At 36.6% G+C, this 114828-nt stretch overlaps 3 protein-coding genes and 1 long non-coding RNA gene across 5 annotated transcripts in view; 2 read left to right on the forward strand and 2 right to left on the reverse strand.

The window, feature by feature from the left end:
- Positions 1-1335: 1335 nt before the first annotated feature.
- On the reverse strand, positions 1336-58651 carry PIP4P2 (phosphatidylinositol-4,5-bisphosphate 4-phosphatase 2). Its single transcript, XM_017646007.3, has 7 exons — positions 58352-58651; positions 31194-31342; positions 27161-27267; positions 25919-26042; positions 16787-16839; positions 3822-3912; positions 1336-2985 (listed from the first exon to the last, which is right to left on the reverse strand). Exons 1-7 carry the CDS (start codon positions 58455-58457, stop codon positions 2842-2844), a joined length of 774 nt encoding a protein of 257 aa, XP_017501496.2. The 5' UTR covers positions 58458-58651; the 3' UTR covers positions 1336-2841.
- On the forward strand, positions 43829-44196 carry LOC108387666 (U6 snRNA-associated Sm-like protein LSm8). The gene is given in 2 exon segments (XM_036995841.2): positions 43829-43948; positions 43951-44196. Coding segments are annotated over 2 exon segments (366 nt in total).
- Positions 58652-93401: 34750 nt separating the features above from the next.
- On the reverse strand, positions 93402-95677 carry LOC118967867 (uncharacterized). The gene is made up of 2 exons (XR_005055160.2): positions 95425-95677; positions 93402-95314 (listed from the first exon to the last, which is right to left on the reverse strand). It is a non-coding gene; the product is annotated as an uncharacterized lncRNA (long non-coding RNA).
- Positions 95678-95739: 62 nt separating this feature from the next.
- Positions 95740-114828, forward strand: part of OTUD6B (OTU deubiquitinase 6B) — a 21431-nt gene continuing 2342 nt past the window's right edge. Inside the window, exons 1-6 of one of the 2 annotated variants that reach the window (XM_036995567.2) lie at positions 95740-95970; positions 96620-96771; positions 104975-105055; positions 109396-109708; positions 111307-111368; positions 113974-114080. In XM_036995567.2, the coding sequence (XP_036851462.1) occupies positions 95889-95970; positions 96620-96771; positions 104975-105055; positions 109396-109708; positions 111307-111368; positions 113974-114080 (797 nt within the window). In that variant the 5' untranslated portion in view covers positions 95740-95888. Of the gene's footprint in view, positions 95971-96619; positions 96772-104974; positions 105056-107768; positions 107908-109395; positions 109709-111306; positions 111369-113973; positions 114081-114828 lie in introns of those variants that run through there. The other variant, XM_036995568.2, reaches the window with a different exon arrangement.

Below are 114828 nucleotides of genomic sequence, written 5' to 3' on the forward strand. Positions count from 1 at the left end.
AACTAACCCATTTTTTACTATTTTGGACAGCAGGTGACAAACAAATCCTTCCTTTTCTGATTAGCAGTTATGGGGTATTCTTCAAATAACATTTTTCCAGCACTTTCTGTGTTCCAAATGTCTACTAGGCTCTGAAAAGCATGCTCTACTTAAATAAAACTGAGTATAGAGTTTTAATATAACTTATAAATCATAAATTTGGATTTAATTAATTAAAAATATATACTTGATATATAGGACTAAGTTTAAATATGTAGTTTAACTTTAAAACTTAAGGTTTTATCAACTATATCAATTGGTTTTGATTTTAATAAATACATTTAAAAACTTTAAGAATTTACATGAAGATGTAATGAATATTGATGTTACCACATGGCATTCTTATTTATCAAGAGCAAAACTTAAACTTTTCAACTGTTAATCTGGTACAGAAATCTTAAAAAGTCATTTATCTTCCATCACCCAGAATAACCACTTGTAACATCATAGTGTTTAATTTTCCTTTTTTCTTAAGACATACACATAAAATTTTTAAGTGGGGAGTGAATCATATGCTATTGATTTGTAATCTGATTTTGCCACAATATTTTGTAATTCAACAGATGAGCAATTTCATTATATCTTTAATGATTGCCTATTATTTCAAAATAAGAGTATACTACAACTTATTACCCCTATCCCACATCATTGAATTTTTGGACTTTTTCCTTTTTTTAATTGCTGTTACAAACAAAACGTGATACATATCATTGTATATACATATTTGTTTTTTTATCCATAACACCTTTAGGATAAATTCCTAAAGAATTTTTTGGTCAAAAAAATATATCTGTGTGTATGTTTTCTCATATCCTCAACATTATAGGGATATAATCATTCTTTCATTCAATACTATAACAAAATATGAAGTCCAGACCCAAGGGCATATAGGAATTTAATATAACAATTCATTCAATCATTTATTCATTCATGCAACAAATACCTATTGAACACATATATACTAGGCACTGTTCTAAATGCTGGAGTTAAAGTGCTGAGCAAGACCACTAAGGTTCCTGTTCTCATGAAGTTATATTCCAAAAGGAACATGATCATATAATTTAATGTGCAATATCAAATTAATGGGGAAAGAATAGATTATTCAATACACAATGGTGTTACAACCATTAAGAAGTAAATTAGATTTATATTTTCATATATGTCTCATCAAGTGCATTATAAATGGATTTAAAGTCTATATTTTAAAAATGAAACCATGGAAATATTTGGAAAAAACATATGAATTTAATAAAAAGTAACATCACATACATTCTTAAAAACATGGAAACTTCTTTAGTGTAATATCAATGCAGTTTTAGAAATGACATCTTATTTTTAAATAACAGAACAGAAGAAGGAAATTTTTGAACAATAATCTTTATTAGTATATTTTCAAAGGTACATATGATCCTGAGCTACTTCATGTAGACATTTATCATTTACTCTTTGAAGTTTACATGTATTTTGTTACCAACTCTCTGGTGAGTACATTTTTATACTAATCAGGAACATAAAATAACTTAAAATATTGTTATCCCTGGAATAGCCACCTAATTTACTCAGATCATCTCACTACCTAATTCTACTACATTAAAGGCTATAGAACATTATTTCTCAATTAAGCAAATTCTTTTTCAAAACTGCAAAGATGGGCAGTGCAAGAGCTGATTCCTTAAACCCGAGTAAATTCTTAGAAAACTATGTTGCTTTTTGTTTTTGATCTGTTCCATTCAATGAACTGGATAATAATTAGACCACTGATATTTGAGAAGAATGGCAAAAGTAACTACCTCTAATCTCAACATTTTAGCTAGTGAAAAATGTTATAGGCTCCCTTCATATGTAAGTAGTCCATAATTATCCCAATAAGAACTGTTTACCGTGATCTAAATGAAAAGGGGGACAAACCAACGTAAATAGATCTATGTTTAAATGGTTGTGTTATAAAAACATGTTACGTGAAATGCCTCTCTAGGCTCTGTAAAGGAATACATACAGCTGATTCACATTAAATTTCATAAATCTAGACCAGGACTTTTATAATTGGCAAACAACAACAACAAAAAAAAAAACCAGACAAAAATGGAAGACAAAGTTCTGTGACCTTTAAGAAAAAACATTTATCCAACATTACCTCTGACTGTGGACAAATAAATATTTTCATTCTTGAATTTTAAATTACTACCAAAATATTGTATCTTCCTACAGACAACAAAAAAACAAGCAAACAGTATCTAGAAATGGTTGTTATCTGACAAGAATGTCAAGTCTTTGAAGGTACACCCCAATTTTTTTCCTGAATAAGGTCACTATGATCTTAGGTTAAAGTTGCAGTAAGCAGTTCACGCAAAATGCATATTGCTTAGATTTTAAAGCAAGCAATTTTGATACTTTTTAATTAAAATATAAGTATAAATGTGAAGCTATTGTAGAAACATTTTTAAACACTTCTTGAGAACACTCACAGATCAGCAAGTAATAGGATAACTAATTTAAAAATAATGAAAAGATGATGTTATGTGTAATGTTTGGTGACAAATCCAAAAACATCTTTACAAGATGTAATGGAACAGGAAGATACAGCTTCATTATTCAGAACGTGAAAACCAAACATCAATCAAAACACACTCTTTGCATATAATGTAGTGCAAGGAGCATTTGTTCATAAAAGTCTCCCAAAGTCTTGAAACTTTATACATAAACAAGAGTGGAATCCATTAGGATAAATGATTTAAGGATGTCCAGAGTAGCTTATCAAGAACTGCTAGATACTATTACCTGCTCACTAAATCATATGCAAGCTTATGCAAAACTGTGTTCTGGATAGCTCACTCTTATGGCTCCCCAATAACAAGCTCGGATAAGGCAGATCAAACCTAAGAGATAAGCAACTGCCCAAGAAACATAGGTTGCATGAAATCGCCTTGCAAAATCTTGGCTGCCAACCTAAAATAAAAAGCAGTACAAAAACAATAGGTTATAAACTTTAAGGAAATATCTATTTAGAGAATTGTGTTGGCTTATATGTGATTTTTATGAAATATATTCATGAGGCCACAAAATCCTTATAAAATATGAACTGGAATATTTGTTAATTATCACTGACAGAGTAAAATTTAATAAGAACAGTGCTAATTATGTTAACTATAAATTTTATGAAGTAAACAAAAAGCCCACTAAAATATGTTATCTCTGTAAGGAATTTAATCTATGTAACTGCTTAGCATTGTGTGACACAACAGGAATATTACTAATAATATGGGACCAGATAGACCAAAGATGCATGGAAAGCAAATAAATGACAGCAAAAGAGATCAGTCCCTTTCTCTTTTCTTGAGATAATCCCTATGCCAATCACAGCTTCAATCTCCTCTAAAAATAAGCCATCCCCATGTTGGCAATAAATCTCTGCTTGACTTGAAAAAAGATAAGAATGTTTTCCAGACTTGCAAACTGACAATAACTGCTTCAGCTTTGGCCATGGCAAAATTGGTTCTGGCACTAAATAAAAACAAGTGGCTTTTGCTAAATGAATCGTAACATCCCCAGTGCCAAGGACCTCCTGGGGGGTCTCAAGACCCTTTTCATCTGATTGAGCAAGCTCCATTTACAGGTCCAGGGATTGGGCTTCAGATTACCCACAGTCCTTCACCAGCTTCTGGGCCTGGTATACCAGGGAGGCAGGCTCTTCAAGGATCACTGAAGGTTGTCTGAGGCCTCACCATTTACTAGTGGTAAAGTTGAGAGAAAAGAATCCTACCAGTGAGAGGAGTAATACTCACAGTTAATCCAACTCCAATGAAAATACATATCATTCCAATGGTAATGTACGCACAGCAACGTCTTCGCGGAAGAGCACTACCCACCGAGGAACTGCAAATTCATGAGGACAAAGGAGAACATGAACAATTACATGAAGATTCTCTGCTTCATCTTTGTGAGTACTTATCTATGAGTTTAGTAACATATGTAAGTCCATTTTTTCAACGTGAGACAAGAACATGCATAAAAATTTCATTTTTAATAAGTGACTACAATCATGAATGATGACTTTGTCATATACTATTGTGGCTTTAAACAAAGTTCAAGCCTTGGAAATTAACAATATCCACAAAAATCCACTATTGTCAACAACAGTCTTCCAAGATAAAAATCCATTTCCAAAATGGAAAATCAGTGCTATCTTATAAATAGTATTTGATGTTTTCAACATTTAGTTATTTTTAGAGTAGTTAGTAGGTTTAGAGTAGAAAATTTGGAAAATAGAGTAAAGAATAAAAAGGAAAAGGAAAATTACCTATAATCCCACTACCATAATCACTCACCATTTGGCATATTTTTCTCCAGCCATTGTTTTGTAACTTACCAAAATAATGCAAGCATTTTCCTATGTCATTATGTATTTTCAAACTGGATTTCCAATGCATGAATATAATATAATTTAACCAATTCCTCACCACTGGACACTTTAATGTTTTCATTATATACTTTCAGAATTAGGATAACAAAGCTAAACTTTTTGAAATCTTTTAATGCATACTGCAAGAAGCCTATAGGAAATTCATAAAAGCATATACTATTATCACACTTCTCAACTGAAGTTCCTAATCCAGTAATTTTCACTTCTCTCCACTTTTAATTATTGTAATTTCAAAATGACAGAAGTATAGCAGAGATCACACAGCCAAATCAATGCTTTCTTCTCTTCCTAAATACACATATCATCTGTCAAGCACCATGTGAATGAATGATACAATGAAGTATTTGATTTGCCTTTGTATGGCCAGTGTCACTGTCATACCTAGCACATACTAATTGCTCAAGGAATGTCTGCTGAATAAATACAGACATGCATCACTTACTAGGCATATTTAGAAATGTGCTATTCCAAAGAAGTTAATTTGGCATAATAGAAAAATGGTTTCAAGTCACAAACGTTTTATAAAATTGATGAATATTGCTGCAAATATATATCATAAATATTTCTGAATACTTGAGCTAAAACATAAACATCTGGGTGTCTGGGGGAAGCAGGGGTCACCATTAATAGCTGTTGCATACCGCGTGCTATCTGGAGTTACTAGGGTATACAGAAGTCATTGCCATTATGATATATTTAACCTTAGACTAGTTTTGGTGTTAATTCCTATGTGTGCATTTGGTGATTTATTCTGCCTTATACCTCACAGCTGGCCATCATTTCTCATTTACCTGTGTATTTCCTCCCGCAATCTAATCTACCAAGGATTAGAAGACAACTCAGTTTATTAGAATTATGCATTGAATAAGTCAAAAGGTTCTAAGTGAATATTAGAGCAGCTTTCCTGTGAGCCAAACAATACACTTTTTTCTTTTTGGTATCATTAATCTACTATTACATGAAGAACATGTTTACTAGACTCCCCCCTTCACCAAGTCCCTCCCACATACCCCATTATTCACTGTTCATCAGCGTAGTAAGATGCTGTAAAATCACTTGTCTTCTCTGTGTTGTACAGCCCTCCCTATACCCCCCCCACATTATACATGCTAATCGTAAGGCCCCCTTTCTTCTTCCCCCCCTTCTCCCTCCCTTCCCACCCATCCTCCCCAGTCCCTTTCCCTTTGGTAACTGTTAATCCTTTCTTGGGTTCTGTGATTCTGCTGCTGTTTTGTTCCTTTAGTTTTTCCTTTGTTCTTATATTCCACATGAGTGAAATCATTTGGTACTTGTCTTTCTCAGCCTGGCTTATTTCACTGAGCATAATACCCTCTAGCTCCATCCATGTTGTTGCAAATGGTAGGATTCAAACAAAAGACTTTCATACATTAATTTCAGTGCAAGAATTCTGCTTAGAACACCCATGCTCATTCTTCATCAGTCAACTTGAATAGTCACTACCTCTGGGAAGTCTTCCCAGAAAAGAAAAAAATCTACTGTTACTCTACAGCCCCAGTGCCATCTCATCACAGGGATAAGCAATGACAACCGAGTGCCTAGTGCATAGGTAACGAAATCTCATACATTTGATACATTATGTGGTATCTCTTTGCAATATATATAGTATTCTTTTGCATGTGTTAAATTTGTATATGTGTATGTGTTAAACCGTATGCTTCTGTGACTTGCCTTTTTTTTTTTTTTGCATGTTTGCTCAATATTCTACATGAGAGTCTTCAATACTCATATATGGAGATCTGGTTTATTCATTTTCATGACTATCTTCCATTATATGAAAATACCACATTTTACTCATTCTCCCTGTGTTGACGGACAGTCAGGTTTTCTTTTTCTTAATCTTTTGGTTTCATAACAATGCTGCATTGAACACTTTTTGATATGCTTCTTTATGTACATATGCAGGAATTTCTCAAACATGTATCTAGGAACAGAACTATTGTGCTCTATCACAGACATATGGTCAACTACAATAAATGCTAAATTTATTCCCCCACTAACACTGTATGAGAGCTTCCATTGCTCCATCCACATCCTCATCACTTCAACACTTGGCATTGTTTTCATGTTTGACAATTTCATGAATGAGAATGGTATTTCATTGTGGTTTTAATCCCTATATCCTTGATTTCTATCAAAGTTGAACATCTTTTCAAATGCTAGTTGACTAGTGATTGTCTTTTTCTATTAACTGCTTGTTCATGTCTACTGTCCCTTTGCCTTGGGCTGTCTTTAGTTTACTGATTCACAGATGATATTTATATAATCTGCATCTTATTCCAGGCAGCTATACACACTGCATATATCTCTTAGAGCCTGTGTTTTCCAAAATTCATTTTTAATAACAGCTTGTGATGATGAGTTTTTATTACTGAAAATATTAATGAAATCAATATAATGTAATTCTAATACTCTCAAAATTATCAGTATATTCTTTTAAGTTTTGTGCTTTTTTATCCTTCTCTAGGAAATTCTTTCCTATCTCTGTCATAAAACTATTTTTAAATCTTTTCTTGTAAAAGTATTAGAATTTTGCTTTTTATATTTCTCTTGACCTGTAAGAGCATAACCTTTATAATTATCCATTTGCATTTTACATATTTTGAAGTCATTATTTGAGGCACACAAGTTCAGAATTTATGTTTCTGATGAAGTGACCTTTGGAATTCTTTTTATCCTAAAGTATAAGAGATAATTAAGGTACATGCTAAAATGCTGTAATAGAGACATCCAGAATACAGTAGCTTGAAAAGTTTATTTCTCTTGCATATAGGAATTCAGAGGTAAATGTATAGTCTGGGTTGGTAAACAGCTCTGCTCCATGATTAACTGCCATTGCCAGACTCAACACAAGAAACAAGTCTCCTAATGCAGTTGCTTTTTCCAGCCAATTGGAAGAGAGAGAAAATCATTACCAGTATTTTTGTCTTTCAAGAGAGTATCAGGAAGCCATATTCATCGCTTTTACTCATACTTCATTGGCCTTAACTTAAACTCATGGCCATAACTTTCTGCATGAGACACTAGAAAATGCAGTTAGCTGGGTGGCCAGTAAGACTCAGAGTTCTTCTACTAAAAGGAAGTAGAGAACAACAAATCTGCTCTTTTAACTAACATTAAAACTACTATTTTAATGTTGTTTAGCACCTGCCTAGTATGTCTTTCCTTCAGTTAGTGTTTCATGGTTTTATCTTTTTCTGTCCTTTTACTTTGATTCTTTCTCATATTTCATGGGTCTTTTCTTCAAAGTGTGTGTCAACATCAATCTAATCTGATACACTGCTAGCAAGTTTTACCAACAAGTTTAGTCTAATTATGTATATTCTGACAACTGATACATGTGGATTATTTCTGCTACCTGATTTTGGCTTTCTATAGTTTTTGTATTTTCTATGCCTTTCCACCCTCTTTTCTAGACTTCTTTTGGTTTGATTGTGTTTTTCTTTATTAAGGTGTCATTAATATACAATGTTATAAAGGTCTCACATGAGCAACACTGTTTATTACATTCACCCATATTATCAAGTCGCCCCATACACACCCCATTGCAGTCACTGTCCATCAGCATAGGAAGATGCTATAGAGTCACTACTAGTCTTCTCCGTGTTATACTGCCTTCCCTGTGACACCCCTATATTACGTATGCTTATCATAATGCTCCTTAATGCCCTTCTCCCTCCCTCCCTACTCACCCTCCCTTATGCCTTCTCTTTGGTAACCACTAGTCCCTTCTTGGCCTCTGTGAGTCTGCTGCTGTTTTGTTCCTTCAGTTTTGCTTTGTTGTTATATTTCACAAATGAGGGAAATCATTTGGCACTTGTCTTTCTCTGCCTGGCTTATTTCACTGAGCATACTACCCTCTAGCTCCATCCATGTTCTTGCAAATGGCAAGGCTTCTTTCTTTTTTATGTCTGAATAGTATTCCATTGTGCATATGTACCACATCTTTATCCATTCATCTACTGATGGACACTTAGGTTGCTTCCATATCTTGACTATTGTAAATAGTGCTGCAATAAACATAGGGGTGCATATGTCTTTGAATCTGGGATCTTGTTTTCTTCAGGTAAATTCCTACGAGTGGAATTCCTGAGTCAATGGTATTTCAATTTTTAGTTTTTTGAGGAACCTCCATACTGCTTTCCACAATGGTTGAAGTAATTTACATTCCCACCAATGGTACAGGAGAGTTCACCTTTCTCCTCATCCTTGTCAGCATTTGTTGTTCCTTGTTGTTTGGATGTTGGCCATCCTAACTGGTGTGAGGTGATGTCTCATTGTGGTTTTAATTTGCATTTCCCTGTTAATTAGCAATGTGGAGCATCTTTTCATGTGCCTGTTGGCCATCTGAATTTCTTTTCTGGGGAAGTGTCAGTTCATATCCTCCACCCATTTTTTAATCGGGTTATTTGCTTTTTGGGTGTTCAGGCATGTGAGTTCTTTATATATTTGGGATGTTAACCCTTTATCGGATTGACTGTGTTTTTTAAATTTCATTTTCCCTGTCCTATTTAGAAAGTTTTACAATCTATTCTACTCAGTTAGTAGTGGCACTTGAAATTTTACACACATACCTTTTAAAAACTAAAGTCATTTAGTAAATCTACCTTCCCAATAAATACAAGAATCTTAGAAAGCTTAACTCCAAATATTCTGCTCTCATCTTACATGCTCTTGTTTTCAAATATTTCAGTTCTATTGTATTTTTGTTTTTCCAAATTTGTTAGCATTAATATTATTGTTATTACTGTTTTAGTTTTTTATACAATGTTCCTGGTTAATGTTTACAATTTCTTGGTTTACCTTTTCTTGCATGACAGAAATTTCTCCTGGGAAATTTTTCCATTTTCCCTAAGTTTATCTTTTAGCAGTTTCTTTAGTGAGTTTATCAAGATGGTTAACACTATTTTTGTTGGTTGGCTCTGTATTTGAAATACCTTTATTATTCTATTATGCTTTAGATGGGCCGATAATACCAGTTTGACAGTTAATTTCTCTTAGTATTTTGAAGTATTCTTAAAAATGTTTTTTGGCTTTTATTGTTGCTGTTGAGATACTGTGACAGAACTGTTATCTTTTTCATAGTGAAAATCTGTCTTTCTCTGCTGTTAATATATTCTCTTCATCTTAGTTTTTCTGTAATTTCACTATAATGCATTTGTTTATTCTGCATGGATTTCATTGTGCTTTGTGAATCTAAAGGTTCATATCTTTCATAGGTCTCTAAATATTTAGGGATTATCTCTACAAAATACACCCCCATCCCATTTCTCTTTTGTCCTTCTAGGTCAGAAATATATTAGATGTTTTCGTATTTCTCTTAATATTGCTTTCAACTATGTCTCTCTGGTATTTACTTGCTTCTATCTTCCAATCTACAACTCTAGTTTTCAGCTTAATCTGATCTGCTATTTACCCTGTCCAATGCATTTTGATTTCTATAATTTTTAATTTCTAGAAGTTTTATTGTTTCTTTAAAAATTTTCCTGGTTATTATAATTTTTGTCAATTAAAATTTTTATTTTGAGAGATTTTGTAGATTTATAAGCTGTTGCAAGAAATAATAGAGATCTCATGTGTTCTCTACCCAATTTCCCAATCGTAACATTTTGTAAACTATAGTACAGTATTATAACCAGGATATTGACATTCATACAAACCACTCATATTCAGATTTCCCATTTGAATTATAGTCATTTGTACACTCAAGTGTATATGTGTATTTAATTCTATAAAATCTTATCACATGTATAGGTTCATATATCCATTTACCAGTCAAGATTATTCCTCTCTACAAGGACCCTTTTATAACCACCCTCACCTCCCTCCTGCCTATCTACCCCACAATCCACCACATCATCACTAATCTGTTCTCCATTTCTAAAATTTTTTCATTTTAAAATGTTACATAAACGGAATATGTTGTAGATAACCTTGTGGGAGTTTTTTTTTTTTTTCACCTAGCATGAATTCCTTAAGACTCATCCAAGTTGTTCCATGTGTCAATAATTCATTCCCTTGACTGTAAAGAAAGACTGCAGCTTGTTTAACCATTCACCCGTGGAAGAGCACTGGGGTTGTTTCCAGTTTGTGGCTGTTAAGAATAAAGTTGCTATGAACATTCATGTACAGGTTTTTATGTGTGCTTGGTTATTTTTTTATAGACTCTTAACTGTTTTCTCAATTTCTGTTTTAAAAATATTTGGACATGGTTATAATATAATCTACATTTAGTAATATCTGAAGTCCCTGGGAGTCTAATTATGCTGTTTGTTACTGATGCTGATGCTGCTTGGTATCCTGACTCCTCCTGCATTGGTAATTTTTATTGAGAATTTATTTTGGCAGATCTTAATATAATAAATCTTGGAGGGCATAATTTAGGGGTGGCTTCATCCACAGAAAAATTTCATTTGTTTTTCCCAGGCTCCCTAAAATGATACCAAACCTAAACCACTTTAAATTGATTTCTAAGACTGGGTTTTCCTAGACCATATAAATGAGGTAGAATATAAACTTCAAACTCTCTGTTCTTTAAAATCTCTACTTTGTAATATTCCTTTTCTGGTGGATTTTTTAATCTCCTACAGCACACCAGCTTTACTCTTTCATAGAGAATAGTCCTTTAAGGACTTTATTTGGTGGGGGTGGGGATGGGGGTGGGGAAATAGTTTTCCAGCTCTCCATCTTCTGCAAAGCCAAAGCCTTCTTTCTCGTCATCTGAACACTGACTGAAACCCAAGGCTCTGGATCCCTGGTGTCAACAAATACACTCAGGATATCTGAAATGAAAACTGATTGCCATTTCCTCTTCATTTCTGGTCCTTGGGAATTTTCTCAACTTTTGCTGACCTGAACTATGCATTTAGAAGGCTGTTTTAACTAGTCTTTCATGTTACTACATGTAAAAGTCAAGATCTTCTAATGTACAAAAATGGGGACAGTGAATCTCCAAGAGGAAAAGATCATGTCATATTTCCCAAACATCTAAGTATTCACTTTTCAAATGACTAACCTTCCCCTTTACAGCACTCTCGTATGGCACACCAGCTTTCTGAAGGATGCCTGGAAAATGAAGATGGTGTCAAGCAATGCTATTTACTGTACAATTTTCAGATGAGGTAGCAGAAAAGGGTTTATTAGGTGGGACTTAAGGACAGGGTAAGATGTGAATAGATAGGGCACAAAGTTGTCTTAGCTGATAGCAGTGGCCCTGTTCAGATATGAAAAACATAAGAATTTTGTTCAAGGAACAAGGAGCAGAATTACTTTTCTTTCAGAGAAAGTCTCTGTAGGTGAGAAGTAGCAGCAAGCGATGTGGGAACTAGTTTGTGAAGTTAAGTGAGTGTTTTGCAGGTACACAGGAATGAGAAAGAGACTAGCCAAGCCATCCCAGGCCTAGAAGAGTGAGATTAAGGAACAAAAGAAAGAAACTGCATTATGTATTTATGGAAGTAGAAGACTTTGTTGAGGCTAGGACACAGGTTGTGTGTAGAGGTGGATGAAAATATAACCAAGATACCAGTAGAGAAGTTAGGCAAAAACCTAAACCTGGAGGGTTGTATATACATTGTTAAGAAGACTGGAGTTTGCTTTTGGATTTTAGGTAATAGCCTCTAATAATCTATATGGTGCACTTATATCACTAAATAGAAAATGTCCTTCCTCAGGATACTTAGCCTGCACAACTGCATGCCACTGCCACAAATTTGGAAGCTACTGAAAGATTGGAAGCCAGAGACTTTAAAATCATATTTGCATTTGGGAACAATGAGTCTAGTAAATGGATAGAGAACTGCAAGGCTGAAGGTCAAAAGGTACAGTAGAAAGCCACTGCAGTAGTCCTGGTGAGAGATCCTGAATGCATGAATGAGAGAACAGAATTGGTATCTCAAGAGAGAAAACTGATAGGACTTGTTTCCATTTGTGTATAGAGAATAAAGATACACTCAGCTTTCTGTCTTGATTAGCTGGACAGATGGGTAACATTCATTAATGTAATATATTCACTAATACACACGAACCATTAGTTTGCATAGTGGGGTAAGGAAGTTGGAATGTTGTATCTGAGATGCCTATGGACACTCAGGTTAACATAGCTATAGGTAAAATAGTAAATATCTGGAAATAACTGCTTTGGAGAGTGGGAGAGGGAGTTAGTCAAGGACACCTAAAGGAATATCAAGCAAGGGTTCAGCTGAAGTGCAAAGCTACACATTTGTAAAGAGCTAATCAATGGAGAATTTTTTCAGCTTTTAGTTATCTTGACGAAGGAAGAAAGAAGCCATGGTCACACTGATCCAAGACTGGTGGTTTGAAAAGCAGGTGGATGCATCTGAATTTCAAGTGATTGAAGACTTAGCCAATTTAGCAAACTTAGCAGTGTCAATTTTTAATATATTCAAAATGAACTTATCTCTCTGCCAGACACAGTTCTTCTAGATCCTCTGTTCTCTATCTGTGAATAGTTTCATAGCCTCTCAGGTAGGGTTATCCTTGACCCCAATCTCTCTCTTATTCCTTCACATTCAATCGTAGCTATTCTGCTTCCTTAATAGCACATTTAGCCTTTTACTCCGGTGTACTTTTGTACAGATAGCTCCTCCCACAAAGAAAAATCCCACCCTCTCTTACACATCCCCACTCATCTTTAACAACTTAGTTCATGTTAAACATGAACAGCTTAGGCCCTCCCTCCTGAGAAGCTTCTCTCATGTTCCTTTCTCTCCAATCTATATTAGGGACTCTTCAGAGCAGAGCATGTGAGGCATACCTCTTTCAAAGCACTTAAAACTTCAGTGTAATTATCAACTCTTTTCCCTATACCTACAAGACTGAGTTTCCTGAAGACAAGGCTATATCTTTTATCTCAAGCACTATTACCTAGCATAAGACTGTTTGTTGAGTTCATGAATCATAAAAGAAAGCACGACACAGCAAAATAAAAGAGAGTACAAGTCTGTTATTGTTTAAAATGGTAGGAGGTGATCCACAAGGGGGTACATCAGCAATGTAGAGTAATTATATTCAGTGATCATTATCATCGATTAAATTGGCATCTCCGTTAGTTAGTCTTAGGTCCATCATAACATTTGCATGGAAATATAGTCCAGATTGTATTTCAGAATGCTGGGACTACATCTCCTGTTCAGAGGTGGCCACAAGCTGCCCACTGAAACAGCAACCTCATCTTCAGCTACAATAGCCCCAGTGACCACAGGAGTAAGATACAGTCATATGAAAAAATGCTTCTTCATCTCTGGAGCCCTGGGGGAAGCTTTCCCCACATTTTATGATGGGAAAATGGAGTGATCAATAACTCCTATAACTTAAAAATAATTTTAGGATATTTGATATTTGTGTTTAAAGAAATAAAATTCCAGCTCAGAATGTTACTTCAATAGATGACTCAGCATTTTGTCTGAAGAGAAACATTCAAAGAGAAATCTAGATACAAGCCATGAGCCTTCATGGGATAAAAGCATCTTTGCTCAAATAAGTAAGAAATGCCGAGTCCTCCAATGTCACACATGTGGTTCCAATTCAATAAACATTCTTCTGAGACTGATACTGAAGCTGATTTATCCCATGTAAATTTCTATTCAAGTTGTTCCTTAAGTAATTGATATCAATTCTTCTTTACATTAACACACTGTCTTGTGATATTTTAACCAATCATGGAATAGCTAGGTACTCAATACTTATTTATTAGTAGTAAAATACTGCCAGTATTCTAAAATAATTAACCAAGCAAAACACTTGAGCAAAATTCTTAGCCTCTGTAGCAGATATTTATGTGTAAAATGAGGGTAGTAATTTCTGCATCCCAGAATTGTTGGAAATATTACAGCTACTATGTATATATAAAGCAAATATCACTGAGCTACTTATCAGCACAGTCTGCAAATTATAAGTCTCTGCTTTTTATTTTCAGTAGAATTTTGTAATCCAATTTCATGTTCTTGGTGAAGATATTTGCAATTTAATTTTTTTCAGTTTCATGAAAATACAGATATAGTTAGCTAGAGGATCAAATCTAGCAGAGATAGAGGTATTTTATTACATGTATTTTACTTCTCACTTGTTAATTCTTTTCTCCTAGAAATCATTCTTAGGATTTCTCTACTCTCAGAACAGATTTAGGTATTTATATCATATTAAGGATCAAACAAATTAAACTATGAACTCATATTTTCTATTTTAATTGTCAAAACATTCCAGTTTAATTTACCTAGCTTAAGTTATAATTTATGCATATAAGTGGAGAACAATAACTTTTATATTAAAATGTTATTATCAGAAATAGATGCTATGCAGAAGAGTTCATATATCAGGCATGTGTCTGCTATCCTTTGAAAGGTCTGCTTGTAATGTTAGTTCTTAGCTAGCATCTGGGAACTGAGATTTCTAGAAAGTTCCCATCATTTCCTAACCATTTTCTTTACTATATCTAAATTGTTTGTGCAAACAATACCCTTTATTCTGAACACCTGATTTTCTTCTGAGAGTGGTATGTGTTATATAGTAGGTGTCTATGGGACCAGCTCCAATAAAAATGCTAGGCCCTGAGTCTCTAATGAGCTTCTCTGGTAGATTTCACATGTACTGTAACATTTTACTGCTGAAGGAATTAAGTGCATCCTGTGTGATTCCACTAAGAGAGGACTCTTGGAAACTTGCTCCTAGTTTCCTCCAGACTTTGCCCCATTTCTTTTGCTGATTTTGCTTTGTACACTTTCATGCCAATAAATCACAACTGCAAGTACAAATATATACTCATTCCTATTAGTTATAGAAAATCATGAACTTGGGGACCCCCAACACAGCTGCCATACATGACTTTAATCAAAATATATATTTTTTCCATTTTTATATTGCCTCCTGTTATTTTCCCTAGGTACACCATTTAGGAATGGAGAGAAACAGACTGAATAGTTAAGATAGATAAATAAATATATAAACTTTACCATCAGATAACAAACTTATTAGGTAGGAGATGACAAAATTAAATAACTATACACCCCAAACAATTTGGTCTTTTTCCTAGACTACAACCTATTTTTTTAATTAAAGTATCACTGATATACAATCTTACAAAGGTTTCACGTGAACAACATTGTGGTTTCAACATTCACCCATATCATCAAGTCCCCTCCAACACCCCATTGCAGTCACTGTCCATCAGCATAGTAAGATGCTACAGAGCCATTACTTGTCTTCTCTGAGCTGTACTGCCTTCCCTGTGACCTGCCTATATTGTAACTGTGAATTATAGTGCCCCTTATTCTCCTCTTCCTCCCAACCCACCCTCCCCAACCCCTCTCCTTTGGTAACCATTAGTCCCTTCTCAGAGTCTGTGAGTCTGTTGCTATTTTGTTCCTTCAGTTTTGTTTTGTGGTTATACTCCACATATGAGTGAAATCATTTGATACTTCTCCTTCCCCTCCTGGCTTATTTCACTGAGCATAATACCCTCTAGCTCCATCCATGTTGTTGCAAATAGTAGGATTTCTTTTCTTTTTTATAGCTGAATATTCCATTGTGTATATGTAACACCTCTTCTTTACCAATTCATTTACTGATGGACACTTAGGTTGCTTCCATTTCTTGGCTATTGTAAATAGCGCTGTGATAACCATAGGGGTGCATATGACTTTTTGAATCAGGAGTCTTGTTTTCTTCGGGTAAATTCCTAGGAGTGAAATTACTGGATCAAATGGTATTTCTATTTTGAGTTTTTTGAGGAACCTCCATACTGCTTTCCACAATGTTTGAACTAATTTATATTCCCACCAGCAGTGTAGGAGGGTTTCCCTTTTTTCACATCCTTGCCAGCATTTGTTGCTGCTTGTCTTTTGGATGTTGGCCGTCCTAACTAGTGTGAGGTGATATCTCATTGTGGTTTTAATTTGCATTTCCCTGATGATTAGTGATAAGGAGCACTTTTTCATGTGCCAACTACAACTCAGTTTTTAAATATAAATTTGGATTATTTGCAATAGATTGTAACCTCTCACTTAGGACATTTGAAAATCCTCACCAGGTTACTATTAATGTTAGTCATAACTCTCTTAGAAACTTATTTCCCTTTAGAGAGTGAAAATCAAGCCCAGTCATTTCAATTTCAAAATGGAAAATATTAATCAATCTAAAGATGCCTTTTTTTTTAGTCTTGCGAAACAAATACATTAAGCACACAGTCATCCCATATCATGTCTTAAAATGAAAATCTACTTAAATAAGAATTCTGAACTCTTTAAATTGTACTCAAGTACTTCTCAATAGCATTTCCAATGATAGAGAACTTACATTTTTTTGCAGTGTGGGCATTTTGCCAAAGTGTTGAACCTCAGTTCCATCCACTGTAAAATAAATAAAGGGATTGAAAAGAAAAACAACTGAAAACTATCCAATCTGATAAGATGTTTCTTTTAGTTCAAATGTCATCAGGGATCTCAGCAGAAGCAATCACCTTCTCATGGTTATATGAGCTTTTTCCCTCCAATATTTCTCCCCACTCCCTTAAAATAACGTTTGGGAATCCCCTCTCAAATAGTTCCCATGATTTTTTCAAGCTTCTGACGCAGTCTAGGTTTGCTTTACCATGTAAAGGAATGGACTGCTGTAAATCGTGTCATTTCTTTCAGCCTTATGTCTCCACCATTCACTCCAGGGAATAAAAACATATTTCATATACCTCCAAAATTTTTTTCCTTTTACATCTTGAGGAATAGCCTTTTAGGTACCTGAATATTTATTCTATTAATGTGGGAAACCCACAAAGTAAACAAACATATCAGATACAGTAGAGCTCAAGTCAGGAAGCTGCCGTGCTATTCCATCCTTGCTTATTCTACGGAGTGAAAACATAATCCTGTGGTGCAACTTTCTCTTTCAATTTCTCCCTGTAAATGTAATACTAGAATGCACTACCTTCTCACAGGATTGTTATTCAGATACTTGAAATGGTTTACTAGTAGTAGGTTAAAATCTTTGAAAGAATGAGTGATATAAATTTAAAGTAACTCTTTACCTCTAAAAGTACATTTAAAAATACCTCTCACACCTTCCATCTTGTTTACTTTTCTATATACCTTCTTGTAAAGCATGTATTTCCTTTATAGTTTTAAGAGAATTCCTTTACTTCAGGAGTTTTATCATCAAAACAGTTTTTCTTTTATTAAAATTAATTTTTGTTTAGGATGCCAGGTCACTCACTTCTCTTTTCATAACTTTCCAGTTCTAGGTATAATAAGGCTTCAATAAATTATGTGCATACTAAAATGTTTTCCACACAATAGAAGATAATTTTCAGAAAGTATATGATGCATGATTCTTTTCTCTTTAAATAGTTTTTAAATGGCTAACTTTTAAAAAAAAACAATAAATTTGGGTTTGCCCTGGGCTTCTCTTTCTTTCTATTTTTTTCAATCCTCATTAAAGTTAGTTAACCTTGAAATGATCTCTCTCCATTACAGCAGGAACAGAGGCCAAAGATAAATAAACTAGAAATGAAACATGAATGTTAACTCTCTTTTTGAAATGATTATTTGTCAACATCTGAGAATGTCAAACTAAGGCTCCTTTTTTTTCAAGAAGCAGTAAATTTTTCTTTCATTACTTATTTTGTGACAAGTCAATTTATTTCAAAACCTACTGTTTATAGTAAAAATGCCAGAAGTAATGTGGGAAAGGTTTCTACAGAAATTTTTTCAGTACATTAAGATGCAAAGAATACAGAAATCTTACTGAGTACTTTTTTCATGTTTTTGTATTTAGCTTTAGGATAGCTGCTGAACTTGTAACATCATTACATATTTTACTTATAAATAACAAACGGAAGTTTTTCACAGGTAAAAAAAAGCTAAGTAGTTGAGGAGACAATTGAATGAATGAAGAGGAAATCAAAATTGAAGCCTGAAGGCTAACATGTTGGCATAGTATTCTAGAATTTTAGATGACCAGTTGAAGGAGACTAGCCCAATATTACCATTTTATAGTGGTCTTCATTTTAGCATAGATTATTCATGGTAAACTCAATTGTAACTATAAACAGCTAAGACTTTATTGTATAATTAGTAAATTATACAACCAGCAAACTAACACACCTGGTTTTGTTATCTCCAAGTACTCAACATGCAGCAAACTAAGAACATAGAAGCATCTATTATTAGAAATAATTTTGTCATAATCTATTCAAATGAATGCAAATACTTGTGTTTTTGAAAGAAAGTTAACTTACTACTGTTCCTCATCCAAAATGCAGCCTCTGCCCTCTTAAAATTTTATTGCCAGAACTTGTAGTCTCAATAGGAAAAAATTACCTATTTTCCATCAGAAAGATGAAAGGCAACTTCTCTAAAGCCCAATCTTTTCAATAGAGGTCTTTATTTATCTGACTTATTTTCAACTATTCTATATAAGAGATAAATTCAGTTTCCCCAAGATATATATTTTTTATCAGTCTTAAAGGCTCATAAGAAAATTATAAGGCTAAAAACTAGTCATTTGATAGTATCCCACTAGATTTTATTTTTAAAGGATATAATAGGCAACTGATGTCATTACTTTGAACTATATTCAAGTTAAAACCATTTCCATTCTCTGCTACGACACCAAACCATATATCCCAGGGTCCAAATAAGAAAAATATGATCTTTCTTGAAGGTACTACACTGGCCTAATTCTGGGCAGAGTTTAAACAATCATGATTGTGTCTAAAATGAGAGTTCCTGTGGCCAGGATCCTCACCTGGCCCTGGTTGGCTAGCTCACTGCACACGTGTGGGCAGTACATTGTTATTGACTCTATGTAAAGCGCTCCGCCCGTTCCTCTGGGCAACATGGTGGTATGGCTGCAAGGCTGCAGGAGAGCAAAGCAGAGGCTGGAGTGGTGGCAGCGCAGAGGACAGAGCCAGAGGATGGCTGTGTGGGACGGCTGTGCGGGCAGAGAGGCCCAGGGAACGGCTGTGCAGGCAGAGGGCACAGAGGCAGAGACTGGCTGGCTGCATGCGGATTTGCTCTGAGTGAACAGGATTTTAGTGACTGACCTGCCACCATGGAAATAAAGTTAGGTATAACCCTTTCACCTCAAGAACATTCTACTGTCATTTCTTTGGTCACATCAAAGCCATAGTGAACTTGCTGGGGCTGAAACCCATTGGCGAGACAAGGATGCAGGCATATATTGGAGGCTGTGTTAGTTTTCACTGAAGAATGCCAACCCTGCAGTCAGATATGGGTTGACAAATCATCTGGGACTGCATGTCACAGAGAACACCCGACTCACAGAAAAGAGCAATTAAACTCTCTATTGTTCAGGTGTCTTAGGAAACTTCTCTATATTTATGCAGAACTAGCTGAAAGCTATGTATTTGCTTTAGTGTTCTAAAAAATTATTTTCCAAGCAGTGTCTCTCAAAACACTACCCTGAGATGATGCCCTCAAAATGTTTGTATACAGTATATTAAAGCTCCCTCCTGGATATTAACAATAATGCACGCTAAAAGTGCTAACAAATACACCTGTAAAAAATAATTCTATTTAATTCCGCTTATCCTAGCAATTCCCCATGACTATGAAATTCTTTACTCATATAACACCTATTATTAACCTATAAAATGGGTGTTTTATTGAATATACTTTGGAAACCACAAATCTAACATTTCTAAACACTGTATGGTTCTCATTAGCTCTGAAATGAATAGTGTGAATTTCTAGATAATTTAACTTTAGCATTATAACACTGATATATTACAGGATGTTATTATTATAATCACAGGATGTTGTTGAGAACACAGCCCACTGTATTGTTCTTTTATCTTAATCCATGGGAATAATTCTCTCCAGTCTTAGTATTCCAACAAAGGTTCTCCTATGTGACCTATTTTTCAAAACATGTTGAATATCCTGTAATAGATCATGTTTTCCCCTTTTCATTGACTCTAGAAGACTTACAGCTAAAATTCAGTCTAATTTTAATAATTGCACAGGATTAAATATTATGCATACTTATATTCTTATGCATGCCTTCATATTTTTTCTGCCCTTCTTTTCATTCTCCATGATTTTTTTGTATTTTATTTTCAGTGCTATTGAATTTTTTGTGTCTCAATTGCTTTTGGGCCTGGTAAGCCAAGACTGAAACAAGGTAGAGAATTAGTGAATGAACTGTCCTAATAGTTAAAGGCTTGAAGGACAAAGAATATACTACAAAGGATGTAAGACTTTTCACCATTGGCATAATAATAAGGGTAAGGCAAAGTGCCCAAGTCAGAATTAAGAGCTATGCAGTCTGTTTATTCTCCTAACGCTACTCTCAAACCTAACAGGCACTCTGTAAGTATGTACTGTGTTCCCCTAAACACCAAAACCTTCTTTTCTAGGAATTTTGAAATCATCTTCAAATTCTGTATATTAATCCAAAATACCCTTTCCTGCTAAAGAATTAAAGTTTTTAATCATAATTACTGTGCTAATATGTTAATATGACTCATTTGCTTGTTGTACTGACTATTAAGTGAGAAAGGGCCAGTTTTAGAAGTTTATCTGTGGCTTGCATTTTGCTTTAGTAATTTTCTTCTGGGGGAAAATATCTAAATGCACACATTATTTTTTTTTTTTTTTTTTTTTTTTTTTTTGAGAGGGCATCTCTCATATTTATTGATCAAATGGTTGTTAACAACAATAAAATTCAGTATAGGGGGGTCAATGCTCAATGTACAATCATTAATCCATCTCAAGCCTAATTCTCATCAGTCTCCAATCTTCTGAAGCATAACGAACAAGTTCTTACATGGTGAACGAATTCTTACAGAGTGAATAAATTCTTACATGGTGAACAGTACAAGGGCATTCATCACAGAAACTTTCGGTTTTGATCATGCAATATGACCTATAAACCATCAGGTCAAATATGAATATTCATTTGATTTTTGTACTTGATTTATATGTTGATCCCACATTTCTCCTATTATTATTATTATTTTTATTTTTAATAAAATGCTGAAGTGGTAGGTAGATGCAAGATAAAGGTAGAAAACATAGTTTAGTGCTGTAAGAAGGCAAATGTAGATGATCAGATGATCAGGTGTGTGCCTATGGACTAAGTATTAATCCAGGCTAGACAAGGGCAGCAAGACATCCACGGATGCAGAAGATTTCTCTCAAAGCAGGGGGGGTGAGGTTCTGAGCCTCACCTCTGTTGATCCCCAAATTCTCACCTGATGGCCCCCCTGCGACTGTGCCTGTCTTAGGTTGTTCCTCCCTTGAGGAATCTTACCCGTCTCTGGCTAACCAGTCATCTTCCGGGGCCATACAGGGAAATGTAAAGTTGGTAAGTGAGAGAGAAGCCATATTGTTAAATGCACACATTATTTTAAAAAATAAATCACATCACATACATATCTATCTTACCTCTCAATTTGGATCATTCTCAAGAATTCACTGCCAGATTATTTCAAAACATTAAATTTAAACTTTGGTAACAACTGTCATTGATTTATCCTTTTTCCCTCATCCTCTTATCTACTTTATTATCAGTATGGTCAATTCTCTCTCTCTCAAATTCTTTATGCTATTCTCAACCATGATTATCATCACTTTCTGAACAATAAAAGCCAAATGTCTAGTATTGTGCCTCTTCACTCTTGCTCTATGCAATCCATTCTGTACATAGCATCCAGATACACAGATTAATCATAAAGTTCCACTGTAGTTGTCCATTACTCCTAAGATAATGTCATTTCCTCTAGGCTAAGCACTTCTGTGTATCCTACCAAGAACACTCTGTATTTCCCTACTCCTCTGTAAACACATTTCATGTAATTGTTGTATTAATTGTCTTTCTCCCTCTATTAGAAAACCCCATGAAGGCAGAGACTACACCTTCCTGTTTTCCCAGCATGTGGCTGAGTGCCTGGTACACACTGAACACATATTTTTTAAGAAGTGAAATCAGTTCACTTATAATGTGGCTATAAGGATTATCCATGGCAAAGATTTGAAATATAAAACATAACTGGGTAAAATGCAAATGCAACACAATTATGGATGGGAGCTTATGGACATAAGTTGAAAACTATTTTGAAAATTTTTTAATGGTATCTCAAAATATAATTCGTTCACATATAAGAAAGAAAACAATAATAAATATATTTAATATATGACTTAGTCAAATCACTTGATACCTAACAATACCTAAAGACTGTATTATCCTATTATCCTATATTAAATCAATATGTAGCGATATTTTAAAAAGAAATTTAACTATCCCCACCAAGTATATCCTTAAACATATGTACTTAGTCATTGATTTAATCAGTAAGATATAAATGCAATGATTTATCTTGTCCTACTAAATTTTAAAAAATCCTAGAAATCTGGTTAAATGCAATAAATTGGATAAATGCCTGCATTTCCATTTCCTTTTCCAAACCTAACTAAAAGTGCTAATAAGTGAATTAAAAAATGTATGACACCATAAGGACAAAGAGAATCAGGAAAGAAATGGCCTCCAGTTTCTGGATGATGGAAAGCTAAAGGAGACCTGGCATCTGACTTAGTGAAAGGCATGCTGAAATTTGGCTGCCTCCAGAGAGAGAAGCCAATGAAAAGCAGGCTGGTTCACACTGAAGGCCTGCAGGATGGCTCACGGATTGGGGCTACCAGGTGCTTTCAAAGGTAGGAGCTGGTGGTAGTGATAAAAACAGCAGTATCAGTTGTAAACTCTTCCCTCCACACCACAAAACCTGAAACTCCTTTCCTTTCCAACACATGCAAGAAAAGAGTGATTTATTTTGAGAAGAAACTGAACTAGAGAGCTTGTGAATTTAGGAACACCAGGCAAAGCAGAAGAAAATAATCAAGCACCATTCTAAAAACAAAGGTATTACAAGTTAAAGTCTACAGTTTGAACAGTGGATGAGACCTGGGCCCGTTACCTTCCTTAGCTCCTAGAATGCTGTGTCCAGGCATATCCTTCATAAGAAATCAGAGAATTGTTCTCCAGAGGAACTTACTAAAAAAGGATGACTGATACTAATAGTTGACAGTTCTCCAAAAGAAAAGGAAGAAGAAGAAAAAGGAAGAGGAGGAAAAGGAAGAGGGAGAAGAAGGAGGGAAGAGACAGAATAAAGAAAGAAAGAAAATTTTAATTCTTGATGCATGAAAAAGAGATTTTAGTCAGTGACTTATTTTCAAACATAAAGGAGCTTTTCAGTAAAACCTCTGTCACAAAAGAAAAATAGAGAATGTGGGGAGAAAACAGAGACAAGGCATAAAGAAAAATAATACATTAGAAAAAATATAATTAATAACTTCAGAAAAATGCCATAAAGAAGGGAATGCTTATTAGAAAAAGGGAAAAGAATTAATCAGAGAACACAGGAAAACTCTTGAAAATTAAAAATTATGTTATATCATCTAAAATTAAAATTTTGAATCAAGTTTACAAAATATAGTTGGGGAAGTTCCCTTCCCCTGTAAGAAAAAGCCTAACCTGAAAAAAAAAAATGGGGAAAAAAGGAAAGAGACAATTGAAGTGATCTGATATAGACTTCTAGGAAGAGGGAACAAAGGAAATGGGCTCTAAGAGGACCCACTGAGGACCCAAACACTGAGTTCAAACATTCCCTCCCTAAGGCACACGCTAAGCCACTTCAGAGCACTGGAGAGAATTTAAGGGGAAAATACAGAGGAAGAAAAGCCAGAAAAAGGACCAGGAGTCAGAATAGCAGTTCAACTCCTCATCAACAGTGGAGCAAAGCCTTTACATTTTTGAGAGGAAACAATTGCCAACCCATAATTCTACATCTGGACAAATTATAAAGCAAATGTGAGATTAGATTAAAAACTGTTCAAGAAGGGCTAAAATTTATTTCCCTGCATCTTCTCTCAGAAAGATAGGAGAGGGTATGCTCCACCAAAATGAAGGAATAAACCAAGAACTACGAAAATGGCATGGGAAACCCAGGACATTTCCTCCAGCACAGGACAAAGGTAAAGGAATTCCTAGGGTTGAGGACGGGAGGCCCCAGAATGACAGCTGTGTAGCTGTGCACTCACTTAACAGATTCTCTTGATGTGCTTGACTCTCCTGACTGGAATTCTATAGATTCATAAAAAGTAGAGGAAGAACTAATGATGTGTACATAGAAAACTGAACAAATTCAAAATGGGGATGGACAATTATTAACAAATACAAAATATTCTAAAATCCATACAGGAGAGAAATGCAGATGTTACTTGAATCAGCTGTAAACATAATTTATCTAATAAAAATGTAAGCACTAAGTATTAATTGAATAAAATAACTCTACTAGGAGTATAGAATTGAGGAAAGGGATATGGATGGCAGTGAGGTGGTATAAGTGCTAAATCCTTAACTTGCATTTTACAAGGTAATAATTAATATCTGAAATTGCTTAATCAAAAAGAAAAAGGATAAGCAAACAATAAACACATGGAAATAAATACCAGCAGAGCAGATGAGAGAGTTGAAAGTATTTGGGGGATGGTATTTGTGTTAGATAAAGAAATAACCACCATTTTCCCTATAAGCTTTATAGTCTTATTTGACATTTGAAATTATGTACATGCATTACTCTAACAAAAATAAAAATTAGAAGGAAAAAAGCAATTCATCTATACTTTCTTAAATCCTTTAATTCTTAGATTCTAAGGAAAAGTTTTGCTCTCATGAAGGCTAAATAACAAAAGAAAACCTGTGCTTACCTTCCTGACAGGGTAAATCATGATGAAATTAATTTTTAAAAACAAACATAGGATTAAAGTTAAAAGCAAAATTAAAGCAAAACAAGAACTTCTGTAACAGTCATTTCAAACTACTTACACCTTATTTTTCAATCTAGTAGTTTACCTAATTATAGATGCTAGAGATAATTCCCTTTACTCCAATTTTAATTTTTAAAAATCAAAATATTATTATTATTTTTTTTAAATTTTATTTTGGTATCATTAATCTACAATTACATGAAGGACATTATGTTTACTAGGCTAAAAATCAAAATATTATTGATGAATTGTAGTAAGAATTTTTCTTGAATCTTTACTTGAATTTTTCATGCAACCGTGTCATGCACTTTACGCTCTAGAGAGCAGGTGAGGGGACAGCAAGATTCAGCCACTCACCAAGCCAAGCCACACCTGGAAGAAAGGGCATTGTTTCTCATTAGCCTCCCTGGAGGGATGCCTTTTGAAAACGAACCTATCAGAGGATGTAACTTCTGTCTAATTCATAAAAGATGCAGTGCAACCTAGCTGCACCTTTGATTAACTGTCTTTCTTAAAAAGAGTTTATTTCAATCTTCTGATCAATTTTCTCTTGGACAAAACTATAAGAGTACAAGCAATGGTCAAATGCATATGATCATGACTTACATTTACAGATTGATGCCGCTATGACACGTATCTGGTTACTTACCAGAAATGTGTTTCCACAGTGCCCACACACGACCCTCGTACCTTCTGGTTGGACTGGCAATGCAGGTTGAGCTGGTTGTTCTTCAGAAATAAGCATTACTGGGCCAAGGTTAATTATGCGTCTACTGTGGAAAGAGAAGGAAACACTTCAGTATTTCCAAGATGGACTGAGGGCAAAATGTCCATTTTTTGGGAAAATGAAGGAAACACTTCATTACCCCAAAATGGACTGAGGGCGATATATGGCCAAAACCATGGTATGCAGCATTGAAAATAGGTTATACTTGTTTTATAAATTAAGGGAATTAAATGTCAGGTTTTGGAGCCAAAAGTCACAGAAAGTAGCAATAATAATATTTTAAAAGCAGAAAAATGAGTCTTTTTGTACTTGGGATAGAACCCATATATTACGATGTTGGTCCCAATCAATCACCTTGAGATCTATTTAACTGCCATTTCTGAGTTCTTATAAGTCCAAATCAGAAAAAAGTTACTATTATTCTCTATGTAGGAAGAAAACTTGAGTTTGATAGAAGACTAAATAAGTTAAAATATTCTACATCAACAAATAATGTGTGTGCCATGAAGGTAACGAAGTGCTGAGTCACAACCAAGTTTCTCTGATTTTCTTTGATGATCATTTAGTCAGTATTGGACAGAAATGAAAATGTGGGGCTCTATTCCTTTCTACTCCCCAGTCTACCACCAGATGGGGTTGAAAATGTTTCATGTAAAGGTTTAAAAAGCCAGAAATCACAGGAAGAATACAGTTTAGGTCTTGATATACTCCTCTCTGGGCACATCCATACTGGCAATTGGCATGGGTAAATAACTCCAGGACTTATTGCATAGATTATGTTCAGCAGAGACTAGCATAGCATATACTGAGGTATACAATGATGATTTAAACATTTCCAGGTTAAGATGAATTATGTCAAAGGTAAACTAAGTGATTATTTTTAAATAATTTTAGTGAGTCACTGATTTATTACACTGCATTAAATACTTACATAACATCAAGAAAATTTTCATTGCTTATTGAAGAATATTTTATCTTACAAATATCTGTGACCATTAATTTCAAACTAAGCATATCGTTCCTTTAACAACAACAAAAAAATAATCTAGGTCCTATAATTACTTCTAGGACAGACTCTAGAACAAAGTGTGGCGCATAATGAGCCTTTCATAAGCACTTGTTGAATGAACAATTGAATGAATGAATGAATCTTTTATCTCTTACCAGTTGGGTCTCGGACATCCTATTCGCCGAGATGTGTCCTTACAAATGAGGAGACAATTACAAGGGCATCTAACATATTTCTTCCCTGTTGGGGGGTTTTTGATTGGCTAGATAAGGGAAGAAAATGCAAACACAACAAATTAACCATAGTACAGATAGCTAAAGCCTGTTTGTGTGTAAAAAGGAAATGAGTCTTTAAAAACTAAGGCTCTCCATAGTGCTACCTAAATACAATTTAGGGAAAAGTGCATCGTAAGTGGTTTTAAGTAGCTAAAATACTGGCAAGCACTATATGAATTTCTGTTGGCTGCTGAGATTTAATTATGAAGGGCATATTTCAGAATTAGTTTGTACCAGCTCTTTAATATAGGAGGAATACTTGGTGCACAAAGACAGTTGTTTTTCCTTTAAAGTTTTAAGACAGAGAAGGTCATCTCTCTGGCCAGACACAAACATTCACTGAGGGTTCTTGTACCTGTCTGGGAAGCTTAAGCTCAGTAAGAAAGCAGGACAGAGAGGTATGTGACACATGTGAACTTTTATTAAACTTAACTCATACAACAAAGAGATTAATTTTATTACATCTTTTAACTTAAATTTGAAAAAACCTGGATTAGCTCTTAACACTAGCATTTCTATTCTTTCATTTTATTTGACTTTACAGTAAATTTAAAAGTAAGAATAAATAATACCGAAGAAAGTATTTCAAGACTTTCAAGACTAGGGCTCAAGCTTGTCAAAGTAAAGAACCTGTGAGGTACTGAGTGGAGCCGAACATCTCTCCTATGGCATGCCTGCCAAAAATGCATAAGCTGAATCTAATCATGATGGAACATCAGACAAACCCAAACTAAGGAATATTCTACAGCATATCTTGCCTGTACTCTTAAAAAATGTTAAGGTAATAAAAGACAAATACTGAATTTCAGAGTAAGAGAAATTAGAGAGATATGACACCCAAATGCAACATGTAATTCTGCATTCACTACTGAGTCAAAAATTATTTTTAATGGAACAATTGGGCAAACATGAATTAGGTCAAAAGATTAGATAACAGTATAGTATCAGTGTTAATTTCCTTCATTTGATAATTGTACTATAATTGAGTAAGTGAATGTCTCTTTTTTTTTTTTACAGAAATTCACACTGAAATGTTTAGGGGTAGAACACATGTTCTTTTTACCTTAAAAGGTTCTGAAAAAAAAGATTATTTATTTAGAGAGAGAAAGTTAATGTGACAAAATGTTAATATTTGCAGAATGTGGGTGAAGGGCCTATGGGAAGTCTCTACTATGTAATATTATTTTTGCAACTTTTCTGTAAGTCTGCAACATATTTTTAAAGGATTTTTGAAAATGTAATAACCTTGATACAATATAAAAAAGTAAGCAACAAACCACCTACAATTAAACTATACTATAGACAAAATCTGAAAACCTAAAATTCATGAACATCCATATTACTATACTATCTAAAGTATCAAGAGAACCAGAATTTGGATTAATTTTTAAATATCCAAATTTGGCATTAAGTAAATGTATGCTTAGCAAATAACAAGATTTGTTTTTATTCTGTATTTTATTCCCACCTCACTTCTAGACCTCAGTTTCCTCATCTGTAAAACAAGGTGATTGAAGTAGAAGATTTTAAGAACTGGTCCTCAGTAGCAGCTCCACACCATGTCATGCCTGGTCTGCAGTGAAATGGGTGGAAAATGACATCATCCTTTGCAGAAATTCTGATATTCTTGGCAAAATATACTTGTATGTGCTGGGCACTTTACCCCTGTAATCCCACAGCAGCCTTATGAGGTAGGTATTATTATCAATGTACACTTTACATAAGAAAAGCACAATTTAGAAAAGGGAAGTCCCCAAGAATCTATAGCTGCTAAGTGGCTGTGGGATTCAAACCCTGTTCTGTCAGCCTCCAAATCTCAGACTCATAATTGGTTATGAAGCCAACAAGCTCCAGTCTTTCTCCAGGACTTCTCAAATTTTCCATTAACTTCATCCTAGAAATTACTTCTCCTTTAACCTTAAATTTTGTATTCTATAAGTCTTGCTAAAATTTGTCCATATTAAACACATACATCCATACATTCCTTACTTCCCTTCCCAATTCTGTCTACTCTAATAAAAAGGATTTGTATTAGCCTTGTTCTTTTGTTTGATATGTTTTGGTTTTTTTTCAATCTCCACAGGACTATCAGGCTCCTATCAGAGGTGGCTGCCCAGGAGAACAGATACATTGATACCCTATTTTAGGTTTACATGAGGAGAATGAATCACAGTAGAAATGAGCAGGGGACAATGATAGTGACACTAACATAAGGGAACTGTAATGCTGGGCCCTGGTCCACTGCATCTGATTTTTTGAAGCTGGACTTTCTCCAGAGAAGCTCTTAGTTGCCTAACACCTCTTCATTCATAAATTTAAGATCAAATTACACCACAAACATTGGTAAGTTACATTAAAACACTCTTCAAAGACCTTTTTTTCTCACTTTTTTCCTCCTCTGTAAGGTTACTGATTTCACACAAGGCAATTTGATTAGATACTATTCATTTCCTCTAGAATTTGCACAATTTTATGCATTTCTTTACTTAACAGGGATAGTAATGATACAAAAACTTCAGCATGATTTTCTTTATGTCCAAAAGTAATTTATTTGTAGCCCAATCCTATTGATCCGGTATGAATTTATCACTTGCAAGCAGCCAGACTGAGGCTGTTGGCTAAATCCAGAGTGACTTTGAGATTCCTGCATAAACAACACAGTTTGCTCCACTTACTTCCAAGTATATATATAAAGCTGAAACTCCTTTTTTTCTGTTCATTAAAGAACAAAAATTTGTATGGGAGGAGGAACAGGAGAAAAATTTAACACTAATATCAAATCCAAGGACATGTTTAGGCAGTGGTACTTTTTAAAATTGTATTTATGTCTAACTCTTACCAACTCTAAAAAGAACACTAAAGGAAATCAATGCTAATTAAATTTGCTAGTGAGTGTTTAATTTAAAAAGGAAATAGCTGGTGTTGGCATCACCTATTTATATTGTAAAGTTCTTCTCCATATGATGTCCCTCCTAGAAAAAAATATTTACAGTATTTACAATGAAATACATTGTTTCATGACTTAAGGTTTTATTTTATGACATTTGTATAAAACATATAATAAGCCTAGTATCCATGTTTTATGGCTCTTAGAGACACAATAATGATTGGCTGACTATTTTTAGACTTTTATAAAATGGAAAAAAATACCAATGCCAAAATTAAATTAATATTTAATGGTAGATTTTGAGAGACTGAAATTTTAAAAATAAAGCCTAACCATGAAAATAGAAATATACTTAATCTAACCAGTACATACATTACCAGTTTATTATGTGAAACTAAAATTTTTACTTAAAATGTAGCTGCTTTTCATAAAGTTTAGTTAAAAAAAAATGTGCCCTTCAAATTTTTGAACATTTCACTACATTAATATCAAGTAAATGGAGTAAAATACCAAGCTCTTCATAAACAGTTTGGCACAAATAGCAATAATAAATGCATAATCACAAAAGCCAAAAAAAAAACAGACATCCCCCAGACATAAAACAAGTTTAAATAATTTTCCATATAATAAGTACGAAGTCCACGTTTGAAGTGAACTATAGTATGTTTTCATTCAGTGAAAATCAGAATGGATTTAGTTGTGATGAAGAGAATTATAAATAACTGTGTACACTCCTGTGTAGAAAAAAAAATAACTGTCTACAGTCCATCTTATTTTAGAAAGTAAAGAACCAAATGACATTATATTTAAATTCACCATGAAATTTTCATAATGGAATTAGCTTTAAACACCCCAAGACATCCCTGTATACAATAAAAAGGAAAGAGAGGAGAGAAAGGATGAAAAAGTATGGCCATATCTGCATCCAGCCCGCATCTACCTTTAAGTAACATTATTGGAGCACTTCCTTTAGGGAGAGGATATCAGATAACAAATATGCTTTTGTTAATGGAAATCTCCACTTACCGTAGCTTCATTGCAAACTGTGCACTTAACCACGTGCTGATGAAGCTTGCCATCCAAATTGATAAGAGATTGGCACACTCGGCAGTTTATTACTGGAATACCACTGGCATCTGGACTGGCAATGGCTGTATATGGAGGTGGGAGTTCCGCTGAAAAGACATTAGTCACTGACTCAAAGAGTCTCAGAAATACTATGGCTAGACTGAGCATATAAGTAACACAAGTAAAGTAGAAACTATCAAAAGTTTCCTGTTCTTTTATTTTTAAAGCTAGCCAACTTATCCTAGTTTCAGAGCATAAACATACACGGGACTATCTTGTGAAATAAATTCTTAACTCTAATAGAATCCAAATCACATTTGCCTAGGTCTACCCCCAATGACCCTGTTTCCTTTACTAACCTGTACTCAAAATACCCACCCCATTCCTATGTGTAAATTCATAGTTCTTAATAAGAAAGTAATGATTTTATGCCTAAAGTAAAAATCTTACACTCATGATCTGACTACCAAGAAATAGAAACAGTCAATGAAAACAGTTTTTAAATCACTTACACATACACATAAATTGTGTAGTTGCCATACTCTGTTTATACCAGGACCAGTATAATTTGCTGGATTTGACAAGAACAAAATAAGAGTTTTGGTGGCAGTCAAGGAAAGACAAAAACCTAGAAAAGAAAACTTATCAACATGGAACAAAGCGAATTAGAATGGTACCATCTTAATTTCAGACACATTTAACCAATTTTTAGCCTCAAATTTTTACTTCACTTTCAAAATGCAGGAAATGTAGAGTTATTTATCATAAAAAATATAATGTCTGGCATTTAGTTTAAATATTACAAGAAAAAACAATGGGTTAATAGATGAATCAAGAGTAGCAAAATGTTGATAATTGAGGAATATAATGACATAGAAGGCCATTTTATTCCTACTACTTTTGGGTGTGTTAGAAAATTGCCATAATAAAATATACACATATACACAGTTCTTTAAGAGTCCTAAGGATGACTGATTGGGTAAAGGGAAAGTTTCAGAACCATGCTCATTTATCACAGGTATGTATTTGTTATATAAAAGTCTGAGAAAAAGAATCTAGATACACTACTCTGGAATGGGATTTCTAAAAGGGATTGTCTATACCCCCATTCTGCAGCTATCTCAGTACAAGCATAGAAGGCCCGTTCAAGGTAAGGTATTGTCTTAGGACATCTAGAAAGGTTACACCTCAACACATGACTGATGCCCCACTAAAAAGAACTGATATTTCAAGGAGCTTCTGTGACTATAAAATACAATCATAACAGCTAATCATGAAAAGAGTTATTTTTGAAATACAGATCTATCCACTGGATTAGATTCTGAACTCTGTGATATTTTTAAATGAGTTAGAGCATATAGCACAGTGTAATATGTTTAAAATCCACATACTACCACCAGCATCCTTAAGGTTTAGCATGTGGAATTTTTCAGACTTGCAAAGGATTAGCAACAAGTGTTATTCATTCAAATGATTCCTAACAAGCCAAATTTCTGCAGCAGCAAGGGCTCTGAAGGAAGCCACTTTAAAATGACAATATGTGCATATTTCTGGAAGGCTTATACCAGAACATTGCCAAACATGGAACTTGAAAAGAAGCTAGATGGCTTAAATTATAAAAATAGCTCTAAATCCTTGAAAGAATTTGAGTTTGATCCAGAGTGACCTGTAATGAGTTAATCAAGAGGAAAAACAGGTTAAAGGAACAACCAGTCAACAACAATATATTTGAGCCCTTGCAATTTGCAGATTACTTTATCCAATCTTAGTAAAGAAGGTACTGTTTTGGGAAAAAGCATACATACCTCATTAGAAATTCAAGGGACACTGCCTGGTTGTGTGGTAATACTATTGTTTTTAATAATTATTAGCAATAGCGCTACTAAAAAAACTTCCTCTCTTGCCTTTTCCTTGAACTCCAAAGTAATATGAAAGAGTTCTCCCATAATTCCAGGTCTCATCTTACATGGCATGACAGAAAAGAAATTTAAAGACAAGACAATTTCACAAAGAATAAAGGTGCAATGAGAGTGAGGGGAGGGGCCAATTCATTGCAGCTACACAAAGAGACAGTAAAACACACCCACTCTGACAGGCAAAAGCTTTTTGCTCAAAGGAATCTTCTAAAAATTTCATTGGGTGATCTTAAGCATTTGAAGTATATCAGAGCCAACAAAATGCTGTGAATTTTTCCTTAAGGATTTGCACTACATAAGTTGTAACCTGTCCAAAACAGAAAAGCTTTCAATTGCAAAAAAAGCCCAAAATCTTTCAGAGGCTTGAGAAGTGTGTGTGTGTGTGTGTGTGTGTGTGTGTGTGTGTGTCGGGGGGTGGGGGGTGGAGAATAATGAGTGAGGATTAGAAGTCTAAGATGAGAGAGACATAAACTCAATGAGGCCAGGGTCATGTCTAGGGTGTCTAGGACTGGTTCATCAGCACTTGTCACAGTGCCTAGGCTATGACAGAGGCTCACTAAATATTTATGGAATAGATGGATAGGTGGATGGATGGATGGATAGACAGATGAATCACTGAAATTTATCAGATACATCTATTTCTCTTGGGAAAATAACACTATGTATATTACTGCTACTCTCCTTGAAGAGGAGTGAGGGTTGTAGCAGGGGGGTTATAGCTTGGCTGAAAAAAAGGCTCTCTTCTAAATAGAAGAATATCCACTCCAAATCATGCACTGAGAGTGGTGAGGTAGTCAGGGGACATGATCCTGGCCCACCAGATAAATGTAAGCAATCCAAGAGATCAATAGAATGACAGATATTGCAGCTTAGTTGCTCTACTGAAAAGTGCTTTCAGGCCTATTGTTTCAATTTTCTGTCCATTACTTCAGTCCCAAGCAGACTTAACCATATTTCTTGTACTTTTACCCCAAGGAAATTTTCACCTGTCACTCCCATCTCCTCTTGTAACACACTCTTAATTCCAGAAATGTATTCCATGGTTATAAACCTCCAATAATTAGCAACTTAGATTGTTCTCTTTTCACTTTAAAAGACTCAATAGATCACCACTAACATATACAAATTTCAAATTTGTGCCCTGAGTACAAAGTTCACTGCAATCTCAACACTCAGGATCATTAGACATTTAGAGTTACAAAAATTCTTCATTTTAGAAGAGCCTTACTTGTTATTTAAACAATGGCCATTTTCCCTACGGAGTTTGCCTAATTGACAAATCTTTTTCTTCTATGTGAGCAATGTTCATTAGACTAGTTGTCTTCAATCCTGAAAAATTCCCTCAAGTTCTAGAATTGTACATTGTTAGAAATTCAAATAATCTTAGAAATTACATAGTCTAATTTCTTCATTTTATGTAAGACAAAACTGAAGCCCAGAGATTCTAACTTTTGAATAGCCTTTTATATCAGCAAAGCCAAGAGCTGACTCCTCTCCCAGAGGTCTCTGCACAATAACAATGATTTTATATAAGGAAAAGATGGAAGGACTAATGAGGGCTCTAGAGAAACACTTCGACAAGAATCAGATGTGAGCTAAAGAGGGTTATGAGGAGGAGAAGGAAGAGTCAGGAAAAATAAAAAACAGGACAGAGTATGAAACGAGAATCAGTTCACAATAATAAAAACATCATAGAAAAACCAAGGCTCATAAAAGAGTCAAGATGAAAAAGAATATGGATCACAAGGCATATATAATGATCATCCTAAAACACTCAAAAGGAACCATTGTTACTATATAAACCCATAAGTGATCAAATAACACTTTCCCATCATCACAAATAATGACCTAATTTACCGATTTTATGTCAAACAGCCCTTTCATCCTGCTAATTCATCCTTGTGTATTAATCCATACTTCCTTTTTTACCAGATATATCCTCCAGCACATTAAAGCTTGTTTTGGTAGATGGCTCTAACCTTTGTTATCTTAGTTACTCCTTCATAAGTCTCTTCAATGGCAATATTTTCCAGTTTAACTCACTTATTTCACTAATACACTTTTTGTATTCAGCCTTTCAGGCCCTTGACAAAGATGTTATCAGAATTGAAAAATGAATTCAGATTAAAATGAGAGATATTTTGGGACACTATGATTAAAGGATAAGCAAGAAAAGCATAAGGGACCAGCCTGGGAGGAAAGCCCTAGCTTTTTCTCCTCCTCAGGATCTTTGTGGAAAAGTATGGGTTAGTGGCAGAGTGCGCTTGGCTGCTGTGAAATATCTACTTCTAGTGTAAAACCTCTCCAGTCCATTTCAACACAGGGAAAGGGAAGGCCACCTTCTCTTCTTTCTTTTCTAAAACCAAAGAAAAAAGACTATTCCAGGACACTCTTGGGTTCTTCTAACATTAGGACATTCTTGGAAGGCTCCAACTGGCTGAGTCAGATCAGAAGGTACATGTGCTAGTTATTAGGTTACTGGCAGCTCTCAGCTCCAAATCCACCCTACTCAGCTTTGTCATGCTGGAGCTTCAAATCATGTAATGGCTTTGCCAGCTGGCTGCAAGTATATTCTGTTAATAGGAGGTGATAAAGGGAGCCTGCAAGGTTGGAGGAGAAAGGACTCACAGCCCTTTCCCCAGAGACACAAAGTCTTTCTCCAGAGCTCAGAGACATCAGCATCTGCTGGCCAGTGTGTCTCAGAAGTCATGGTTCATTCAGTTCTGCGAGGCCCCTCCTCTACATTACTAAATTTAATAATCCCAATCCCTTTCCTTTGTTTTCTCATCCCTAAAGGTGGTAGCTGCTTCCTGCACTTGAAATCTACTTAATACCTTAGAATAATATTTTTACCTTTCAGTTACCTAGTTAACAATTGTACACCTAACTGACAATCTTTCTATTGCATTCTATGATGTGGTTTCTATCTTCAGGTTCTGACACAAAAATTATTATCAGGAGTAATCCCAGGAAACAGAACCTGAGAAATAGAATTGGAGGAGTGCTTTGGTCATGCCTTGGTCTTAAATGTGTGCTGGGCTCCTTTACCAGTGGAACAGATATGGCAGTAATTGATGGCATGCAGGGGCATCCTGATGAATCCTATTATCCCCTGCAGGTGACAGTAATGTTTATGGCTCTTTTACTTGGCTATTATGGCACTAATAATTACTATATGGGTTGTGATATGGGATGGAGTCTCATGAATGCATTTACAGAAAGAAATTGAGAAGCTCAGGTCTTTAAACCTTCAGCTCAATCATGGCCAAAGAACTGAAGAATTTCTCTTACAGTCCTAAAAGTATCACTTATTTGTAGTTGTCACAGGGCTTATACTACTGGGAGAAAAAAAACCTCAAAAGTTAATCTTGTGGATTGCAAAATTACGTCAGGTATATCCACAGGCTTACCAAGACTCTCATGTTAAAGTCAGGATGTTGATCGCAAAGGAATGGAACTCTAAAATTTGGAATGTGGCCATTTGGTTATACCCAAACAAAGCTGAGAATCTTAAACCCCTGAGTCACTCTGAGCCTCCCTTATGAGTAGAAAGTAGCTTTACATCTTGTGTCTGAAGAAATGAGCCTTCCCTTACTGGAAAACTCTGTAATATTCTCACCCAAGGCAGGTGTCTTACATGAGGATGGCCATCTTCCTTAAGACCCATCCTCCAACCCCTTATTGTCTCAAGACCCATAAAGGATCAGATTTTAATCTGCTCCAGGAAGACAAGTACAAAGTGTGATTCTGAAGGAGCTTATGCATCAAGGAATTACAAGATTTGATAATACATACTGTCAGAAACCTGAAGAATATTTGTGACAGTTGACCTAAGGGTGTTAAGCCACAGAAGATGAAATGTAACACTGACTTAAGCCAAATTTAATGACATAGGTGCACTTGTTAGATGTTCTGGATTCCATGGTTGCTTTAAAGGTGGAAGTAGCTCTATCAGTTCATTTGTTGATTGATGAGACTTGGCCTTACAGTTAATGAGGCTGGGATGTTAGAACATCCCTAGCATGATACAGAAGAAGCAATCAAAGGCTTAGGGAGTTAGAAATTTTGGAGTGAATTATCATATGATAACTGCATACCCAGGCCCCACAACATCCCTTGAAAGGATCCAGAGGATATGCCTTTCACTAAGGCATCGATATTACATCATTTAGGGGAATCACATGCATCTTGCTGTCATGGCTCTTCTCTGCAGGCAAAGCATTATAGTGCAGGAAGACTCCACTGAGATGTGCAGCCTGATTTCAGTGAGGATTATGGGATCCTACAGTAAAATAGCCCAAATGAATCATTTAAAAGCCAAAAACAAGGTGGGTGCATTTATTGTAATGGGAATAGTAAATAGTAAAACATTTTGACCCACAGGACCTTTGATAGTGACTAACTGAAATAAGACTAGGAATCGAAATGGTTAGGTAAACTGAAAAATGTTACCTGTTTATATATAATAGAAAAAACTGGGTCCTGTACTTAGCAACCTGACTTAGTAGCCACAGTGTACATTCACAATTTTTCAACCAGTTTCCAACAAGAACAAGTTCATAGACCCAGGACACCTTCATTGAAGGGTTGGTTAATGCCCTTGAGGAATGGCTACCAGCACTGCCATAAGCATATATTGTAAATCTCCAAGCATTCCCAAAGACATCTGACACCATTTCCTAGTGATTACCCTGAGGATAAGAAAATGACCAGATCTTTGAGGGATTACTAGAAACTGACTCTTAAATGGAACTAATTCCTGAAGACTCAAAATTCCATTGTGGTCCACGATTCAAAAAGAAGTCTTAGGGACTGGAAAAAAGATGGCAGCATGAGAAGTAAGGCAGAAACCTACTCCCAAAATCACATAAAACATGAAAATACAGCAAATATAACTGATTCTAAAAAAGCTGCCTGAAGACTGCAGAACAGACTGCCCACATCTGGGGAAAAAGAGATGACCTCACAAAAAAAGGGTAAAGCAGCAAAGCCATGATCCAGCAGGATCCAAGCCCTTCCACCACACCAACCCACAAGAGGGAGGAAGAGAAACAGAGCAGGGAGGGAGTAGGAGCCCGGGACTGCTGAATATCTGGCCCTAGAGATCTGTGTCAGGAGCATGAACCCACATTACATGGTGGTCTGGAGATTAGTGAGGCTGGAAAGCAAAGACAGGTAGAATACTCAGAGAGGCTGAGATTCCAGCTGCTTGTGGAGAACAGATATGCACAACCAACCCCCTTGGACTAAAGAAAGGCAGGCAGTTGAAGGACCTCCCAGCAGCAAAAGGTCACTAAAGAGGCAAAGATTACACAGACCTCACTGCTCAGGAGAAAGGGCAGGTAGACAAAATCATCCCAGCACTCTCAGCCCAGCAGGTTGGGAACTCTTAGGAGCTTCAGATGCTCCATCCCCCTGGCTGGCAACACAGTCCCAAGGAACCCCACTGTGGTATGCAACCTTCCTCCCTGCAGAAGCTGGATCTGCTCACCTGCCACCCCCGCCATCATGCCAGGCCAGCTGGAAGGTGGCCCTACCCAAGGCTGCTGCAGGGCTGTAGCACAGAGGCTCTTTCCTGCACACACGGCCCACTGGACCTGGCAGTGGAGGCAGACATTACAGTGGAAAGGCAGGAAACCCTCCCAGCTGAGCTCTTTCCTCCTGGCAGGCACCAGTTCCTCCACCTGTAACCCCTACCATTGCTGTAGGCGCAAGGAAGCTCCAGAAAGTAGAGCTTCTGGACACTAGAGGGTGCTGCCTACACAAAGTTATTATTCCAAAGGAAGCAGCAAAAATATATGGTCAAAATAAAATTACAAGAAAAAATGCCAGAAAGAGAGCTTAGTGAAATGGAAATCACTAATTTCTTGATAAAGATTCAAAGTAAACATCAAAAACATGCTCATGGAACTACAAAAAAATATCCAAGATCTCAGGGAGGGCTTCAACGAAGAGATAGAAACTAAAAAATACAGTATCTGAAATGAAACATACAATGAAGGGACTTAAAAGTAGATTAGACAAGGTAGAGAAGATGGTAAATGAAATAGAAATGAGAGAACAGGAAAACAAGCTGAAGCACAGAGAGAAAAAAGGATCTCTAGGAATGAAAGAATAATAAGAGAGTGGTGTGACCAATCCAGACAAAACAATATTCAGAAAAGGAAAAAAGCAGAAAAGGGAAAGAAAGTCTCTTTGAGGAAATAATTGCTGAAAACCTCCCCAATCTGGGGAAGAAAATAGTCTCTCAGGTCACAGAAGTACAGAGACCTCCAAAACACAAGGAACCTGAGAAAGACAACACCAAGACATAATAATTAAAATGGCAGAGATCAAGGACAAAGAGAGAGTACTGAACGCAGCCAGAGAGAAAAAGGATCACTTACAAAGGAAATCCCATCAGACTACTAGCAGGCTTCTCAGCAGAAATCTTGCAGGCCAGAGGGAAGTAGCATGATATATTTAATATAATGAAACAGAAGGGTTCCAACCAAAAATATTCTACTTGACAAGATTATCATTTAAATTTAAAGCAGGGATTAAACAATTTCCAGATCAGCAAAAGTTGAGGGAATTCACCATAACCAAACCATCTCTACAAGATATTTTAAAGGGACTGCTCTAAATGGAAAGGCTTCTAAGGCTAAATAGCTGTCACCAGAGAAAATAAACCCACAGCAAAAAATTAATTACTAAGTAAATACAAAATTAAATCATAAAAGTTCATCAAGGGATACACAAAGATTACAGAATATGACACCTAATATATAAAGACTGGAGGAGGAAGAAGAAGGAGGAGGAAAAAAAGAATCTTTAGATTTTGTTTGAAATAAAGTAATAAGCAATTTAAGATAAACTCTTAAGATAGTAGGAAGCTACCCTTGAACTTTTGGTAACCACACATCTAAAGCCTACAATGACAATAAGTACATATCTATGGATCATTACCTTAAATGTAAATGTACTGAATGCACCAATCAAAAGACATAGAGTGGCACAATGGATAAAAAACAAGACCCATATGTATGCTGCCAACAAGAGACTCACTTCAAACCCAGAGACATATACAGACTAAAAGTGAATGGATGGAAAAAGATATTCCATGCAAATAAAAGGGAGAAAAAAGCAAAAGTAGCAGTACTTACATTAGACAAAATAGATTTCCAAACAAAGAAAGTAACAAGAGACAAAGAAAGACATTACATAATGAAAAAGGGTCAGTTCCCACAAAAGGATATAACCACTATATATATCTATGCACCCAATATAGGTGCACATAAATATGTGAAACAAATACTAACAGAATTAAAGGGGACATGGATGTGAGGCATTCATCTTAGGAGACTTCAACACACCACTCACACCAAAAGATAGATCAACCAGACAAAAAGTAAGTAAGGGGACAGAGTCACTGAGCACACATTAGAACAGATGGACATAAAAGACATCTACAGAACACACCATTCAAAAGCAGCAGGATTCACATTCTTCTCAAGTGCACATGGAACGTGCACATGGAATGTTTTTGAGGATAGATCACATACTATGTCACAAAAAGAGCCCAATAAATTTAAAAAGACTGAAATTGTGCCAACCAACTTCTCAGACCACAAAGGTATGAAACTAGAAATAAATTATGCAAAGAAAACCAAAAAGCCCACAAACACATGCAGGCTTAACAACATGCTCCTAAATAATGAATGGATCAATGACCAAAGTAAAACAGAGATCAAGCAATATATGGAGACAAATGAAAACAACAACTCAACCAACAGACCAAAACCTGTGGGATACAGTGAAAGCAGTTCTAAGAGGAAAGTATGTATCAATACAGGCCTACCTCGAGAAAGAACAATCCCAAATGAGCAGTTTAAACTGACAATTAATGAAACTAGAAAAAGAACACGAGGCCCAAAGTCTGTAGACAGAGGAACATAATGTAAGATTAGAGCAAAATAAATAAATTTGAGAAGAATAAAACAATAGAAAGAATCAAGAAAACCAAGAACTGGTTCTTTGAAAAAATAAACAAAATTGATAAACCCCTAGCCAGACTTATCAAGAAAAAAAGAGAGTATACACACATAAACAGAACCAGAAATGAAAAAGGAAAAATCACAACAGACACCACAGAAATCACAGAATTATTAGAGAATACTAAGAAAAAATATATGCCAATAAATTGTACTAAAAGAAATGAACAACTTTCTAGAAAAATACAACCTTCTAAGATGACCCAGAAAGAAATAGAAAATTGGAACAGACCAATTACCAGCAATAAAATTGAATTGGTAATCAAAAAAATTACCTAAGAACAAAACCTCAGTCCCAATGAATTCACGGCTGAATTTTATCAAACATTTTAAGAAGAGCTAATGTGCATCCTCCTTAAGTTTTCCAAAAAGTTAGAAGAGGGAACACATCCAAACTCATTCTATGAGGGCAGCATCACTCTAATACCAAAACCAGACAAAGACACTGCAAAGAAAGAAAATTACAGACCAATATCCCTGATGAACATAGATGCAAAAATCCTCAACAAAATGTTAGCAAACTGAATTAAAAAATATATCAAAAAGATCATCCATCATGACCAAGTGGTACTTTTATCCAACATAGTACTGGAAGTCCTAGCCACAGCAATGAGAAAACAAAGATTTTTAAGGAAGAGGTTAAACTGTCCCTGTTGCAGATGACATGATATTGGACATACAAAACCCTAAAGAATCCACCCCAAAACTACTAGAACTAATAACTGAATTCAGCAAAGTTGCAGGATACAAAAGTAATACACAGAAATATGTAGCATTCCTATACACTAACTATGAATGTGCGTAAAGAGAAACCAGGAAAACAATTCCATTTACAATTGCATCAAAAAGGAAAAAAAACCCTAGAAATAAATCTAACCAAGGAAGTGAAAGACCTATACTCTGAAAACTACAAGACACTCATTGAAGAAATTAAAGAAGACACAAATAAGTGGAAATCTATCCCATGCTCATTTATGGAAGAATTAATATTGTCAAATGGCCTAAAGCAATATACAGATTTAATGCAATCCCTATCAAAATTCCAACAGCATTCAACAAACTACAACAAATAGTTTTAAAATTCATACTGAAGCACAAAAGACCCTGAATAGCCAAAGCAATCCTGAGAAGAACAAAGCTGGGGGGATTATGCTCCCAAACTTCAAGCTCTAAAGTCACAGTAATCAAAACAATTTGGTACTGGCACAAGAACAGACTGATAGATCAATGCAACAGAGCAGAGAGCCCAGATATGAACCCACACGTATATGGCTAATTAATATATGATAAAGGAGCCATGGATATACAATGGGGAAATGACAGCTTCTTCAACAAATCGTGTTGGCAAAACTGGACAGCTACAGGTAAGAGAATGAAACTGGATTATTGTCAAACTCCATACACAAAAGTAACATGAAATGGATCAAAGACCTGAATGTAAATTATGAAACCATTAAACTCATAGAAGAAAACATAGGGAAAAATCTCTTGAACAAAAACATAAGCAACTTTTTCCTGAATACATCTCCTTAGGCAAGGGAAACAAAAGCAAAAATCAACAAATGGACTACATCAAACTAAAAAGCTTCTGTACAGCAAAGGACACCATCAGCAGAATAAAAAGGCATCCTATAATATGGGAGAATATGTTTGTATATGACATATCCAATAAGGGGTTAACATCCAAAATATATAAAGAACTCATTCACCTCAACATCCAAAAAATAAATAACCAGATTAAAAAATGGGCAGAGGATCTGAACACACACTTCTCCAAAGAAAAAATTCAAATGGCCAACAGGCACATGAAAAGATGCTCCACATCGCTAGCCAACAGAGAAATGCAAATTAAAACCACAATGAGATATCACCTCACATCAGTTAGGATGCCCAACATCGAACAGACAAGAAATAAATGCTGGTGAGGATGTGGAGAAAGGGGAACCCTGCTACACTGTTGGTGGGAATGTAAATTAGTTCAACCATTGTGGAAAGCAGTATGGAGGTTCCTCATAAACCTAAAAATAGAAATGCCATTTGACCCAGTAATGACATTCCTAGGAATTAACCCAAAGAAAACAAGAACCCTGATTAAAAAAGACTTATGCACCCCTATGTTATTGCAGCACTATTTACAACAGTCCATATATGGAGGCTACCTAAGTGTGTACCAATAGATGAATGGATGGAGCTAGAGGACATTATGCTCAGTGAAATAAGCCTCGTGGAGAAAGACAGGTACCAAATAATTTCCCTTGTCTGTGGAGTATAACAACGAAGCAAAACTGAAGGAACAAAACAGCAGCAGACTTGCAGACACCAAGAAGGGACTAGCAGTTACCAAAGGGAAGGATTTGGGGAAGGTGGGTATGGAGGGAGGGAGAAGGGGATTAAGGGGCACTATAACTAGCAATTACAATACAGGCAGGTCACGGGGAAGGCAGTACAGCATGGACAAGACAAGTAATGACTCTATAGCATTTTACTACGCTGATAGAGACTGAAATGGTCAGGGCAGGGAGGGTGCTGTGAGGAGTTGATAGTATGGGTGAATGTTGAAACCACAATGTTTTCATGTGAAACCTTCATAAGACTCTATATCAATGATACTTGAATAAATAATAATGATAATAAAAGAAGGTTTATGGCCTGGCGGGTGTTTCTAGCTACCCTTACAGCCACTGCTGCTGTGTTACCCGTGCCGGCCGGGCCAAGAATCATGATGTCCGCCTTGGAGAACTACATCAACTGAACTGTTGCTGTTATATTACTTCTGATGGGAGAATGATTGTGGGAACATTGGAAGGTTTTGACCAGACCATTAATTTGATTTTAGATGAAAGCCACGAACGAGTGTTCAGCTCTTCACAGAGAGTAGAACAAGTGGTACTGGGGTTATACACCGTAAGAGGTGACAGTGTTGCAGTCATTAGAGAAATTGATGAGGAGACAAATTCTGCACTTGATTTGGGGAATATTCGAGCAGAACCTCTAAACTCTGTAGCACACTGAGGAAAAAGTACATACATTGGATGGACATCTGTAAATCTTTGTACAGAAACTGACTATTCTGAGGATGATGTAGGGAAATTTTATGACAGTGTAATTGTGGATTTTGACTTCATATTGATTCATTGTAATATGAGATGTAAATTAAAATATTTCTACATTTTCAAAAAAAAAAAAAGAAGGCTTATGGCCATCAGGTCATACATGTAGACTTACCCCTGGTCCAACGCACAGTGGTCCCAGTAGATCTGGGGACCCACTCTGAAGTTATTTTCCCTGTTTCTGAATATATAAATTGGAACAGACATTCTTGGCAACCAGAAAAATACTCGTTTGTTCTCTGGCCCATAGATTAAGGTTGGAAGGGTAATGTTGAGGCCCCTGGAACTTCTACCAAATGTGCCACCAGAGCCCTGGGAGGATGGCAGAGATCAGTGCCACTACAAAAGACTTGAAAGATGTAGGAGTGGTGATGCCTTTCATAGCTTCCCGCAACTCACTTCGTTTTTAAATCTGCTGCTCCAGGGCAATCCTACTTCTGTAACTGAGGAGGTGTGAAAAAGATTCCTCTATGAGCTCTGCCAGAGAAAGTCAAGAGGCCTTCAGCTATTATCAGGCAAAAGCAGCAGCAGGCACTCCATGATGGATTCCCAGGAGTTAGCTAGCAGTCAGTCAGTCAAGCACTTGAACATCCATTCTGTACCAGGCACTGGGCTAGGAATATGTCAGGGAGATGATGGAGAATGAGGGCACTCCAGGGCTCAAAGAGCTCACATTTTTCACATGTACAAAGGCAGTAAGACTAGTAGTGCAATTTGGTGTGTAAGAGCTCTGATAAAGACATGCACACAGGGGACTTTGGAAGCTTAGAATAGGCATCTAAATCTGACCAAGACAGAGAATGTGTGAGGGGTGAGGTGTGGGGGAGGAAAGAGGAGGCTGGTGGCATAGGGTCACTCTAGCACAATTTAGCATTCTTCAAGTGCTGCAACCTTTCTGTGTTTTTTTGCCATGAACTGCTTTCTCCTAACAGCAGCTCTAGAAAAACAGCCATACTTTATTAAGCATAGGGTAATATCAGCTTGGGACCCATATCAATATACATTCTAGTACCTCCAGCATGGCTTGTAGGAGCTTATGTGGATCCACAGTAACCCCAAAGAACAAAAGAACAACCAATCTTACACAGCAGATGATATGAGAACTGAATTCCACTATGAGCTACTTATCTCCCATTTTTCCCTCCCCTAGTGTTCTCAGGCAGTTGGGTTGTATCAAAACACTGCCATACAATTGGACATGCTGGCAAGAAATGCCCAATTACCTGCCAATGACCAATTCCTGGATGATAAAAGTCTCTGCTCGGGCTCCTCCATGTCTCATAAGGCAATATTTCTACCTCATTCTATTAATGCATTTCATCTGTGGCACTAGTGCTTTCAAGTATTGATAGCTATTGAGTTATGTATTCTCTCACTTTATCAACTACTGCATTTATTTCTATTTCAAAAAGTGCAATTTTTTCTGACACTATTTATGTGAACTCATATCATTTATATGCATGGCTCTGTTCTTACTTTTATATTTATAATATTGCTCCTAAGTAAGCATATGTTCCAAGAAAAATAGAGTGATACTCATTTTTAGTAAAGGAAGACAAATTGTTTACAAGGCAAAAAAGCACCTGCCTAGAAATAAAGAGACTGATTCTGTAGCCTGAGGAGATGAAAAATTACTACTGTCACTTTTCCTAGACAGATCACTTGTCATCAAGTATTACAGGTTGTGTGCATGTTCCAAGAGAAAGCAAGACACCACTTAACACATAACTAGGTATATAAACTAAATGATTACTTACACGTTACAAGTATTCATAAATCACAGTTATAAAATGTAGTTAGATATAACTGAACCCACAATTTTTACAAGGCATTTTAAATAAGAGAGAATATGAAAGGGAAAGTGACCTCAGTATATGAGGAAGGGAAAAAGTTAAACTCTACTTGTAAGGTCTTATTTGCTTAAATATATTTGCTAACATAGCACAATGTTAAGGCCCAATAGAATTAGATGGTTAAGATACATGAATGATTATATGATAGTCAGTATTTTTCTCTCTTGAAATGTTTCACCCATTAAAAAAAACAACCTAGGTATTAATAGTTTCTAGATGATAAATCAACAGTTTAGTAATTTTGGAATTTGGGACAGAGTCACCATAAAACTAAGCAAAATCAGACACATATATGGAGTGAAATTAACCACTTAGAACAATTATTTTTTTTATTGAAGTATCATTGATATACAATCTTAAACTGGTTTCAATTATACAACATAGTGGTTTAACAGCTACCCACATTATTAAATTCTCACCCCCACTAGTGCTAGAACCAATATTTTTTACATATGCAACAAATGTGGAAAGATATTTAATGAATAAATCCCCTAAATTCTAGTGCTTACATATTTTTACCCCATGGGTTAACTAAATTTCATTAAAACAATACAGATTGCTAAAGAAATCAGAAGTTAATGCATGTAGAGGGCAGTTTCTCATTAAAACCAGCAGGGGGCATCGATAAAGAGTACCTTCCCTTGCTATGTGGGCATTTCTTAGTGAGGAAAGATGTGACTACATACATGCTCTGCTGGATCACTTCTACCTTTTGCTTTCACATGCCTCCAGCCCCCTGTAAAACCTTCACTCCCTAAGTGACTTCACCATCACCATCATGCCATTTCATGTTTTCTCAGTCTATCATTCATTTCCTAGTATTTGTTGAGGTCCTAGATGTAAAAGACCTTTTACAAGGGGCTATGGTAGAACTCAAAGATAAGAGATACAGGAATCTTATCTCCTCCTGGTCTCCTTCAAAGGGTCATGCACACCAGTAAGCATTAACATATATATAGTGGACCTGTTGAGAGATATTGAAAACATATATCTTTCAGTTAATAGAGGTTAGAAAGGACTGCATGAATCGAAAAGACTAAGAACAACAAATGCTGGCAAGGATGTGAAGAAAGGGGAACCCTCCTACCTCCTACACTGCTGGTGGGAATATATGGTTCCTCAAAAAGCTAAAAATAGAAATACCATTTGACCAGGGAATCCCACTCCTTGGAATTTACCCAAAGAATACAACTTCTCAGACTCAAAAAGACATATGCACCCCTGTGTTTATCGCAGCACTATTTACAATAGCCAAGATATGGAAGCAACCTAAGTGTCCATCAGTAGATGATGAATGGATAAAGACGTGGTACAAACACACAATGGAACACTATTCAGCCGTAAGAACAACATTTGCAACAACATGGATGGAGCTGGAGGATATTATGCTCAGTGAAATAGGCCAGGCATAGAAAGAGAAGTGCCAAATGATTTCACTCATTTGTGGAGTATAACAACAAAGTAAAACTGAAGGAACCAAACAGCAGCAGACTCACAGACTCCAAGAAGGGACTAGTGGTTACCAAAGGGGAGGGGTGTGGGCAGGTGGGGAGGGAGGGAGAAGGGGATGGATGGGTATTATGCTTAGTACACATGGTGTGGGAGGTCATGGGAAAACAGTTTAGCACAGAGAAGGCAAACAGTGACTCTGTGGCATCTTACTACACTGATGGACAGTGACTGTATTGGGGTATGGGTGGGGACTTGATAATATGGGTAAATGTAATAACCACATTGTTTTTTCATGTGAAACCTTCAAAGAGTGTATATCAATAATACCTTAATAAAAAATTTTTTAAAAAGGAAAAAGAAAAAAGAAAGGACTGCATGAAAGAAAAGAGTTTTGATGAATAGGTAGGATTTGAATGTTTCAGTTCCCAAAATCTCTTTTCTACTCATCTACCTCATAGGAAATTAAAAGTAATGCCTCATCAAGAAAAGGCTAGAAGTGGCTAATAAATGATACCAGTATGAGGCAATGAGTACAGTCTTAGGGAAAAGCATACACATACAATGATACATTTCCCATTTCAAAACAGGATTCTTCCTACTAAGACCTTGAGAGGCTGAAGTAATGGACCAAATCAAACACAATGAAATATAAGGTGCAACTGCAAGGACTTGAAACAGAGACGTGGGGACATATCTAAAAAATGGCATTTGTTAAAGTGTTCAGGGTACTAGTCAAGGATAAACTCAACAAAGACCAATAATATAATGTGGCCAAAGTCCTAATGTATTTTTAATGATATGTTTAATTTTTATTTACATGTCTCAAAATTCAGGCTACTGTAAAGGAGTGTAAGCTCAGAATTGTTACTCCAACTTCTGTGCCCATCCCCCATGCCCTGCTTTAGAGATTTCCATTAATTATTTTGTGACTCCTTCCAGTGTTTCTTTAGTCTCATACAGGTGATATACACATATACATATTTTCTTTCTCCCATCTTTTCTTACAAAAAAGGGAATATGCCTTATACATTATTCTTCACCTTGCCTTTTTCACTCTACTGGATATCCTGGCAATCTTTCCATATGGTATATAGAGTTTCCTCATTTCTTTTCCAGCTGCATAATGTTCCAGTATGTGAATATTTTATGGCTTATTGTGGTGTTTTACAACATAGCTGCAAATCCTTTGACATTCCTTCCACTGAAAGGTGAAGTCTATATTCCTTCACCTTAAGTCAAGGTGGTTTATAACTGCTTTGACCAATAGAGCATGGAAGAAGTGACACCATATTTCACTTTTGAGACTAGGTCATAAAAGACCATCTTTATTCAAGCATGTCTGCTAGTTTCAATAATAACCTTTATTCTTAATAGGGGCTGGTAGCAAATACAAATACTACTTTTGTTGACAATAGCAAAGTATTCTATATAGAGAACCAGAACAGGGTCCCTGAATTCCATGAATTTGGAAAATGGTTTTTTTTAGAAAACTTTGTATTAATTGGTGGAATCCATACATCTCTGTAGAAATCAATGCTTATTTGGGAAACATCCTTTGGACTAAGATTAATAACAACTCAGGTGTCCATGCAAGTCTTCTTACCTTAAATCTACTATCATCTCTATATAGTGCTCTTCCCCTGAATGGTGTAGCTCTTTACTTAATCTCTGAAACTATAAAATTACATCTTGTAACACCGTCCCCCAGATTCTCATTCTGGAGAAATCACATATTCAAATGTTGAACAATTAGGGGCCTTCTTGTACATTGTTTTATGAATCTACCAAACTTACATGTCTCAGGTTGACAAAATATTGGAGGAAGAAATATTTTGCCATTGTTTTTAAAAATAAACGCTTTGAACAGAATGCCCTAACCAGTCATGTGGCACATACAATTACAGTCTATAGAAGAAAAAAATATTGTATGCTAATTGGGTTTCTGGTGCTTAAAGTAGCCATGTAACACTCCTTTATGTCTAATATATTATCTTTCCATTTTCAAAAGGGTACTGGAAGAAACAGGAATGTGAGTGAAAGAGGGCCATTGGAAGCAAAAGAGTGAGGTAAGAATACATATGATCACCTGTATTTGAAAGTTCTGGGTATATTCTCCTAGGTGTATCCAGATTCCTTACCAAGAATAACTGTGTAATAGACTATAAAGGCAAAAGAGAACATACTATACCACTCTTTCTCAGATGGGAAACTGAAGCCTGGAGATTTAAATAACTATTCTAAGGTCAACAGCTAGCAACAGGCAGAAAGTACTCAAGTGGCAGGTCCCCCAGGCCAAACCATATCTATGGCAGATCATCGCTGAGATTATAAAGGGGTCTAGTTATACAGTGCTTGAGAAACTTACCTGAAGGCTTTGAGAAGGCACCATGCTTTCCATTTCTTTTTCACATATATTTGTTAAATTCTTAGAGAGAAATAAATTCACTTCACAATAGCAACTAGAGAAAGGAAAAAAATCTAGAAAAATGCCAAAGCAACACAAACTCTGATGCACCTAGAAGTCTTCTGAAAAGGACAGAAAACTTCTAACTTTAGGAGCTATTAAAGGGATGTCATTCCCAAGTTATGCAATATCTCTTCATCCTTACAAAAATGAAACACAAAGCAGCTGAGCATAAAAGTATATCCAGGGTTGTATGCTTTTCCCCAAATAGAAGGATTAGGGTTTCCATTTGGATTATTTCCCAGATAGTTGCTTACTGCCCACAAAGATAGTAATGAACATCCATCCCACTAACTCTCCCCTCTAACTTCTATAACTATCTGGCTAACATCTGTATCCATCTGGCAAATCTTTCAAGATTTTAACAGAATGCTCTACCCAAAAAGTTTGACATTCCTGAAAAGAGTTTGCAGAGTCTTTGGAAATAAATGGGAGGTTGATAGCATCATCTCCCCCAACAGCAAAGTGTTATCCTACTTATAATGAGTAGTTGTTGAATGAAATTTACTCTAGCACTGATGCCTCCTCAGACTCCAGACTTGTACATTCAACTGCCTACTCAACATTTCTAATTGAGTGATGACTAAAGGTACTTCAAACTCAACTGTTTGAAACAGAACATTGATTTCCTCTGCCCTTCTCCCCCTCCCCTACATACACCTCATTCCTTCTGTTTGTCCATCTTAGAAAAAAGCACATTTTTTTTTACCTAGTTGCTTAGGTCATCTTTGGAGATTTGTGTTGCCTTTCTTTGCACTGATTCAATCCATCATTAAGTCCTCCTGCTGCTCTTTGCTTAAACCATGTTCTGAATCCAACCACATCTCACTGCTGCTATCACCTCTGTGCTGGTTCAGACCACCACCTCTTGCTTATTCCACTCTAACAGCCTCCTGATCAGTCTCATGTCTTCTTAGCCTCTTCTCATTTCCCCCCAATAACCCATTCCCCACACATCAACCAGGATGAAAAGTAAAACATTTCATGCTCTCATTTCCTCTGAACCGTCCACAACTTTGCATTATCCTGGATATACAAGCCCATCTCCTGATGGTGACCTACACAGTTCCCCTGGTCTCCGCGGCTAGTCCTCTAGCCTCTACCACATTTCCCCTGAGTCACCAGGATGGAGTCTGCTGTCCTCAAGGTAAACATCATGTTCTATACCTGCTGTTCCACTTGCCCAGCTCATTCCTCTCCAAAGTCTTCCAACAGCCGATTCTGACTCATTTTTCAGGCCTCTAAGCAATTGTCATCTTTGAGATGAAGCTATTTGAAACATACCCCACGCAGCCAGTTACTCTCTATCCTCATGCCCTGCTTTATTTTCCTCACTCTCTGAAATTATAATGCTCATTGTATGTACCTCTCTTTGGGATGTAAGCTCCCAGGCGTCTGAAACAGTATAATAGGCACTCAAATATTTGAAAGGATCACTGATTGAATGAAACATCTCTTTATTACCATTTTAAAGATGCTGGGCAAAGCCATGAAGAAATGTGGGCATTATAAAATAGAATAAAAGAAGCATGGAGCCCAATGCCTGACGAATAATGGAAAATAATTATAATAGGAAATGGGCTTGCCACAATACTGGAAAACTGGAAGCAGATATACTTCACCAATGTTTGGCCTTTATTTTGCTTTCATAAGAATATGGCCTCAGTGAAGCACATTTTGATTCAAGAACCAACTTGAAAAAAAAAACTTTAAATGGAGCATTAGCTTTAGGATAGCACAAAATCAAACTTCAGCAAGACCCTACTTGCTCAGGGTGCACAGCTGGTGCATACCCCTCGTGGGGTCTTCAGAGAGCTTCAGGGAGCTGCTCTCAAATATGCTGCATCTATTTCTGCTCTTTGTGACAACCTGACTTCCAATGGGTTTCAGAACACTTGGAAGATAAAATGAGAATTTAATCTAATCTTACAGTGGGTTTTGCATGTGGTATGGGTCTCTGGGTCTGCATCATCTCTTCCAGCCAATCCTTAAATTTGGTAAGGATGCAAGGAGGTTCAGAAATTTAAAAGACTTCCCAAGGACTTTTAATTCAAGGACTCTAACACAGTGCAATGGATTGAATGTTTATGTTCCACCCTCATATGTTGAACTTGTAATCCTGTGTGATGGTATTAGCAGGTGGGGCTTTGGGTAGGTAATAGGTCACGAGGATAGAGCCCTTATGAGTGAGACTGGTGCTCTTAAGAAAGGGACCTGAGAGCTCTGTGCCCTCTCTCTGCCATGTCAGGATGCAAGAAGTTGGCAGTTTGCAACCCAGAAAAGAGCTTTAACCAGATACTGATCTGCTGGCATCTTGACCTAGGATCTCCTAGCCTCCAGAACTGTGAGAAACAAATGTTTGCTGTCTAAGCCACCCAGTGTATTGTATTCTGTTACAGCAGCCTGAACTCAGTAAGACACTCAGTAAAACTCTAGTCTAGTGTAAAACATAGTTCTAAATGAAATAAGATTTTGCCCCACTTTAAACTAAGGCACCGTTTCTAACTTTAGATTTCTCTAGACAGAGGAATCATAAATCTTATTTATGAATAAGAAATACAAGAGTTATATGTCAACTTATCTCTCAAACCAGGAGTCAATTTATTTTCTAGTCACTGAAAACATTTCCTTACGCAATTCAAATTTACACATTTTTTAAAAGGTGAAACAAAGGTAAAAAGGAAATGACAATGCCTTCTAAAGCACAATTATATTTCATAGGAAATTTAACTGTGATTTAGAATAAAGAAATATTAGCCTCTTCATTCAAGTTAAGTTGCTTCGAGGAAATTTCACAATTAAAATAAATGCATATTAGACTATTACATTAAATGGAAATGAATAATTCTTCAATGCTTTAAAAAGGATTTGAACATAAACATGTATAACAATCTCACTAAGTCACTAATGACTCCACGGCACTAAGCCCAAAGACTTTTTCTGTCCTTAATCTAGTTGCTCTTTCTTGCAGCTTTTGTCATGGTTGACCACTCCCTTCTTAAAGTTTTCTCTTCCTCTGATCCTGTGATATTACTGTCCCCTAGTTTTCCTCCTACCTCACTGGAACCTACTTATCAGTGTTTTTCTAGGCTCATTTTCTCCTAACACATGACTGAATATGGGAGTGTTTCAGAGTTTTGTCCTAGGCTCTCTCTCCTTTTCTTACTTTATTTTTTCTAAGTAGTCTCATGTAAAGCTTCCCAAACTTTTGCACATTTTGGTACAAAGGGAAATTGACAACAATTGCATAGCTACTCAGTGTTGGAGGCCACTGGGTTGGCAGCACCTGGTGCTCCAAGGACTGAGGATAGTATCTTAACACATGTGTACTCTATGTTAGCACATCCCATGGTACACTGGTGGGCCTTGGGAAGCTCTGAATCAGCACCCATGTATTCTGCCATCGCCAATATGCAAATAAGTTCATGGTCTGTGTTCCCAAAACTTGGCCCTCTTCCAGTGTTCTCCGTCTCAGGGAAGGTAATCACACTACGAAGTTGTGGAAGCCAGAATTCTAGGAGATACCCTTGCCACACCTCTCTTGTCCTCCCACATCCAATTCATCATCAAACCCTCTTCAATTTACTTCCTTAGCATTATCTCATCTCTCCACCTCTACCACCACCAGAGCCCAAGCTATCATCAATTTATCAGATTTGCCTGAGTCATTACAGTAACCACTCAAGTCATCTATCCTCATCCACTCTAAACCCCCTCTAATTTAGTATCTAACCTAAAATTGTGATTTAAATCATTATAACAATACTAAAGATCTAACCAGATCATCCCTTTGCTGAAGGCAAAATTCCTCAACATGACCCACAGTACCCTGCATGGCCTGATTAATACTTACTGTTCTGGTCATCTGTTGCTACAGAACAAATCACCCAAACACTTAATAGCTTAAAACAATGATTGAATATTAGCTTTCATGATTCTATGAGAAGTTTAGCCTCAGCTGGATGGTCATCACCTAGAATCTATTACCCTGGTGCAGTGAGAATTTGGCATGGAGTGGAGTCATCTGAAGCCCAGTCAACTGGGCTGTGCATCCAATATGCCTTCTTCACTCACATGTCCCAGGGCTGGTCAGACATCCCTCTCTCCATTTAACCTCTCCACATGGCAAGTTTGGAGTTCCTCAAAGTTCAGGGTTTTCAAATTTTTGTATGACAAGTTACTTTCCTCAAAGCACACTATAGAGACCAAGGCAAAAGCTGCGACCTAGTCCCCAAAGTCATCCAGCCAGTCAGTTTTCTTGCTTATTCTATAGGCCAAACTGAATCACAGGGTCAGCCCAGATTCAAGGATAGGAACTACCCAAGGACCTGAGTATCAAAAAGCATAGTTCTTAGAAGGGGGAAGAGGCTCTTTGGGGAATATCAACCACACCCACCTCTCCAATCCCACTTTGTAGCACATTCCCTATTACTGTTTCCACTTTAGCCATGTTGGCCTTCTTTCAGTTTCTTGTACTTAGCCATACTCTATCTTGCTTAAAGGCTTCTGCACTGTTTTCTTTGCCTAGAATGTTCTTCCAATCCCCCTTTGCCAATTAACTCCTGGTCAACTTTCAGACCTTAATCAAGTCTCAGGAAAGCCTTCTCTGATTTCCCTACCTAGTTAAATTTTTTTTATATACTTGTATGGCATCAGATACATTTCTAGTATTGTCTTCATCCCACTGCACTTTGCACTTGTTTGAGTAATTATTCAATTTATGTTTCAATATTCCACTAGACTGGAAGAGGAACTATGTCTGGTTTTTCCCTCTTACCACAGAGCTTGACTAGTACTCAAGTATTTATTTGCTGAATGAATGACAGAAATAAACTAAGCAAATGAAACTAACAATGTACTTTTTTTCCCTTAGAATTACAGTGAAATAGGTAGTCTCATGTTCACTAAATAGAAAACCTAAATATAAATCATTCTTCACAGAGTAAGTTCTCATAAATTTAAAGGTCATATTCTTTTGCCATATCCTACTTATAAAATTAGCAGATGTATAAAGAAATCAATTAAATGTAGCCAAATTGTGTAAGTTTTATGAGATTTCTTCCAATCTCCTTTTAAATAAGCCTAAAACTGTCTGATTTTAATTTCTCTGCTTTAACAAAAATGGACAAGTGTGCCAAATAAGGCACTGCAATCACAGGAGAGATGATTTCCTACTCTATGCACGAACCTGGTAGTGATAGTAAGAAACTTAGAAACCCAGGTGGATTGTTACACAGACTGCACATGATTCTCATTGTGCTAAAACCAGATGCACAATACTAACTGCTCCCAGGTACATTATCAATAATCTGTCTATAAATAAACACTCCAACAACTTTCAACTTGAAAAGGGATATTTCATCTTGGTGGGGAACTAACATTCCTATTCTTAGAAGGTAACACAAATAGCCCATGGTTGGAATGGAGAGAATATTTGCTACTTAACTACTTTTATGGCCCTTAACTATTCTTTAAAAAAAAAAAGTCTGTGCCATTATAAATGACATTATAACCAAAGTTCATTATCAAAAAGTACTTTCTATTTCTGGTCCTCTAAATCCCAAGTTTCAATTCTAACTGTTGCCAACTACTGAAAACATCTGGTACAGTGACAATGTTCTTACAATCTGAATTCAGCCATGTGTTTACTCATTCTTTCTCCCTACAACTACAACGTGTTGCTCCCAGAAGGGAAGGGTTTGGTCAGTCTGGTTCACCTACAGCAGTCTCTGGCACATTGTGCCCCCCCAGTGCATTGCTAAATGAGAAAACAGTGCTGGTCTTTTAGAATCAGATCTTGTGCATTACTCAAATCAAAATATTTGTGAAAATGCTTATTTATTATTTATTACGAAATTATATATGATATATAATGACAAATATATAATTACATAAAAATAGTTATGTTATTAAGAAAAGATATTCTGTCAAAAATGCTTCTAAAATGCCTTTATTACTGATTTATGCTTCTTGCTTCCTAGGTATTATGCCATATGAAATCAGTGTTTCTAATTACCTAACCTGTCTTATTTACTAGTTAAGAAAAAAACATTATTCTACCATAAAGCAGAAGGGGCTTTTTGCTAACTCAATTGTTAAAAACAAGACAATCGGCCCAAAATGGAGTCACTTATGCTAAGCCCCACATCACAAAAGGGAGCTTTACCTTAATTTCACTTGGGCCTCTCCCAGAAATGGAATCTTAAGTCAGTACATCAGGAGCTACCTGATCAGCACTCGTGAGGTAATGCTGATAAGCCCCTGCTATCCCCTAAAGTAAAGTGACCTTGTCATCACCAATCCACACTGTGCTAGTGTAACTTCTTCATCCTGCTCCCTTCTACCTAGAAAAGTCTTTCATTTTGTACAGCTCCTTGGAGCTCCTTTCTAGTAAACAGCTGGATAGGATGCTGCCAGGTTCATGGATCGTTGAATAAAGCCAATATGATCTTTAAAATTTACTCAGTTGAATTTTGTTTTTTTTTAACACTTTGAATTTCTTTGGTTATTAAAAGCTTTCTGGGATGAAATTTCATTTTCTCAGTGGCTGAACTGGAATGCGTGCTTTGTTGCATAGTTTGAGGAGCCTTATCAGACTAAACAAATGTACAGCAAATGACAAGGAAGTCTATGAGCAGGTCCATGAGTATGCTTATTTTGAATATGAGTGTGCACAGTGGAATAATTAGCCACTATTTACTAAAAGTAGGAAAATAAACATGGAAAATAGAGGGCATGAAAATCTGTTGGGGACAGTTGCTTAAATCCAAACTTAGTATCTTAATAAATTATCAAATAGTTTGTCTTAAAAGGTTGACTTGATGTAGTTGAAATATTCAGTAATAAGTTTTTAACCTAGTCTAGATTGTACAAGTTAGTTAACAGTAAAATATTAGTATCACGTTGCCATTAAGAGAAATACCTCCTCCTGGTAGCCTCTTACACAAGTGTAATGCTGACCAATAAACATGACTTACAGGTTTTCTGGGGGTTTAGTCTCTGTTCCATTTTGCACCTTATTTAACAATTCATCAATCACACTGAATTATTCACAACTAAACGTCTTTTTTTCTTTGTCCTGCTTCTAAGTGTGCATTTAGATCTGGATTGTTGCTTTTCAAGTTACAATGTGTTAAATGGAAATTTTACATACTAGACAAGTTTAACCTGCTCTACTGCTGCTCCAATTCCACACTTAAATTCCAGAACTTAGAAGAAGTTGTGTTACAAGAAACATGATCCACCCATATTTTGAAAGACGTTAATGTTTGCCTTGTTGGGTTTTTAAACATTTTTCACACGCAGCCAAAAAAAAAAAAGAGAGAGATGCACTTAAGCTACATTTGCAAGTGCCGTATTTGACCAATAGTTTCATTATTCTAAGTGGTTTTTAAAGTTGTGCCTTCCATTTGCTATAACTCCTGACTCCACTTTATCTCAGTTATGGAATCAACTAAAAGGCTTAGAACAAAGATAGAGCTTTGAACGAATTGAAGAGTTTGGTAAATAGATCCCCTCACTTCTTTCTTCAGACCCCATTGCCATAAAATCTTTTTTGATTCCATATCAAGAAGAGAAATAAATAGAAACACATGCACTATTAACTTGGGTTACTTTTAGAAGTTAATTTTAATTTCACCCAGATATGCATCAAAAATATTCCATCTTCCTTTCTTTTCCTTCTCATTCACCACTAAAGCTAACACATACTCCTTACAAGTAGGATTAATAAGAAAGGGCAGGAATTTCAGACACATTAGGAATATTGATTAACTCTATTCTTTTTGGTAAGGCAATTTCCTGATTTAACAGAACAGTGCTGGGTGAACGGTAAGAGATGCCTGTCTTTCATGTTAAGCCCTTTCAAGGGCAGATGCCAAGGTGAGCAGTATTCCTGGTTTCTCAGCAACCAGAGAGAATTTGTGAATGACTGAAAGATTTGCACCACTTCACAGCCGCACTTGGGGTCTAAAACAGCAAAGCCCAGTCAGGGAAATTCAGGTCACATCCTGCACCCCTGGGTAAGAGGGGATGAAGTACACACACACACACACACACACACACACCTCACACCAGTGGGCAGAAGGGGTGAAACACCCCCACCCAATCCACCCACCAGAAGCCCTGCGGCGAGCTCTCCCGCAGGCCAGCTCGTCTACGGAGGGCACGGCAGGCATCCCTCTCGCTGCCCAGGAGAGAGGCTCGCCTCCGCCCAGGAGCTAGAGCTACCTGGTCTATAGCATTCTAGGCTTTTCCTTACAAAGTAGAAAGGTCTCTGCTGGCCTTACCTCTAGGGCTGCTTTCTTGTAAGTACGGTGGGGCCGTGGGGGTGACGCTTCCCGAGGGGGATGCTGACAGCAGAGGCGAGCGTTCGTCCACCCCATCAGCAGCCATGACTGCAGCAGCGGCGGGGCTGGCGAGGGCTGAGCCGCGGGCCGCGCTCCGTGGAGCTGGTGGCTAGTGCTGAAGCCGCGGCTGCCGCCTGGGAGGGCCCGGGCTGTGTCACAAGGCAGGAGGCGGGGGGAGGGGAAGGTGCGGGACCCAGAGGCGGGGGCAGGAAAGCGCGTCGGGAAGCGTGTCTGGGAGAGCGGAGGGGAGAGAAAGGGCCCGGGAGAGGGGGAGGCGGGGCCTGGGCAGAGTCCGGGAGCATAGTAGGGCTGACTGGGAACGACTGGGAAGGGAAGGGAATATGCAAAGTGACCAAGATGCGGGAGGTGATGAGCCGGAGGAAGGGGTTACAACTCTTTTTCTCTTTGTACTTTACATTTCCTTAGCAAAGGAGAAGGATAAAGAGCAGGGGGTTAGAGAAAAAGCCTGTGACTTGATTAAGGAAAACTCCAGCAAACACAGAACTCAAGTTTAGTAGATCCTGGAGGGAGGAGGAGGGATTCTTTGTTATCAAACTTTGCAGCAATTGCATGAAGAAAGCTTATTACTAGATCAATTCCTTCTTAAGGGCTGCTTCTTTTGTTAGGAAATCACTTTTCAACTTCTGTTGTTTAAGAGGAAGTAGATTTTTGCACGAGTGGTGCTATTCCCTGCTTTCCTTTGCTGATTTTTTAATACCTGTTTGGCACTCTAGTAACAGTTCCTTATTGAAATGATGCATAGTGTGTTGACTTTTGCAAGTTTCATTTTACGAAATACGTTGCCATTTTAGTTTTGTTTTTATACTATATTGTCCCTGACACATACAAGTAATGTATTAATAATGTAAGACAATTATAAAGCTATTTTCTTGAGCTAATGTTTTAAAGTAATCTTTGAAATGTAAAAGGGAGTTAAGAAAATATCTAGGCATAGTTCTCATCTTGCTTTCTGTGTTTATTTTATTTTTTGGTGGTGGTTTGCTAAAGTGGCTAAAACTCAAAGTTTTGGACATGCCCATATAAAAAGGCAATGGGAAAATAGTCATGGTCTCAAACTATAATTTTTCTGCAATAGTTCTTTGACTCATCTCACAAACGTTTTTTGCATGCTTACTGGGTCCAAAAAGAGAATAGAGCATGGGCTTGGTCCTCAAAATTGCGTGAGATGGCATAGTTAAAAACAAACAAAAACGAGGCTGGTAGTCCCAGCTGAGATTTAAAGGGGCATGAGGAAAACAGACTTAAGACATTTGAAACTACCTCTCATATTACATTAAGAAGGGTCTTCATTTTGCTCTCTGAAGATACTCTTTCTTCCAAAAAATCCATTTAGGCAACAGCTGGGAATCCCAAGGGAAAAATCAAAGAATAATGTTTTCTATTATACAGCATCTTTTTTGGGCCAGTAATATCAAGATATAATACAATATAAGGATTCCCATATGATGTAATCCAAGCGTATTTATATGTCTCCAGGAACCTGGAAAGGGAGAGGTCAAGGTGTAGCACTCCCTGCAAAAGTAAACAGTTTACAAAATGAACAGTGGTGTTTTTACAAATGCATCCTGAATGCTTCTGAGTTAAACTGTTAAGAAGAATCAACAAAATCCTATCATCATAATGTCCTATCCCATTACCTATTGCACTCTATTCAAACAATGTTTACATTTTTATTATCCATCCATAGTTCTGCTCCTGGTGTTACTGGGTTTCCTCCTCTATTGCTCTCCTTAGCTCTTTGCCCTGCCACTGAGTCCTTTCTTTTCCACAGGATATGGCTCCTGTCTGCAGCTAAGTAGCTTTCTCAGTCTGCCTCCTGCCCAAAGACAGCTGGTGGCCCAGAGGCCTTTTTTATGTTTGAACTGTCTCTGTTTCCTTTTAATCAAAGTTGATACAACTCCCTTAAAGACTTCATGGCCTTTTTGTAAATCTGATTGGGGCTTATCTCTGTCTCCAAAAACCATAGACATAATTCATTTTGAGATAGTTATCTATGTTGGGCCACATTTCAGGCCCTTCATATTCTTAGAAGCACCTTTGTTTATCCATGGAAGTCTGCAAGTCACTGCCTTAAATCTTTCATAGGTCTTAACAAAGGGTTTTACAGCCATACCCTTGATTTGAATTTCATCCTAAGACTACTTCCTACATTGAAAATCTTTTACTGGCTGAAAGATTGTCCTCAGTCTTCTGTATGTCCTCTAAATTCTGTTGTAAATGGACAGTTCCTTCTTTAGTTCATCTCCGAGGTAGGCAAAATAATGTCCCCCAAAACATGTCCAAACTCTAATCCCTGAAACCTGTGAATATTTTACCTTATAGGAAAAGGGATTTAGGAGATGTGATTAAAGAGTGCATGGGGAGGTTATCTCCTTTAAAAGGTGAGAACCTTCCTGGCTATAGCTAGCAATAGCCACAGAAGAAGGAGGAGAAATTCAAAGTGTGAGATGGACTCAACCTACCATTGCTAGCTTTGAAGATGGAGGAAGGGGACCAAAGAGTATGAGCTAAAGATGATGCTCAGGTGACAGCAGCCAGGCAGTGGGGATTTCAGCCATATGACCACAAAGAACTGGATTCTATGAACGACAGTAAGCAAGGAAATAGATCTTCCTCTAGAGCCTGTAGGCAGGAACACAGCCCAGCTGACACCTTGGTTCTGGCCCTGTGAGCGCTGTTTTGGACCTCTGACCTACAGAAGTGTTAAAATAAATGGAGACCAGGCTTGAAAATCCCACGATAAGACAAAATAATTTAAGCAAAATAAATCTAGCTTATTTCATGAACACAAGCAAAATTTATCTTAGGGTTTTTCTTGTCAATGCCTCTGATAATCATAAAAGACACTTGTTATGTTCTTAAAATGGTATATGGTAATCATTTTAAACCAATCCCCTGCCATCTAGAAACCCCCATGGTAATAACCAATCATTTTGAAGATTAAACAACTTCCTCATTTTCACTTTATAAGCCATCCTGTGGCACCATCCCTCTGAGCTTCATCTCAATGTTGGATTTAAGACTCCCAGTTTGCAAGCTGTTCTTTTGTGCACAATAAACTCTTACTAAATACTATTTCACTGATCTGCTTTTAATTTCTACTCTTTCTGGATTTTTGACAGAACTATAAAATAATAAATTTATGTTGTTCTTGGTAATTTTTTATGGCAGTAGTAGAAAATGCCACCTCCCATTAAACACAGTTTAAAGAAGCTAATTGTTACTTTCTGTATTCTACATGGAAATTACTTTCGTGAGATCAACATGTTCATTAGGTACATTTTCTACCTTTCAAGTTACGCCAGACAACAGTTCATTGATCCACCTCTGTTCTCTGGTCTCCAGTAGCAATTTCTTCCCTGCTTTTCTAGCTTCCTCTACCAGTGCTCTCACTAATTTCTGTTACATTTATCTACTGCCTTGTCCTTTCACTGCCAATTTCTGTTGGATCTATCTATTACTTTGTACTTCCAGTACCACTTTGTTGCATTAATCTATTGCTTTGTAAGATCTACCATAAAACTTAGAGTATTAAAATAATGATGTATTATTTTTCGAAAAGGCATTCGGCTGGTAAATCAGCTGCAGACTGAGCTCAGCTGAGAAAGCAGGTTTGGCTGAACCATTCCCTCCAAATGTAGTTTCAACCTGGGCTTTTTCATTGCATGGCAGTCTCAGAAGCATTCTCCAAGAGGGCAGAGGCAGATGCTGCCAAGGCCTCATAAGTCTGAGGTTTTAGTACATGTACAAGGTTCTTCTACCATTTTTATTGGTCAGACCAAGTCACAACACCAGCCCACATTCAAGCAGGCAGAGGGATAAATTCAGTCTCTTGATGGAGGATGTGACAGTGTCACATACAGAGGGGCATGGATGCATGCAGGTGTGAGTCATTGGAGGTCATCACATAATGATCCATCACAGCCACAAACAATATTGCATGTAAGAAAGGCATAGAGAAAGAGAAATGAAAATCTCCAAGGGACACCATGTTTGGGGGAAGAAGTTTAATTTGAAATTCCAAAGTCCATGTGAAAAGTACATTTTATGAGTATCTATGCAATGTAAAGTAAGTTCATATTGAATATGTTCTTGTAAGAGTCATAACTTCTTTCCTCTGTGCATGCCAGGATGCTACCTCCACACTCTCACCCTGTCTTCTCTTTCTCCTCTAAGCTGGGGGGAACACTGGCTTGGAAATCAGATAGGATTATGTTTGAATTCAGTACCTCCAAATGGTGATCTTAATTAAGTTAGTTTAAGCTCTCTTCACCTCTACACCTTGTCTAATTAGTCCATAAAAACAGAGATAACAATATCTACCTCATGTGGTATTTAGGATAACATGTGCGGGATGTAGGCATTCCTGAACTAAGCTAGAAGCACAATGGGCTGGAGTATGTTTGTACTTTTAACTCATTAATTCATTTACCCTTACCTTATAGTTATTATAGGGGAGCATTTGCTGTGCCGTCTGATTCATAATTGAAGAACTCTAGGGTATCTCAGCAGGCTTGAGGGGTTTGTATTTAAGCATGAAGTTTCCTAGATCTTTTGGAAATGCCTATTAAAGGGGCTTTGAGGAACACTGTCAAACCCAAGGAAACAAGGATTTAGATTTTATATGAAAGATGAACTATGAATGCTCCATTATATGCACACCCTGGAAAGCCAGGAAGCTGGTTCTTAGATGAGGGGAACCCACAAGGATGGGCAACCTAGAAAGCCTTGGGTAAATAGCTGTATCTAAGCTCCTAAGGATTTTTTTTTTTATCCAGCAGACAGTTAGGAACCTGAGAGAATAAAGGCATGTTCTGGAATTGAAAAAGGTGCAACATTTTGCAGAAACAACAGAGGAGGGTTGAAGGGTTGATTGCAGTAACAGAAGAGGTTTTTTCAACTAATTAGTCTTAGATTTTCTTTTACTGTCTCAGTCTCACCAGCAAAATGGGGGATGGCTGTCCTCTATCTCACAGGATGCTAATAAGAGTAAAATAAGAAACAAGGTCTATGAGCACCTCCCTGCCAAAGAAAAGGGTGAAATGCAAAGATCTAGAAGAGGACACCTGATCTGAAGTTGTTTCCCTGTTGATCCAAATCTGATAGCCAGGGGCCAAAGCTGAGGACGAAGAAGCAGTAAGCATCCCCACATACCAAACCAGGAGAGCTGGCGCCTCAATAACCACAATTACTGCAATCCATATAGGCAGGAGAAGGAGAAGGAGAAAAATGGGAGTTTAAGGAGTCATGAATTATTGGCTAAGGAAGTTCTGCTGTGGATTTCCCCTGCCCTTTCCCAAAAAGCCAAGTGAGAAGGGCTCTAAGGGAATCAGTTGCAAAGTCTTGGGTTTATCTGTGCAAAAAGAAAAAGAAGCACCTTATTTTCTAGTTATACTTCAAATTAGGACACAGGCTAGTTGATTTTACCAAAAGTTCTATGTGAATAGGAAAAAAGAAGCAGTAAGTGATGGCAGGGAAAACAGAAAGGCCTGTGGTATAGCTCAACTATCGCTTCAGCTTTGATGAGCTCCTAAGTTTCTGGGAGGCCAACTGAGCTCCACAAGAAGTAGCTGGGCTTATGCTAGCACGCTGACACCAACACAAAAAGCTAACTTCTAGGCACAAAAACACGAGCAACAAGAGCCCATGGAGTATACCACTGAGTGTAAGAGCTGGGGTTGGAAGAAGTTCGGCAGGACACTGTGAATTGGGAAGGTGCCTAAACACCTCACATTTGTGCTCTCTAGATACCCACTATTTGAGTACCTGCCATGGAAGGGCATTGCTGCTGGCCAGTCAGTATTGGCCTAAAAATTAGTGTTAAACAACACAAAGGAGACTATAGTAATGACCATTGAGCCCCTCCGACTCTTCCCTGTGTCCACTCCCTGAAGAAGCTAGAAACTAGAAATGGGAGGAAGGACCTAAAGTCCAGAGGTAAACTACATTCTTTCTCCTAAGGTAGAAAACAGAAAACATAAAGGCAAGATCATGTCCCCTTCTCATCTCAGGTACTTCAAGCCACATTGCTAGAAAATGACAGAAAAGAGGAAATCCTTGATCTGGATATGAAATTGGAGTCTTAGACTGAATGAATTTTTAATCACTGAAATCACAGGAAGTTATAGAATTCACCTAAGATGATGTGATAACATGTCTATTAAAGAAGAACAGGGGGGATTTAAAATGGCCCTGTTAAGTATAGTATTAGAAAACTACAACCATTTCTTATTTCTATCTTGCTGATTCTGATTAATAAGCAGAAGAGAAAATGGGAAAGACAGATATGGGAATACATATGACTGTTGTGCCCAAATTCAAGGTTTCCTTGATTCGGAGATTTTTGACTAATAAATAAATAATTTGGTATGAAATGCTGGGGCTACAAAGATGAGATAGGGCATTTTTGAGATTATTAAGGTTAAATGAGGCCATAATGGTGGAGCCCTAATTCAGCAGGATTAATGTAAAAAGAATTCGTGTAAAAAGAAATACCGGAGAATTTGTCCATCTCTCCTCCTTTCTCTCCCTTTGATCTTCCCTCTCTCTCCACAAATCTGCACTGAGGAAGGGCCATGTGAACACAGTAAGAAGGTGGCCATCTGCAAGGCAGAGCATAGTCCTCACTAGAGGGCTGAGCCTTTTCACACCTTGATCTTAGACTTCCAGCCTTCAGAACTGGGAAGAAATGCATGTCTGTTGTTTAAACCACAAAATCTGTGGCATTTTGTTATTTCAGCTTGAGCTGACTAATACAATCTGTGAAGAGTAAGGTTGCTTTTTAGAAGATCTTTTAGCCCTTGGAGACTCACATATACACATTTCACAGAGAAACCTCTCTGAGAACATAGAAGCAGTTGATACATGAAAAAACACATTTTATAATGAGAAACTTCCTTTTCCTTTTGAGTAAGAAACCAGTTGGGTAAGAAAAGTAACTGTTACCCATTTAGAAATTGGTATTCCCAGCATTTCCTTCTGTGAGATACAGAATCACATTCTAGTTTTATTTTCTGCACTTCTAGGTTTTTGGTTCTATTTTATCTGTCTGACACTTAAGTGCATCATCCCAGTTTATTTAACCAGTCCTTTCTTTTTTAGTGTTTCAGAATTTTTGCAGTATTTTACTATTTATTCATTCAACATATATTTATTTAGTGCTTTCTATATGCCAGGCACTGTTGTAGGGGTTTCAAAATCTCTAATCTCATTATAACTGACAATGATAGATAACTTTCAGTTTACCAAGGATATATAATATATTAGACAGTGATAAATGTTATGGAAAGAAATAAAGTAAGGTAAGGGGAAATAAGAAAAGTAGGCAGTGGGAGTGCATTGATTTTTTTCCATGGAGGAACCAGGTAGGCTTCATTAAAATTTGAGCAGAAATGTGGACAGTAAAGAGCCCTGAGGAGGAAACATTCTTGGCATGTGCAGGAACAGCAAGGAAGCCTGTGTGGCCTGAGCAAAGCCAGCCAGGGTCAGGTGTGGTGAGGCAGCAGAGGAATAGATCAGAAAAGTTTGGCAGGGACCCAGGTGGGGCTGGTCATACGGGACCAGTTTGGCGTTTCACCTGAAATGAGGAAACTTTGGAGCTCTTGGAGGCTTTTGAGAAGGAGTGACTTGATATGACATAGGTTTTTAAAGGATCACAATGGCTGTTGTAAAAATGGACTATTATAGGTAAGAAAGACAGAAAGAATAGAGGTGGAAAAAAAGGATCAGATTCTGGACACATTATAAAGGTAAATCTACTGTCATTTCCTGATGGATTTCATGTAGTGTATAAAAGATAAACTCAAGGATAACTTCAATCTTTGAACACTTTTCTGGTTATTTATTCCTGATAATTTTTTAAATTGGAATCCTGGATCAAAGACTATTCACATTTAAAGACTTTGTGTATATATGGTCAATGGCCCTCTAGAACTTGAGAACCATTTATTACCCTCCCTTGTGGTATGTGAGACTGTCCGTTTCTCAGCAACTTTGGAAAAATAACATAGAATATTATTATTATTAATATTGACAGTTTAGTAGGAAATGTGGGGTTTATTAATAACTTGTTTAACTTTATCCTTAGTGATTCTGAGATTATTATTTCTATTAGTTATTGGCATTGGCTATTTTGTCCACTGTGGGTTCATCTTTTTGTTATCACTTAAAATTTTTATTTATAAATTTAATTTAAAATTTTATTTATTGATTGATGAAAGCCATTCTTTTCCTCATAGGAACCCAGATAAACTACATTTCCCAGACATCCTTGCACTTAGGTAAGTCATTTATTTGTCCAGATTCTGGCCAATGGAAGGCTGACAGAAGTTAATTTAGACTACTTTCCTACCTGGCCCATAAAAATAGACTTGGCCCACTCACATAATCTTCCATGCTCTTTCTCCTCCAAGATAAATGGCAGGAGATAACCTCCAAGGAGACCCTGGGAGTCACATGTTTAAAATGACAAAATAATTAGGGATCTTGAGACACTAGATCACTAATTACAGGAGAGCTGCCTACCAAGAACACTGCTTTTGAAGTGTTTTGTGAGCAGGAAGTGTACTTTATCACAGTAAGCCACTGAGACTTTAGAGTTTATTTATTACAGCAGGAGGTAGTTTCCCTAACTAATAAAGAAATAGAGTTATTAAGAATTTCTTTATCTTCATATAGTAAATACATTGACCTGTATGGAGAAATATAAAATTTTCTTCTCTGAATGTAACTGACCCCTGTGCTCCCTGGTACTGAGAGACTAATCCATTCCTCTACATTCCTGCTTTGAGTTAGCAATTCCAAGGACAGGACACAATGGACTCAAACAGGCCAAATATCTCTCCTTCTCTCTCTCTGTCACACACACACACACACACACACACACACACACACACACACACACACACACACACAAACCTTTTTTGGAAGACTGCAACAGCTGCCTGATTGGTCACCAAACTTGTAATTGGCACTCTGCCACTTTTGGTTCTTTGACATATAAACCCCTCACTTCCCATTTTCCAGGAAGCACTTGCTTTGGATATTGTCTCTGTTGCAACAGCCTGAATAAAGCACCCATCCACTGGAGTCTCAGTCAACTTTTGAAATTTAGACACCTGTAATAAACAAGGCAAATATTTTCCCTACCTAATTGTTTTATGATTTGGTCTGTGTTGAAAATATTTTTAATTGCTGTCTAATTTTCTACTATATGCCTTCTCTGTACATGATCTTTATGTTCTCTGTAATTTATATAGCCCATGAAATATTAAACTGTCTTCTTTTGCTGATAGAAGTCCTATCCTCATTCTTTCTCATTTCATGGTAAGCCCAGAATACATGATACACGAGTAAGCAGAATATTTTCTCCTGTATTGCCCTTCTCATGTTGTACTATCATTCATACTAAAGACTGGTCTCCCTTCTGGTCACTGGACTCTTAAGGAAATGCATCAGGTCCTTCATTCCTGTCTTGTCTGCCTGGTTAGTTTGTCACAAGCCTCACATGTCACATATTCTCACTGGTCTCACTGATCACACTAGCTACACTGATCAACACTAGCTAGTCAGACTAGCTGAACTGATCGCAGGCAGCTGTCTTTAACACTGGCTTGCATGACAGGAGGGCTTTTGCCCTTACCGATAATGCCACGTATGTAGAATACTATAAGGAAGTTGGTTTCCTTTGCTGCTGTAACAAATTACTGCAAGTTTAGTGGCTTAAAACAATGCAAATAGGGTAGTGTAAGATTTTGGTCATTTGTTTTGAGTATGCAAAGCTCTATTTTTATGTACGGTGAATAACAAATTATTTTTAAAGTAAAAATGTCACATTTATTACCTTGTAGTTCTGGAGATCAGAAGTCCAAAATGTTTCTAACTAGGCTAAGATCAAGCTGTCAGCAACACTGTGTTCCTTTGTGGAGGCCTCAGGGGAGAATTCTTTTTTTTTTTCCCATTTTCCAAGAACAAGAGACCACCAGCATTCCTTCTCTTATTTCCGCTTCCTCCATCTTCAAAACCAGCAGTGCAGCATCTTCAAATCTCTGACAGACCCTCCTACCTTCCTCTTTCACTGAAGAGAACCCTAGTGATTATTCACATGGATTATCCAGGAAAATCTCTCCATTTCAATATCATAGATTTAATCACATGTGCAAAGTCCCATTTGTTATGTAAAGTAACATTCACAGCTTCTGGGATTTACTGTGGTTAGACGTTTTGGTGGATAGTTGTTCTGCCTCAGGGAAAGATTCCCCCCAACAGTAACACAAAAGGAAATCCTCTCCATGCTCTTTTCTTGACTTAAATTGTGTTTAGTCATGGACCACTCAGTGCAGAAATTTTCTCAGACAAAAAAAAAATCTCAATTCTTATTTTTTTTCTTAATATGTTTTCGTTAACGTAAAGTAAAAAATAATCTAGATGAAAGTAAAATATATAAAAGTGAGATTCTTTATTGCACAAGAAATAATCCCTTGATAGAAATACCATTAATTCCAATTTAGAGTAATAATTGGAGATAAACAGGTAACTTTTAGATAGTCTGATACAAGAAAGATCTGCACTTATCTGCAAATTACTTTTTATTTCTTAAAATTGAAAATCTCTTGAAGATAATATGAATTTCCATTTAGGAAACATTGATAAGAATAAAACATATAAGCTCTAAACAAATATTTCTACCATTTTATTTTCTTCCATTTCTAATGAACCAGAGGATCAGAACCATACATCAATACAAAATGCTTCGCAGGATCAGTCAGTAAAATAATGTAAACTTAAAAATATTTGAAATTCTTTCATTACACTATTAGAATTTCAAATATAATCACTGCTTGCTTGTTTGTTTTCTCCTAGCAGCTACTCTTATCATCTGCCCTTTTCTCCAATCATAAAAATTACTTATTGATTGCTTACTTTGTACCAAGCACTATCCTCAGTGTAGGGACATAAAAACGAATAAAGTTACTTCTAATTTGAGCATTTACAGTCCAGTGTGAAATATACTTAGCAAATTAAAATATTGTTGCACTAATGGATATATGAAGAAAACACCACAGAAACATTAAGAAGGCATCTAATTCTTTGGCAGTCATACCTTAGAAAATACTGTACTTAGCTCAGCTAAAAATGTTATTACTGATAAGGTGAAAGAACAATAAATAGAAGGCATCTAAATGTATTATATAGCAAGTAATGGAATGGAGGAATATTTAGGGATAAAAAATGATTTATGAGCACAGATTCTCATAAAATTATTGCTATTGATGCCAATATTTTGATTACTAATCTTACTCCATTGAGGAAGATAAGATTGCTTCTTTGAGGAAACGGTCTTCTTTTCCAAACGGTCTTTACTAACACCAATCTGGATGACTATAAGGATTTATCTGACTGAATTTAACCTCCATGTTTAATTTGAAGAAATATGAATGGCTTATTGGGAAGAGAATTTCTTAGTGCAGGTAATTGCATGCTTGTCTTTTATAAATTGCTATGAATTTATAGGCTAAATAAGCCTTTTAATGCATCATTACTCAAGAGCATTTAAGTGTGGTCCTACATTTAAACAAAACACAGTATGAAGAAGTTTAAACTTGTAGAGGTAAAGAATTATAGTAATACTATGTTACTATAGTAATTATATGAATTCTATATATAGTAATATTATATGTAGTAATGCTACATTACACTTATTATTACACTTATAGTAGTACTCTTATTATTGGAAAGGCTATGTAGGTGCTGTCTCTGTGATGAACAAACCAAGCATACTCAACACGCCTGGAAGCAGTCTGTCACTACTGTAGAGCTATTGACTAAACAACAGAAAACACAGAACAAACTTGTTTGGAAAGCTTAGCTGAGGAGAATAAAGATAAATGATAGATAAAAAGATAGATGATAGGTAAATTAGATAGATACATGGAGTTAATTTAAGAAAGTGTCCTATTTACTTTAGGATACAGAAACCAGCAATGAAGTAAAAAATAGAAAAGGTAAGATTTTCTGTTCTAAAGAACAGAACTCAACTGAACACACAAATTTTTGCAAATGTTTTTTTCATTCTAATAACATTTCCAATTTATTATTATGGAAGTATGTATTTTTATATTTTAACACTGGGAAAATGGAGGAAGGACAGAAAAGACAATAGAAATTGCCTTCATCTCATTACCCAGTGATGTCCACTCTAAACACTTTCATATATTTTTTCATTATTTGTCTATGCAGATGAATTTTGCACATAAGAAAAATTAAGATCTTACTATAAAATTTATTTTGTATTTTTTTTTGTTTAAAAATTTGTTATATTTCCCATGTCATTAAATATATTTCAAAAATATAACTTTAATAAATATATTCTATATCTTTTTGTGGATGTTCTATGATTTTTTTACCTAACTTTTTAGGGAAGTTAGATTGGGCATATTTCCAAGTTTTTACTATTAAAAATGTTGAATAAGTATGTTGCAACTATTTTACAAAATTTATTTCTTCAGTGTAACATTTCTATTAATAAAAGTGAATTGCTAAGTCAAAATATCTGGACTCTTTTAAAAGACTCTAAAAAGGTGAGAGTTTGTTTACTTTAGCCTTCTCCACAACAAGTGTAATATGTGAGACTTGTGTTTCTTTTTTATTTACATAAATTGAGTAACTCTATATATAGTTTTCTGTACCTTGATTTTACCCAATAATCTATTTTGAGGATCTTTCCATAACAACATATAGAGATCAGTTTCACTCTTTTTAGTATTGCAGTTATTTCCATTGTATGAATACAGAGAAACAGAAGTCTACTGGATGAAAAAAAAATTTAAGGGACATGGTGGGTTAAGGGAATAGAAGATAAGAAAGAGAAAAAAGGAGTAAGAAAGTGAGAGAGAAGAAATACAATGGGGTGGCCATGTCCCAAAAACAAAGACATGACCACAAAAGCAGAGGAGGGAGAGCCAGAAACAAAAGAGGCACTTATGTTCATTATCATTATAGTGTTACAATTTATAGTTTATAATATGCTGTGTGTATAGAGAGCAAATCTGTGCAACAAATAAGTAGGACAGTTAATATCATTAAGCCATATCATATCCAACCCTCAATTTCCTACATTATGAAGTATCTCTGTGCTTTCTATACCACAACTCACGCTAGCTTGGCTCTGAGTTACCCTAGGAAATACTATTAAGTTTGAAGGGGAAAAGGGGGGTTATCAGAAGCAAGAACAAATAGAATAGACAAAAGTGTAGGGCAGGCTGCAAGGGTAGGTTAGCACTGTCCAAATGGTCAGGAAAAACTGAAGCTTGTTCCAGATCACATTAGTGCCCAAGAGCTTCTGATTTAGCTCTTAAGGTAGAGCAGCAAGGGAATCTAGGAAGCACTGAAACTCAGTGTTAGAGAAGCAGTGATCACCTGATGAAGAGAGATAGAAACTAATAATCAGTGGCACAGGTCCAGCTTCTGTGGAGAAAGAGCAGGCACAGGCTCTGCAGGTTGTTGGGTATCAGGGAAGTGTGGCCTTAAATTCAAGGAAGGGCTGCAGTGTAAGCAGCAGAAATCAGAAACTGAGGGAGGCACCCACTCATGAGCACTTGGCAAATAGAGAGAAAGGCTGCAGATGGAAGGAGACAGGTTTGTAAGCTCAAAGTGAACAAGCAAAGGCCAAAGGATATCCTAACCAGAGCATGGTGCATATGAGGTTTTGATCTATTTCTTTCCCTGGTTGGGGGTGGCAGAGATATAAAACTGAGCCAATGAGGAAGCCAGGAATTGGCATACTTTATTTCTACCTCAAGTAAGAAAATTTCTTGCAATAAAGTAGGTTATCTTTGATAATGACAGTAGCTAAAATTTTGTAAAGAGAGCTTATTACTTTATATGAATTATCCTAGTTTATCCTCAAAGCAACCCTTGCAGCAGGAACTACATTTCATTGAGGTAGACTAGACACGGAAACGCTAAGTCACCAGGTTGCTCACTCATCATATTACTAGCTGCATTCTCAACCCAAGTCATCTTATTCCAAATCCTTTGTTTTTAAACGTAACTGCCTCCCATATATAGAAACTGCATGTGTTGAGAAATAAGAAGCCATCTACAGATGGAGATAGCTATTACCATCTTTTAATCTAATTATTTTTAGCCACAGACTGCCAAAGTCTTCCTTTTTCAATTGTATTAGGATGATTTGCTTTTTAACCTGAAAATCAGGCTGCTGCTCACTTTGACCATCTACTTCAATTCTCCATTACCAATTGAAGAGAAAGAAGCCAAGAGGAACCACAAGGAGGGAAAGGAGTTAGCAAGTACTGATTTTGTGTGAACCAACAGGAAGATAAGAAACAATAGAAAAACATTTTATATTAACAACAACTTTTACATTATCAACAAAGCAAAAAGTATACAAAAATTTGTTTCACAAAGCAGTACCTAAGACCCTGAGACCTTTAAAAAATAACAAAACTGTATTAAAGAACATTCAAAAGTGCCAGAACCACTGCCATAGATAAAGACATGTTCAAAAATGAAAAGAAATTTGGAAGGAGTGAGGGTGAGAATATGATATGTAGAGAAGTACAAGGGAGTGTTTCGAGGTGATGGAACAGTTCTGGGCCCTGACGTTGGTGGTAGTTACACGATCTAGCCATGAAGCAAATTTCATGGAACTATACCACAAAACAAAGAGTGCTTGTAAAACTGGCAAAATCCAAATATGGTCTATAGCTAATGGTAATTGCACCGATGGCACTTTCCTGGTTTTGATAAAATACCACGAAGCTGGCTGAAGGATACACAGGAACTCTCTGTTATATTTTGCAGCTTCTAAGTGAGTCTGAAATTATATCAAAATATAAAGTTTTTAAGAAGTCACTTTTAAATTATTTATGAATCAAAGAACTCAAAGGGAAAATTAGAAAGTACTTTGAATTGAAAAAAAGAAAACATTGAAATTTGTGGAATGCTCTAAAAAAATCATCTGAGAAAAAAATTACAACATGAAATTCCATATATTAGAAAAGAAAGGCCTTAAGCCATTAACTTCAGCTTTCATTTTAAGAATCTAGAAACAAAAGGACATAAAATACTTTTTTAGATTTTATTTTTATTATCTAAAAATTTTTAGATTTTATTATCTTGAAACAGAAGAGCAAATAAAACCTATTTTTTTTAGATTTTCTTTTATTGCATAAGGGAATCCTTATGCAATGTTGGTGGGAATGTAAATTGGTGCAGCCACTATGGGAAACAGTATAGAGGTTCTTCCAAAATTTTTAAAAGAACTTCCATACCATTCAACAATCTCACTTCTGAGTGTGTAACTGCAGGAAATGAAACCAGGATCTCTAAGTTATCTGCACTCCCAAGTTCACTGCAGCATTACTCACAATACCCAAGGCATGGAAACAGCCTAAGTGTCCATTGGCAGTTGAGTGGATAAAGGAGATGTGAGAAAAAGGGAAATCCTGCCATTTGTGACAACATGAACCTAGAGGACGTTATGCTAAGTGAAATAGGCCAAAGACAAATACCTTATGATCACTTGTACATGGGGTCTAGAAAAAGTTGAACTCTTAGAAACAGAGAGTAGAATGGTGTGTAATATGCTTATTGCAACTGGTTTTAGGGAGGGGGTAATTACCACAACAAACAATGGAGTTATTTTCAACAGCAATTCCCTATTTCATTTTTGAATGCTTTGCTACTCCGTGTGTTAAAAGTTTAGTATTATGTTCTGATGCATTCTGCCTCTTCACCTGGATTTCTAAATTCTCAGGTGCCTCTAAAATCTAACATCCTTTTCACCTTTTATTCCATGCTTATTCCCTATTAAGATACTAAGTGCTTTAATAGCAGCAATCCAACGAAGTGTCTCTGATCACATTTCCTGGTGCACTGAGTGGGCACATTTTAAAAAGTGGGAGAAACCACAGGGGATAACCCACATTTGGAAAGGTGAAGTCCAATCTATTTTCTCAAGGAGATAAATGAACAAGCAAATCTTGAGATCCAGCAAAGTACCATTTTCATTTGGCCCAAAGTAACCCAGAATAGGTTATTAGGGTTTGTTTATTTCTATTTTCACTGATCACCAAACTTTCAAGAGCCATCACTGTCAATACTCTTACCTCTGTTCTGTAACAGTTGAAATGGCATGTGGGAAGAGAAGGGGTGTCAGAGGCCCTCCCCCCACTGTATCATTATCCTTACCTTTTGTGAAATTCTTCATTTAAATAATTTCTTCAAATTCTACCAAACTGAGATACAGTATGTTTCCCCTTATCCTCAGCGTCTTAGACCCCCCAGTGGATTCCTGAAACTGGAGATGGTACTGAACTCTATATATAAGATGTTTTTTCCAATGCATACATAGCCATGACAAAATTTAATTTATAAATTAGGTGCAGTAAGAAATTAACAATAACTAATAAAAAATACAACTATAACAACATACTGTAATTTCTGTTTTTTTTTTACTGTAAATTTTTTTTTTCTTCATGTTAACTTCTCAGATCTAGACCAAATCTGTAAAGATTCCCACCCCCATCTCATATACCTTTTTTTACTTTTTTTTTTTTTTTTTTACTATTTACATACTGTAAATACTGAATGTGGTTTCTCTCTCAAAGTATCTTATTGTACTGTGCTTACCTTCCTCTTGTGATGATATGAGATGATAAAATGCCTACATGATGAAATGAAGTGAAGTGAATGACAGAAGTATTGGACAATTAGGCATTGGACAGTGTTCGGCTATTATTGACCTTCTGATGATATGTCACAGGGAGAATCATCTGCTTCCAGAAGTGGGGTTACTGAAATCAAGGAAAGTGAAACCTCGGACTACTATACGTTCAGGTTAATCACTTTTAGAATATTAAAGTTCTAGAAAAACTTAAGATACACATATTGTGTATGGTCATTCATTTTGCCTCAAATATGTTCAACAGATGACCTTTTTCAACACTGGACTGAAAATTTAGGAACATCCTCTTCTCTCTACCTTCCTTAAAATTTTTTTTTCTTTGAGTATGTGGGGTAGCAGGATGGAAGTGTACAATTGTGAGGTCTGGGATCTGCTTAGTATAAGGAAAGAGAACAATTCTTGATAAAGAGAGAAGAGTATCAATTCCTTGTTTGCTTGCAGCTTGTGGGAAAATGTCAGAAAATGGGAGGTGGAGGTGAGGGCATGAAAAATGAACTCCACCTCTTTCGTGGTCTAAGGTGGGTACTCATATACTGAAAATAAACTATAATCTTTAGAAGACTACCTGAGCTAATGGCCTGGTTTTGTTTGCCTCTGATTTTTTTCTTTCCACAAGAAATCAGGACCAGAAGCCTACCTGCACCTGCTTCAAATCAGGCATCACACTGAATCTCTTGTGGCAAAGTTCCATGGAGGTGGCAGGTAGCATCTGTGGCACAGGTAGGAGATTGCTAAACCTTGTTCAAAATAATATCAATAGTAAACAGCCTGGAATATGCAGTTTCTTTTGCAAATGCAGGACCTACTTTTCCTGAAAGGTTGGACTTTTTTTATGTTTCATTCCTTTCAGATCTTTTTCTTCATGTTAACTTCTCAGATCTAGACCAAATCTGTAAAGATTCCCACCCCCATCTCATATACCTTATTTTTCTCTATTATAGAACATTTAGTTTCCTTCATAGTACTTGATACAATTTATACTTGTCTACTTATCTGCTTAATAGCATATCAAATAAACAACTATTTAACTTGTTTGTTACAAGTAAATAATAAATCATTATAAGAATATGCCTTTTTAGCTCTCCAGTATTATCACAGTATTTCTCACAGTACCTGCCCCATTGCAGTTACTCAATAAATATCAGTGAAAGAAGAGGTAGAGAAATTTTCTAGATCTAAATTTAAAAAAAATCTAAACTTGATCCTGTCATTTTTAAAGTGTAGTTTATATACAATCTTGGTTTCAGATGAACAACTTAGTGACTCATCAATTATATACATTACTAAATGCTCACCATAATAAGTGTAGTTACCATCTGTCACCATACAAATATATTACAATTTTATGAGCCTTATTATCTATGCTATACCTCCATCCTTGTGATTAAATTATTCTATAATTTGAAATTTGTACCTCTTTGTCCCCTTCACCTATTTCACCTCTCTGACCACCCCTAACCACAATAACCCCCTGTCCATTCTCTTGTGTTTATGAGTCTATTTCTGTTTTATTTTTTCACTTGTTTTGTTTTTCAGATTCTATATATAAGTGAAACCATATGGTATTCATCTTTCTCTGACTGACTTATTTCACTTAGCACAATACCCTCTAGTCCACCCATGTTGTTGCAAATGATATGTTTCTTTCTTTTCTATGGCTGAATAAAATTTTACTGTATACATCTACCACATCTTTTTTATCCATTCATCTACTAGTGGACACTTTGGTTGCTTCCATATTTGGGCATTGTAAATAATGCTGCAGTAAACATAGGGGTGCAAGTAGCTTTTTGAGTTAATGATATTGTTTTCCTCAGATTCCCAGAAATGGAATTGCTGGGTTATATATTATTTATATTTTTTAGTTCTTTGAGAAGGCTCCATATTGCTTTCCATAGTAGCTGCACCAATTTGCAATCCCGCTAGTTGTGTATGAGGTTTCCCTTTTCTCCACATCCTTGCCAATACCTGTTATTTATTGTCTTGTTGATACCCGCCATTCTGATTGGTGTGATGATAACTCATTGTAGTTTCATTTGCATTTCCCTGGTGATTAGTGATTTGGAGCATTTTTTCATGTGTCTTTCAGCCTTCTGTCTTCTTTGGAAAAATGTTTATCCAAGTCCTCTGCCCATTTTTTAATCAGATTATTTGGGTTTTTTTGGTGTTGATTTGTATGAGTTCTTTATGTTTTGGATATTAGCCCTTTATCAGATATGTCATTTGCAAATATATTTTCCCATACAGTAGTGTGCCTTGTCATGTTGTTGATGTTAGTTTGATGTAGTCTTACTTGTTTATTTTTGTTTCTGTCTCCCTTGCCTGGGGATACATATCCAAAAAAAGTATCTAATGTTGATGTTCAAGAGTTTGCTGCCTATATTTTCTTCTAATAGTTTTATGGTTTCATGTCCTATATTTAGGTCTTTAATCCATTGACTTTATTTTTTGTGTATGGTATAAGATGATGATCCAGTTTCATTCTTTTGCATGTTGCTCTCCAATTTTCCCAACATCATTTATTTAAGACACAGTCTTTTCCATTGTATATTCTTGCCTCCTGTCATGTATTAATTGACCATGCAAGCATGGGTTTATTTCTGGGCTCTCTATCCTATTCCATTGCTCTATGTAACTGTCTTATACCAGTACCGTACTATTTTGATTACTGTAGCTCTGATTACTATAGCACAGTTTGAAATCAGGGAGTGTGATTTGTTCATTCTCAATTGCTTTGGCTATTTGGTGTTTTTGTAGTTTCATACAAATTTTAGTATTATTTGCTCTAGTTCAGTGAAAAATGCTATTTGTATTTTGATAGAGATTTCATTCAATCTATAAGTTGCTTTGCATAGGATGGCCATTTTAAGAATATTATTTCTTTCTATTTATAAGCATGAGATAGCTTTTCCATTTATTTGTGCCCTCTTCAATTTCTTTCATCAATGTCTTATAGTTTTCAGAAATGGTTCTTTCACCAACTTAGTTGGATTTATTCCTAGGCATTTTATTCTTTTGATGCAATTGTAAATGGGATTATTTTCTTAATTTCTCTTTCTGATCATTATTTGTATATAGAAATGCAAAAAATTTCTGTTAATTGACTTTGTATCCTGTGACTTTAGTGAATTTATTTTTAGTTCTAATAACTTTTTGGTGGAACCTTTAGGGTTCTCTACATATAGTATCATGTTATCTGCAACTGACAATTTTACTTTTTTCTTACCAATTTGGGTGCCTTTCTTTTTCTTAACTGATAGCTCTGACTAGGACCTCTAGGGCTATGTTGAATAAAAGTGGTGAGAGTGGGCATCTTCTTGCTCCTGATCTTAGAGGAAAAGATTTCAGCTTTTTGCAATGGAGTGTGATGTTAGCCATGGGTTTGTCATGTATAGCTTTTATTATGTTGAGATATATGCCCTCTATACCCACTTTGTTGAGAGTTTTTATCATGAATGGATATTGAACTTTGTCAAATGCTTTTTCAGTATCTATTGAGAAGATCATAGGTTTTTCATCCTTTCTTTTGTAAATGTGGTATATAACATTGATTGAATTATGGATATTGAAACATCCTTGCACCCCTGAGATAAATCTTACTTGATTGTAGTGAATCTTTTAAATGTATTCTTCATTTGGTTTACTGATAGTTTTACATCTATGTTCATCAGGGATATTAGGCTGTAATTTTCTTCCTTTTCTTTCATGCTGTAATTCTTATTGTGACTTTCAGAGATTTGGCTTTGATGGTGAGAGAAGCAGTGTGTATTTCTGCCTCAAAATTATATAAACATTGTAGAGGAAGAAACACAATGATTGTATTTGTTACATTTTGTGTACATATTTACTAACTCCTAATATTAAAGTGAGTCCTCTCCATTTTGTTTGTAATAGCCTTCATGTTTATATATTGCAAATATTTATTTAGTACTTGTGGTATTTTAAGAAATATTTGTATGTGATCAATGGTACAGAAGAAAAACCTACTTCCTTCTTAAAGCTGAAAATATATTACTGAATACTGACTGGGAGTATTTTTTAAAATAATTGCTTCTTAAGTTGTTTTTTTTTTTACACAAACATACTTTTTCTTGCATATTTAGATACAAAGAATATTCTTTACTTCCATAAAGAATTGTGCTTTCTTCCATTTTTCCTGAAACATGTGTCTTGACCTACTTTTTATTTCTTACCTGTGGTAGACATGGATACAAAACACAGTTCACCTGTAACTCTCCTGTAAGAAAACCAACTGTGTAAGTGCTATGTAAACAGCAACTGACATGTGATTTCAGTGATCAGGAGACAACAGAGAATGGTAGAATGTGGGGAGCTGAAGAAAAGATGCCCCCAAATAAATTGTGCTATACTTCTGCTGTTCTATAATTTCAATGTTTGTCAGAGCTCAATTTTTCTAAAGAAGGTAGAAGTCTAGATTATTTTATAGTAAGTTAATCTGATTTTTTAAATGTTTGGGCTAATTAGAAAAATATGTGCCAACATTGTATAGGTGAAACAAATATGATGTTAGACCATATTTGGCTCTCAATATGTCTGTTTCCTCCATCTGAAAGGATATTTCTCTTTTAATTCTCAAAGATTCTATCTTTGACCGCAGTAGTGTGCCTTGTCATGTTGTTGATGTTAGTTTGATGTAGTTTTATAGAGTAATAGTTTTATAGAGTAAGATCACCCGTCCCCTAATTTGTCTAAAGATTTAGTAAGCCATAAATAAGGGGAAGAGATATAAAATAACATAATTCTGACTTCAATGGACATCTTTTAATCATTAAATTATTATTCTAAATTTGTATTGAAGCACAACAAGCCCACAATAAAGACCTAAGAAACAGATAGTGTTTTGTTTTGGGAGATGACACTGGTTTTGACAGTTAGGTAACATAAAAGGACAGTTATAATGGAATATAAGAATTTGGGGAATTCCAAGGACTTATAGAGAAGTTGTAGGTTGAGAAAAAAAACACAAGGACCTAGAAAGAGATGGGAAACTCAATCTTCATGAAAATTAAAGAAAAGCTGAGTGCTCAGAATAAGGTACAAAAGCTATCCAGAGAAGTTATGTCTACCATGGATAAAAATTAGAGTCTTTTGGGGCACTTTAAAAAAAAAAAGAACAAAAATCACTTTCCTGGTTCCAATAGCACTTTTTGGGAGAGAGTACAGGACATCAGTATTAGAAACAAAACTAAATAAAACTCTTCAGATGATTCCAAAGCAGAGCCAGACTGAGAATTTCTGTTTTAGATTATTCAATGATATTCAAACTAAGCCCCCAAAGACTCCATAGAGGTAAGTTAAGTTTAGGAAAGAGTAGCAGGACCCCATGTCACTCAGTCCTTTCAGTCTCATTGGCTCCATTTTTCTATTTTTTATTATTTATTTATTTATTTACTTATTTATGTAGATACTATTTTTTTGGTATCAATAATCTACAATTACATGAAGAACATTATGTTTACTAGGCTCACCCCTTCAGCAAGTCCCCCCCACAAACCCCATTATCACTGCCCATCAGCATAGTAAGATGCTATAGAATCACTAGTCTTCTCTATGTTGTACGGCCTTCAGTGCTCCCCACACTATACATGCTAATCATAATGCACCCTTTCTTTTTCCCCGCCCTTATCCCTCCCTTCCCACCCATCCACCCAGTCCCTTTCCCTTTGGTAACTGTTAGTTCATTCTTGGGTTCTGTGAGTTTGCTGCTGTTTTGTTCCTTCAGTTTTTCTTTGTTCTTATACTCCACATATGACTGAAATCATTTGGTACTTGTCTTTCTCCACCTGGCTTATTTCACTGAGCATAATACCCTCTAGCTCCATCCATGTTGTTGCAAATGGTAGGATTTGTTTCCTTCTTATGGCTGAATAATATTCCATGGTGTATATGTACCACATCTTCTTTATCCATTCATCTACTGATGGACACTTAGCTTGCTTCCATTTCTTGGCTATTGTAAACAGTGCTGTGATAAACATAGGGGTGCATATGTCTTTTTCAAACTGGGCTACTGCATTCTTAGGGTAAGTTCCGAGATGTGGAATTCCTGGGTCAAATGGTATTTCTATTTTGAGCATTTTGAGGAACCACCATACTGCTTTGCACAATGGTTGAACTAATTTACATTCCCACCACCAGTGTAGGAGGGTTCCCCTTTCTCCACAACCTCACCAACATTTGTTGTTGTTTGTTTTTTGGATGGTGGCAACCCTTACTGGTGTGAGGTGATATCTCATTGTGGATTCAATTTGCATTTCTCTGATGATTAGAGATGTGGAGGATCTTTTCATGTGTCTGTTGACCATCTGAATTTCTTCTTTGGATAACTGTCTGTTCAGCTCCTCTACCCATTTTTTAATTACCTTATTTGCTTTTAGTTTGTTGAGGTGCATGAGCTCTTTATACATTTTGGATGTCAACCCTTTATTGGATCTGTCATTTATGAATATATTCTACCATACTGTAGGGTACCTTTTTGTTCTATTGATGGTGTCCTTTGCTGTACAGAAGCTTTTAAGCTTGATATAGTCCCATTTGTTCATTTTTGCTTTTGTTTCCCTTGCCCAGGGAGATACGTTCATGAAGAAGTCACTCATGTTTATGTCGAAGAGATTTTTGCCTATGTTTTTTCCTAAGAGTTTTATGGTTTCATGACTTACATTCAGGTCTTTGATCCATTTCAAATTTACTTTTGTGTATGGGGTTAGACAGTGTTCGAGTTTCATTCTCTTACATGTAGTTGTCTAGTTTTGCCAGCACCATCTGTTGAAGAGACTGTCATTTCCCCCCTTGTATGTCCATGCCTCCTTTATTGTATATTAATTGACCATATGTTTGGGTTAATATTTGGAGTCTCTATTCTGTTCCACTGGACTGTGGCTCACTTCTTGTGTCAGTACCAAATTGCCTTGATTACTGTGGCTTTGTAGTAGAGCTTGAAGATCCCCCCAACTTTATTCTTCCTTCTCAGGATTGCTTTGGCTATTCGGGGTCTTTGGTGTTTCCATATGGATTTTTGAACTATTTGTTCCATTTCGTGGAAGAATGCTGTTGTTAATTTGATAGGGATTGCATCGAATCTGTATATTGCATTTGGCAGGATGGCCATTTTGATGATATTAATTCTTCCTAGCCAGGAGCATGGGATGAGTTTCCATTTGTTAGTACCCTCTTTAATTTCTCTTAAGAGTGTCTTATAGTTTTCTGGGTATAGGTCTTTCACTTCCTTAGTTAGGTTTATTCCTAGGTATTTTATTCTTCTTGATGCAGTTGTGAATAGAATTGTTTTCCTGATTTCTCTTTCTATTAGTTCATTGTTAGTGTATAGGAAAGCCACAGATTTCTGTGTGTTAATTTTATATCCTGCAACTTTGCTGAATTCTGACATTAGTTCTAGTAGTTTTAGAGTAGAGTCTTTAGGGTTTTTTATGTACAGTATCATGTCATCTGTAAATAGTGACAGTTTGACTTCTTTACCAATCTGGACTCCCTGTATTTCTTTGTTTTGTCTAATTGCCGTGGCTAGGACCTCCAGTACTATGTTGAATAACAGTGGGGAGAGTGGGCATCCCTGTTTTGTTCCCGATCTCAGAGGAAAAGTTTTCAGCTTCTCGCTGTTCAGTATGATGTTCGCTGTGGGTTTATCGTATATGGCTTTTATTATGTTGAGGTACTTGCCCTCTATACCCATTTTGTTGGGAGTTTTTATCATGAATGGATGTTGAGTTTTATCAAATTTTTCAGCATCTATGGAGATGATCATGTGGTTTTTGTCCTTTTTGTTGATGTGGTAGACAATGTTGATGGACTTTCAAATGTTGTACCACCCTTGCATCCCCACTTGGATGAATCCCTCTTTGTCATGGTGTGTGATCCTTTTGATGTATTTTTGAATTTGGTTTGCTAATATTTTGTTGAATACTTTTGCATCTACGTTCATCAGGGATATTGATCTGTAGTTTTCTTTTTTGGTGGGGTCTTTGCCTGGTTTTGGTATTAGAGTGATGTTGGCTACATAGAGTGAGTTTGGGAGTATTCCCTCCTCTTCTATTTTTTGGAAAACTTGAAGGAGAATTGGTGTTATGTCTGCTCTGTATGTCTGATAAAATTTCGAGGTAAATCCATCTGGCCCGGGGTTTTGTTCTTTGGTAATTTTTTGATTACCGCTTCAGTTTCCTTGCGGGTAATTGGCCTGTTTAGATTTTGTGTTTCTTCCTTGGTCAGTTTTGGAAGGTTGTATTTTTCTAGGAAGTTGTCCATTTCTTCTAGATTTTCCAGCTTGTTAGCATATAGGTTTTCATAGTATTCTCTAATAATTTTTTGTATTTATGTGGGATCTTTCATGATTTTTCCTTTCTCATTTCTGATTCTGTTTATGTGTGTTGATTCTCTTTTTCTCTTAATAAGTCTGGTTAGAGGCTTATCTATTTTGTTTATTTTCTCAAAGAACCAGCTCTTGGTTTCATTAATTTTTTTCTATTGTTTTATTCTTCTCAATTTTGTTTATTTCTTCTCTTATGTTTATTATGTCCCTCCCTCTGCTGACTTTAGGCATCATTTGTTCTTCTTTTTCCAATTTTGATAACTGTGATGTTAGACTGTTCAGTGGGTTTGTTCTTCCTTCTTTAAATATGCCTGGATTGCTATATACTTTCCTCTTAAGACTGCTTTCGCTGCGTCCCACAGAAGTTGGAGCTTTGTGTTGTTGTTGTCATTTATTTCCATACATTGCTGGATCTCCATTTTAAGTTGGTCATGATCCATTGACTATTTAGAAGTGTGTTGTTAAGCCTCCATGTGTTTGTGAGCTTTCTGCTTTCTTGGTACAATTTATTTCTAGTTTTATACATTTGTGGTCTGAAATGTTGGTTGGTACGATTTCAATCTTTTGGAATTTACTGAGGTTCTTTTTGTGGCCTAGTATGTGGTCTATTCTGGAGAATGTTCCATGTGCACTTGAGAAGAATGTGTATCCTGTTGCTTTTGGATGTAGAGTTCTATAGATGTCTATTAGGTCCATCTGTTCTAGTGTGTTGTTCAGTGCCTCTGTGTCCTTACTTATTTTCTGTCTGTTGGATCTGTCCTTTGGAGTGAGTGGTGTGTTGAAGTCTCCCAAAATGAATGCACTGCATTCTATTTCCTCCTTTAATTCTGTTAGTATTTGTTTCACAGATGCTGGTGCTCCTGTGTTGGGTGCATATATGTTTATAATGGTTATATCCTCTTGTTGGACTGACCCCCTTATCATTATGTAATGTCCTTCTTTATCTCTTATTACTTTCTTTGTTTTGAAGTCTGTTGTGTCTGATACTAGTACTGCAACACCTGATTTTTTCTCCCTGTTGTTTGCATGAAATATCTTTTTCCATCCCTTGACTTTTAGTCTGTGCATGTCTTTGGGTTTGAGGTGAGTCTCTTATAAGCAGCATATAGATGGGTCTTGCATTTTTATCCATTCTAATAGTCTTTTAATTGGTGCATTCAGTCCATTTACATTTAGGGTGATTATTGAAAGATTTTTACTTATTGCCATTGCAGGCTTTAGGTTTATGGTTACCAAAGGTTCAAGGTTAGCTTCTTTACTATCTTACTGTCTAATGTAACTCGCTTATTGAGCTATTATAAACACTGATGATTATTTCTCTCCCTTCTTTTTCCTCCTCCTCCATTTTTCATTTGTTGGGTGTTTGGTTCTGTGCTCTTTTGTGTTTCCTCTGACTGCTTTTGTGGGTAGTTGATTTTATTTTTTGTCTTTAATTAGTATTTGGTTGGTTTGCTTTCTTTGCTGTGATTTTCTCTGGTGACATCTGTTTAGTCTTAGGAGTGCTCCTGTCTAGAATAGTCCCTTTAGAATACCCTGTAGAGGTGGTTTATGGGAGGCAAATTCCCTCAACTTTTGCTTGTCTGGGAATTGTTTAATCCCTACTTCATATTTAAATGATAATCGTGCTGGATACAGTATTTTTGGTTCAAGGCTCTTCTGTTTCATTGCATTAAATATATGCCATTCTCTTCTGGCCTGTAAGGTTTCTGTTGAGAAGTATGATGATAGCCTGATGGGTTTTTCTTTGTAGGTTACCTTTTCTCTCTCTCTGGCCACCTTTAATACTCTGTCCTTGTCCTTGATCTTGCCATTTAATTATTATGTGTCTTGGTGTTGTCCTCCTTGGGTCCCTTCTGTTGGAAGTTCTGTGTGCTGATGTGGTCTGAGTGACTATTCCCTGCTCTGCCCCCCTCCACCCCACCCCAGTTTGGGGAAGTTTTCAGCAATTATTTCTTCAAAGACACTTTCTTTTCCTTTTTCTCTCTTCTTCTTCTGGTACCCCTATAATGCGAATATTGTTCCATTTGTATTGGTCACACAGTTCTCTTAATAATCTTTCATTCCTGAAGATCCTTTAATCTCTCTCTGCATCAGCTTCTCTGTGTTCCTGTTCTCTGATTTCTATTCCATTCATGGCCTCTTGCACCCCATCCAGTCTGCTCTTTAGTCCTTCCAGAGGTTGTTTGTTTCTGTATTCTCCCTCTGTACTTGCTCCTTTAGCTCTTGCATATTTCTCTGCAGATCAATCAGCATGGTTATGACCTTTATTTTGAATTCTTTTTTGGGGAGATTGGTTAGGTCTATCTCCCCAAGCCCTCTCTCAGGGGTTGTCTGGACTATTTTGGATTGGACTAAATTCTTCTGCCTTTTCATGGTGATAGAGGTAGCTCTAGGCAGGTAGCACATGTGTCAACTTGTTCAACAAAGTCCTTTCCTGCTTGCTGGTCACCTTGCCCTTCTCTGCTACCTGTGTCGGTTACCTGCACTCACGGAGCAGAGTTCTGGTTAATCCCCTAAGCTGCTGTGGTCTCTGTCAGAGTAGCGCATAGCCCTGCAGGGAGTGGCAGGCATGCTGGGTGCACCCTCCTGCGAAAGTGGTGACCTTACCGGGCAGCTGTATGCCAGCAGCGGCCTTTGGGTCTGGCCCTGTCGGCTGTGCATCAGGCTGATTCAGGGCAGCTGCTGGGGACGTGGTTGCTTCTGGGCTGTTCCTGCACTGCCGCTGCTGGCTCCCACAGGCCACTCCTGGGCCCCTCTGGCACCACCGGTGGCCTACATGAACCACACTCCAACCCCTCTGGTGCCACCGCAGGTGTGTGTGGCTCACTCCCGGGCCACTGCCGTGAACTCGTGCGGGCTGCTCCCTGGCCCCTCTGGCACCGCTGCCACTTGTGTGCGTGGGCTGCTTGATCCCCGCTGCTGTAGTCTCACGTGGGCCCCTCTTGGTCCCCTGTGGTGCCGCCACCATGGGCTTGCATGGGCAGCTCCCGGGCCCCCGTTGCTCCCACCCCCGGTGTGCGTTGCCACTCTCCCACTACTGGGTCAGTGTGTTGGGGTCCGACTGGAAGCTGCTTATCACCTTGCTGGGCTTCAGAGCTGCGCTGCCACCCAGGGTGTTAGGTCGCCTAGAGTTCCCTTGGATTCCCAGCCTGCTGGGCTCAATGTGCCAGGATGACTTTGTCCAGCTGTGGGGTCCCTGTCCCTTTAAGACTTTCAAAAAGTACTCGTGTTTCTTTTGTCTCAGGGGCGCCGGTTGCAGCAACCTGCTTGCAGGTTTTGCTTTTGCATTTCTCTAATATCCAGCACCCTGTGCACTGTGTGTCTGTGCTCCCAGTGTGGATTTCTGGGGCTGGTTGTTTAGCTGTTCTGGGCTTTCACTCCCTCCCTGTTTTGACTCCTTTCTTCCTGCTGGGGTCTGGGTTAGGGGGTTGTTCAGGTCCTGCTGGGCCACGGCTTGTATCTTACCCCCTTTGTGTGATGCTGAGTTCTCACAGATGTAGATGTAACCTGGCTGTTGTACTGTGTCCACTGGTGTCTCTTTTAGAAATAGTTGTATTTGTTGTATTTTCAATAATATATATGTTTTTAGGAGGAGATTTCTGCTGAACTACTCACAGCACCATCTTGGCTCCCCTCCTCATTTGGCTCCATTTTTATCTGTTTCATATATTCGATTTCTACATAAGATTTCACTGAAAATACTTTTGTAGTAAAAAAATAATTCGAGATGGCTTTTCATCTTTCCATTCCCCTCAATTTAAAATAGGAAATTGAGGCACAAAGAGGCTAAAATACAGTGGCTGCCACAATGCATATTGACTTCAAGAACATATCACTTGTAGCTTAGATCAGAGCCCAGAAAGATTCCTAGGAATGAGGTCTGAGGCTTTAATCTTGGGTAACTGCATCTAGTCAATGGAAACTAACTGGTATTCAGAATCCTATAAGAGAATATAAGAAATACAGTATTTATCTTTTCAGTCTTTGAAACTTCTTTTAAATCTATTAAGAAGTTATAATGGAGGGTGAGTGACAATCTCCATATCCACTGCACTAGGTTCCATGTTAGGATTCTTTCCCAATGCCACATTTTTTTTAGTGATTGAGAAAGGAAAAGAAGAAAAAAAATTACAAAGAAAGAAAAATAATTAAGCAAAAAGGTTTTAGAAATAGGTGAGAAAAAAGATTTAAAACTGCTCTAATTGAAAATATTTGATAAAAGTGAAATAAAATATAAATTAAGAAACAAACTAAAAAGCTGAAAGGCCAAAAGAGGAAGTTCTATAAGATGTTTCTTTCATTTGCTGTTTTCTATTAGTTGCCTTTGGATAACTTTTGCCTTTAATGACCCTGAGGGTTGATTTGAGTCTGAGAAATATTGAGGATGAAACAGGACAATACTTCTACAGCTACATAAAGATGAAAGCAACCTTAAATGTTCTTTTATCTGCCTTTATTATTGCTAAATAATAATCCAGTCCATGCTTCATTTATTAAAATGCTCACTGAATAACTTCTATGTGTTAAGCACTGTTATTAGGTAATAAGGACACAAATGAAAAGAGAGATCTAGTTGGTCTATTCTTCATGGACATATATTCAAGCATAGGAAACAAGTAAAAGTATTACAAAGGGGAATAAATAGGATACTTCCAATAGAGAATGAATAGATAAGAATCGTAAGTTTAGATAGGGCAATGGTTGAGGGCAGGTGGTGTCAATGGAAGATAAATATTTCCAGTGATGAGAAAACACTATTGCCAAAGGTACTGTACTCTTGGGAAAAAGTGTGGGAGTTCAAGGCACCAAAGTCCAGAATGGCTTTAACAGATTTTACAGAATGTGGCATGGGATGAGACTGGAGATAGCCTTGAGAAGCGTACTAAGTGTACACTTTATTGAAAAATACTTGAGTTGAAACTCTTAAATTTGGTTTGGATTTTTATAAATATCAATCTTATTGTGATATAAAGAAAAAAGAAAAATCAGAGACGTATGCTTTGTAATAAAGGTGAAAATGATTCAGGCTTGGTCCTAGAGTGGTGCCAGGGTTATTGGAGGTAGGTGAACTGATTTGAGTGATAGTTAGAAGGTAGAACTTTGAATTGTAAAAAGTAAAGGGTAAGGGATAAAGTATTTAAGAATGGTACCCAGGTTTATGTTATGAGCAACTAAGAGGACAGTGGTGCCATTTATTTGTTGACTGGTTGTAGTTTATCATATGTCAGTTATACCTCAATAAATAAAACTTAAAAAAAGGCAAAGGAAGATGCTATCAGAGAGTAATCCAGGGCACTGGCGATGATGCAGCAGGCAAAGTGAATGACAGTGCCTTGAGATTGCTGATACACACTTGGTGGGGTGTCACATAGGTTGTTATGTGAAATATCTCTGATAAAATGAAACAATGAATTTTGACCCGAATGACAATAAAAGAGCCAGATTTATGAAATCTGGGTGATATTTTGAGAATTATTTTCAAAGGGAAGCATGGAGAGAGAAACTTCTGAAGCAGGAATCTTAATTTTTCCAAAAACAAAAAAAGACCAAGGTGGTTGAAGTTCTGCAATTGGGAGTAGGTGGGATCAAAGATCAATGTGGAAATAAAAAACATATAGGGTCTTCTAGGTTATATAGTGGTGCCACTTACCAAAATTAAAAAAAAAAATCCTGGAAGTACATAAAGGTTACTCAAAAAAGAACAAAACCAAAACCAAAACCCTGAACAAATTTAGAGAAGAGCAGTTTGTGCATGTTGTCTGAAATACCTTTGGAGCGATCCAAATGAAGCCACCCAAGAGGTTGTGTATGACCCTGTATATGACCCTGGCACTGGGAGAAAAGTCCTGTTGGCATATAGATGTAGTAATTTAAGTCATGTGGATTGAAGTGGCAGAATGTGTAAAGAGTGATGTATGGGCCTGGGACAGAGCCCAAAGGGACCCAGAATATTTCAGTGTGAGAGAAAGAGCAACCGGAACCAAAGGAGAAAAGCAAAGAGGGTGTGTCACAGAAGCCAAGGGAGGTGATAGACAACATGTGTGTGTGTGTGTGTGTGTATTATCAGATGGCAAAAACTTGTTATGAAGAAAAATCAAACAAGTTAAACATGGAAATAGGGAAGAGAGCTGCATGGGGAGAGCACCTTGCTTTTTTTTTACTATGGAGGGACAAGAGCAGGCTTCACTGACATGAAAGTGGAATTGTGGACAGAAGGACTAATGTTGAGAAGTTAAGCAAGCTATAGGCCAAAAGGTAATTTTGCTGTTTAAAATGGTCCCTAAGCATAGTGCTGTGTATATTCTTAAGTGCAATAAGGCTGTGATGTGCCATATGGAAAAAAAACACATTACATAAAGTTTGTAAAGTTTGTTCAGGTCCTGAGTTATAGTGCTGTTGACTGTGAGTTCACTGTTAGTGAATCAGTAATAGATATTAAGTTCTCTTAAAATAAAGTTATGTATTGATCAGTTGACTGAAATAACAGGACTAGAGCTTGCAGAAATCTAATCCTGTATTTCTCCTTAAAGGCAATGCTATATTATTTACTAATTCAGTGTGTGAGTGAACTTACAGTACATAACTACCACTAGTAACAAAAATTAACTATATACAGATATGTGGTGATTAATCATAAATTAGAATCTATAGTGGAATAATGGTTGTACCATTACAGGTTTTTAAAAACATTTGCAAAAAAAAAAAAACATTTGCAAATTAGAAGTTAAAAAAATAATCTAAAGATAAAAGCCACATACTCCTGATTATTCTTCTCAAAGTGTAGGGTTGACTGTAGTGCACTGTTTTTGATGTTAAATTCAATTGGAACTAAAAATCTAAATATTTTATTTTCCTTTTAACACCTACCTATCAAATATAGGTGTCTCTTAAAGTTTAATCTCCTGGGAAACAAAAGCAAAAATGAGTAAGTGGGACTACATCAAGCTGAAAAGCTTCTGTACAGCAAAGGACACCATCAATAGAACAATAAGCATTTTACAGTATGGGAGAATATATTCATAAATGACAGATCCGATAAAGGGTTGACATCCAAAATATATAAAGAGCTCATGCACCTCAACAAACAAAAAAACAAGCCAGTTAAAAAATGGGCACAGGATGTGAACAGACACTTCTGCAAAGAAGAAATTCAGATGGCCAACAGACACATGAAAAGATGCTCCACATCGCTAGTTATCAGAGAAATGCAAATTAAAACCGCAATGAGATACCACCTCACACCAGTAAGGATCACCACCATGCAAAAGACAAACAACAAATGTTGGCAAGGTTGTGGAGAAAGGGGAACCCTCCTACACTGCTGGTGGGAATGTAAATTAATTCAACCATTGAAAACTAAAAATAGAAATACCATTTGACCCAGGAATTCCACTCCTAGGAATTTACCCTAAGAATGCAGCACTCCAGTTTGAAAAAGACATATGCACCCCTATGTTTATTGCAGCACTATTTACAATAGCCAAGAAATGGAAGCAACCTAAGTGTTCATCAGTAGATGAATGGATAAAGAAGATGTGGTACATATACACAATGCAATATTATTCAGCCATAAGAAGAAAAGAAATCCTACCATTTGCAACACCATGGATGGAACTAGAGGGTATTATGCTCAGTGAAATAAGCCAGGTGGAGAAAGACAATTATCAAATGATTTCACTCATATGTGGAGTATAAGAACAAAGAAAAACTGAAGGAACAAACAGCAGCAGAATCACAGAATCCAAGAATGGACTAACAATTACCACAGGGAAAGGGACTGGGGAGGATGGGTGGGAAGGGAGGGATAATGGGGCAGGGCTGGGGGAAGAAAGGGGACATTACGATTAGCACGTATAATGTGTGGGGGGTGGGGGGCACTGGGAGGGCTGTACAACACAGAGAAGACAGGTAGTGTCCACAGCATCTTACTACGCTGATGGACAGTGACTGCAATGGGGTATGTGGGGGAAAGTTGGTGATGGGGGTAGTCTAGTAAGCATAATGTTCCTCATGTAATTGGACATTAATGATACCAAAAAAAAAAGTTTAATCTCCTTTCCTTTTTTTTCTATTTTCTATCATCCTGGTGATTTCTCATGGCCTTAAACACCATCTTCAAACCAGAAAACTCAAACCTGCATTTGCAATCCCGACATCTTTCGGCACTGGACCTAAATTTCCAAATACCTGTCTGAACAAATGTCCCGCACAAATCATGTTTAACAAGTTAAAATAGAACTCATTTTTCTCCTCCATGAGCTATTTTCTGCATTACCTGAAGCATTAGCTTTCTTTTCATATATATTAGAAGTTTATCCTCACAATCTTCTAGGTAGGTGCTGTGTTATGGATGAAAGGCTGGATTATGTAAATGGCAAAAACTATCAAATTTGGTTTTGATAACTACTGTGTGGACTTACACCAATTACTTTTGAGCCTCATTTTATGGCTAGTGGATACAGTGCAGGTTTTATTATTGTTCTAACTGAAGTGTGATAGGTATCCAGACTGGCAGATTCAGCACATAAGCAGAATCTCAGGTTTACCCCAAATATGGTACAATGGTATCTGCACGTTAGTGTCATATTCAGGCAACTGGTTTGCATATTCAAATCTGAGTTGCACTAGTCTAGCCCACTCTTACTAATAGAAGGGTGTTATCACCTTCAGGGAAGTAGATTATTGGAGAATCAAAAAGTCCTGTCTATAACTTTAGTAGTTGCCATTCCATTTACTACTATTATTTACCCACCTGACACAGATTATATAATGTAGGCTCTTTATAGCTTTTATAGATACAGCTTTGTGATTTTATCCAAAGACCTTGAAATACCCAGATGTCACTTGAATTTAAATCTACCCCATGGTATTTTATTCACTAGAGAGAAGCTTATTCTTTACTTAACCATTTTAAATTGTACTCCTTCAACATTTCTAAATTTGGATGGTTCAACCTTAAGTTTCCCTTCTGTACCATCTTCACAAATTTCTAAGACCAGGGAAAAACAGAAGCATCAGTCCTCACTTAAAATACTTGGAAAATTTGACCAAATCTTTGAGTCAAATAGGGATTATGCAATAGTAAACAATTAAAGTACAAAAATTTCTTGTACATTCACTGCTTAAGCAAAACTGTTTCTAGATTCTAGTAATACTACTATTCAACATTTATTAAGCATTCATAATGCACAATGCACAATGTGAAGTGAGGTTTATAGATGCTTAATGAAATATTTATAATCCAATCCCATGCTGCTATTAAACTGAGACACTACATTTCTAACAAGCTCTTAGGCAATGGCTGATGGTGCTTTTCCGAATACAATACTTTTCAATACAAAGATCAGAGAGTAACAAGTCTTAAATAGAGGGCTGAGAAAGGCAGAGCAAAAACAGTGGGTGTGTTGGGTGGCAGAAGAGACTGGCTTCTCCATCTTTGAGAATCAATGTTTGTCAGCAGCTTAGAATCCATTATGTTAAAATTCTTTGGGAGAAAACTGTCACCAGAAGTTAATTATGGCACTTAGAATAGCTTATATTAAATATAGGATTGGAAGGTAGCAAAATTTAGAAACTTGTAATTAGGTCTTTCGTAGGTGCATATTCCATCCTGCATATTAGTGTTTGCATTCTATTCCTTGATTTTTGTACATCTACCCCATAACATATACTGTACAACACCATATTGTTCCATTTCCTAAATTAACAGTATTTGTTATAACTTCCTGTTTGACCCAGAAGTTATTTAGGAACATTTCAAAAATTTCAAGTATGTGATTTTTTTAGCATTTAAACTGAGTTTTTAAGTTTTGCAACATGATCTTTGTGCATTCTAGAAATGCGTTAGTTTTCTCCGTATCCTATAATTTAAGAAATGTTTCATAATTTGAAAAGAATGCAAATGAAATATACACAAGTCTCATTAACTATTTAGTTATCTTTATTTCAACTTTTTATTTACTTGATTTACTAAAGACTATATTTCAGTCCAATAGTATTTGCAGTGTTTTTAATTGAATTACTCTATTCATTTTAAGTACATAAAACAGACTAATTTTAAGTTATAACTTTTTAAACATATGCATACATCAGTATAACTACCACTCACATCAAGATTATCAAACGTTTTACATTCTGAATGCCATGTTATTTACCATAAAACCTCTTAAACATCCTGTACTGTTTTATAATTCGTTGTAGCTTGAGTTCTAATAAAAAAATGTTTATGCCTACTTCTATGACTTGTTTCCATTATCTTTAAACTTGTATACTTGTGCAATACAAATGAGAGTATCCATGGTTACAGAGCAATTTTTGATCCAATCTGAATTATTTTTAATAGGAATATTTAACCTGTTTATGAGTGTGGTACCTTATCTATACCTCTGTCAATTTATCCTATGCTAGTTTTAATACCTCCTTGCTATTTTTATTGTTTTTTCACCACTTCAGCTACAATCCAAACAATTAGAATATATATTCTATTTTCATCTTAAACCTCAATGTCAAATTTACTTATAATGAACTATTACACCAGCAGTACCTATTGATTTTCCTCAGGCAAGATGTATACACAAAATAAAGGTTTTAATCCACTGTCTCCCCAACCAGTGATTTGGAAATGTTCTTTTTACAGTACTAGTATATTACGAACTGGTAACTTTTTTCTCCTTTACAATTAAAAAGAGGGGTAATACAACTGTACCAACTGGTTTCCCATTTTGTCAGATTAACATTTGGAATGTGTCCTGTCTAGTGACAAAGCCCTTTTATTTATGTTTAGCTAAGAACATGCATATCTACACTACATGCCAAAAAAAATCCAGTATTCATTCCTCTATTTAACGTTTAGCATGTCTTTTCAAACAAATCACAGACCCAACTTAAAAATCTATTTTGCATTTGGTTTTATAACTACCTATAACAATCTTAATACTGTTTAACTAGTTAAAAGTTTACCACTAATTTTTTCATACACTCACTCCCCTACTATTTAGTTACTTTAATTCATTCTTTGGCTGTGATACTCAGTAAAGCTTTCAAGGATGATAATTGGGTGATATACTTTAACCCCTGCGTATCTGTGAATGTCTTCCAATTGCCTTCATACAGAAATAACTTGCCAAGATATATAAATACTGGTTCAAAATTATTTTCCCTTAAAACTGAAAGCATTATTACACTATCTTCTGGCATTTAGAGTTGCAGGAGAGAAATCTGATGTCAGAGAGAAGTCAGCCTAACTTTTGCCCCTTTATAAATAAACTTGCTTTCTCTGGATACTTGTATAATTTTTTTACATTCTTCCAATTTAAAAACATCACCAGGAATGTCAAGCTGTTGCTTTCTTTTCGCTGAACTTCAAAAAAAAGTATCTTTGAGCCTTTTCTACTTGCAGATCTGGTTTGCTCTTCAACTCTGGACAATTTTCTTCTATTAGTTATTTATCGTTTCAGCTTCATTTGTTTTGCCTGTTTCAGATATTCTTATTAGGCACAGATTTTTATCTACTGGACCGCTCTCTACGTCTCTCTTCTACTTTCTTTTCCATTTCTTCCGCTTGCTGTGAGGATTCCTCTTGTTTTGCATTTACTTCAGAAACTCGATTTTGTGCCCCATTAGGCTGGCACATTTCCGTTCTCTCTCTCAAATGCCTGCTATTTTTCACATGGTCTGATACTATTCTCTTTATCGCTGAGCACAGCTCTTTAATCTCTGTCATATGATACTCCATCCTTAGTCTCCGATCTGTTCCTTCCGCTATTTCCGTTTCAAGAGGCGGCATTTTCTCGTTTACTTAGCTGTTTTTTCAGAAATGCGGTATTTGGACCTTGAAAACAATAAAAACAACTTAATTCCTTACCGTTCGATTGATTCAGCCCAAAGATGCCCACTGATAATCATTTACATTTACTGAAATGTTTTACTTCTCCTTTTCACCTTTAGAAGAGCTCCTGAGAAACCGGACCAAAAGTGAAGAAGAGAGTCTTCGAAGGAACTAACGAAATAAAACGGCCGTTCAAAATGGCTCCCCTTACGTCACCTGTGCGCGCCCCAATCAGGACCAATAGCCTGGTGCGCAGCTCTATCGCTCCTAAATTCTCGCACGCTAGTCAATCGCGAGACTGCAAACTTCGGCTGGCTAAGCCACACCCCAGCGCGCCCTCCCGCTCTTTCCTCGCGCCCCGCCCTATCAGACCTGAACACGGGAATGCGCACGCGCAGGCTCCCAGTCTCTTTTCTCCGCTCCAGTGATTCTTGGGCGATCCGGTACCGCCTTGAAGGCGGGGCTGGGTCCCAGCCGCGGCCAATGGTGTCCCGGGTGAGAGTTGAGGGGTGGAAGGTGCCTGCCAGCCGGTGGTGCAGGTTTCTTTCCTGCGCGTGTGCAGGGCTACCTGGTCGTCATGGAGGCAGTCGTTGCAGAGGAGCTTGATGAGGAGGAGCAGTTGGTGAGAAGGCATCGCAAAGAGAAGAAGGAGTTGCAAGGTGACGGGAGAGTGGGAACCTGAAAGTCGCCGGGACCCAGGGAAGGGCGCGTGGCGGGTCGGTCTGGAGGAAGAGGGAATTTGCATCCTCCCGGATCGCCCCAAAGTCTCTGGTGGTCTCTTCTCTGCCGCCCCCTGGCCCTTGCGTTCCCTGAATCCCCCAAACGGTGCGCAGCTGCCTCCGGTCAGTCCGCCGGTCCTGCTGTGGCGCGGCGCCGCTCGGCGCTGGTAACTGGAGGCACCCCCAAGCCACGATCTCGGACCCAGACTGTTCGCCTCCCTCCCCCGTCCCCCTTTCCGATTCCTGCCCCAGTTACCGACACTTGACTCCAATGGGTACGTTTTGAAATAACTTACCCCAGTTTTGAGGACGCAGAAGGGATACGTGAAGGATTTGAAACTTCAGTACTTTTTTTTTCCTTTTTCCTCCTCCTAGCGCACCAAATTTGGGTTATATTAATGATATTTTGGGGTGGGTGGGTCTAAGCTACACCTGGACTCTCTGTAAATGATTGTTACGCAGTTATTCTTCTTGCTTCCATAATTACTTTTTCTATGCGCTTGTCTTCTTACCATCCTCTTACTGTTCCTATTTCTCATTTCCGCTTAGTACCTGGGTTTTTGACTTGATGATTTTGGTGGCTTTTCAGCCAAAATTCAGGGTATGAAGAATGCTGTTCCCAAGAATGACAAAAAGAGGAGGAAGCAACTCATTGAAGATGTTACCAAGTTAGAAGCAGAAATGGAACAGAAACATAGAGAGGAACTGGAGCAATTGAAGCTGACTTCGAATGAGAGTGAAGTATGTGAAGTAATCTTTCTCTTTGCCTACAGTATTTGAAAACAGTGTCCACTCTGACAAACTAAGTCATAAAATTTGTTATATGAAGTCATAAAACTGGAGGGAAATGAAGTCAGTCAGTCATACTCATACACCGCCTTTCATTAATGTTTTTGTGACTATATTTACATATTAGTGTGTTCCTGTAAGGAAGGTCAGCAAAGAAATATACTTCTTAAACTGTTTACTTGCCCAAAAGATGAAGAGATTGATAAAGTGGACTGGAGGAAGGTTCACCAAATGAAAGCTGGAAGACCAGACTTCTAGTCCCACAATTGCCATTAAATAGGATTGTAGCCTGGGCAAGTTACTTTAACTTATGAGCATAAATTTCTCTGCAAGTGATATGATACAAATACCTCTGCTGTTTAAGCACAAGATTTTTAAAGAATCAAATGGAACAACAAATGTGAAGCCATTTCTAAGTTATAAAAGTGCTTTATGAACAAGTATTATTACATGTAATGAATGAAAATTTACTGATGTTTATTCCATAAATTGGAGCATACTATAATCATTTTAACCAATATCTGTTGCTGTCATTGCAGCTAGTGTGTATTATGTGCCAAACACTTTAATATATTGCATGCTTTAGCTCATATGATTCTCATAATTACAACGTGGAGTGTTACCTATGAAGTAAGTGTACCTAATCCTACATGTCAAGTGGAAACACACTAAAAGAGTTTAAAAATTTTGTCCTGAATTCATAACTATTAAGTGTCAAAGCCAGAATACAAAATCAGAGCTGTCTTTACTCTAGAAAGTGAATGATGAATTGTTATAACTTTATACAGTATAGTTTATTTCATGGGTTTTGGGTATCAAAGTATCATAGACTCCATAACCACACTCCAGTTTTAAAAGTTGCAAAGTTCTTATGTGTATGGAAAAATTTTTTTTTTAAATTTTGGTATCATTGATCTACAATTACATGAGGAACATTATGTTTACTAGACACCCCCCATCACCAGGTCCCATCCACAAACCCCATTACAGTCACTGTCCATCAGCATAGTAAGATGTTGTAGGATCACTACTTGTCTTCTCTGTGTTGCACAGCCCTCTATGTACCCCCCCACATTATACATGCTAATCATAATGCCCCCTTTCTCCCCCCACATTCCCCCATTATCCCTCCCTTCTCACCCATCCTCCCTAGACCCTTTCCCTTTGGTAACTGTTAGTCCATTCTTGGGTTCTGTGATTCTGCTGCTGTTTTGTTCCTTCAGTTTTTTCTTTGTTCTTATATTCCACGTATGAGTGAAATTATTTGGTACTTGTCTTTCTCCGCCTGGCTTATTTCACTGAGCATCATACCCTCTAGTTCCATCCATGTTGTTGCAAAGGGTAGGATTTGTTTTCTTCTCATGGCTGAATAATATTCCATTGTGTATATGTACCACATCTTTTTTATCCATTCATCTACTGATGGAGACTTAGGTTGCTTCCATTTCTTAGCTATTGTAAATAGTGCTGCGATAAATATAGGGGTGCATATGTCTTTTTCAAACTGGAGTGCTGCATTCTTAGGGTATGTTCCTAGAAGCAGAATTCCTGGGTCAAATAGTGTTTCTATTTTGAGCATATTGAGGAACTACCATACTGCTTTCCGCAATGGTTGAACTAATTTACATTCCCACCAGCAATGTAGGAGGGTTCCCCTTTCTCCACAACCTCACCAACATTTGTTGTTTGTCTTTTGGATGGTGACGATCCTTACTGGTATGAGGTGATATCTCATTGTGGTTCAATTTGCATTTTTCTGATGATTAGCGATGTGGAGCATCTTTTTATGTGACTGTTGGCTATCTGAATTTCTTCTTTGGAGAACTGTCTGTTCAGCTTCTCTGCCCATTTTTTAATTGGCTTATTTGCTTTTAGTTTGTTGAGGTGCACGACCTCTTTATATATTTTGGATGTCAACCCTTTATCAGATCTGTCATTTAAGAATATATTCTCCCATACTATGGGATGCCTTTTTGTTCTGTTGGTGGTGTCCTTTGCTGTACAGAAGCTTTTCAGCTTGATATAGTCCCATTTGTTCAATTTTGCTTTTGTTTCCCTTGGCCAGGGAGATATGTTCATGAAAAAGTCACTCATGTTTATGTCCAAGAGACTTTTGCCTATGTTTTTTTCTAAGTGTTTTATGGTTTCATGACTTACATTCAGGTCTTTGATCCATTTCTAATTTACTTTTGTGTATGGGGTTAAGACAATGATCCAGTTTCATTCTCTTGCATGTAGCTCTCCAGTTTTGCCAACACCAGCTGTTGAAGAGGCTGTCATTTCCCCCTTGTATGTCCATGGCTCCTTTATTGTATTGACCATATGTTTGGGTTAATATTTGGAGTTTCTATTCTGTTCCACTGGACTGTGGCTCAGTTCTTGTGTCAGTACCAAATTGTCTTGATTACTGTGACTTTGTAGTAGAGCTTGAAGTTTGGAAGCAAGATCCCCCCAACTTTATTCTTCCTTCTCAGGATTGCTTTGGCTCTCTGGGGTCTTTGGTGGTTCCATATGAATTTTAGAACTATTTGTTCCAGTTCATTGAAGAATGCTGTTGGTATTTTGATAGGGATTGCATTGAATCTATAGATTGCTTTAGGCAAGATGGCCATTTTGACAATATTAATTCTTCCTAGCCAAAAGCAAGGGATGAGTTTCCATTTGTTAGTGTCCTCTTTAATTTCTCTTAAGAGTGTCTTGTAATTTTCAGGGTATAGGTCTTTCACTTCCTTGGTTAGGTTTATTCCTACATATTTTATTCTTTTTGATGCAATTGTGAATGGAATTGTTTTCCTGATTTCCCTTTCTGCTAGTTCATTGTTAGTGTGTAGGAAAGCAACAGATTTCTGTGTATTATTTTTGTATCCTGCAACTTTGCTGAATTCCGATATTAGTTCTAGTTGTTTGGAGTGGAGTCTTTAGGGGTTTTTTTTACATACAATATCATGTCATTTGCAAATAGTGACAGTTTGACTTCTTCTTTACCAATCTGGATGTCTTGTATTTCTTTGTTTAGTCTGATTGCCATGGCTAGGACCTCCAGTACTATGTTGAATAACAGTGGGGAGAGTGGGCATCCCTGCCTTGTTCCCAATCTTAGAGGAAAAACATTTAGCTTCTCGCTGTTAAGTATGATGTTGGCTGTGGGTTTGTCATATATGGCCTTTATTATGTTGAAGTACTTGCCCTCTACACCTATTTTGTTGAGAGTTTTTATCATGAATGGATGTTGAATTTTGTCAAATGCATTTTCAGCATCTATGGAGAGGATCATGTGGTTTTTCTCCCTCTTTTTGTTGATGTGGTGGATGATGTTGATGGATTTTCGAATGTTGTGCCATCCTTGCATCCCTGAGATGAATCCCATTTGGTCATGGTGTATGATGCTCTTAATGTATTTTTGATTTTGGCTTGCTAATATTTTGTTGAGTATTTTTGCATCTATGTTCATCAGGGATATTGGTCTGTAATTTTCTTTTTTGGTGAGGTCTTTGCCTGGTTTTGGTATTAGCGTGATGCTGGCTTCATAGAATGAGTTTGGAAGTATTTCCTTCTCTTCTTTTCTTTGGAAAACTTAAAGGAGAATGGATATTATGTCTTCTCTGTAAGTCTGATAGAATTCTGCAGTAAATCCATCGAGCCTGGGGGTTTTGCTCTTGGGTAGTTTTTTGATTACCACTTCAATTTCGTTGCTGGTAATTAATTGATCTGTTTAGATTTCGTGTTTCTTCCTTGGTCAGTTTTGGAAGGTTGTATTTTTCTAGGAAGTTGTTCACTTCTAGGTTTTCCAGCTTGTTAACATATAGATTCTCGTAGTATTCTCTAATGATTCTTTGTATTTCTGTGGGGTCAATCGTGATTTTTCCTTTCTCATTTCTGATTCTGTTGATGTGTGTAGATAAATTCTCTTTTTCTCTTAATAAGTCTGGCTAGGGGCTTATCTATTTTGTTTATTTTCTCAAAGAACCAGCTCTTGGTTTCATTGATATTCTTCTATTGTTTTATTCTTCTCAATTTTATTTATTTCTACTCTGATCTTTATTATGTCCTTCCTTTTGCTCACTTTGGGCCTCATTTGTTCTTTTTTTTCCAATTTCAATAATTGTGACTGTAGACTATTCATTTGGGATTCTTCTTCCTTCTTCAAATAGGCCTGATTGCTATATACTTTACTCTTAGAACTACCTTCACTGCATCCCACAGAAGGTTGGGCTTTGTGCTGTTGTTGTCATTTGTCTCCATATATTGCCTGATCTCTATTTTAATTTGGTCATTGATCCATTGATCATTTAGGAACATGTTGTTAAGCCTCCATGTGTTTGTGAGCCTTTTTGTTTTCTTTGTACAATTTATTTCTAGTTTTATACATTTGTAGTCTGAGAAGTTGGTTGGTAGAATTTCAATCTTTTGGAATTTACTGAGGCTCTTTTTGTGGCCTAGTATGTGGTCTATTCTGGAGAATGATCCATGTGCACTTGAGAAGAATGTGTATCCTGTAGCTTTTGGATGTAGAGTTCTATAGATGTCTATTAGGTCCATCTGTTCTAGTGTGTTGTTCAGTGCCTCTGTGTCCTTATTTTCTGTCTGGTGGATCTGTCCGTTAGAGTTAGTGTTGTGTTGAAGTTTCCTAAAATGAATGCATTGCACTCTATTTCCTCGTTTAATTCTGTTAGTATTTGTTTCACGTATGTTGGTGCTCCTGTATTGGGTGCATATATACTTAACTCGCTTATTAAGCTATTATAAACACAGTTTGATAATTCTTTATTTCTCTCCCTTCTTATTCCTCCTTCTCCCTTCTTTATATGTTAGGTGTTTTATTCTGTACTCTTGTGTTTCCTTTGACTGCTTTTTTGAGTAGTTGATTTTATTCTTTTCCTTTAATTAGTATTTGGTTGGTCAGCTTTCTTTGGTGTGATTTTATTTTCTCTGATGACATCTGTTTAGCCTTAGGAGTGCTTCCATCTAGAGCAGTCCCTTTAAAATATCCTGTAGAGGTGGTTTGTGGGAGGCAAATTCCCTCAACTTTGCTTGTCTGGGAATTGTTTAATCACTCCCTCATATTTAAGTGATAATCATGCTGGATACAGTATTCTTGGTTCAAGGCCCTTTTGTTTCATTGCATTAAATATATCATGCCATTCTCTTCTGCCCTGTAAGGTTTCTGTTGAGAAGTGTGATGATAACCTGATGGGTTTTCCTTTTAGGTGACCATTTTTCTCTCTCTGGCTGTCTTTAATACTCTGTCCTTGTCCTTGATCGTTGCCATTTTAATTACTATGTGTCTTGGTGTTGTCCTCCGTGGGTCCCTTGTGTTGGGAGATCTGTGGGCTTCCTTGGTCTGAGAGACTATTTCCTCCCCCAGTTTGGGGAAGTTTTCAGCAATTATTTCTTCAAAGACACTTTCTATCCCTTTTTCTCTCTCTTCTTCTGGTACCCCTATAATGTGAATATTGTTCCATTTGGTTTGGTCACACAGTTCTCTTAATATTCTTTCATTCCTGGAGATCCTTTTATCTCTCTCTGCGTCAGCTTCTCTGCGTTCCTGTTCTCTGATCTCTATTCCATTAATGGCCTCTTGCATCTCATCCAGTCTGCTCTTAAGTCCTTCCAGAGACCAGAGATTGTTTTATTTCTGTATTCTCCCTCCTAATTTGGTCCTTTAGCTCTTGCATATTTCTTTGCAGGTCCATCAGCATGGTTATAACCTTTATTTTGAATTCCTTTTCAGGAATATTGGTTCAATCTATCTCCCCAGGCTCGATCTCGGGGGTTGTCTGGGTATTTCTGGACTGGATCAAATTCTTCTGACTTTTCATGGCAATAAAGGTAGTCACAGGCAGGTGGCATGTGTGTCAGCTGGGAGAACAATGTCCCTTCCTGCTTGCTGGTCACCTTTCCCTTCTCTGCTGCCTGTGCCGGTTAACCGCACACGGGGAGCAGCTTCTGGTTTTATTTCCTGAGCTACTGTGGGTGGAGCAGCCCAGAGTCCTGTGGGGAGTGGCAGGCACACCCAGTGTGCTCTCCTGCGAGAACGGCGACCCTTCGCGCCCTGTCCCGGCTTCCTCTGTCTGTGCTCGGGTGCCGTGTGCTGGCAGGGCCACTGAGTCTGGCCTGGGAGGCTGTGGAGAATGCTCTGGGCGGCCACTGTGGGCTCAGCTGCTCACAGGCTGCTCTCTTGCTGTGGCGGGGCCGCGCAGGAAGGGGAATGAACAGCACGCCATTTATCCCTGTGAGGGGCTTAGAGCTGTGCTGCTACCCCAGGTGTTAGGGCTCCCGAAGTTCCCTGGGATTCCCAGCCTGCTGGGCCGAGTGTGCCGGGACGATTCCATCCAGCTGTGGAGCCCCTGTCTCTTTAAGACTTTCAAAAAGTACTCGCTTTTCTTTTGTCCCAGGGGCACTGGTGTGGGGACCTGCTTGCAGTTTTTACTGTTCCGTTTCCCTAATATCCAGCACACTGTGTGCTGTGTCTTTGCTCCCCGTGAGGATGACTAGGGCTGAGTATTTAACAGTCCTGAGCTCCCACTCCCTCCCTGGTCTGGCTCATATCCTCCTGCCGGTGGGCTGGAGTGTGGGGAGAGCTCGGGTCCCACTGGGTCGCGGGTTATATCTTGCCCCCTTCATGAGGTGCTGAGTTCTTGCAGATGTAGATGTAGCCTGTCTGTTGTACTGTATCTTCTGTTCTCTCTTTTAGGAATAGTTGTAGTTGTTGTATTTTCAAAACTATGAATGGTTTTGGGAGGAAATTTCCTCTGCCCTACCCATCTTGGCTCCTCTCTATGCAAAATTTTATCTATCATCATTAAATTCTTTTGTTTCATTTTTGGTCTGCTTGTTGACAGGGAAAACAGCTTGTCCGTACTGACTTACAGTGGTTGTTATATTAAACATAGTCTCATTTTCTTTAACTTTATAAGCTAGTCATCAGCGTCCAGTCCTTCCTCACCCTTATCATATTTTATTTCCAAGTAACAGAGCATAATTCTCCTTGTGTCTAGTTGTATTGTCACTGTCATGGTATTCCTCATTGTATCCCCATCTTTTCTGTTAGTGAGATAGCTTTGTTTGCACTCTCAGGCTTTTCAATTTTGAGATTTCTTTCCTAGGTTTTCAAGGACAAAAATGTTTGGTTCTTAGGCTACAAATTATTCAACTGTTAAAATACAGATTCCTATTTTACTGTGAACTAACATCTTTTTCACTATCTTAAGCTTGTTTTCTTTCTGAACACTACCTGAATTCTTATGTCATTGCTTTCTTTTTTTTCCAGATGCTTCTCTCTTGCTTCAGTACTTGTTAATTGTCAGCATGGCAGTTTGTAAATTTTAGCAAATCACTGAGAAGTAGAAGAATCTTAATTTCACTGAAGTTGATAATCAATCTTTGAAGTCTTAATCTGATTTTAATATTTTAATCATTTGGGCCATAGCCTTGGAGACTCCTGACTCTCTTGTGATTATAGGGCTCAGTATGTTTTATGTATGTGTCATACTAAAAACTAGCTTAATTTATAGTTGCAGTAATAAAATACTAGCTACTAATCCTGCTAATTACAAGTCTAGCATCTTTTCTCTTGCTTCAGCAAACATGATAACCATTTGGTGATTAAGGTTGACTGTAGTAGGTTAATGATAATTATAAGTTACATTTTCTACCTATAGTTATCAGTTTGTAGATGAGAAGTGATAGAAAAAGTGCCATACTCATCAGGGTCCAGCTAATGAAGATTGAGAAAGGCCTTTGTTGCCGTATTTGAGGGTATGAAAATAGTAATGAACTGAACCAGCACAGGACCTTATATATCCTGTAAGTATTATGAACATTTAAAGAAGGGAATGGTGGAATGCTGAGTAAATTTGTACTTACAGGATTAATGGAATAGGCATTCTGATAAGGAAATCATACAGGGATGAACATTATCTTGAAGAGCTGTAAAGAAACTTCTTAGAAATCTGACAAATTCTCCCTTAAAAACAGAGAAAGGAGATGACAAAACCATGTCATCTAATACTATAGCTAGTGCTATTATTCAAATTTGAATTGTGGGATTATACATATTTGTGATTTTTCAAGAAAAATTTAATAATCTAATACTTTTGAATAATAATTTAGAAGTATTTTTCATTAACTTATTAATACTTTTTGTTTCCTTCAGATAGATTCTGTTGCTGTTAACATTTCAAACTTGGGTATTGAGAATCAGCCGCCTCGGATATCAAAAGCACAAAAGAGACGGGTATGAAAGTCATGTCACCAAGTATTTAAGACAGTTCTTGTGTACTCAATACTATGTTTATAGGAAAGAAATAGAAAAATAAAGAAAGAGAGAGAGAGAGAGAGAAAAGAAAGAGAAAGAAAGAGAGACAGAGAGAGAAAGAGAAAGAGAGAGAGAGATGGAGTTCCTTGTCCCAGGACTTGAGCCAAAATTTACTAAGCATTTGCTATGTGCCAGATACTGTGCTAAGCTTACACATTATATGAAACCTCATTTAGTACTGACAGTAATTCAATAAGTAAGATTTCTTATCTCTGTTTTATAGAGAAGAAAAATGGGCCTAAGGCACTATAAAATAACTTGTCCAGTTTCCAGTTCTCACAGGAGGGTGGAGCTAGGGAGGGGGTGTACAAAGGATCTTTTTACAAATACAACTTCCCAGACTTAATAATTCACAGTCTTTAAGGTATGGGCCCAGGTAATTCTGATGCACAATTTTGGTTAGAAACTGTGGAATTAAATGGTGAAATAAGGATTTGAACCTAGAACTTAAGCAAGATATATATAGATGTACAAAATTCTCAGAGATTTATGTAGGTAGCTATGTAATGGTTAGTTGCAGTGAAAATTCAAAGAAGGAAAAGTTCATTGTGCTAGGTGTTAAATAATGAGTTGGAATTTGTTTAAGTAGGATGCTTGAAGTAGAAAGAGCATGCTCAAAAAAAAGAAGTGGAAATGAGTGTTTGCATCATCAAAGAGCCGTAAAGAAGCTGATTTATTATAATTAATGAGTTCATGATGGTACTAAACTGGGAATGAGATTTAGAAAGGAAAGTAAGGCTTTTTCATTTTGAAAAAGTGGTTTGAACCCAGTCTATTTAGTACCGAATACTGTTTTATTAGCACTTGATGTTTTCTAGGACTTTAATGTTTATTTTTAAGCTAGCTTTGCATCTCATAATTTAGTAGTACATAATTTAATGGAGCATGGATCTGGTATCATACAGATGGTGGTTTTTCTAACTCCCACTTATTGTTGTGGCTTTTTTTAAACTTCAGTTTTACATGTGTAAAATGTGGGGGAAACAGTATCTACTTTATATAGTTGTTGTGAATATTAAATACTATACTGTTTCCAAAGCTCAAACACAAAGCCTGGAGAACTAGTGTCAACAAATGATAGTATTGTTTACCATATTAAATGCTGCACAGTATGCCTCTTAAATAATTCAGTCTAAGACCAGTATCTATTTTTGTTGATTTGAAAGTCAATTAAGTTGCAAATTGTTGAGCATTTTTCATCTTTATGTAAGATTTTATTCTTGAGTAAATATGATTGTGGATTTAATAAAATTTTGAAATTTAGATTTCATGGTATCTTGGAGGTTATTTAATTCAACTCCATACTTATGTATTTTTTGTGATAATCTTACAATTGTCATATAGCTTCTATAGATGAAAAGCAAAGGGCACAATTTTTGCTTGGCAGTAGCATAACAAAATGTTTGTCAGAATTGCCTCTACTTAAAAATTGATACATCTCAGAGTAGCCTATTTAATTCTGTAAAACATGGACCCAGCTCCCTTCCTGTCTTTAGCAAGGACCCTTCACCTGGACCCTGAGGAAACATAACAAATAAAAACAAATTAAACTCCCTTATCTATCTCAAACTTTTTGTTACTTTTCACCTAAAATATTGCATAGCTGAATTGGATTTTCAGTTATACCATTAAAAAATTTAGTATCTTTTACAGTCAGCTGCTTTCACACTTGGCAGAGAAAACACCCTAAGAGTAATGGCCAAAGTTTCTTATTACTTTGTTATATTAATAGGATTCTGGAACTGAAAATACTGAAAGTTTACATTATTTAAAAAAACAGAACCTGAAAACAGAGCCAATAATTGGATATTAGGCTTATTTTGAACCCCCCGTTTCTTTGCCAAAGGCACCAAACACTGAAAAGCCAGTTAACTAGTGAAGTTTTATCTTTGGGGAGATAATCTCTCTGGTAGAAAAAATGTGACAAAACTTTATGAAGATTTGTTATTAGAATATTGTAGAGCAAATCTCTTATTTTTAATTTAGAAAAACATAGGGGATATTTTATTTAATTCATAGAACTGCAGTGGAAGCTCTTTAGTATGATAGAAAAGTTGGGTAGAAATTAGAAGAACTGGGTTCCAAAAATAGGAAATTCAAAAGCTGGAATGAGATCTAGTTCAATTTATTTTACAAATGAGAAAGCTGAAGCTCATGTTTCAATGATGTTCTGAAAGTTTGATGCAAACCTTGGACTAGTAGCCAGCTCTTAAGATTTCTCTTCAGAGTTGTTTTTGCTGTATTATTATATCACTATGACTGCAGTTTTACTAACAGTATATTAATGAGTCACATGCTGTTTTTACCTTATATACCATTTCATTAGGCTTCATTATTGTCATTTTATCTATCACCAGCACTAGGGTTGTAGAGAAAGTGCCTACTGCCATTGGTAAGCTAACGTGGCTGAGAAAAGAATTCAATGAATTTCCCACATAGTGCCCTAGAAAAAAAACAGAATTGTTTTGTACTTATTGAAGCAGAGCATTAGGGACAAAATGAAATGATGAGATTAGTTTTAGAGGCTTAAATGGTTTTACAGATAGTATGAAGTTCCACTCTTCCAGTAACTAGTACATGAACATCATTAACGCCAGCTCCCATCTGCTCCAACTTTTATTCTGATTTAGGTGCCTGGATAGAAGGAGCTCTCAGTGTTGTCCTTGGTCCCTGCTCTGCTTCTAACCAGCTGTTTGGCCTTTGGAAATCTTTCTGCATGCTGTTTCCTCAGAAGAGGAAAATGAGGGGTTTTGGATTAGATGATATCCAAGGTGCTTATCCTCCCTCTCCCCTCTGAAAATGTTTAGACTTTTATAAAGTAACAGTGCCATCTCATGTTTTAAAATTTTATGCCACTGTGATCCATAGTTGTAGGTATATATAGTGTAATAAATTTGTTCGTGTTACTTGCAGGGTTAGAGTTGGGAGGAAGAAAACTTAAATAGCTTTTATTTTATAAGAGAGAAAATCGTTACCTTTTCTTACTGTTTTCCTTGGTTTATCGAATCCTTCACTGTAATTTGCTACCATTGTCAAGATTTGTAAAATTTAGTTTAGCTGTTTTTATTCTCTTAAATTGAAAGCATTCACCCCCCAATATACAAGTAAAACATACTCATGGTAGAGAATTGGGAAGATGTAGAAAAGCACACACATGCATAAAACAAATCTTATTTTGTAATCGTAGCATCCAGAAAAAAGCACTATAACTATTTCATGTATATCCTTCTAGTGTTTTTTTTTTTTAATTATTATGACACATAGATGTAATATATAATCACTTATAGCCTATCTTTGCCTCCAACCTCATCTCTTGACACTCTGGTACTTTAGCTATATGAATCATGTTCAGCTATGAAACATATAGTGCTTTCTGGCTTTTTGATCCTTTCTAGTCCAACTGTCAGGAATTTTTTCTTTTTTCCCGTTCATACTCTACTTTTGTCCATCCTTCATGTCACAAATCTCTCATTGTACCCCATCCTTGAACCCTTGCATATGCTGTGATGTGAAGATCTCTTAAGACATTTGAAAGCAAGTTGCAGAATATAATGTGTGGTACCATTTTTGTTGAGTTTTTTCTATACATTTTCTATGAGTACATACATATTAAAATACTTAGAAAAAAAATCTAGAAGGATATACACCAGACTTGTAAGCAGGCATTGGAATTGGAATTGGCAGTGGTCCTTAAGGAGAACTTTAGTCTTATCTGTAATGTTTAAATTTTTTGTTATAAAGAAAAAATGTTTTTGTCTGTAACTTATGTGTGTTTGTGTATGCACACATTTTTTAAAAACTAGATAGAGTTTCTGTACCCTTCTAAAGTCTTTAGCATATTAATGCCTCACTGGTGGAGTGATAAGTTAAAAACCTTGGACTAGCGTGGACTTAAATATAATAATGATGTTGCCTTAAGATCTAAGACATCTCAGTCTTAAGATAGTACTTTGAAATCAGTAAAGTTTTAGAAACTTGGCATGTAGTTTGTAAATAGACTTCAAAGAAAAATTTAAGGGCTTTCTTTTATCCTAGTATAGACCTAGGTGCTAGGTACATACTATGAAAAAGATAATTTGCCTTTAAAGGAGTTCACAGTGTAGAAAATTCTATATGTGATAAGATCATCAATTTGATAGTGCTTGTGGGAGAAGGAAGAAAAACTGGCAGAAAGTTTTGAGAATCCTTCTTTTTCTTTAATAAATGTAAATTAGTTCTAGTTATTGTTAATTAACTTTCCTACATTCTCCTCTTCTTAGGACAAAAAAGCTGCATTGGAAAAGGAAAGGGAAGAAAGGATAGCTGAAGCTGAAATTGAGAACTTATCTGGAGCTAGACATGTAGAAAGTGAAAAACTTGCTCACATATTGGCAGCTAGACAGTTGGAAATTAAACAGATCCCATCTGATGGCCACTGTATGTACAGAGCCCTTGAGGATCAACTGAAAGAACAGGAATGCCCTCTGACTGTGGCTGCCTTAAGAAGTCAAACTGCTAAATATATGGAAAGCCATGTGGAAGACTTTCTGCCATTTTTAACAAACCCTAATACAGGAGACATGTATACTCCAGGTAACTTGTTCTCTTTACTATGTCTTGCTGCTGTTGTGGTAGTGGTTGCTGAAGTGCTTCCCAGGACGGAGAATAAGAAAAACCCATATAGTCCTTTTGGGGGAAAAAGAAACCTCAAAATTTAGGCAGAATTATTTTCTGTAATTTTAATAGATACTAGGGCATTTTGCTTTATTAAGATCCTTTAAGTGCTTAGCCATTTTGTAGTTTAAATATATTAATGGTTTTATATAAGATAAAAATAGGAATAGGATTCATTATTGTTAGAAAAAAATATCATGATTTCAATGTTTCACAAAGTTAAGCATAGAGAGAGGTAAGTCTTTGGAAGTATAGGGCCTAAAGACCATAAGCAGAGATGACTAGGAAAACTAATTTCTCCTTTTTTCCTATACTTATGTTATTTAATTTTATTCACAATAAGCCATAATACTCAGGCAGAATTTAACTTTGCAAAACCAGAAACAAGTTAATAACCTACCTATTCTTTATAATACCTTTGATAATTATGATAAGATATTTATGGGGAAGTAAAAAAATGCACAGAAAGCAAATGAAGGAGAGAGCAAGTAAAATCTGACTTTTGGGGGCATAAGGGATGTAAGAGAGGAAAGTTAATCCTTAAGAAAAGATGGTGTGGTAGTGTCCTTTGGGAGCAAGTCATCTGGCCAGGCTGGTTTGTGGAGCCGAAAGTTAAGGCTGACTTTGGTTTAAGGGAGTCCCCACCTTCGCCGGTTATCAGTGTAGTAGAGAGGAAGTGGCAGCTCAGCATGCTGAATCACAGAAAAAGACAAAAGAGACTTAATTATCTTCTTTCATTAAGACAATATTAAAGGCCATCACTTAGCACTGGGGATATAGCAGTGTGTTAAATGTACACACAGGACATACTTTCTCCTAGATGCCTATAATTCTTTCGCCTCTCTTCACCAAGAAAGTGTTAATTTCCCGTTTTAGCTCTATAAAAGCATATATGCTCAAGATAGGCCATTAAGCTTTGCAGTTAGGTCTTTTACTTGCTTTCAGGACTGATCCAAGAAGCCCTTTCTTTGGCTAGAACTGATACTGATGCAAATAAGGTAAATACTTCTGAAATAACAAGTGGAAGCACTATTTGATGCTATTGTTGGGAAGGGAATTTCAACCCATTTGTACTTTTACCCTAATTCTCAAATTTCTTAAGGGGTCTTACAGTGAACTTGATTTTACAGAGGCTTTTTAGTCTTTCAGTATATTCTTCTAGATGCAGGTTTGGGCTTTAAAATACATGTTGAGATAATAAATATGGTGGCAGTTTTGGGGTCATTGCTTGGGTAAAGAGAGAGATTAGGCTTGTTAATGTATTAAGGCCCCTGGGCCTCCAGCTCCAGGAGAGAAGCAGAAATGAATTATTTGCTCTTGGATGGAGAGGTCTTAAAAAGTTGGAGTGAGTAAAGTTTGGATCTGGGAAGTGGATTAAATTCTTGAAAGTACAGGTAGAGAAGGAGAAGGTTCATAATTTGGGTAGTTTCATCAGGAATTGTGGGAGCTATAAAAGTGATCTTATAACATGAGTTATGAAAATTATTAATTGCTATATTCTGATCTTTTCTCTACAGAAGAGTTTGGAAAGTACTGTGATGATATTGTAAACACAGCTGCATGGGGAGGTCAGCTTGAGGTAAGTCTATAATTATTCATAGTCATTATGGATTCTTAAAAATTTCTAAATCCCATCTGTAGTTTTCAGACATATTTTTCACATGATCCCTATTTGAAGATTCCTTTTCTTAATATATTTGCTACTTTTCTCTGACAGAGCATTGAAAATAGGGGGGTAAAATCCTTAGGCATTTGATTTAAGCATGTACCTTTGGAAAGTGACACACTATTTCATTTTAAATAGGCTTGTGTTGGATCTGTGAGTTAGTGAGGCTACTGTTGCATCTTCGTAAGTGTTCCCATTTGTGATGCTGCTACTGGCAATATATTGGCTTTTTGGACATTTGAAATTGAGGATTTTACTCAAGTACAGTAAAACTTACCCTCATGGCTCAACTGATGAAAATCACTATTGGAAAAGTAACATATCCATTACATTAGAATAGGAAACAACATGTAAAATTAGAGGTCAAATTCTACCATAATACATCTCTTACAATTATGTCTTGAATTCCTAGTTGATACTGACTCACTTGACTCGAAAGCAGTATTTGATGCCTTAAAGTTCACATGTAAGAAAAAAACATGTCCAGTCACTTGTGGTGATTTAATCGGGATTTTTTTTAAAGCTCTGTTTATTGTACTATTAACTTTGTTTCATTAAAACAAAATAAAACACTTAAGTGGTCCAAGTAGTGATGAGGCAGCCTGGTGTATTAGAAAGGCAGGGGTTAAGAGGGAAAGTCAAAGTCCTGGGTTTGGGTCCTGGCTTTTCTTTCTATTTCCAGGTTTGTGACTTGGGGAGTTAGCCAACCTTCTGAGCTCAGTTTCCTAATTATTGAATGGGGATGATAAAACCCCTGTGTGTACTTGGTAGGTCATTTGTTGATATTAAATAAGGCAAGGAGTATATGCATAGAAGTTTGTAAACTAAAGTGCCAGGTGGAGGAATCTAGCAGTATCATTAATATTGTGTAGTGGTTAGTTGTCTTGAATAGTTAGTGGCTCTGAGGCTTCACATCCATGCTTGAAGGTAAACTGACATGAATGCTTCAAATCTTTCTCAGCAGTGCTCTATCTGTACCTATTCTGAGCCACCAGGGGGAACTATGTCCATTCCTTTTGTATGCCTCTTCTGGGTCTCTGAAACTCGGGAAGTTCTCATAGCAGCTTTGTGATTATATTAGGAATAAACATGCTTAAATCACAAATTAATTTGAGAACTGGAGACCTAAGTGGCTCTTTTTAAATTGAGAAAAACCTTTTAAAACATCTTTTGAAGGACATTTATTCATAAATTGTCTCTGAATTCATTTGAAATAAAAGTTGTGTTCTCACAATAGGGTAAATTTCAATTTCAAGATAAATTCTGTGTATGATCTCAGAAGACTTAGAAAGGATGTTAAGATTTCCAGAGCTTGATTGACACTCTCTATTCTGTGCTAGCTTTTAGAAAATGTTACTTTAAGTATAAGAAAAAAAATCCTCTAAGGGACATTTTACAAGGAAGAATACAGGATTAAATTTGCCACCATGCGTAAAGAACCTTTTCCATATTGCTGAAGTAATTTCTTACCTTTGTTTAAAACTTCCTAAACGGACCATTTTCTCAACAGAATGTTCTTACAGTGGAACAGGTACATAGATCAGGGCACTATGATTGAAGTGTTAAATAGTTAATTAGTTAATTTGTTTATGTACTTGGGCTTTAGAGCCAAACTTCCTCAGTTCAGTTGCAGGTCGTTTTATTTCCTTGTGCTTGACTTCAGGGAGGTGTCTTAACCTTTCTCTGCCTCAGATTCTAGGTCTTTAAAATGTGTAACAGTAGTACTTATCCCATAAGGTTATTGTTAGGATTGATGCATTAATACACATAAAGTGCTTCGTGTGCTTGGTCGTAGTAGGCCTAAGAAATGTTACTCTCAATGTTTATTATTAACCCAAGTTTAAGTTCTAATTTTGTATCATACAGTCTGCAATTAAGATCGTGTATTAATCAGATGGAAATGCTGTGAAAAGATAGTACAAGTCATAAACATAACTCATTCTGCTCATGCCTTGAAAATTATAGAACGGTGGTTCTCAGCACTAGTACATGAGAATCATCTGAAAAGCTTTAAAAAAATAAACCACCTATTTATTCCCTCAGCCCCTCCCAAATTCTAGTTGATTTGGCCTGGTGCCTGAACAATGATAATGTAAAAATCTCCTTATGGAAAATTTCAAGCATATTCAAAAGTAAAGTGATCATCATAATGAACCCAGTCTAGTTTGTCTCTCTAATTCAGAGACAATTTATGAATAAATATCCTTCAAAAGGAATTTGTGATTTAAGTATCTTAATCCCCTCACTTAATTAACTATGACATTGATGTTTCTAAAAAGCTGTCATGCAGCCAGGGTTTGAAACTTCTGCATTCAATTTAATAAATATCACATTTATTTGTTTTTTCAGCAGATACATATTTAGTGCCCACTATGTGTCAGGCTCTTGGTATACAGTGAGGAAGGAACAGAATAGATCTGTGATTTGACTGTGCCCTATTCATGTAGCTCAGTAGTTTATAATTTGATTAAGGTTTACCTTTCTTTATTTCTTAACTGATACATTTTCTTTCCTATAGCTAAGAGCCTTGTCTCATATTTTACAAATGCCAATCGAGATAATACAGGCAGATTCACCTCCTATTGTAGTTGGTGAAGAATATCCAAAAAAACCACTATTACTTATGTAAGTACCTGAAAATATCAAATGTTACATACTTGAAAAGATTGATAATAAAAGTTTTTAGGTTGTATATGTTGATAAAAAAATGTATCTTCAGCTATTATACTTACTTTATGCTTATTAATTATGCTTACTTTATGTTAAACGAATTATATAATTAGAAGGCATTGTCAAAATACATGATTTAAGTAATTGTTTAAACTTCTAGTGAGTGTAAGTATAAAGAATAAAGTCATTTCTAGAGGTTACAAAGTTTTAGGATTAGTTTTCATATTATCCTGACTTGAGGTTAATAAAACTAAAAGTTTCAACAAGTGTATAAGCCGAAGTATATATTGCCTGTTTATTCCCTTAGAGATATTTCCTTCATATGTGGAAGTATTTTACATGTTAAAGAATTCTTCTCTGAAACACAGCATGGAGAATTTGCTATTGGCTTTAGTGTTAATTAGCTAAACCTACTAAAGTCATTATGGCTTGGATATAGGTAAAAACTTCAGCTTCTTGAGCACTCAGCCTTTCATTCTTTTCTTTTTCTCTACAATGATTGTGTTTTACCTAACTTAAACTCAGTAGACAGAGTTACTGAACCGGATCTTACTGACTGCTGATGCTTTTCAAATGATGTTGAATTTTTAAGTACTATGCTGATGAAGTCTATTGAATGATATCCCTGTGGAGTAATTCATTCAAAGTGCTTGGTTTTATATCTATAATCAGCATTTATATACATTGAATTACTTTTGTCTAA

This window comes from Manis javanica, chromosome 2 (genome assembly GCF_040802235.1).
Source record: "Manis javanica isolate MJ-LG chromosome 2, MJ_LKY, whole genome shotgun sequence".
NCBI lineage: Eukaryota > Metazoa > Chordata > Mammalia > Pholidota > Manidae > Manis > Manis javanica.

Coding starts and splice junctions, on each gene's coding strand:
- PIP4P2 (XM_017646007.3), bottom strand. CDS start 58,457: ATGGCTGCTGATGGGGTGGACGAACGCTCGCCTCTGCTGTCAGCATCC. Junction 27,268..31,193: donor CAGTTTGCAATGAAGCTACG/GTAAGTGGAGAT, acceptor TCCCTTATCTAG/CCAATCAAAAACCCCCCAAC. Junction 16,840..25,918: donor ACTGTGGAAACACATTTCTG/GTAAGTAACCAG, acceptor TTTATTTTACAG/TGGATGGAACTGAGGTTCAA.